Source organism: Toxotes jaculatrix, chromosome 22 (genome assembly GCF_017976425.1).
Source record: "Toxotes jaculatrix isolate fToxJac2 chromosome 22, fToxJac2.pri, whole genome shotgun sequence".
Lineage (NCBI taxonomy): Eukaryota > Metazoa > Chordata > Actinopteri > Toxotidae > Toxotes > Toxotes jaculatrix.
In genome coordinates, this window is record NC_054415.1 from 16,279,225 (window position 1) to 16,414,859 (window position 135,635).

Here is a 135,635-nt window from a genome sequence, read left to right on the forward strand (position 1 = left end):
CTATTAAATCTGTGGCTCGGGAGGAAGAGCGGGTTATTGTCCATATACAGTCCACCACCGAGCTGGTGGTTCCAGCTGATTTAAAAGAGAATTCTAAACTCTGTTAGCTTCAGCAAAACAATTTTCCAAGCCACTATTAGCTGAGTGATAACAGCTACCTCTCAACCAGTAAGTCTAGGTTCAAAACCATCCCCAACCAAGCCAACATACTTGCTGCTACTTCTTACTTTTAGCCTTTACCAATACAGTGGTCTTACTTTTGCAGCTAGCTTACGTGCTCGTTGATATTGACCGATGAAGTAAGCACCTCAGAAATGTTGCCTTTTCCAGTTTCTCTATGTGAATGATTGTAAGCAAAACATGACTATGCTCATTACTGGTAAGAACGTACATACCTAACGAGTGTACATAATTTAATAGAACTGAGCAATGCTAGCAGTGTTGCCATAAAATTTGGTACTAACATTGTGAGACCAAGAGGATGAATACAGTTGACAGTGATCCTCTGCCCTTTCCTCTTAATGTTAATGTTTATCCGCACATTAACCAGATGGATTGGGTAGAGAAAAACTGGCAGAGACATTTGTGGTTCCCCGTGCAAGCAGCACCAGCACAATGGCATTTTTATGACAACTATTGGATAGATTAACATGAACCTACGATCCCACGCGTTCTCCTAGGTCAAAATTTAAATTTGCTCAATATGTCCCAGAAAAACTCCTGGAATGTCATTAGTGCTAATTAGCACAGGCATGTAACTGCTATACACAATTAAACATTAATTAGCATGTCCTGGGAAGTACACTGAGATCTGAAGCCTGTTTCCAGGTGTGAGTTCTGTCTGATAAATAGGTGATATCACCAGAGTTGGCCTCAGCTGGGTCTAAAGATTAAGAGTTAAAAAAGTAAAAAAAAAAAAAAAAAAAAAAACAGCCTCATGTTACTGTAGATTTATTTTGAATGGTGAGACCTCTATGAGCATTATGAGTCGTGGGTCAAATCAGATCATCATGTTGCACTGTGATTTGTTGGAATTGCTGCTGCTTTGGAAATTAGACTGTCACAATTTCAGATTGTTTCCATTTACCTGTGCAGTCCTGTCACAAAGGACAAACAGGTGAAAGTCCTACATCCAAAAACCTAGAAAGCTTTAGCTAAATAAATACACAGAGCTAACTATGAAAGAAGAGACATTTCACAATACAGTTACATCTGTAATTGTAAAAGCAGGAGAAATAAAGATGATGCACTCACACGTCACTGCTTTTCTTTTTATTTGACATTAGGCACATCAAGGGACCACTTCCATGTCTCCACAGTAATCTGTTAGTGCAACAATTTGGTCTCAAGTGTTCAACACCATACCCACCACCCAGAACACAATCTTTCCTTCCTCAGAATCACATTCTCATTCACACAGCAATGTGAGACTGAATGCATAGGGAGCCCAGTTTCAAGCAAAGTGCTGCAAGGTCAGTTAGAATTCGTCCAATGAGTCAGCCATTCATTCAGTTCATTAGCCATTTAACATCCTGTCAGTCATCCAAAGCCATTCAGAAAACAAAACAAAAAAAAAAAAGGCACGAATTCATAACATTGCATCAGAATTTTCACTGATATCAGTGACCTGTGGGCTAAACAGCTGATTTGATTTACAGCAGCATGATGTGATCAAGGCCCAGTTGTACTACTTTCACAGTCACATTGAGCACCGCTGACGTGAACTACACATTCATGGGGGAAAATCAGGTAAGTTTGGTAGATGTTCAGTAGTCACAATCCCCATTTCAAATGAAGATAATGACTGATTAAAGGTCATACCATTTGGCCACTGACACACCTTATGTTATGAATGGGCTTTGTGGTGAAAAGGACACTTGCATGCAACCTGACCACAATACTGAAATGTCAGTTTAATCACCATTCAGTGCAAAAGCAAACAGTTCACACACTGGGAGAAGAGGGCCGTTTTTTTTTTTTGGCTGATGGCAGTTCAGTCCTGGTACAGAAGGAAGCCCGAGAAGGTGCTGTACTTCCAGGTGCTGCCGTAGATGGCACCACGATGCAACCGCAACCAAACCTGGTCTCCTTGGAAGAGAGGCAGGATGGCGTGGTTGCTTGCCGTCTCGTGATCTGGGGCTCCGTCATTGGCATATGCCGACACCATCACATCCTCATTGCGCATGAGGTTGATGTAGAGCGGAACGTTGATGGCGAGCTTCAGGATGTGAAAAATGAAGACATAGGTTCCATTGACAGGGCAAGTGAAGCGGCCGATGTGGGTGTTGTACATCTCCCCCAGGTTGCTGTGCAGCTGGTCGAACACGATGGGCTGGTCCAGGTTGCCCGGGGCGAAGTTGGCAGTGCGAGAGGCAGTGAAAGCCACTCGCAGGGGCTGGGAGAGTGGGTAGAGTTGCATGGGAAGCAGGGCAGTGTGGTGGTGGCCATGGGGAGTGAGTGGGACCTCCACGGTGGACACTGACAGTGAATCGCCATGCCCCGAGTCCACAATTGTGAAGGCTCCCTCACGGTCTGGGCTACTCACCTGGGAAGAATCACTCCAGGCTGCTATAGAGACAAGATGTGGGATGTAGGGTGCAGGGTGTAATGAGGACAATGGTGAACTACAGATGTTTTGAAACCTGTGTAGCAGACTCTAGTTTGTTTTCTCCTCTGGTACAATTAGTTTTGACAGATGTCAACACAAAAATCATATTAAAACAACCACACCAAGACTCTTTAGAGGTCAAATTGTTCAGCTTCCAAGACTCTTTAGAGGTCTCGGTAATCAAAAAAATTCTAGAGTGGAAAGTTTGTGGTAGGAAATAATATCTGATCTCAATCTGACCCAGCTACAAGGCGTACTCTGAATGAGCTAAGTGTCTCCCATACCCAGGCACGACTACATGCTTGGATGTGCTAAATCGACAGCTGAAAGCTGGAGAATGAATGGAGGTCTGACCTTGACTAGCAATCAAGTACACCGTCTTGTTATATTCTGGCGGATATAAACTTTTTCATTGGAGACATGAGATTTTTACCTCAGGAATAGCGGTTGATGATGCACCAACCACCAGACTGATACGGTCTGGTGCTACCGAGTAAGAACTCATGAGCAGTATCAATACCAGACAGATAAGCACTGCCAATAAGAGCAGTACCTTCAACATTCTTAAAAAAAAACAAAATCAAAATATACCTTCCAGCTACCATCCTTTAACTTAATCACAAATTTGATGCAAAAGTTCTTTCCAGAAGGATAGACTACTATTTGGAACCTCAGAGCTTGAGTTCTTACCACTGGAGTTATGCCTTCCTCCTCCCCGTCTATAGCTGTGTTGGTATCCAGAGTCCTGAGAAAATACCACAGAGGAAATGTAACATATATGCAGACAAAGCAGCAAGACAGCACAGCAAGCCTGCTGACTCATTAGCTTATGTTTCCTGTTGACCGTACCTGTGTTCTCAATAGTTTTTGGTGGTCGCTAGCATGCTAAGCTACATTATGCACTCATATTTTACTAGTATGATGGTGTCTCTGGCTTAAAGCTACAGCTGGGGGAAAATTTGTTTTATGACCTTAAGGAAAACTCAGTTGAATTACATCTGGGGCCTTATTCTCTTAGTTTTATAGTTATGGTAACCTTGGCACTGACCAAAATAATTGATTAAGATTTAGCATAAAGTCCAAATGGGTCAAAACACGAGCAGTCAGATGGGCTGTAAGCAAGCCAGTTTTGCAAGCCAGTTTAGGAGGGAGGACAAGTGCAAAGATGACCCTGGCTGATCTGCAAGGGAATTTTAGACGTTGTTGGGTGTGTCCCACAACAAGTTGTACAATAGGACACAACTATCCTGGGTTCCATTCATGTATATGGGCCCAAAGTTGCACAAAGTTGCAGAAGCCCAAAGATGTCCTCTTCACTTTTTTCTTTTTTTCTTTTTAAAACCAGGTCCACTGGATATCACTTGAGTGAACAGGGTACCAACCCTCTTAATGTATCAATGGATGCTCGCGGAAATTGTCAGCCTAGTCAACTGGTTTATTGAACTGACACAATATGTCTCATGGGGACTGTAGATTAGACAGCATTCTAGATTGGTTACTTGATCTATAATCCAGAACCAGCTTGAAGAAGTTCAACTTCATCTACTAGTCACAGTACTTCCTAAGTCCCAGAGCCAATAAGGCTGCACTATAGAGTACATAAGGATTTACTTACTCTAGCAGCATAGAGAAGGGGGCCAGAGTCCCTGAGATGAGTCTGGGGGATGTAGGATCCTCCTGAGGAACAGAAATCAGTGTTAAGCCTCCAAACTACCTAAGATTCATTTAAGCCCATTGTGCTGCACTAAATAGCACTAAATAGCACCAAACTTCAGCCAGGATGTGACAGACCACCGGCAGCACCTGATCCTAAACAGATGTCCAGCAAAAAAAAAAAAAAAAAAAGGAGGGAAATGCAGGATTGGTGAAAACCCAAAAAGAAACAGAAAAGCTGAGGATAGATACCTCGATGCCAACCAGAAGAGCGAAAGGTTTGTGCCAGTCCCTTGCCGCCACGTGCCATACCTCTCACAGATCCTCTGGTGTAGTACAACTGGCCAGGTCGACCCACACTCCCACCTGACTGGCTAGGGGAAAGGAAGATCTGCCCACCATTTCCCACCGAATAATCTGACTGGTACACTAGAGAGATGGTGCAGCACAGAGAGGGTCTCAGACAATTGACTGCTGACAGTTCAGCCCAGGCGGGTTCAGAGTTTAGGAACGTGAAAATTTGTTCAACATACCAGGCTGTGGTTCGTCTTCTGAGGGAGCAAACTCAGGTGGTGTTTGGGTACTGGCAGTACTGTACCTGGGCTCAGAGAAAACTGCAGAGTCTGGTTTGTAGTTCAGCTCCCCATTCTGGGGTAAGGATGTATTCACCTTGAAGACCTACAGTGAAGAAAATGGACATCAAAGCAGCTTGAAACGAAACTGTGCAAAGCCCCACAATCCGATCTAGGTCTCAAGGTTCAGACGGTTCTCCGAATACGTCTTGCATGAGCACATCATTTGATTATACTTATGTGCTCAAATTTGATTTGTCAAGTATATTTGCTCAAGTACTACAGTGGCCATTTAGCATTTTCTCTCAGCTATGGACTTCAAAATTTGTCTTACTTGTGTTTTAAGAGGTCTGTCAAGCTGTAGTTAACCAGGAAGGAAATGTGGCACAAGCAATTACCCCATTTAGACTGCATGTGTTTTCAGCAGATCATAATCATAACAAGTATAAAAAGAGACAAATTCTTCCAGATACATCAAGCTACTACAAATGCTTTTTTTGGTGAAGGAAAAATAACTACAACTACATTTACAGTATAAGCCATACAAATAATATCAAACAGTTTTCATGTGAAAACTGTTCAAGTCCACATATTTTTGTGGCAACTTGGACATAAATGGCTGAATCTCCTCTACTTTGTCCACACTTTCCCAAGCCGCTGCGCTGTTCATTAAATCCTCATTTTTATAATGCAACATCACCAGATAAAAATCAGAATCAGTCCAGGTTAAAAACAGTAGGCTGTCATTTACTCTATCACAGACAAAGTTCAGTGACCTTTGGTTGTCTCCTTAACTTGTGGCACACAACACACGTATGCTGGCCTGCATTTTGGAAAAACACCAAGCTAGCATTTACATACTCCGGAATCTATTCTATCAAATTTTAACTGGCTTAACATTTGATGAACAGCAGCAACACCTAAATGATGTACGAGACACAGGTTGAATGACCAAGTGGCGTACCCAAGCTAGCCCTTTGCTTTTGGCTGTTTTGGCTACATCTGTACCAAGAACCTTGGCAACTGCATATTCCACATTCCATCCCTTGATCTGGGATGAACCAAAGGACCCATGAATTGGATGCCCAGATACACATCTGGCATTGCAACAACAGATGAAAGGAGTCAAAGAAAGGGGGACTAATTAAAACCTGTAGACGTTTGGGTGTTAATGGCATAATATCCAAGAGATGAATGATGAAGTTTTGCTAAGACTTACTGACTGGATGTTCTGAAACTGTGCAGAGGTGAGAGTTCTCCTGGTGGGTGGTGTAGAGAAAGTCTGTCCCTGAGGAGGGGTAGACGTGCAAGATCCCACCCCATTACATGGGGACTGCTTCCCTGACTCAGTTACCGGCGACTGTGGATTACCGAGAAAGGTGAAAAGGTATTAATAAAAAAATATGTCCATGGAAGCAAATGTGCTTTGTCTGTTGACATGCTCAAGAATGCGGATTTACACGAGGACGGCTCTTCTCCTCCAGACCAGCAGATATGGTGGACTCCCTGCAGTACAGCGGCGGTGAGGAAAATGCCTTTCTTTCAGCCAACTGAAGTGGTTCCTACAGAGAGAAGACAACTTTAACAGCCACTTGGAGCTGTGCGATTCAAACATGTCCAATGTCTCATGGCCCAATGTGCTGACTCTTACGTGAGGTAGGTCCTTTGGGGAGAGCTCTAGGTCACAGTTCTCCAGGCACTGATCCCCACCGGTCAGGCTGGCTTTGCGCTCCAGAAGCCTGGTAGGCAGTGGGGTGGACTGAGTGGGGGACGAGGATGATGTGATGACAAGTCCAAATGATTTCCATTGAAGTCACAAATGTCTTATCACAGATAGAAAAAAAAGTGCTTACATGCATTGCTTTGGGCAGGACATCAACTGGGCTTCTCAAGTCTGTCTGAGCTGGTTAGTTGGGCAAAAAGAACATGAAAAACATTACACAATTTCAGAAATAGCCTAAACTATTAAAAGGGAACTTCAGCCAGTTTAGCACAACCCACCCAAGGTCTGGTTTAGTCGGACCTGTTCTAAATCACGGCTAAGCTACTTGGGCCTTGGTTGCTGAGTTGTCATGGAGATTAATCTTAATCACAGTTCCAAATCCACTTCCATGACAAATGAGCAAACTACATTCAAGGATGAAGACTATGTGATATGAATGAAAGCTACAGAAAAAGGCTAATAAGTGGAACTTCAAATGGGATTGTTTTGTCAAATTACAGAACTTGTTGACTTCCAAGTTACCCAGAGGAGAGGGAGATCCAGATGGCCGTCTCTTCAGTCCAGGGTGGCCATTAGTGGGGGAGCTCTCACCATCAAGAAGAGAGTCCTAAATAGGAGAGGATCATTTTAAACTCTTATCAGTCATTTGTGATACAGCAGATGAAATACTTCAAACCCACAGTCCTGCTCTGGGTGGTAAAGCGACTAATGAATAATTCATTCTCTTGTTTGCAAACAGCCAAATTCCACCTGCATGAAACTGAAGGAGCCGTGGATCTTGGTCATGAAGTCCTCCAGGTGCTGCCTCCTCAGGATGGGGTCTTTGGGTAATGCAGACGGAGAACTGAAAACCTCTATAGGCATGTCCATGTGTACTGCCTGTTGAGAATCGCCATGGGATAAATTTGCAAACTGTTCACAATGGAGACGTCTGCAGATTTAAAATGGTTTTGTACTTACCGACTTTGCATTTTGTTCTCCTTTGGCTTTCCTCTCTTTTCTCTGGGGAGAATATCATGTATTAATTCTTGCATTGACACCACTGCTGAACAGTGACATCCTGTACAACCAGCTCACTGAATCAGTTTAAAGGCAGAAATAACTGTGCCAACAAACTTCTGTAAATTTCTGAAACTGATTCTAAATGATCTCAAACAGTTTCATTTGGGGGGGGGGGGCAACATAATGCATTCCATAGCCCCTTACACCCTAACCTGAACCCTAAAACCCAGTCTTAAACCTCAGACGGCCCTTTGAAGGTGTTTCAGAAAGTGAGGTCCAACCAAAATGCCCTCACTCTGTAAGGTCTATACTCAAACTGGTAGCTAAGTGAATGGTCAAGCATGGTGCCCAGAAGGTTTGATGACACCTCACCTGTTTGCTGTCAGCAGACTGTTTCTTGGTGGTGACAGGGACCTTGGGGATGAACGTGGCGGCTCCTCTCCACGGTTTGTGGACTGCAGTGTGGGGCGAGATGGGTCCGTCCGGGAACTCTGCGTCCCAGCAGTCGGGAGGCTCCCGCTCCCTCATGGCCTGGAAGTCGTCCTTCCAGTTCTGAGTGGGAGGAGTCTCCATGTCAGTCAGGTACAGTCTGTTGAAAAACTGCCATATCACCAACAGAGCATCAGTGGATCCTGAAGCATGCTTACAATCACAAACAGAAAAACGGGACATTGGTCTTACCTCCTTCTTAGAAGTTTCGTTTGGTTTCGACTTTGATATGGCTGACAGGAAAAAGAAACATTCAGACTTATTACTTGCAAGTTTTTTGCACCATTAGCACCCATAGGTTGTTTAGTGTAAGCATGATCTGATCTTACTGCTGTGGCTGGTTGAGCTCAGCAACACCTCTGGAGTCTTGTTGGGTGGAGGTGGAAGACAGTTGAAGTACTTGCAGTTTAAAAGCCTGGTGAGCTCCTCTTTCAACAACTTAACTGAAAGGACAGAACAACAAGAGGAAAGCCAATTGAGAAAGCTCAGTTCTTCATCCACACACACAACAGAATTAGCTCGACTTCATTACAATTTGACATTAAGCCTGGATTTCCGATTTTCCCCAAAGATGTCGTAGAATCTATCCAAACAGGTTTACACGAAAAATTTCTCATTTTTTTTTCTCCACCCACAGCAAGTCAAGTACCCACCTATGAACACCTAATAATTTGGGGAAATGCTAGACAATATAAGACTGATAACACTCTGTCAGTCAGCATTTTCTACCATGCACACTTAAAATTCTGGATTCTGATTGGTTGGTAGGCATAGATTGACTTTGAGTAACCAGGCATTTTAACTGGACGCCAGTGTTGAAGGTGTTTAAATTAAGTCGCCAGTAATGAACAACAAGTGAGTCTCAGCTAAGGAGCTCTCGATAAACAGTGAATCATAGTTGCAGAAATACAGAAGTTAGATCAACATAGTTGCATGTGTAAATTAACAACAGATACTCTGATCACATACGGCTCTTTATTAGCATGAGGACCTCGTATAAGCAGGATCTTAGCCCACTGCCCCCCCCCCATGTCATCCCTTACAATCAGTCTTATCCCTTATAAATCTTGTTTAATCCAAACACAAACAAAATATATGCACTGAACCATCATTGGGCCTTTAATTCTAACATTTAGATAGAGATTTGACATTTATAGATAGAAAAAAATGGGAAAATGCATTTGCAAAGAATAAACAGTCAACTTAAAATGTCAGATTTCTTAAGATAATCCTGGTTAGCTTGAATTAGTTTTATTTGAGTGTAATTTGTGAGATCACCTATGCCTCTGGAAAATGTTGTTAAAAATGATGTTAAAAACCTGGAAAGACTTACAGTGCAATAATATAACTTCCTCTTATTGGAGGATCTGGCAGGGTTTATCCTCTCTGAAGATGCATCACTGGTAATATTTTACTCAGTCTATTTCACTGCTCAGCTGTAAGCAGCTTGGGCCACATCAGCAATCACTAACGCTGTCAAACAGGAGAAGGGAACTTGCCCTGATGCTTAAACCTGTTGGTCTAACGATAGAGTTGTTCTTTATGCAAGTGCAGCTCCAGTTCTCTTCATGTATATTTACTTTTTTACACCTAAATATTATAAGAGCATCAAAGATAAACACAATAAAATCAAATATTAGCCATATTTATTTTAATAAAGGACCTGGTTTCTGATCCTGTATGGTTTACACAGTATACGTACATGTGGATCCAGCCACTGGCTTGTCTTTCCCCTCCAGCAGGTCCAAGTAGACCAGGGATGCCTGCTCCATCTGCTCAGCTAAACTACAACAACACAGTGAAGAGGAGGACAGAAGAGTGGTCACCAAGGAGCCCAGAGCCAAAACAAGGAGCTCTGCAGTTCAACTCAGCTGTGGAGGCTCTTTACACCAGTAAACCTTTCCATTTGCATAAACATTTTCAGTCGTCCATCTTGTGTCTCTGATGGAACATGTTAGCTCCTATTAGCCAGTCAGCTTGTGTTTTACTTGCACTACATACACATAATTATCCAAAAACTTATTTCCTGTTCTATTTTCCCACATTTCTTGCATCTCCCTTGATATATATTTGGCTCTTAGAGCTTCTCAAATCCAGGTGACCTACAGGTCGATGACGCATCAGATCTGCTGCTGCTCACATTTCTGTCATGCTATGTTTTGGATGTTAGCTTAGATCTGGTGCCGTCATGTTTGTTTTTGCTTTATCAAACACAGAATTGCATTGTAAAGCTTCAAAACCCCCAAAACTGATATTTGAACCAATCCTAGTCCAGATAGAGTCCAGCAGAGAACTCTGACCTAAGGTAAGCAGAGGTGTAACAGTAACAAATGTTGCTTTGTTATTTACTTTTGTCCTGAGATCAAGGAAATACCAGTGTTCCATAGCCCAGAAGAGTCAGAAAGTGACCAGAAATATCTGCACCTGCTGAGTCAGTAAATCATCAATAGTTTCCATCACCTCACCAGAGACATTATGGACATTTCATGCAACATGGCAGTCAAACTTTACAGAGTTGTCATGGGGATGCTATTGCTAGCTATAGCAAATGCAGCTAAAAGGTCACGGTCCTTCATGGTGCACACAGTCTACTTTATGTTTCTCAAAGCTGGGAACATTTGCCCACATTTCATTAGAGATAGCTAGCTTACCGTTACCACAACTAGCTTACTATCTGATGCTAACCTGTGTCTGTAACATAACCAGTTTATCCAGCATTGTGTGGAAGAACTGATGAGCCACTATTTTAATATGTTTGTTAAACTGGCAACATAGGCAATAAAATGCAGGCAAAGTTGTTCGCAAGAAGCAGGCGTCAATGTACACAATGTGACACGGCCACACTTCCAGTCTAGACAAGAAGTTGAAGAACTATAGAATCAGAACCTTGTTGCTGAAACGTATGAGGTCAGTAGTGGAACAAAGATGCTAAGTTAAGATAACTGCTAAGATCATTTTAAATTAACTGACACTTTGATAGACTGTTTCCTGTAAACAATATCCTTCCAGTAAAGTCTTATTTGATTTATTTATTATTGAATTACAGTGACCTTTTCTCAATGTAGGGACCAAAGTAAGATGGCTTCCCCTCTTGTCTTAGGGTATAATGAAGACCTAGCAACAGGCTGAGACTATGAGTGTTCAGACTTTCTTAAATGTGGGTGTAATGTTAATCCTAATAACCACAACAGACTCATGGATTTACACTCATTGATTTGGTAACTGATCCAGATTTCGGTGCAACACCACTGATGCCACTCACCTGAGTCGGTTATCCCTCTTGACTCCCACCAGGGTGGCAAGCTGATTTAGGCTGTGCAGCTGCTGGGCTGGGACGTGGGGTGCCTGGTTGTGTCCGGCCAGCAGGTCTCTCCTCACATGCTCCTGCTGAAGGCTGTGGAGGAGGTGCTGTACCTGGAGCACGGTGCTCAGGCGCCTCCTCTCCACCTCCACCTTCGCCAGCTGCTCCTTTTTAACTGCCTTCTTCTGGGCTCTCAGCAGCTACCAGGAACGAGAGGGTTCAGGACCCAGTTTTGAAAACATGGCATTGAACTATCAGGGTAGAGGACATGGCTTTACATGCTATTACAACCCAAATATTCTGAATCAAGCTGGGACATAGAAACCAAAACTATCTGATGATCAAACACCCTTACAGTTTGAGTCAAGCTGTCCAGGGTTTTGTGCAGCTCCCGAGCAAAGTCCAGGTTGTGCAGCACTTCTTGGTACTTTTCTACAGCTGTCTGGAAAACGAAAAGACAGCAGACACCAAACACATGATACTTCACATTCACAACATCATATCTTTGTTGTCATTACATATCCAGGTCTTACCATCTGATCCTTGTTTAGCGCCTCGCCCCGGTTCAACCTCTTCTTGTAGTCTTCCAGTTTCAACTGTAGACACACAGGACACGTCACGAACACCCAGGTGCCTGCCTCCAACCTATCCAGCTAAATGAACCCAAGCATTCAACCCACCCTACCTTCTTTTTCTCCAAGTTGCGAACTTTGTGTTTGAGGCAGATGAGGCCATCTTCGATGTAGGTCTCGTAGCCAAGGTAGGCGGTGGAGAACTCCAGGCCAGGCTGCGGGGCGTTCAGCCCGTCGGAGGAGCCCATCTTTGGGCTGCCGGCCTTCGCCAGGTCCTCCTGCCTTTCACTGCCTTCCTCTGAGCGTTCACGTGGCGGGGTGACATTCAGGGTGGTAGGGGAAGAAGACAGCTGCACCATGTTGAGCTCCACACTAGAAGGAAAGAGATATACACACACATTTTATTTTAATGGGCGAGCCATGCTGTTTTTTTTTGTGTGCTGTAGAGCTGCAACAGAGAAAAAGATGCTGCTGGTGCCAAGCCGAGTGTTTGAATAGAGATGGAGGTGGACTCAGCCCCAGCTTTGGGCAGCCGCCAACCCTGTGACATTGCATTTATTACCGGCCACTGAACAGCGTGCTCTCTCTGGATGGATCATGAAGGCAGCAGAACCAGCACAATACAAAAGAGCATCCTTTATCCTGAGGGCTGGGTGGGGACTAATAAAATTAGCAGGATGGGAATTAAATCATCAAAAGGGAGATAAAGGTGGAATCAAGCCTTGATGTCATGCAGGCTATTTAAAAAAAAAAAAAAAAAAAAACACCCTAAACTTTATTTAAATATCCTGTTACACGACACTGGATCATGGCAGCTGAATCCAAACTTTGACTCCATGTTTTTTTTTCCAAGTTTCATCACCACATACGTCAGCGTTTTTTATTTCAAACGACAAAATAAACAGCTGACCCACCTCGTGTCTTTAGCTCGTGCGCGTTTAAAAAAAAAAAAATCCTCGCGGGACGGCCGCTGGACCCCCCCTCCCACACGAAACAAACCGACCCCGCTTTCTCCGACCGTTGATGTTTAAAGCTCGCAGAGGCCACGCCGCTGTCAGCTCATACCTTTATATACCCTGCCGGCCACACACACACACACACACACACATACACACACCAAGCTCCGCCAGGGGGAGGTAAGGGGGGCGGGGGAAGTCACCACATCCGGTTCTGGCACCTGTCTCAGCGCGCACACACACACACATCCAACAACAAACACATTCCTGTAATAGTCCAGCAGTGATTTCACGTTTTATAAATTAACAGTGATTTTTATAGTGATTTAAAAAATAAGAAATTATTATTGCATCACTATGTGACCTGTAAATTAACTGTATTTATTTCTCGTATGGTTTAAAGCCGCATCAGTTGTTTTTATTTCTTTGCTCGCAGATTTTTTTGGGCAACAAAATACAAATTGTGATGAAATCGTTTGTAAAAACATGAATAACAGAGACTGAACAACATTAGCATTTATTTTGGAGCTCTGTCTGTGGTCACCCGACAAATCAAATGCCTTATTCACTGTCCTTCCAGCTCTGTTTTGGTCTCCACTGTCCTCAGACGTCTCTTAGATGCTTTAAAAAACAGCAACAAACAAAAAATAAAACAATGAGCTGAAAGGAGGTAAAAAGCTCCATGGAGATGCAAAGTCAAGTGGCAATTCTCATCACTATGAGTGACACCTTTGCATGAACGTTGGTAATTAATTAATTCCTAATTAACATAAAAATATATATTCATTTGTGCTTTAAGTCAGGAATAATAATCAATAGAGAATTTACATTAAAGTTCATTTATTTTGTCATTGTACTGAGAGGCCACGTGCTCGCTGAAGTTCAGTGAGGTGATGGGAAACCCACATGTGTATCTGGACTCACACACTCATAGATGTTGGTATGAACTCATAAAAAAAAATAAAGCACACAGATAATAATCTTTTTTTTTTCACTCTGCTTTAACTTATTCCGCTTTTCAAAACTCTGATTCTCCTCCTGACATGATTTGTCCCGCAGCACCCTCGGGTGGTGGAGGACTGCTACAACATCCTGTAGAAGTACAGCCTCACATAACATCAACTAGTACTCACTATGTAGAATGGCCCCTTTCATACAGTACTATCAGGTGTTTCATAAGACTTGTGCTTTAACATGTCAGCTCTGTTTCTGTTGTGGCTGCTTAAGGTGATTTGAAAAACTTTATAAACTGTTTCATCTCAAAAACCTCCAAACTTAAAAAGATATTTCTGTCTATGACTGAATCCTTTTTTAAAACCCCAGATGAAAATTACCTAAGAAGGGTCATTTAGATCTGACAAAAAACAAAACACATGGGGAGATTCCATAGTTTTGTCTCCACATGCATCATTTCTCTCTTTTGAATGCTCCTCATTCAAAAACATACAAACCTTTCAGCTTTCCAACGTTGGAGAAAAGGTTTTTCCGTGAGCGAAGAGTTCTCCCAAATCTACGTTTCTGCTGAGGCTTTGATCCAAGGTGACAAGAACTAAAAAGCAATGTAACAAACATGAGATCTCAACACTTAAATATATAGAAAACACTATCAGCTTCCATTGTACCACTGAGACTTTCAGAACTATCACAGGTTACTGCCCCACCCTGAGAATCACATGGGTCTCCACTCCATCGGGAACTCCTGATCCGTTCAAAGCCATCAAATACAACTTGTTTCACCTAAAACCTGATTTCATGATTCTTAGAATGTCACAGAGAAGTCAATAATATCTTTTAGCACTGACATCATAGTTAGTGATAGTGTTGCACTGAACCACATCATATTATATTCTGAACCCGTCATATACATCTTCTTCTTCCATACAATCCCACCTTTAACCACTCACTCAGCAGTGGTAAGAACTGAATTTACATATTTCTGACAATGTCAACAACATTGTAAACATAGATGTTATGGCTGAGCGGTTGCATTGAACTGCAATATATAGGCCACAAACAATATAGGGGAAGGTCATTTGTCAATCACTGCCTGATTGACAGTGATGTCATCTTTGAATTCAAATTCGAACAGAGCTTTATTGGCATGAGTATCAAAAACAGTGTTGCCAAAGCTCCAAAATACATCAGGACTGAAGTACATATATACATTAATTATATGTTATATATCAGTAGGGATATTGTGGATTATACTTAGATGTATATATATATATAATATATATATATGATAACTGCTTTGGATTTTGATTTAAATACTTTTACATCATCTCCATGTCTCTCTCTCTCTCTCTCTCTCTGTGGGTGTGGCAGCAGTTCATGAACCTCACCTGCTCTAATCAGCTCCACCTCTGCATCAGGCAGCACATCTGCCTCTCATCAGCCCATCAGCCTGTGGCAGTATTTAAACTCCAAGTCTCCAACCACTACGTTCTCCCAGGTGGTGTTCCCTGAGCTCCAGGGTCATACTCATCTGCCCGCTGCCACGCTCCAATCAGATTGCTCTCCTCCAAGGGCGTCACCAGTTGCCTTCTTGCCGTTCAGACGATACCTCGCGCGAATAGGGCCGGGGGTACTGTTTTTGGAGTACTCAGCAGTCCGCAAATATTCGTCATAACAACCAATGAGAGTACTCCTTTCGGAAAGGAGGAGGGGCTTGCCTCCATAGGTACCACACACCTTTTTCTTTTAAATGCTTGAAAAGTTTCTGCTAGTAAATAACACGTCACATGATGAGACAAGACTCAAACATGACGACGGACATTTATTGAACGAGTAGAAATAACGAGTGTATATAAAAATACAAACTTTAGAAATGAACAGTAGTGAATCTCTCTGCAAAATAATAATCGTATAGAGACGGACTACAAAAATATCTTCTAGAGCAGGTGCAGATCTACATGACATGCTAATGGAACTTACCCAAGATATCAGGTGTACAAGAGTCTCTCTAAACTAGAACAGGGACATACAACGTTAAATACAAGGTCAAAAATAGCCGTTTTAATACAATCACTGTTCAGACTGTGTGGCAGCTTGGTACAGACGTCCTGAAGTGTCCAAAAATAACAACAACAACAAAGAAAAAAAAAAACAAACAATACATTTCAGTGTAGTGAATTAAAATAAAATCATTTTAAGGATTAATTAAATAAATAATATTTTTTTTTTTTTAGACAAATCGACTCCACATGTAAAGCCAAGTATAATTCACTTCTTTCTTCAGTTACATTTAATATTTCTTTGGAAAAAAAAAAAGGTTCAGTATTAACAATAAGGCTGTGATACTGCAGAAAATGAAATACACTGAATAGACGAATAACTGAGGGGCAGAGCTGAAAATCCAGTTTGCTGCTGTATATCTTCAATTAAACTGTGCAGTTAGTGGCAAACCTACTGCTGCTATTTCCGCCCTCTGGCAGGAAATACTGCCACAGCTGGAAGAGCTACCCTGGTATCAGTGAACAAAACAAAAACAAACAAACAAAACCCAACCCAAACATCACCTTGAAAATATCCCTTTTTTTGAGAATCTGAGCAGACACAGACGTTGTGGTCCAGGATCCCTGGTAAGGTACGAGTCTACCTGAAGTGACCTGTGACATGATTCGAACGCAGGATATGAAATCTGTAACCGATGGATGCTTGCTTTCAGTTATTCCTTTATATACAAAAATATATAGGGAACCTATACAACATTATATCAACAAAACAAACCAACAAAAACAAAATATATATATATATATATAGTGTGGACAGATCATGCAGAAGGCTGCCAGCTTTGAGTAAAGTGAACATGAATTTAAGCGTCGAAAAGACTGAGCTGCCTCCAGGATGACGAGGTTGGCAGCGCAGGAATTGCCTCCGCCGTGTTTCAGTTCCTGAGGGTTTCTTTTAGCTTATAATGGTTCGTCCGGCGGCGTCAGCTAACGGCTACACGTGGGGACCGATGCCGAGAGCTGGATGCCTCCCTGAAAACTCGTTTGTGCTGATACAGACATGTGGAACCAGAATGTGTGTCAGTATTAAACCCGTTAGCTAACACGCTAACCACATCAACACTGTGCTTTACATGAACCCAGAAAACTGGTGGAGTGTAAACAGAGGAGCGCAGAGGATGAAACATTAACGTCTGAGAAAAAAATCAAAGAGTAAAGGGTGAATTCCAGAGGTCTCCTGGTTTCTGTGCAGCATTCATCCATCCAGCATTTCAGACAGAGAGAGAACCAAAACAAAAAACAAAACACCGAATCTCATAGCTCAAGTAAAGACACTGAAAACGGAGCCGGTCTGAGGATCCGGTCCGGGTGGTTGTCAGAGATATAAAGAGAGTCTGGAAGAGCTGCTGCAGCTTGTAAAAGACAGAGAAACTACAGTGAGGTTTGGTTTGGAGCCTTTGTGTTCCTGTGTGTCTGGTGCTGCCATCACCGTGCCCCCTCTCCCAGCTCCTCCTTTTCTTTTCCTTCAGGTATGGGAGGTGGTGACGTGCTCACAGCGTTTGTTTCTGCGACCCTCTCTTCATCCTCCTCCTCCTCCTCTTCTTCTTCTTCTTCTTCCATCTCCCCACTTTCTTCCCGTTGCTGGTGCAGGTTTGGTTTCCCCTGACAGCAGGGCTTGAACAGGTGGGGGTCAATGATGACCTCTCCGTAACGCCCTTTGTACACGATGCCGCAGCAAACCTTTTGCCTGAAACATCGAACACACTGTCAGTTTACACAGTATGTGAGATTTTTTTGTGTGTGGGGGCTCTGTATGAAAACTAAGGATGCACCGAAATGAAAATTCTTGGCTGAAACTGAAAACCGAAAATGAGGCCGAATGGCCGAATATTCGGTACATCCTTAATGAAAAACATATCAAACTATTTTTATTATGAAGATGAAAAACAGGACTGAGTTCAGCATTAATGCTGAATTTAAATCCACCTACAGTCACATGGCTGTATTGACATCAGTTTTCTAATCAGATACCGACCGCATTAACCCCCCACCTTTTCCAGTATTTGAGGTCCAAGAAGGAGAAGGCTGGGGACGGGGTGGCGTCGGGCGATAGCTCTGCGTCCGAGCCCTCGTCCGATTGGTTGCTGTAGCTGGGCGACTGAGCGGGTGAAGCACTGGAAGTGGTGCTGTGGGCGTCCGAGTCTGGGGAGCGACGCAGAGAACAAACACTGGTTTAACACATCCTAGTTCACATTCAGAGACACGCAACAGTGTGTCCACCCAGAGGCAGAGGATTTGTTTTAATAAGACGTCAGTGCTGATTGGCTGCTTACTGTTTCGCTTCAGCTCGCTCTGGACCCGACTGATCTCACTCGGCTTCAGCTTCTTCTTTGTCTTCTTTCTCATCCTCAGTGTGGCCTTCGTGCTCGACCCAGCTTTTGCGTCGACCACCTAAAACAGGACACAAGGTTTTAGAGATTTACGAGAACATCAAACTAAATACTGTGATCACGGCACTGTGCAGTGCTTCCTTACGTGATTCCAGTTCTTCTTGGATCCAGCTGGAAGTTTCTTCCACCTCTTGACCAGGAGGACACAGGCGTTACAGATGTCCCCGCAGCGCACCTCACCCAACCTGCAGGGACAGGAAGAGTCAGACCAGATCAGTGATGTGGATTGGGATCAGTCCATCTCTTAACTAACTAAAGGTCACTGGGGCCCCTGAACTGTGGAACTCCAAACCTCAAGACATCAGGCAGGTAAACTCTGAATCCTCTTAAATTGCATCTAAAAACTCACTCTGATATATGATGATCATGCTCTAAAGTTTAGAACAACAATTCCCATAATGCTTTGGGGGATTTAGACAGGGAGTGTAATGTTGCCATGGACTATCACTGGCTTCCTGTTACCATCAAGGAGACTGAAATGTCCCCCACAGCAGATGCTTTGGGTAGACTGTGGTCCCCGAGTCCACCACCTGACTCACCCGAAGCAGCTCTTGAAGTCCACCTCGTAGCGCTTGCTGTCCGTGAAGCGGGAGCTGGACGACTTGGCGCGGCAGATGCAGCAGCCGTCTATGCTGCGGTACATCTTCGGCTTGTGGAAGCCAAACATCTGGAGCGACGCAGGTAGAAACACATGCAAAAACAAAAACAAGTAAACGATGAGTTCTGCAGCTCCAAAAAACAGAACAGGAACATAGAAATCTGCTGTTATAGTTTGTTCCAACTCAAATGTCACCAGCCACTGTGGGAAATAGGTCAGTTTCATCAGGACTGACTTTTATCCTGCTGAATTTTCATTTATTTATTTATTTATTTCTAATCAATTTTGCTTGAATAATGTGTCGATCATCAAACAGCTGCAGATTTTTTTTTGTCAATTCAATTCATTATTTCATCTCTAGATAAAAATATAAAACCAACTTTTTCATCCAGTGAATTAATCTCAGGTGAAGAACACAGATCTGGAGGAGGAGAGGGCGTGTGTATGTTATGCTTTATGTCAATACATGTCCTCACAAAGATATGAGTACAAGTAAGTGTGTGTGTGTGAGCTAAATGATAAGGCTGTGCATCACCGAGCTGCCTCTTACGCAACCGTGGTGCTGATGCAACTAGAGGCTCGACATGTGGTCTGGATGCTGAGCAGATCTGATCGACAACCATCGATCAAACCAGTCTAATCAAGCAGCACGCGGGTTTAATAGTGTAATACAATCACTTTACCGATTAAACTGTGGAAAGGTGTCATCACGGCGCGACAGGAGCCAACTGTAAACGGCATGTTCGGGCTGTGATGACATTTAAAATGTCAAGCGCGGCACTGCGGGTGATGCTGGCGGTGGTTGTGTAATCCTGGCCTGACGTAAGCGCGGCACATGGCAAGAGGCTGGGCGCGGGAGGCGGCGCTAGGCCGCCTGAATGAGACGCGATGCTCCTGCCCGATGCAGGCAACGATTCCAGGACTGCGGAGCAACCTGGAGGTGATTGGAAAGTGGACAAAGTTCCCGCTGTCCATCCCCAAGACTCAACACCTCCATCACCTTCAGATATTGCTGCAGACGCATTATAACCAGCAGAAGACGTAAAGTAAACGCACAACTTGACTGTGTCGTTAATAGAACTTTTCTTCCGATCACAACGTGGGAGCAGCCCTCCCCTGTGTGCGTCCATTATCGGACAAATACAACGTGCAATCTTCTTATCCCATAGCAAGGAGGGAGGCAGAACACTGACGCAGAAAACACACCCACCCCTCCAACAACAAAGTGGAAGCTCAGGTTTTAGCTTTAATTTGACGTTCACGTGCTTTTAGCAACTTCCAGCATTTTAAGCTAGCGCAGCATTTAAACTTTATTTCGTTTGGAGCGGGTAACAAGGGAAACGAGCAGCCAGTCGTGTATAACCTACACGAGGAACCGTATGTAACATAAAAACATCATTAACCTTAGCTTTATTTTCTAAGTGCTAAAGCAATGTTTCCAGCGACTTGCTAATCTTTATGTTACGCAGCTAAAAAGATAGAAACACCGTCAGACGCCAGATTGACACCGCGGATGCACCCTCGACTTTTAGGAACAAACAGCAGAAAAAGAAGCAAAGAAACAACACCTGTGTTTTAATAACTATCACCAAAGATGTGGTACTGATAAACCCAAAGCTTTAAAGGACTTCAGGTCGGAGCCAGACTTCGAGAAACCGGCTCACACAGCTGGACAGGGTAACGCTATTTCGAGATGTGGAATCAGAAGCACCACACTCCGATAAGTTTGCCGCACACCGACAGAAGAAACACCGAGCTGACTCACACTTTTGTTCTGTGCATAAAACCAAAAACACACTTACCTTGTTTCCGTATGAAAACAAGCGACTCGCACCTGTGTTGTATGCCGTAAAAATATCCGTCTTTATAGAAGTGGCGCTCTCATTTAACATTTAGCAACAATGCCGTAGCAGACCCATCAGTTGTTGTAACGTTGCTCGCCGGAGAGTCAAGACAAACGAATGACAAAAGGCGCTTCCCCTCAGCGGTTTCAAATTAAAGCTCCCGTCACGAGAGCCCCTTTCAGTGGGGTCTTACAACAACGACTTTTCACTTATTGTGAAGGCGCAGTCAATGGACTTCTGGAAGTACTATGGCTTGTTTACGTGCGGCTTGACGCAGCCGCTAGTGCCCGTAGTAGAAACGTTCGCGCAAGCGCGCCACTCGGCTCCCGCTCCACCATTTTCTGATTTTCTTCAATCAGCGTCATTAGCATCCAGCTGTGACGTCTGCGGACGGCTGTTGCCATGGAGAGGTTGTAGTAACGGAGAAGTGGCTCTGCTCCACGGTTTTATTTTATTTTATTCATTTAATTTTAGTCAGATTAGTTTTCTTTATCATCTTTAGTATGTGCGACAAAATAAATTTAACTGAAACTACTTTAATAACAGTATAAGCTGGTTGTTAATGTGGTATAAACACAATTATTCACATATGCTAGCTTATATAACAATAACAATAACAACAACAATAATAATAATAATAATAAATAAGCGATAAATGACAAAATGTTCTTCAATGTTTTCAATGCTGAAACTAAATTCACCTGTATTTTAATAAGGGTTTACAGCTGTAGGAATTCTATCTATTGAATTAAATTAAACTAAATTAACAAACATTGTCCCCATCTGAAAAATTTGGGCTCTTTAAGTTTCAGAAACTGAAGAACAATTAATATTAATATTAATATTAATATTTTCCCCCACTAATAATTAAATGTTTTCCTGAACTTCATTATTGTATCCCAGCATCTGGAAACACAGACTGATGTGATGATGGAATTAAAAAATTGGACATTTTTAGTTGATTTAACTCAGAAATAAGAAAATGAATATATATTTACAATATATTAAAGATGATGAGAAATTTGTATTTCTAATGGATGTGCACACTGTACATGCATGAACTGTAGTCTATGGGCAAAAGACACTTTTAACACACTGGGTGCTTTTTATTGAAATAATAATAATAAATATCAGAACAGAGTCGTCAGTCCAACGCAGACACCGAAACTCTATTTGTCTGGTGATGCACAACTGCCGCTGTCATGGCTGTCAGTAGCGCTTCCTGTTTGAGCAGGTCTACTCGGGGTTAATGCCACTCATCACGCTACATGTCCGTGTAACAAATCAACCCAGTAACGGTGCAGTAGTCGGGGGAGGAATCTCAGTAGTCCACATTGCATGTCCTCAGCAAACAGTTTGTACATTAAGAAATCCAGTATGATTACTAACAAGTAGAAAACAAAAACAAAATAAAACAAAAAAACGTCTGTAGAGCAGTAAATGCCTACTTGTGAATCAGTGAATCAACTGTGTATTAATCCGCTCCTGAAAATAGTACCCTCCAAATTCTCTCTTTTCTGTTTGAGTGAAGTGCTCAGCTGTTTTAGGAAATCAATGAAAGTTTGTTTTTAAATTAAGATTTAGCCTTATCCTCCTTTAAAAGCATTACACATTCCCAGTTTTATTGTCCACAAGGACAAGCGAGGACAAGAGAGGTTGCCAGGTTTGTTACCAGTAGACCAGTAGACATACTTTTGTCTCTTCAGACAGCTAGCTCTGGACTTATCGCACAGACATGGCAAGAAAGTGAATGAGTGCACCTCCCAAAATGTTGAACTATTCCATTAAAACATGATGAAACAGGAGGATTCACTCAGTATGCTCTTTAAATAAACCAAACTGCAAGTGGCTTGTTCACCTTGCACTCTCCACTGTTAGCAACTGTTTTCCAGTGTTTACTACACTGGTTTAAAGAAAGGAACTTGCTTACATGAGTCAAAATTCATTCTGGACCTTGGGAATTCATAGTTTGACAAAATTATCTGATAGTCCACTGTCTAGATTTTGGAAGAGCTTAAGTCATGTGACGACTGGAAACTCAATCCCCTAATGAAGTGCATGAGACGTGGCTGAAAGCTCTGGAAAAAGCTAGTAAGTGGACTTCGAGTTCAGACTGTTTTGTTGAACATCTTCGGTGTTACTGAAATGGCAACATTGGTAATGTGAAATTATAAATGAATGTGTGAGACATACATGTAACGCACACACACACAGACTTGTTTCACTACTCATGTGGGGTACCCTCACTGACATAATGCATTCACTAGCCCATTACCCTAAACTTAACCATCCCAAATAAATGCCTGACCTTAGCCCTTAACCCAAGTAAACCCAAAAACTCTAAACCCAAGTCTTAGTGACCTAGATGTTTGTCCCCACAGTGAAATGAGTCCCCCACGGGTTAGTATGCAGTCAGTTTAAGTCCCCACAGGGATATAAAAACAAGCCCCCACACAGACAAACACACATACACAGTGTTACAGTCTCGTCCGGAAACCAGTAGATAACTTTGAAAACTTTAAGCTGGAAGATATAAAAATAAATGGAGGGTAAACACACACCAGAGCACACACATCTTTGTAATATCTCTTTCTCACACACACACACACACACTTGGACAGCACATTAAAAACAGCCAGCTTGGTGCCTGTACTTTGGTAGGAATGTCCATGCAGCCACAGGTTGACTTCCTGACTCTGATCCACATCACTGGGATCCGTTTTTGTGTTCATCCACAGGATTATGAGCTGAGAAAATGCCCAAACCAAGTCCGGGGAGAGGGGGGGGCATGGAGAGCTGGAGACTCCACAGGACCGCACTGTGTGAGTCCACAATCATCTCTGTAGTCCTTGTTCCAGTGCATCAGTTATAGCTCCGTCTCTTCCTGAGGTCGTCTCTTCTTTCCACATCCCATAGGCATGCTCGCTAATGCTAATGCTAACAAGGGTGTGAGGATATTCATAGTTCATCACAGTTTATCTAGTTCTACCTAACGGAGCAAAGCTAGGCTACACAGCTAGCACACAGGGAAAGGTCTGCTGCTGCTACTAGAACTTTAAAGAACCATTCATCTTCTTGTGAGTTTTTATTACTGTCAGCAATTTTAGACTGATTTCCTTACTTCCAGGCAGCCTGATCCAAATTGCTGCACTGGGTGATATGTTCCTTCGTTACCGTGAACACACACACACTGTAGTTTATTCTGATTCAGTCCCACACACACACTGTCCTGCTGCTGGAAATACTCACTAGAGCATCAAATGTGGATTCATCCACCACTGAAAATAGTCCCCAACAAATGCACTACTTCTTCCTGCTTCTTTGATAAAATGAATTAGCCATTTTAAAAAATGAAACAGCTAGGACCAACGGGCTTGGAGCTGAGAGCCATGGACAGTAGTGTGTGAGATGGTGATTTTCATTGTGTACTGGACTGAACTAAAACCAAAGTCTACCTGGAAGGCGGGAAGTCAGTTTGAAACTGATCTTATGTTTAGAAACTTTTTCACTGTCATGTAAAACACTTGAGATTTGTTGTTAATGAAGTGAATCATGATATAGCAGTGGTTGTGGTTTAATGAAAAAAAAAAAGTCCCTCAGATCCACAGGTGGATTAATAATACAGCATCCAAGTTAATGGTTGATCCAAAGTCCTGAACTCTCACATCAAGCAGTGGAACATCCTGCTTTGGTAAATAAATGTCTCTTTAATTTCCTCAACTGTCCCCTCATTTCTGTCCCTGTTACTCCATCTAATCGCAGAGCCAACTGGCTTAAAGAGGGCAGAGCAGGTGAAGCTGGTGGTGGTGGAGGTGAAAGAGGTTTTGGGGAAAAACAGGCGGCTCCCCAGAGGTCTTCGTCCTGGAGCTAAAGATCGATACCTTTTACCAGTGAGGATTCCAGTGTGATGGGGAAGTCGTGAAGCGTTTCCAGGACACCGATGAGGGCGTTGACAGTGGTGCGGTCTCTGAGCAGGGCCGTGTCCTCATACATCTGTTGGATCACAGGGCACTCCACCAGCAGGGGGAGCCACTGGGGCAGCAGGCGGTCTCTGCAAAGTAAACAGTGGGGATGAACTAGGATAAGATCTTGACTATTCAATAATTCACAAAGTCAACTCTGTGAGAAGTTAAAGCCACTCCAGAGACCTGACTCACTGAGACCAGCTCACAGTCTGTAATGTGTGTAAGTTCTTGGAAAAATAACAAAGTCAGTGAACTTTTGAAAGCATATGTTGATGGTGGGAGAGTTAATCAGGATCCAATCAGCCCACCAATGAATCTATTTATCCATCCATGTCAGCTTGAACCCTAAAGGACACCGGTGTGGTCCTGACACTGACCTGGCTCCAAGGCACACCAGCAGCTGGAACTTCCCATCCTTTCCGATGTTCCTTGGGGTGGAGTTGATTGCGTTGATGTAGTGACAGAGTGATTGACAAGTCATCCCCCCCGTCTCCTGAAGGTCTCCCATCTGGTCAGCTGACTCAATGTAGGCAACGGCCTTCTCTGCATATGTTTAAAGAGCGGACATTAGTCTCTCTGACAGAAATCAAAGAGTTCATTCATCATTTCCAGCAGAAGGTGGTGCTGCAGCTCTTTCCCTCACCCACAAAGTCCCACACGAACACCGTCTTCTGGAAGAGCCGGGCAGACTTGAAGCCGTGATGGAAAAACTGCTCCAGAGCTGCCACCAAGCTGTTCTCTCCGCACAGAAGCACCGTCAGGCTGCCCCTCTGCACCCAAGACCGCCAGGACACCAAGGATCCACACAGAAAATAAGAATAAGAAATACACAGAGAACAGAAATCAGAATGTATGTCAGGCTCCAAAAACCACTTTAAGTCCACGTTTATCAGCCATGAAGGGTTCAGAGACAGAACAGCAATGATTCAGCTAATATTAAAAAAAAAGAAGAAAGAGCTTCTTCACTATAAAACAGTGGAACTGTGACTTTGAGGATGACATCAGTGACGAACCTCTTTCTCTGGCTTGTGAAAGTGTTTGACGATATTGTTCACTGCCTCCCCGATGGCTTCCTGGATCTGGCCTGAGGTTGGTTCTGGAATCAGGACAACAGCTGCATCAGTACAGAAGCTCTGAGAACAGAATTTTCTAAATCAAACGTACAAAAACATAGAGCTGAACAGCTTATTCAATAAACGAAAAAGAAAAAGGCCAAATAATTAAAACATTTGAGATACTTTTTATGTCTAGTTGGGTGTTTAATTCACAGCCTCAGTATTTCTAAAATCTCCTGAATGTATTTCCCCTGATCTGATCAGTCCCAGGCCCTGACGGATACTGACTGCATCCTCGTCCCGACAGCGACGTGATGCTGATGCGTCTGGTCTGGGACGGTGAGCGCTGCAGCGGAGGCGTACGGCAGCCTCTCCCAGATTCGTCCTCGCTGCCGGGCACCATCAGCTCACCGATCAGAACCCTCTCCAGGCTGCCGTCGTCTACGCCCTTACCGAGCCATCGGCCACATGGGAACCTGGAGGGAACCACACAACATTCATTACCACACAGCGTCCTGCGGCCTCATGATCTCTCTACAGAAAATGCCAAAAAAAAATCTGCAAATGTGGATTAATCTGCCGCTGAAAATAGTCCCCAACAAATGCACTATTACTCTGCTGACATATATATTTGGCGGGGCTGCAGTTAAAGATTGTTTTCGTCAGTGATTAATCTTTTAAATCCGTTTTTTTTAGAATGTAAAAACAAAACAAAAGAACTAATGCCTCCTCCACTCACCTGTATGTGTGTCCTGTGATCTCATTGCGCACCACGACACAGTCCACCAGCCATTTGGCCAGAAGACCAGCGTTGTCATGTCCCAGCTGCACTGTGGTCAGCTTCCCCAGGTTCTGGCACTAAACACAGACACACAAACAGCGAGAAAATCTAGTTGATACAGAGTATTTTTTTTAAATTCAATTAAATATAACTTAGTTATATTTAATTTTACTATTAAGATTTTTTTTCTCCATTTTTTTGCATTTTCCTGTTTAATTCATGGACTTCAAATGAGAATGAGTTGAATTCATGCTTTTCAAAAGAGGCTATCCCAACATGCACTGCACTGACATCGGCTAGACTTAGTAAGTCATAACGCCCAGCTACATTAAACATTAATATGTATATTATAGAGTTAAGGGTGGGAGTGTATCTCAAGTAAAGGCGGTGTTTCTATTCTGAAAACACTTTGTAGCAGATAACAGAGCAGGACAACGGTGCCTACAGGGGAAAAAGACAATGACACCAATGGGAAAATAAGTATGTCAAAGAGGGGGGAGGTGGATGATGATGAAGGGGGGGGGGGAATGGAGCAGGGGCATCCTCTAACCTTGAACAAGGCGTAGATGTGCGTGTGAGGCCTGAAGGCAGACTGAGGGAGATGGAAACACTTGTTAAGACACAATGGACAGACAATGAAAATGGAGGTATGGCGATCACGGAACCAAAACACAAACATCATCCGTCATGCAAACTGAAAAAGACACTTCAGCAGTGCAGACATGCAGCGTGAGAAGACAAGACAAAGACAAGGAAAACCTTCTATGCTAGCTGTCACCCACTGTCTTAAGTTAGCTTGAGTCCTGCAGCTGTCCAATAATATGTAGGAAATAATGTGTTTCTATGTTTTTAGGAATACAGGTTTTAGTGAACACTGAAGATTCTGAAGTTCAGTACTCTGATTTATTTTTAGACGGCGCCACTTTATTACAACTGGGGTCTTTTTTCTGTGCTTTCATTCATCATTAGTATCAGAAATAATAACAATGCACTGACCATGTTCATTGCTGAGACTGCTTCCCAACCCACTGTCTAACCAGGCCACTTAATGGCTGGATTTCCACGTTTCCTACATGTAGTCACGCCCTGAATCATCATTCTATCCTTAATGATGTCTGGCTCATGTCTTGTTCTATGGATTAGAGGAATCTCACATAGATTAAACTTAAACCAGTGTTGTGCTGCTAGCAAGCATGAGTGTGATGGTTCCACTCTGAACAAAAGGTGCCAGACACACAAACACACAACCCAACGCCCGCACACCACACCCCCTGGTGCCCGTTAGAGGTCGGCGCTACTTACGTCAAAGGCCATCTCCAGGACGTTCTTGGGGATCTGCATGATACCTGAGTCTCCCAGCTCCCCCGACACACACACCCAGGGGTTGGAGGTGGTCATGGCATTGCTCAGCTTCTTGATGGGGATGATGACGACTCGGTACGGGATCACTGCAGGGACAAACGTTCAGTGTCAGAAGAGATTGTGAATTCGCAGATTTGTCTCAGCCTTGCCCCATTTCCATGTTATCCATCTACTTTCCTCTTGGTTTCCTTGTTCACTAACAAAAGTAAATCTCTGGACAAACTAACTACTAACTACCAACCTTGTTCGTCATAGTTTGCTTTAAATATTGTAGATAATAGTGGACTTCTGGTTCCAGTTAACCTTGAATGCAGTTAAAAGCCAGTGCCCATGTTTTAGTAATAATTATTTTATATCCCATAAGTGTCAAGGATTTTTTTGGATCTACAGGAGGGATCCTCTCCACTCCACCACTGGGTATTTTCAGTTAAACTATGAGACGTGTTGTCACGAAACATATTTCACTGTGAGTCTGAGCTGATATTGGGTGGAAGGCGCGCAATGCGGCCGAGGGAGAACTCACTGATGGTGGTGAAGACGCTGGTGAAGCAGAAGTAGTCGACAGTGTTGAGCGACAGCAGGTGGAAGAGGAACTGCTCCTTCTCCTCCTCGCAGCGCAGGAAAGCATAACGCTTGTACAGCTTCCTGTAGGCAAAGCACACGCACGCCGGGTTCATGATCAAATGCAGGATAATCTTATCTACTGATGTTTTACCTGCTGTCTGACGACCACCGTCTCTAAAAACCCAGAGAAGCCAGGCTGACTAAGGGATGCATGAATGTGCTCATTGCTGCCCCTTGTGGCTCAGACGGAAAATGCAATCGCGTTACCTGCGGTGGCTGTTAGCATTCTGCTCCTTGGTGAGATTTATGCTTCATACTGAACTATTTTCAAACAGTATGTTAAACTTTAATGAGAGAAAAGACTGCAAGGATGGGGACAAACTAGCTGCTTTGGCAAATGAACATCTGGTTCACGTCCCCACCTTGAACCTGAACCTGAAACTGAACCCAGTTATCTATATTATGAGTGTGTGTGTTTGTGTGTGTGTTTTGTTGGACATATATCAGAAGCATTCTCACTTAGTTAAGGCTTGACGGGACAGCAGCTGTTTGAGGTGCTGAGAGAGGACCTTCTTCTCCAGTGACAGACGGATCCAGGCTCTGGCTCGGCCCACGTCTGTCTTGATTTCCGACATACTCTGAATGTGCCTGAAGAGACAGAGGATGGAATGATAGACATTTATTGACAGCACGTAAATAGTCAACTTCCTGTTTCACCACTGTGACATTTTTTTCTTTGTCGGTTCCAGGCAAAAATCTTTTCATATCACTGGTCTGTCTTGTGTCACCTGGAATCCCACAATGCCTTGTGAAATGAATTCATCTCATGAGTAGGGGAGACCTGAGCTGTGCTAAACCCTCTTACTTTTGTGGGCTGCAGTGTGAACCGAAAGATGGCTGAACACCGATTTCAAATTTCCAGACATGTTGCGTATCAGACGAGACAAAAAAATATATTCATTTAGTAAAATAGTGTGAGGATGTCAGGCACTGCAGAGGAAGAGGAGGTGTGACTTTCTTAAACTGCCTATCTGAAGTCGACCTAGAACTCAAAGAGTGGGTGGATTTCTCATGACAACATCCTGTCGTCTCTAGAGGACAGGATGTTGAGGCATGTACCTCATATCCTGGATAAGGGACAAACGGAGATATGGCATCGATATGGACGAATCCGACTTCCTCCTCTCAGGAACGTATGATGCTGTTGAGGAGAAATACAGGATACAGCTTCAGAAATGTGTATCATAGAGACTAAGACTCACAGTGTGTGTGTGTGTACTTGTAGATCTATCATTGTGAGGACCAATCTGTTTTGAGCACAGACCTTATGGAGTGAGGATTTGGTCAGTCCTCACAACTTTAAAGGGCTGTTTGAGGGTTAAGACCTACTTTTAGGGTTCAGGTTCGAATCAGGTTTAGCTTAGGGTTAGGATTAAGGGCTAGGAAATGCATTATGTCATTGGGTGTCCTTACAAAGCTGTAAGTACAAGTATACGTGTTTGTGTGTGGGCTGGTTGTTACATGGTGAATCAGTCTGCTGCTGCTCCAGCTTCTCCTCTCGGGACTGGTAGTGCAGCAGGTGGGACCAAAGGGCCGACTTCCCCTGGGGTGTGAAAGGAGTATACATCAGAAAACCAAAGTCACAATGAACACAGGTGACAACAGCTAACATGCTAACAGCTGACATGATAACAGCTAACGCATTCACCGAAAAGGAAAATGAGGCCTTATCAAAGAAGATTAATCAGGTCGTGACCTTTTAGCTTCAGTATCCAACATGTTTGTAAATATCTGATTAACCACAGTTTATGCTGACAGTGTGTGTGTCATCAGATCAGTATCATCTATGCTTCCCTGTGTGTCGTATGTGTATGTGTGTGTGCTGACCTGCTTGACCTGCAGCCCGTGGCTCCAGATCCTCTCCAGCAGGTCACACAGGCTGGCGATCAGAGTGTTCTCCTCCAGTCCGGTGATGTTGGCCTCGCCGTGGCCCAGCTCCACCGCCTCCCGTCCCATCTTCTCCACCAGCATGCGCTTGGTCTGAACACACACACACACATCAGAAACTGCATCAGAAAACTCCTCAGAGCTTTGAGTTTGTGAAAACCACACGGGGGGCTGTGCGTGATCGGGAACTACGTCAGTTGCAGAGACATTTGTAAAGCACATGAGGAACACTGCTGTGGATGTCTACTCCACCTTCATGCGACACTCTTTGAGAAGCCCCTCCACAAACTTCCAGTTGGTCTGGGCGATGACGGCAGGAGACAGATCAGACAGTTTGGGCTGTCGCAGGTTCTTCCCCAGGCCACGGGCTTCCTGCATGTACTTCTGAACAGCAAAGAAAACCAGTTAGTGAGCTCTGGAGAACGCACATGCTCCGATCAGGGACACTGACCTGAATGTTATTTTAGTATGAAATAAAGAGAGGTACTTTAACGGTCACGATCTGTGTTGCCTTTGAAGTAACTGTGAAGAATTTATCTTTAACACACACACACTAAGGCTTGAGACGTTAAACCTCACTGACAGATAACTTTATCTGATTTGAATCAGCTGTGTCTCTGCTGTCACTGTAAACAGGATAAATGATGCTCCATGATCAGTGACCTGACTTCCCTTTTTTTTTTTAACAGGCATTTGATGTTGATTCTTTTCAGGGAACAAAACTCTTCCCACCATTGGAGAATTGATGATTAAAAACAGCTCACAGTTTAGTTAAGTACTGCTGTTGTTACTACAGACTTGTGATTTTCTGATGTGAGAAGCACACCAACACTCCAAAGGAGGGGGGTACACGTCAGGCAACAGGAAAGGTTGTGATGCAGGAGAGGAGTGAAAGCCAGTGAAAGCCAGTTAGTGCTAATGACAGTAACATAACATACAAACTATTTTCCAGTGCTGAGTTCTCATGTAATAATTTAGTACTGACTGCTGAGAACTCATGTAATAATGTAGTAATGACTGCGTAGTACTCATGTAGTAGTGTTTGCAGAACTGCAGGCGACAGGAAGCACACACTCACACACACTGGCTTCGCTGTAAACAGATACAATAGCTACAACTAATACCTCAATGATTGTTTTGCTTTTGCTTGTTTTCAGGACAGAGCCTTTCAGTAAACCAGCCAGCTGGGATCCTGGCTAAGAGGAGTGGAGATCAGGGTGGAGATGAGGGGTGGAAAGGGGGGCGTGGGTTTGTGAGAGAGGGAGTCTACAACATGGGCAGCTCGTCCACATACCAGGCAGGACACAGAGGCAGATTTTTTAGGCGGTTTGATAGGTGGAGGGGACGCATTGTCCCACTCCCAAAATGCCATGGAGTTCTGCAGGACCACACAGCCCTCCACCTGCTGAGAAGGGAGAGTCCGGCACGGGGGACACACACACCAGCAGACAGGAGAGGACAGAAACAAAAGGACAGAGTGGAAAAAGAAAGCAGAGAAGGCAGCATGCACATGAAGAAAAAAAAAGACAAAAGACAAAAGCAAGTTCAAACTGAAATCAACAGAAATTCATGTCAACAGAACAAAGACGAACAAAAATATGACACCATGAGACAGAGAGAGAAAATAAACAGCTGCAGACCAGAGGAGGAGGAGAGGACACGTGGAGGACAGGTAATGAGGAGGTTCTCTACCTCTTTCAAGTCGTTATCGAGGTTCAAATGCTCTGTTTGTTGTCTGTGGCGGTCTTTCCTTCGCTGAGCTGTCATTGTCCTATGAGACCACCTGCAAATCAAACACATGTCACTGCGTCTATTGGACCTTTATCAAATGGCTGAATGCTGTTGCTGGAAACAAGGTGGACGAGCGGAGGTGTGCTGGCCGGTCTCTTGCGCTTGTACCTGTGAAGAGAGGAAGGGTTGACTCACTTGTTATTGGTTGGACCCGTGTTGAGCACGTCAGCCTGCAGTTTGGGGAAGAAGCCCTGCTCGTATTTGCCCTGGCCGATCTTCATGTCCAGTAGGTGGGGGTGGATGGCCGTGTGGTCAATCTTCATTAGCCGCTGCTCGATGGTCTGGGCTGTGGAGGGGAGACAAAAATAGGTAATACATTACTGTAGGGACTATAAAACCTATAATTCGTGTGAGACATATGCAGAGGACAGGCTCCTTTCTCATGTGAATAGAACAGTTGTAAAGTAGTTTCACAGCAAGGTTACTGGAGTCCGTGTAAACACAACTAGTTGTAACGTCATGCTAACATTGACGAGTCAGACTTATTTTCTGTGACGTCATCATGTTCCCACAACTTCCTGAGAAAAGTAAGATCCAATTTGTTATGAACAGACCATTATGCTTTAATCAGAGAGGCGGAAGCTGAGGGTGTAATGACAAAGACAGGTCTCACTGTGACCTCTCACCGAGGGACAACTGTGGAAGTGTTCTGGGTTAAGCAGCCCCGCTCGAGTGCTGAACTTATTGTGTGTTGGATTGAAAAATGAGCTCACCCTTTACATGGCTCAGTCCGACAGTATGAACAGAGTGGAAGCACGACATGGACAAACACGCACACATGCCAAAAACAGCGGAGAGTTTGCAGTTAGCAATAATGATCTGAGCTGCCAAACTGAAAGTTGATACAATCACTGTGTGTTTTGTCATACACAGCTACTCGCTGGGTTGTTTTGAATCATCGTAATATCTCTCTGACATATCAGGCCAAATCAGTTCCCACAGCTGTTTCAGTATGAATTCAGAACATTCCATAACATCATATTGTGAAATGTTTGTGTTCTTTAGATTGATGGTTGATGATCTGGACGGGTTCAGTCAGCACTGAAATATTTCATATGGACAGCTATCATCTGTGATATATCTTTGCTATGTTTTTATACATAATTAAATACAGATGTAGAAATTTTGGCATATTAATATATCAGTGTCATAATACATCAACATAATATCTGTTTAATGTTAAAGGTGTTACTTTCAAGTGATTAACCCATTCAGACCAACTCTGCATCTGACCTCAGCCCTACATAGCATTTTAGCTGCTTTAAGCTAATTGTTTTTGTTTCACAGAGGCTAAGGTTCTGTTTTGGTTCAGGCTCTCATCCGCCTTGTTTAAAAATGCAACAGGCAATATTTTGTTTTCAGCACAAAAGCCCCTGATAAACCCACTGTTCACAACCTGCTCAGCAAACACAGTTAGCAATTACCTAGTGAGTGTAGTAGAGCACTGAGGAGCTAAACGGCCAGATATTTTTCTCAGGTGTAGGAGGAGACCAAACCTGAGCACACTGAGAAAATTGTGGACTGAAAGTTGGCTCAGAGGGTGGCCAGAAAAATGACTCCGCGTGTATGCTGTGTTGTTTTTACAGAGCCGGAGTCAGGATGTGGCCAGCCTAGCTTAGTGTAAAGATTTTCCAGCTGTCTTATTTAATCCGTGCACAAAATAACAAAGCAGCAATGTGTGGTTTAAGAGAGAAGTGAGTGTTAGCATAACTGTGTAAATGATGTGGTTGCCATAATGTTGTAGGTGTGCTCTAGAGTTCGGCATCCAGCAAACTAGACTAACTAAATCTATGGCTACATGGATCTCAAGATGCTAAAAGAAGACAAAAAGCTCTTAGCATGTTGCTCTGGAGGAAAAAATTAAAACTTTTTTTTTTTTTTTTCAAAATTAACACTCAAACTGAGAGGCCAATTTAGTTTTTTAATTTTTAAAGTGTAAATACAACACCTTTAAAAGATGTTTATGGGCATTATTTCAATCTTTCAACATCCTGGCCACCATATTCATATTTATATATGTAAAAAAATATGTGTTTCAGATTGAGTAATATTCATAGTTTCAAATGAATGAGTCATTTAGTAATTAGTCTACTCAGTGGTTTCTAACATCTTACAATACTGTGCATTGTATTATTATTTTTTATTTAAAATCTTCCCAATTTACATATCAAACAGCATTTTGATAAAGTGTCGAGACACATTTGTCGACTATCATCTTTGACCTCTTCTACACTGCAGTCTTAACAGTTCATTTATTAGCAAGCTAATGTTAGTTTTGGGTAAGTAACAGCCGCAAGAATTGGCAGTTAGTGGGTATATATGTAGAAACAACTAATTTATAGGTAAGAACAAGTTAGTGTAGTGCAATTTGTTAATTTAGAGATGTGTACATCTCCACCTAGTAAACACTTAAAACTCAGCTCTATTCTCATTCCCACTCTCCAAAGAAAATTAGCAAATTAGCTTCACGTTTATATATACTGAAACATATATGACCCTTTGATTCTTAATTTTTAGGTGTATTACCTGTAAGTGAACCTGTAATCCTGTGCTTTTGTACAGTACTGTGGACATGGGTAAACCACAAACATGCAGGCATCCTCACAAATTCCCTGCTGGCCTCTGACAGCCTGACTCAGCCCTGAGTCTGACCTCCTGCTTCACACTGCACATTCAGCATCAATTAAAGGATTAACAAAGAGAAACCCAAGCAGCACTAATTGAGAAAATAAGAAAAAAAATGGCCTGACTAAACACTCTTGCAGTAAGGTGGTATCAGAGAGTGTGTGCTTGAGTGTGTGTGTGTGTGTGTGTGTGTTGGGATGCAGAGAAATGAGAATGAGACAAGAGAGGAAGGAGTAATGGAGGAGGAGGAGGTGTAGAGCTGGATGGAGAGTGTGTGGATGTGTGTGTTTTAAACTGCATGCAAATTAAAACCAATACCTAACCTTCTCTTTCCCTCTCTAACCACTTTTGTTCCATTTTAATCATGTTTCCAGTTAAATAAACCACGCTTGAACATATCTGAGTCCTCACACCTCTCCCTGCTGAGCTTACCAGACTCCTTAAGGATGGAGCACCTCTGGTAGCTGGAGGAGCGGAGGCTGGGGGCGCGGACGTTATAGAGGCGGGCCTTGTCGATGCGAGTGTCAAAGACGCGCAGCAGCGTCTCCTTCTCCTCCCACTGGGACATGATTTTGTTGTCGATGAAGGTGGCGAACATCTGTGTCTCAATGAAGTGGGAGAGGAAGGGCAGGTAGGGCTCCGGCTGGTCTGACAGGAATGAGGCCTGGAGAAACACGAGCACCAGGGAGATTCACAAATATACATGTGGTCACATAAAGTCAGCAGTAAAGTCAAGAAGTAAACTGAAGATTAAAACCTTCATGAAAGAGAATTTATTACAGGACTATGGTGTTACTATGGTGTTACTGAGCACACATTATCCACTAACTGTTCACTAACTGTAATCTAAATGCTGGCCCTCTAACATTGTCCATTGCCAACCCTGTTTGATCATGTTTTATATGCTGCATGTCCTTCTCCTCCTCTCCTCCATTCCTAGCTGTCCTATCTTCCTCCTTTTCCTCCTTTCACCCAGCCCGGCCATCGGCAGGAGGGTCCCCCATCTGAGCCAGGTTCTGCTCAAGGATTCTTCCTGTTAAAAGGGAGTTTTCCTTGCCACTGTCGCCTTAAGTGCTTGCTCTGGAGTCAGGCTCTGGGTCTCTGTAAAGCGCTTTGAGACAATTTTGATTGTGGAAGGCGCTATATAAATAAAATTGAATTGAACTGAATTGAAAATTGAAATTGAACAACAGCGATGCAGTGGATGGCATATCCACAGTTCACCAGGGCAATGTGCTGCATGTAGTGTGGACATAACAACTGGGTCAAAATTAATCATACTCAAGGCACAAAACATTTTCATCTGAAACTGTTTCTCAGTTTATAAATACGCTCTCTGTGTTTGTGTTTGATTTCATTACCTTGTCGAAGTTGTGCATCTGCTCCCTGTTCGTGAGCCAGGACTCCAGGTCCGGGGCGCTCTGGATGACAAAGGCTTCGTAGTCGGCAAACATGGTGGTGAAGCGGCTGGCGAACACCTCTCTCAGCTGGACGGTCAGCTTGGCGTTCCTCAGCTCCTCCTCTTCAGCTGCTGTCCTGCTCCCTTGCCGGTCGCCTGTCACCTGGGCTTTGACCCCAGCCCTCAGGGCGTCCACGCGGGCCACCGTCACCCCGGTGCGTTTGGTCAGTGCCTGCAGTCGCTCCAAGGTGGCGTTTCCCTGCAGCAGCTCCAACACAGCGAGGTCCTCCCCTGCCAGGTTGCCATTGCGCCCGTCATCCTCAAGCTGCTGGAGGGCAACGGTCTTGCGCTCCCTGCTTGGTGTGGAGGGGTTGCTGCCGAGACTGCTGCCGGTCCGTGGTGGGGCCCCCCTGCTGGCAGAGATACCAAAGCCCTGCAGTACCTCGCTGACCTCCTGGATGAACTCGGTCTTATTGGGGAACTGGGGGAAGTCCTCTGGAAGCTCAATGTAGTGGTTGTCAATATCGACAAAACACAGGTTGGCCTAGGACAGGGAAAGATGTCAATGTTACATCAATATAGCTCAGGAACAGACAGTGATCCCTGTGAACTGATTGTACTATACATTCCTACTGTTGACAGCAACGACCGGGGGTGGTCCAGGAAGCTGGGACAGGTATTATCAGGAGGCATAATGAGGACAGACTGGTTTTAGGAGGTATGATGGGGGCTGGGAGATGCAGCAGAGTCTGAAGAATGTAGGTCAGTGTATGATAATAGCACACTGTCAGAGATAAAGCTAAATCTGACATAATGGAGTTAGCATCACACCCTCACGTGGAATTAAAGCAAAAACTCTGATCTGAGTACTAGAGCACTAAGCTACACAAAAACCATGCCAATGGGAATGAAGTTGAACATGCCAGAGAGCACCAACACACACACCAGCATGTGGTGTGTTCATGTTCTGGTGGAGAAGTTTCAACATCCAACCAAACACCACAAAATTAAGTACAGGTGCAACTAAATGATTGTGAGAGTCAAAGCTAACATCTAGCTAAACCTAAATCTGACATAATGGAGTTAGCATCACACCCTCACGTGGAATTAAAGCAAAACCTCTGATCTTCCTTGTGAAGCCAACAGTCAGTTTGCTATTCATGCATCTAGTGGACCTCAGGACAGCATGACTCAACTGGAGCAAATGTTTGCGTCCCTGATGAATGTAACACAAATATTCACTCCAAATTTTAGCTCTGTTTTGGTCTACACCATCTCCTGAGAAACACATCTAGTTCTTAAAAGCTAAAATGTTAAATGCTAAATTTTTTATTGCTGATTCAATTCTATGATTGATTTGGAGGATGTGGTTTGTGGTGCTGCTTTAATTACATGTTCATAAACTGATAATTGAGTCTTAATACATATAGAGAGAAGGGAGGAGAACAATATGGAAAAAGGCAGCAAAAAGTATTGCGTAATCTTGTCTACAATTCAAAAATGACTTGTTCTTTGACATCAGGCAAAAAAAAAAGACCTAGATTAAAGTATAAGGTTAACAAAGCTTGTCTGACATTAATTAACCAATTACAGCTACCGTTTCCTCTCTCTCATTCACTTTTAAGTCATTCTTTCATCATCAGCCCATTTCTAGGTCACCACCACTTCAAAGGATGATTCGGAAACACATCGGAGATTCTCCAATGTTGGCAGACAGAGGATGGGGGGACCCCTTGAGTGGAAGGAGGAGGAGGAGAAGAGGCAGACGGGCTGGTGTGTGCTCCCCGGCAGCATCCCCTGCTGCGCTGACTGGGATGATTAGAATCCATATGTAATGTGCCCGGATTAACCAGCACTGGGAGTCGGGGAATGCAAGCAAAGCCGGAAGCCAGCGCGTCTCCGTGTTTGGCTTTGTTAGGGGCCTTATCTCGCCTTAACACGTGAATACACACACACACATACACACACACACACACATTAACTGTAACCCTGAATAGTGGTTTATATCCAGCACACATTCACCTCCTCACTAGGTGTCTGAAATAAAAAGGCACAAAGACAGGGGAGGTGAAGAAAATCCACTTCAGGTTCACTGTGCCTTGAGGGGAATGGGTAGATGAATAATAGGGAATTACCTGTTCAGCTACGTGCATGTGTGTGTGTGTGCGTGTGTGTGAGTGAGTGCGTGCATGTGAATAGACAAGCGACAGGATGTCATTTAAAATAGAAAGGTGTTTTTTTTTTTTTTTTAATTTCCTGTGTACCTCAACAGGAGCCTGGTAGTCTGCCTGTGTGTGTGTGTGTCTGTGTATATGTCCTTTTCTGGTTGTGCAGAAAAGACTGTGTGAGACTGCTTTAGCTGGTCCACATAAGTTTAAAGGGTGTTTGAGGGTTTTAGCCTTCAGGTTAGAATCAGGTTTAGGTTTGGCTGAGGGGCTAGGGAATGCAATATAACAGTGCACTACATCAGTGTCCTCACAAAGATAGTAAAAAAAAATGTGTGTGTGTAAATGGGGACAAACCTTAGTTCAAAACCATTGCTGTGAGGACATTTAAACTGGTCCACACAACTTTAAAGTGCTTTTTGAGGGTTAAGACTTTAAGAGTTTAGGTTAGAATCAGTTTAGGGTTAGGGACTAGGGAATGAATTATGTCAATGAGTCCTCACAGCAACAGTAAAAAAAAAGTGTGTGTGTGTCTGTGAGTGCATGTTGCTGTTATTCAGTGTTGGCCTTGGAAAGTTTGTACTGTCAGCAGCACTGAGCCCTGACTGCACAATGCTGCAGCTTGTGCTTGCACACACCTGCAGAACATGTCTCACTTTGCCAGGGATCCTTCTCTTATAGTCTCCAATCTGACCTAACCCCAATCACAGGCATTCAACCCTGGCTCTTAAATCCAGAGCCCTATGGTCAAAAACCTCAAATCAACTCATGGGATCCTTTAACACTGACAGGTCTTGGCCGTGGGCTAAACCTCAGAGAGAGAAAGCTTGTGGCTAACGTCCTGGTTTCACAGTTAGCCCAAGCCTGGGAATTGTGGGGGGGCATTTGCATAGCTCCCCCCATCCAAAGTTGAAAAGCACAGATTAGCCTTTAATGCTAATGATGTTAATCTTTTCATGTAAAGAAAGTAAATAAGAATATTTACTTATATTTATTTATAGTCTGATCTATTCCTTTAAATCTGTTCCAGAACAGTGTTCAGTGAGTCCTGGGTTAACCCAGGTTAGGGTTATCCTGTGGTTTAAGAGTAACTGAACGGTTGGTACTGTGAGGTCTAAGGTCTATTTTCTCAAACTGGACATTTTAACCTGCCAAACACTGCTGTTAACAACATAGGCTGGCTGGCATACCTCCTGAGGAAGTTCTAGTTTGGAGCGGTCAGTGCCCTCCTTTGACTGCAGGCCCATCAGGTAGGGAACGGGGGCGTCCAGGAAGTGGAGCAGGGAGGCTGGCAGGATCGGGACATAGACGTGCTGCCACTGGAAAGGAAACAGTAGGGTTGTGATGCTCTCTGCCACGGTCATCAGCCGCTGGTAGTCTGAGGGGGAAAGAGAATTATGATGAGAGAATTAGAATTAAAGTGCAAAACTTTTATATCAGATATAAAGTTTTTTTTTAAATTTAACTCCATGTTTTGATGCACTTGTGTCCATTTATTGCTTTTGCTAATTTTATATCTTTATTTTATATATAAAAGGTTCAGTAACTTCCCAAAACAGCTGGCCACTGTAGTTTTTAGCAAACAAAGAGGAAAGTGGAGGAGACTGTGCGTGTATTGTGTTTATCTCTAGAGAGTATTTGGGGCAGTAGGACAATGTATATGAGACTGAGTCAAAACAACCTACAGTGTGTGTGTGTTTTCACGGAGAGGAGGGAAGCTCACTGAACTGCTCTGTAACCGCAAAAACTCCACATTTCCACGAACTACTGCCTGTTTCACGCTACGTTTTCAAACCTACCAAAACAAATGAAAAAAAAAAGAAGCAATAATTAACAAAATCCCCATATTAAAAACTCTATTAAGTATGACATGAAAAATCATAGTAATACACACACACTGTTTAATGTTTTGGGAGTTTTTCAGGAATTCGGTAGTCGGAAAACCAGGGACGATAAAAGCAAGTCACAGAGCTCAAAGAGAAGCTGATACCCAATAGTTCATTGTTGGTTTGGTTTCAAACTGTTGTTGATCACAATCAACCAATGCAGAACAATGTGGAGGGAAAAGCCTGATGGACAGTTTATACATGTCTCTGCCATACAGGAAAGATGATATACAAGTTACCATGTTCAAAGGGCCTACATAAAGAAAACACTTGGAAAACACTCAGGCTACCAAGAATCACTACACATTTACATTAAGCTTTCAAAAATGATGTGGACAGCTGATTATCACACCACAAACCAGAACGAGATGTACTGTACATTTGGCGATTACATAAAGCTGAGGCAGTGATCTGTATTTAGATTGTTATGTAAAGATCCTCAGTGTTGCTAAACTCTATAAATAAGGTGACAAGATGATTTTACTGCACTAAATAGACTCTTGAATGGAGCAGAAGGAGAAGCACTGAGAGGTTTCTGAGCTTCGTTCCAGACTTTAATCAAATGATTTAGAGTGATTCCCTTGAATTGAACTGAACTGAAGCAAGTGAGCGTTAAAAAAAAAACAAAAAACCCCCACAAAAACACAAAAGGAATAATAATTCTGATGGACTCTTTTCAATCCCTTGTCCGCATATGAGTGGACACGTCTCAGAGTATTCCCACTCCTGTTCCCTGAAACAGATTAAGGCCAGCGGTTGTAGGCTGCAGGCTGGCTTTAATATTGAGTTCAACAGCAGTTTCATTACATTATTATGATGGGTATAATGAAAAAGACAAAGAAAAAAGACAAAGAAATAAAACACCACAGGACTGTGGTAATTCATCCAATCAGAACCACCTCCTTCAGTTAGTGTCCTCCTGTCTGTATGTGCACAGATGGAATAATAACGAGTGTGTGTGTGCATGCATGTCAGTTAAACACACACTGGCAAAATACTTGTCAGAACGATAAATGGATAAACGGAGGAGGCAAACACGAACACATTTATGTTCTCCAATAATAGGCAGTGTTGACACACATTCTTCTTCACTCGTGTTTAGGCATTCTGTTTGAATGGTTAAGGTTAGAGTTATGTCAACGTGTGTCCTCACAAAGATATCAGAACAAGTATGTGTGTGTAGCTTGGTGTTCTGTGTGAACACTGAATTCCAGAATTCTTTCTCACAGTATTCACCTTTTACGCAACTTTCAATTTCCCTGCATCATGCTTTGCAGCAACTTGTTCTAATCAGTCACTCTGTGATTTCATGTTGGGTTTGGTGGCGTAATCTCATCCCATAACCATCAACTATACACTACCCAACCAATTTATCAGCGTTTATCATTACACAACTGATGTTTTTTCTCTCTTGTTAATTTGCTCAGAAATTCAAAAGAATTTTGAATGTAATGTAACTTAAGGGGCCAGTTTGTCCCAGATATCTGCCAATTAAATCACTAAATTCAAATTCAGTACCATCAACTAAAAAAAAAAACATTGTCCAAGTTAGGATAATTTAAAAGTCCAAGGAGATTGGATTTACTGCTGCCAAGCCATTTATTTTAGCGGTGTTGTCCGGAGCTCCAAAAATGACGTCTTACAGAATTATTAACAGCACAAAATTAAAACAAGTTGGAACACTTTGTTCTTAAAAAGGGTACTTCATGCCTTTATAAGGACATACCATCAGTCCTGAGGCTGCTTTCCAACCTCATCATTGATTTCAGAGGATGAAACGCTCTGTCCGACTTGCATTAGGTATGCGGACAAGCATCACATCCGTATTTTATACAGATGGAAGCCACCTCAATTATTGAAGCACAAAAATGAGTTAAACTGGAGAAGGAAATGCTGTGAGCAAAGCTTAAAAAAGGATTCTAATGAACCATGAATCTTCCATTGTTATCATACATAAAACATGACAGCAACATCCACATAACACCTGGTTATTCAAAGGTGAAGCTGACTGAGGGCAGTCATCAAAAATATTTACAGCAGCATCTATATAATTTATATTTAAAAGTATAGAAAATATTAAAGTACAAAGAACCAGTCTTAAATGTATATGTTTTTTCATCCACGAACCTCAATATCTGAGGAATGAGTTGTTTGGATCCACAAAATCTAAATTCGAAGAGCGCTCACAGCTGCAACCAGCTCAGAAATAATGATCGACAGACCTCATCCAGTATAACAACAAACAGATGCATCGCTCAGGATCAAGACAAGTAGGTCTTTTGTCCTTTCAACCTTCACAAAGAATGTCATGTGATGTTACTGAAGTGTACTGTACAACAGTTGGCAGTTTATTAGCGCCACCTAGCTAAAATGAATGCAATCTAATACAATAAACCCTCCATGAAAGTGCTAATGTTCCGTTTGTGTTGAAACTGTTTTAGAGAGGTGTTGATTCAACTGTGTGATCATTCTGGAGGCTGCAGTGTGTTACTGAATTGATTTGTATAGAGAATGGTGTGTCTATTATTTTGCCCACCCCATTTGTATCATAGATTATAATTTTATTTTTTAAATGCTGTTTGACTCAAGGATTGGCTTGAGTTTCCTCCACACAAAACATTGCTGACTCAGCACAACACCTTATCTAAATAAAGGCTATTAACATCAGCGCTACAAGTACATGATGACTTCCTCTAATATGAACTGAGGTGACTTGTGCTAAAGTGCAACTAAGCTGACACACAACCGCACACTTTCATTCTTCATTTTCACAACTACTAAAATAAAGAGAGGAAAGAGCAAAGTATTAATTTGTCAACTCAGCTACACATTACATGTGGCACTTTTACATCCTCATCCTTTACTTTTTAGCCACTCTAGAACTGGTGTTTAAGGATGGGAACAGGAAGCACTACAGAGGGGCATTCCTAGCTGACATTTAGCAAGAGGTGGGGTACACCCTGAACAGGTCAAAAGACTTCCATTCACACTCCCATGGACAATTTAGAATCATGTCTTTGGACTGTGGGAGGAAACAAGCTAGCACAAGAAGAAAACTCGGATTCAAACACACAACCTTCTCGCTTTGCTAGCCAGAGGTTCTTACCAGGTTCTAACTTTAAGAACCTGGAAGAGCAAAACTAATGACATATTTTTTTTTCTGTTCAGTACTAATTAGCAAATGTTGACATGTTAAACCGCTAAGCTAAGATGGTGACCGCAATAAACTGGTTAATGTTAGCATTGTCATTGTGAACATGTTAGCATGGTGGCATTAGCATTAAGCTCAGCTGTAGTTGTTTCAAAATAGTATATGTTTTCCCATCTGTAACTTTCTCTCTGTTAAGCTAACTTTCCATCTCACTGCCAAACCACAAAGCAACAAAACTGGCTAATCAGACTCATCCCTCCTGTGTGTGTGTGTGTGTGTGTGTGTGTGTACTGTATGTTTCAGTCTGCATTTGCTGTCTCTCTCAAGTCTGAACATGTTCAAAGTTTTTTTCCCACACACACAGTCATCAGAGGGAAACACGCAGACAGAATCCGACTCAAACACTCCCATCTCTTTTTTCATGTTGCGGCACAATCTCTCCAACCTGTTGCTCTGCACTCCTATGTGCAACATTCCTTCACACCCCTCATCCACCCCCTCAACATCCCCTCCTCCTTCCTCACACTGAAGCACATCAAAGTCACCCACAGCAAGGCCTCGTGGGGTTTAACAAGAACACGATGAGAAAAGAACTGGGATTTTATTTCCTCTTGCTTGAACTAATTGAAATTGATGAAGGTGCAGGCTTTTCAGAAGGGCTGATTCATCTTAGACAACATTTTGCTGCATCGCCGGTGAAACTCCCCTTCAAAATATGACAAGCATAATGGTAATCATTTGAAAAGAAGCAAATCTGATACGGCAAAGCCTGGCGCCTGCTGCGTGGTGATGAAAAGCAGGACGGGGACATGTTGAGTCATTGTGAAACTATAACGGTTCATCTGGGACTGATAAACACCGACAGCTCAGTCTCACAAGGGAAGAAGCAAACAGTTTGTGGTGTACAGCTGTCACTAGGTGATCTTCAAAGGCAGAGATGGTAGGCTTTAGCAGCTGCACCATGATAATGTTGTGGCATCGTAAAAGAGCCCGAAAATTGTTGTATGGAAGGAAAGATTAAAAATAAATCCAAATGAAAGAGGCTTATAGAAGCATCCCATGATAGATCAAAGGAACGTGCCAGGAAATCAGGCTTTCGAGTATTGGTCAACTAACCTGGGAAAATCACACTATAAAACAATGTCACCAGAATGCCTTTGATTCACCCAGTCCCAATGACCACCAAATCTGCTAATATGTTTTGTTGAGGGAAACCCTGCATATGCTGCTTTAACATCTCTTCTGGTTTCAGGTTTTCCACAGATGTCGAACCTGGTTGCAGGGATTGCTCCCTCCCTCACTCGTGTTCACGCTCCATTTGCTCTATTTAGAGCTCTTAAAATGGCAGCATGTTTCTATTGCACAGCATGTTTGATGTCTTCTCCATGTTCTCTGTCTATGTGGTTGCCAACGTCTTGTGAAAAAGGGTAGGACAGGATTGTGCTGGCCCAGCAGTGGCAATGCCACGATGATTAAGATGCGTGAGTTTGAACAGTAAGGCCGGTGTTATACTTTCCAAATGTCTGAACAGATGAACGTCCGCTAAGGTCTGAGTGACGTAAATTTTGTCATCAGAGATTGTACACATGTGCCACTAGGCGATAAGGGCACCAAATGAGCATGGTCCACACTGTGTGCATTGACTGGCTTCCAGGCTCAGGGATTCCTGCCAGGACTGTAAGTGAACTACACGGAAGCCCCATGATTCTGGAGGAGACATTTACCCATCGCTTTCTTTCCCTACATGTTGGTGTGTGGGGGGGTTCAGATGATGTCTCCGTCTGTCACGGTGTGTAATTGCTTGTTGAATGATCAGGAGGAGCGTGGGAACATATGGCAGGGCAGTGCCTCATTAACATCCCCTTCCATTACTTGCCACTAGCCTAATGAAGCGGGGATGTTTTTCTTCTCTTCTCACTTGAGCAAGCGCCTGGTTTTTAATCATTTTCCCTTCAGGACTGATTGGCTTTGATGCTGACAGTGATAAATAAAACACTGAGACCCATTTTCATCAAATCATGATGAGATGAGAGAGTGAAAGAGTGAGCCTCCAATTTCCCTAAATTTAGCAGATGTACACTCTGAGTTTCCTTTTCATGTTCTACTGATACAATCTGTTTCTGTGGGTACTGTTATTTTTTTGTTTGTTCAAGTCGGTGCTTACTACTCAGTGTTTAAAGGAGGATTAGTTCAACATCTTGGAAAATACAATCATTTGTTTTCTTGCTGATGGTGAGATTAGACGGTTGATATCAGTCTTCTATCTGTGCTTTAGTATGAGCTGGTGTTAGCTAGGTTTCCTACAGCTTTTATTTAGTGAGTGAGTTTTCCATCCAATTTTAGCACAAGTTTCAAATTACAGGACATGCTAATTACTGTTTCCAGTTGATCTCAGTGCCAACTCTGTGGTTGTGCCATTATTCCACTGTAGAAGAAGAGGACACCACTAGGTGACATATTTAAAAGAGCTCCAGTGTGCTCCAACTATTTCTGGACCAAGCTTAGCCATCCACTCAGCGCTTCCATGCAGCCTCTCTGGCTGTATGCTAGGCTAATGAGCAGAGGTTTTGGTCTGTCTCTGTACAGGCCTGATGGAACCAAACCTGGCCACCTGATGGAGACAATAAGAGTCCAGGAAGCTGCACACAGCCACTGTGTCAAAAAAAAAAAAAAGTTGCAGTGTGTACCTAAAACCACAAATTGTTATTGTCTGTTTTTGAATTTTGGAAACAGTTAGCCTTTTGAGTCAGGCTAACTGTTTTCCACAGCCTCCGGTCTTTATGCTAAGTTAGGCTAACCATGTCCTGATGCCAGCTCTGTACTGAACACACAGACAAGAGTGACATTGATCTTTTTTTATCTCACTCTTGTAAAGAAAGTGAATAAGAATTACACTTGCCACCTTTGGTATTTATTTAGCTTACATATTTCTTATGTATTTCTTTATAGCGTCAGACACTATTCAGTGTCTCAGATGATTGCTTGGATTCAGACTTTTCACAGTGTCCGTGCAGTTACTGAAAGCAATACAGTGTATGCCACTATAGTCAAAACAATCTGTCCTGAAGCGACTTTCTAATCTCAGCCTCAGTCTACTGACAGCCATAAAATCACTCCCTCTGAGCTCAGCCACTGGGCTGCAATTACAAATACAGAGCAGCACTGTCAGCCACTCGGATTACAGCATCAAATCTACAACTCGTGCGGTGCCATTACAAAGCTGTGGGTCCGGAGACACACCACCTCACAATCTGTTGTACAAGCGCAACACAGTGGTTTGTGGGTGTGGATGAGAACATGAAAACTTTTTTAACTTTTAACTCTTGGGGGAAATGAGGGATATATTTCAAGCAGGAACCTGAATACCCAAAAGTTTGTAAAGTGAAATCAACAATAGCCTGGTCAGACTGTGACGCTTCATACTTCATATTTCATGCTGAAAGCATTAATTAGCGTAGCACAATGATTAGAAGCAGGGAGAAACAGCTAGGCTGGCTATATCAAACTCTAAATCTGATTTATTAAACCTGTACACAAACACAAATGTAGAAATGTCCATGTGTACGTTCAGAGAGAAATTAAAATATAAAATGCATACAGGTGCGCAGGAACCAGGATCAAACAAGTCCAGTTTAAGGCTAATCAGATACCATTTCAAGCTGCTGAACTGTGGCAGTCATTTAGTCTTTGTCCTGTTTATTGCAAAGGAAACAATAAAATGACTGTCTGCTGATTTTGTGCTTTGTACAAGTTAGTATTGAAGTACTGAAAATTGGCATTGAATCCCACACCAGATTCACAGGCTTGTTTACTTAATCTAAATCAAGTAGAGACTCCTTTTTGAGACTTAAGATTAAAATTGGGTTTTAGTTAGGGTAAAGGGTGTGGATGTGCGTGTGCGTCCTAACCTTTTTCTATTTACATGACTCATCCTGACTCGGAAAATAAACAAGCTGTAGAGAAAGTGTGTGCTGCAGACTGGGGGAGACACAGAGTAACACAGAGAAAGCTCAGGACAGAGGAATGTAGGATGAAAGGTGATCTCAGTCCATAGAGCAGTTTACAGTTACTTCTTCATGTGTGGGGGTAATACAACCAGCAACACACACTCCTACGACAGTCTCACTGCAGCTTTGAATAATGCATGAAGGGGAAACCTAGAAGGAAGAAAATCTCACTGTGGATCTCAGTTGGTCTGATATGGTTCAGCTCTGAAGAACTGAGTTTTACAGGGACACTACAGCCTGTGTAAGTTTTCAGGCCTCATTGCATAGCCTGCCTCAAAAGCAACCATCTATAACTACTCATATTAATGTTCTGTGCCAAGAGAGGGGTCTGACTGAAATGAAGGAGGCCTGCAGATAGATGTTCAGAGCACAGCCTACCTGCTAACCTACAATCTGCCTGCTAATCTGAGACTTATCCTTGAGCCCCTTTATGTATTTGAGCTTGCATAAAATTGGGCTCCAAGTTGCAGTTACATCACGTGGAACATTCTAAATACGTTGTGTAACATTGTACACACAGTAACTCAGACATATCTGGTATCCTTATTTGAATGGTGGACAATATGAGTTTGTAATGATAGACCCCTGATGGGCCAGATATGCTTGACGGGCAAGCAGGTGTGTGTGTGTGCACATATCTTTTTGTAATTGTGTGGACAAATTTTGTTTTGAAACCATTGTTGTGAGGACATTCTGACACTGTGATGACATTTTAGTGGGTTCACACAACCTAAAAGTGCCTTTTGAGGATTCAGACTTGGTAAGTAAATTTCCCCACTGTGGGATCAATAAAGTCTTATTTTATCTTATCTTAGGATTCAGGGTTAGAATTAAGTTTTGGTTAGGATTATGGTATGGATTGTGGGTTACGGTTAGGCATTCAGTGACGGTGGTTAAGGTTAGAGTACGTTGGCTAGGGTATGCATTATGTCAGTGAATGTCCTCACAAAGATAGTAAGACAAGCATGCGCGTGTACATAAATGTTACAAAATGCTAACATTATATATTTGCATTCTAAAATAACAGCAGCGCATTATGTGTATGTGGGCTTACCCTCTGAGTACAGGAGGATCTGCATCTCCAGCAGAGTGCAGGTGAACACCTGGACCAGGTTTTCCACTCCCAGCAGACTGAAGGCCTCTGCAAGGGGGAAGTCGGCCAGCGGAAGCTCCCCGAGCCCGGGCCTCTGGCACACGATGGGCTCGTATACACCATGAAACTTAAGTGTGCGGCCCGGGGCGGGGAGGGGCACCTCGTACAGGATGTTGTGAACGTAGCTCTCTAGTGGCAGTGGGGGGGCAGTCTCCGCTGTGACAGCCCTGTGTAGCTGTGACAGGAACTGGCGGCAGGCGTTCATGAATGGCATGGGGGTGATCAGACACAAAGCTTTGGACACGTAGAGAGTGTCCCGCGTTGAGTCGTAGCCACCTGCTGCCCGAGAAGAAGAAGCAGAAGCGGAGGAGGAGGTCGGAGAGTCGGCCTCGTCTAAACTGCTAGCCAGAGAGTCCATGCTGGAGGAGGAGGAGGAAGAGGAGGAGGAGGAGGAGGAAGGGGGGTTGGCGGAGGCGTGCTCTGCGTTGTGCATCTGGTAGAGGGTCTGCATGGCCGAGCAGATCTGGGGGCTGGTCACCTCCTCGTAGAAGGTGTGGACGAAGCCATACATTCGAGAGCCATCCTCCTTGGTGATGATGAAAGAGTGAAACTGAGGATCACGCTTGTCCGCCTGCGTCCGGAACGACAGGCCTTTAGGCATACAGAGCTGCAGGGGGGGAGGGAACTGGGGTCAATCACCACTTCAAAGCAGACTATTGTAATAAAAAATAATTAAAAGGTTGTTTTTTTTTTTATTATAGTATCTGTTAAACTATTCTAATGGCAGATGTTTTTGCCTGTGGAACCCTGCTGAAAACTGGTGCAGTGTATGGTTTAGCTCTCCCACACTGTTGTTTATGATACAACCACTGGGCACCACAGTTGGAAATTTTAAAATTCTACACATAGTAGCTTCAAAGTAAAAAAAAAAAAAAAAGTTTAAAGATGTTTAACAAGTGAGCATGATTACAAAGAAAAAAAATACATTAGTTTGTGTCATACCTGGATTTAGGAATTTTACAAAAAAGAATCAGCTTCGCAATCTAAGAATTAATTCTGTCCCTTTCTGATTTCTGTCTATTAGCCACAGCTAAAATCAATTAATGGACGAGGCAGTTTTACGGAAAGACACCAGGCTCAGCTAATTGTATCTCTGCCATTCAGGGCCTCCTCTGGACTTCACAGATTAACTGTCCATTGTTACAAACAAATTTCTTGCTCAAGTACCTGGCAACCAAAACTGGGACCGGGACATGTGGCAAAAAATGGATGGATAGATGGATAACAGCTATGGAGCTGCAGTTTTGCTTTTTGAAGAAAAATTCATTTAACTAAAGATTTAACTTGACAACAAACTAATCATAGCTGAGGTTAGTCAACTGATCACAGTTAACTGACAGATAACTGATCAGCAGCTACTTTGATGTTTGATTAATCTTTTAAGCAATTTTTTCACAAGAATGGATTTTTATCTGCATAAAAATTGACAGATTAATGACGAATGAAAATAATCGTTTGCGGCAGCTCTGCTATATTGGCAGTGTGCGCTTGTGTGTGATGCTTTCACAGCCAAACTCTGAGTCAAGCAACCTGCAATGAATCTGACTTATTAGCCTCATTATGCAGATTTGGCTGCTGAGAGCTGAAACAACAACAAACTGCCTGGAAATGAGAGGCGATCTGCGCCAACACACACACACAAACAAGCACACACTCATCAAATCCATATAAGTATAAAGGTTTAAACTCTGCAGACAGGAACAGACTAATTCATTTACATTAGCATGCTTGTTTTTATAGTTTACATATGTGATGTTTGACACAGTTTTTCTCTTTTGCACAATTTGTCTTTAAAAAGATCGAGTCAAATACAAACACACACAGGCCTGGTGACCTGATTGGATTACGCATTGGTCCTGTCTCACTGATCAGTACTGACAGATTATCTCTTCTCCTCTCCCAGCCTGCATCTGACATTGGTCATCGCCATAACTGCCTTTTTTTATTTTGGGGCCTTGAAAACAATTATATTTCAGGTGCTTCACCCATGAGGGTTCCACCCACGTGAGGAAGGTCATGAGTATCGACCTGAGCAACATTAATGAGATGTGACCAGTTGAAGTGTGGATGGAAGGCCAAAAAAAAATGAAGGTGTATTGTATATTTCTACGGCTGTGTGGACAAATGATGGCTGGAAACCATCATTGTGAGGACATTTTGGCCAGTCCTTACAACTTCAAAGGGCTGTTTGAGGGTTCAGACCTGGTTTTAGGGTTTAGGTTAGAATCAGGTTTGGGGTAAAGGTTGGGATTAGGCATTTAGTTGTGGTTGTTAAGATTAAGGTAAGGGGCTACGGAATGCATTATGTCAATGAGTGTCCTGGGATGGGAGTATTGTTGGGAGCAGAATGGGATGATGGGATGAATGGGTGGAGGAGGTATGATGCAGAAGGAGGAGGAGGAGGAGGAGGAAGTGAGGGGCTGCAGCAGTGACCACACACAGAAACACAGAGAAATGATGCAGTGTCTTGCAGTTGTCGTCCTTGCCAGCTCGCCATCACCCAGGTGTCAGGTTTCAGTGGCAGCGCTGCAGCATAATGGCCCGTTTCCACTCTGACGTGAGGCGGCTGAATTATTTAGCGGTGCTGACAGCAGGGCAGGTGGAAAAATAAACTCAGAGCCACAACACACACACACACCTCTGTACATTCACATGGAGAATTCAGTCGTGTAAGGGTCACTGCACTGAAAGTTTAACATCTTCAGTTTAGCCTGTTCAGTGCTCTTTTCATTGTTTTCAGTTCAGAGTTCACACATGAACTACTTTGATCTGTTGATTGGCCAGAAATATTTGTGTTTGCATCTGTAATCAGATTTGTACTGGATTAAAAAGATAAATCTATACAAAAGTTAATCATCCAGATGGAAACAGAGTGAGAGCGTTTAAGCAGTGGGAAAATGCACGTCAGAATAATTCCACGATAACGAGTGAGCTATTGACAAAATCTTGAAAAGATCTTTGGTCATTTTTTCATTACACTTCCAGCTCGTCCGGGTTTTTTTTTTAATAATGTATTTGTATCATTTTTTTTTACGTCCCTAACAAAGTGGTTAGGGACAATTTTTATCAGTCCTTGTCAATTACAGGGGAAGTAATAAAAAATAATCCAAGCTGAATTTTTGTGAAATGACAGCATCAGAAAACTCGTTTGTGTATTTTATCTACATAAACAACTTTCATTCAACTTCTTTTCACTCCACATTCTCCCCGGATCATCCATACCTTCCCTGCAGTGGCTCTATGTTCCCTATAGGGGGGGACGCCCCCCAGTTAGGGAACCACTACCCTAATAAACAGTAGCATCAGTTTGACTTTCCACCACCAAAAACACACAGGAACAGGAGATCAATTCAACTGTCCATAGAGGGAGGGAGTTTGTCATTGCCCTCTTACCCAGAATCCTTTGAGAAAGTCCTATGTGTCTTAATCCAGGGTCTCTTTGCTAAAACGTGTGGTTCTTTCCATGATGTCCATCAGTGCCTCTGTCTCCCCAAAACCCTAATTTAAGTAATCAAGAATGTCCAAACTCCACCCCACCCCCTTGTAATGGTAAAATCCAACTTTCAGTGCAGTGGTCACCTACCATGTTGACAGCATCCTGGTCAAAGGGGTTCCACTCCAGATTCTCAGGGTAGCGTGCCAGAACTTTGGATTTGAACGTCCTCTTCAGGGGGCTTTGCTCAAAGTTCTCGCCTGGAGAAGACAAAAGAAACAGGTGGTTGGTGGGAAACTGATAACAGCGTGAAAATGTCAGGCTGTGCAGAATGAGGAATATTGGACGGGGACAGAAAAGGCAGCAGGCTCATGTCCAGTATGTGACTCTCTGGATGGAGCTGGTCTCTGACAGCCACTCTTGACTGCGTGCATGGGATTCCTCTCTGTCAGCAGCTGGACTGATCCATGTTTTCCCATCCCCCCCATATCAACACGTACCACCTCACTGGACACACTACTGCTAGAATGCTGGTCCTGATAAAATTCTTGCTGAGTCTATTTCTTACTCCTCTCTGGGCCCCCCTCCAGCTGACGGCACCCTAATGCCACAGCCTAGTGCGCCAATGCCTAAAAATAACCCTGTCTACTTCCATCTACTATGATTCCATTGTGTGTATGTCCTACAAATGTAGGACAGCCATGTTGGGCGTCACATGTCCAACAGCTGCTCAGACACACTGTTGTCCACCAGAGCTCGTTAAATAGACTATTTTTTGTGTTCATAAACAGGGACGTTTTTTTTTGTGGGCAGAGCCAAATTTGTGGTAGTTAGCAGTTAGTGGCATCAGGTGTCAGTTTACAAAATAGTAATATGGATCAATGCTTTAAAAGTGGAGGGAACAAAATCTGGGCCCCTGTAAGACATCCTCAGTCATAAAGCCAATGATATCATGTGGTCCTGAGACTTTCATTGATACCACACATCTTCACTATAAAAAACACTGTCCTTTACTTCCTTATCTGATCATTCTATCGTTTTTTTAAAATATAAAATACTATGTAAAAAGCGTAAGTCTTTTTTTGTTTGTTTATTTCAGGTGTTTTCTATATTATTTCAGCCCTGAGTAATTCTTGTAGATATCTACTGTCTTTTAGAAGAGTAAGTATTAGCCTATATGTACCTGAGAGGCCAAACCCAGGGCAAAATAAACCCACAAATATGTTTCAGTGATTCACAGCCATGGCTGAACTGCCTGCCACAGGTTGACCCCTCACCCCCACCCCCCGATTCTCTCTACAAATGCCCACCACACCATGTTACTGTATGTGAAAGAAGAGATAATAATGTCACTGATTGGAAGTGTACCCCAGGAGGTCTACGGCTTTGTGATTGCTCTGCAGCACAAGGACTGAAGCCCTTTTCTTGAGCCCTCCTCTGTCCTCTGCTATTATTAACTCCTGCGACTACGGGCTGCAAGCAGAGGACGGACATAACAAAAAAATTAAAAAAACAAAAAACAAAACATAACCTGGAGGTAGAGAAACAGGACCAGGGAATTTCTTTCAACGGGGTTCAGATGAGGAGAGGGACCACAAGGGACTAATTTGGATAACAAGCTCACAGAGAGAGAGAGAGATGACCCAAATACTGGACAACGTAGACAGGAAATGAATGTGAGAGAGAGATAGAGAGAGAGGCTAAGAGGATAAAAGGGATTGGAGGGTGTAATCCAGGTGGAGGTGGTGGAGGCACACTGAATATGGCAGTGATGTGGGGAGAATAAAAGCCTGTATATATATATATATACACATGTGCACACACATATATATTCTCTTATTATATCTATTCTTTTATCTTAAACAGTTAAACAAATTTAATACATTTAGCTGAGAGAAAGGCTCATTCTAGCAAACGCTGTGTTATATTGTGTTCAATTCCATTCACCCTGACAGACACAGAGCTGGATTTAGTGGATCTTTAGACTTTACTCTGAAATAACATATCTTTAATACCAACCTATAAAATACCACACTAATAATAAAATGTTCTTACTTCTGGGCAATGGCAGATTATATTTATATGTGAACCCCTCCCCCACAACCATGCCAGCAGTGGTCTGACACATTATGATTTTCTTCCATTTCTGTGTGGATATGTATATGTTCTAAACACAGTCTTCATCTGTATTACTTTATATCTAGGATGGTTTGATAAAATTGTGTTACTGAGTCCCATTGCTGTGTGGAAAGAGATTTACCCATTTCCTTTTCCCATTGTGACTTCAGTTTTTTGATGCAAGCAATGAAAGGGGTTCGTTTATATAGTTTTGAAATTGGGGCCCTCTTTCCAATGTATTCCTTCAGCTGCGTGTCTTGCAAAAACCTCTTTTCTTTAAGCCAAAAATTTTTCTGTTGCCACATATTACTGACAAATGATTGTCCCCCTTGCAGTGAGGGAGTGAAGGATTCTCCCATAAAGGACATGTGGATAAAACCAATCCATTCATTTTCCATTGCTTGTGAAGAAATTTAGCCACACTGCGTTAGAAGCTAATCAGGGAACTTTTGGATGTTACCCCTGAGAAGCTAAATATATATGCTTATTCTTTTCAATCACAGTCTTCTGTTCCAGCCACATCCAGCTGACCACTCCTCAGTGCCTTCTGTATGCCCAGCACAGTAATGGTATAGTAATGGTTCACATCTGATCAGAGCGCAGAGCACATCTGTCCATTTCTAAATAATGTATTTCTTTATACGAATACAGTTCCCTCCTACCTCCACAATTTTTATGAGTCATTATTAATGATAGGGGAAGTAATAGAATATGATCCAAGCTGAATTTTCTTGGATCATTTATTATCATAATTTTTCTTAAATTATAAGTTAAAATTATACAAATATATAAATAAAAGTGATAAGGGCGGTATGGTGGTGCAGTAGTTAGCACTGCTGGCCGGGACTTGTTCTGGATGCAGCGATGGATGGACGACAATAAGTATAATAATGAGGGATTTGTCAGGATTAAGATTTGATAAGTGGACCCTACTGGATTTAGACTTGACAAAATGCTAACACTGCTATTAAGATTTGGGTGCAACCTTTCAGTTACAGTGAGAGAGCACAAAAATAGAGACAGAGACAAAAATAGGTTTAAGCATTTAAGTGTGAAAAATGTGAAAATCCCAATCATTTTTCTCCCAGTGAAATCATTTTGGAGCTGTTAATCAATAGCTGGAGCGAGGCTGGCGCCATATTAGCTTGGCTTATGAGGTGTACCTGAAGAAGGGAGCAGGTGAGTTGAGTAAAAAGCAGACAGCATGCAGACAGTGTGAGGTTTACCTGTGGCCGCTGCATCTCCGCCCCTGCCTTGCCGGTCTGCTTCGAGCCATTGGTACAAAGCTATCGACAAGCCACATGCAGAAAAACATGGAGCAAAAAAAGAAAAAAAAAAGAAAAGAAAAAGAACGCAATGTCAAAACTGATGCACACAGAAAAGCACATTAACAATAAAATGCATGAGAATGAGTAGAGCATGAACATGACAAGTACAGGATCAATATAATAACAGAGCATGGCGTGGCATTTCAGACATGACACACATGGTGGTCGAATGGGAGTGTTAGCATTCTGAAACAGCTCTTTTTACTCTGCTGTGTTAGTTTTATTTGTGACTAAATTGTGAATAGCTGGTGCAGTTATGGAGGTCAAATGAAGACATATGCAGCATGTTAGACACAAAACAGCAGGTCATCATCTAAAAGGTGTGAAGTGCCTTTATCAGACCTTTTTGAGAATATTTTTGGTGAGTAAAAGGTGCTGTTTCAGACTTGCAAAACTCCAAAATGAAAGTGTTTAGATGCACGGCTCTGGCTTAATGATGACGGGAGTTATTGGGTGAGGGAGCAGCTTGTGGTTTTGTGTTAGTTTGGAGTGAAACCTTAGCAGGAGCGTTAGCACAGCGGCGAACATTTTCAGGAGCAGCAAACCACTGACGCTATCCGATGCAGTATTTAGATCATAATCAAGCTCCAAAAGGATGTCAAAGCAAATACAGCTCACATCTATAATGTCAATGCAATAAACTGTAAGAACGGGAAGGCAGACATTGGTGTGTATTTTGTATTAACTTCATTTTAAATTCCAATCCCCAAGGTTTCCAAAACTAAATCTATGAGTTTGGGAAAACTGCATCTGAATATGTTCATTTGATGGAATGAAAAAACAAAACATAAAGTTAGAAAAAAGGAGCTTCAATAAAGAGCTTAAACAAGCTCATACACAACACATTTTATGCTGTCCAAAATTTTGGAATGATGATTTCTCCAACTTTTAAACTACATCAGGGAAAACCAGTGGGCAAATCTGGTTGTTAAAGGGGTTTAATGGATTAAAGGGGTGTTCCTGAGATTCTGCACTGCACTTCCATAAAAGTTGTGGGACTAAGAATCAGATTTTTTGAATGAAAATGAAATAAATAAAAGTCAACATTGAACCAGCTGAAGCCAAGATAGTATGAGTTTCACGAGTTCCACACTAAGTTCTGCTTTTCCCATCATACAACTGGGTGATATCGTTTAATTATACCTCCTCTGTCTGAAAGCACATTCCTTTCAAACTTAAAGCCCACAGTTTATACTGGGATTACGACATTATGACATCACAGGAACTACTTTCTCAGACTTGACAAAAGCCACCGAAGACATTATACAATCGTTTTCACAGGGTGAGTAATGCTGCCTGGCGCTATTATAGCGATCCTGTTGTGTGAAATTGATAGCATTGCCCTTCAAGACACTGCAACTGTATTTAGTGTAAACAGGCTTACACTGCCTACTGTGAATGTCTAGCTTACACCACAATACAAACAAGATCATTTATCTGTTGTTGGATGGACTGTGGGAGGATACAGACAGTAGACTAATCCCTGTGAGGACATTGCTGCTACTGTGATCACCGGAGTCACCAGGCCAAAGATTAGAATCCTTAATCAGTTCTCTTCCATGCACAAAACTCCCTGGGAAAAGCAGGACTGCTTGTCAGACAACGACTGTGTATCCAAAGGGTCGTAATACAGTTTTGAGTGTGTACTTCTATCTTTATGCGGACTCACATTGACATAAAGTCTACCCAAGCCCCTTACCCTAACCTGATACTAACCTCAACCCAAAAACCAAGTCTTAACCCTCAAACAGCCCTTTAAAGTTGATCAAAATGTCCTCACTTTCCCAACATGTCTTCACTCAGTGCTCAAATTGGATTGGTCCTCACAAAGATAGATGCACAAGTACACACACACACACAGAAGGGGCTTGAATTTCAGGGTCATCATGGTCAACTATTTTTATGTAGCTGGTGAATTCAATAAACTGAGAAGTGCAACTCTGTCCACACATGGGTGTCTTTCTTACACAAACACAAACACAGAGAGCACTCTGTGGGTTTTCTCCATACTGCTGATCTTTATGACAGATACACACACACACCTCCCAGTCAGTATTATGTAACTCTAGAACATTTCTTAAAGCTGCTGCCTCTGCAGTTTCTTCCTCTCTCATCTCTCTGTCCTTCCTGTTACAGTCTCTCCTCTCTGATACTCTCACCAGCTCACTATCTCTTCAAATGTTCAGGTATTGCAATTTTAAGAGATTTATCTTTATTACTGAGTAAGACTTTGATGTACTGCTAGTACTATGAAATGTATGAGTATGAACATGTATGTGTGTATATACATATAATTTTTTCGCAAGCAGAACTTCCTGTTGTAAAACATTCACAATATGATTTCTCTTCAACAGTGTGACAGACAACTTACTAAACAAGGTCCATGAAAACTGGAACACCATTATGGCAAACAAATAGTTCTCATGTCTACTTGTTTACATTAAACGTAGCATGGCATAGCGATGTAGCTGAAAGCGGGAAGTACATTAATGTGGTGAATGCCCATGTTTGATTACTGTCTAGGAATACATTTTAAGCTACTTTAGCTGGACCCAAGTGAACTACTGATCTCTGAGTGTCTTTGAATGCATCACAAAGGAGTATTTGTGTATGCCAGTTGGATATGGGTTTACAGAACTGGACCCAGTGCTTTAATTTCCATTTTATCATTTTCTTTAGTGTCATGGTTTGGTCAGACAACTTTAAAACAGAGGAAGTCCTTAGACCAAATAGTTAAGTGGTCTAGTCGTCTGCTTGGTGAGTCACAGCCAAGCCCAGTTGTACACCAGACAGGTACTGAGGATTGCTACCTCCATTTTAAATGACGACTGTATATGTGTCAAAAGGATGTCATCATCTGATCATCTGACTGCAAAACAAATCTACCTACGGGTACAAATAAAGAAGCTTGAACGTGAACCTTAATTTTCTAATCCAAACAGTGGACACCTCATTATGGGGACAAAAATTCCCTGAGCTTTAGGAAGGTAACTGCTACACCTCTTCGTGTGGATGTTTATCACTCCTCCTTCCTGTGGCAGGCTGGCACCGAGGATTCGACCTCAACCGAAAGTCTCACCAGTCATTCTGCGAAACGAGGTGTCACTCGGTTCAGACAGTGGATCAGTCATAAGTGAAGGAAAATGTTCTTCAGCTGCTGCGTAACAGGAAAACCACACAAAGTGCTGCTGGCATTATCTGTTTCTTCTATCACCGTACCTCCGTCTGTCTGTCTGCCCGGCTCCCTTCATTCGTGTTCCCTGAACTTTAAAAAGGCGCCAAAAGCTTTCAGGGCTGAAGTCTTAGTTGACCATGTTTTGATTGGTCAGTTGATCGCAGGGACAGATACATAAATACGTCCAGAAGAAAATCCAAAGTGTGGGACCATCTCTGAGGTGTTACGCAAACTCTGCAGGTGAACCTTCACCTGGCATTCGTCGACCTCAAACGTAACTTATCATCTGAAACCTGATTAGCCTATATTAGCTCCAATTCTAAAAATCTGACCTTTGACCTTGTGGAAAGTACAAAGGCTGCATCAGAGCGGGATCCTTCCTTTGCAGTGCTGTACAGCAAACCAAAAGCAATCATGTTTGTGAATCAGTGTTAATCCCAGACCTCCAGGCCCTCTGGGACTCATGCTGGAGACTGACTGCTTTATCCAGCTTCATATTTATAATACACTCATTACCACCCTCAATTCCCACTCTGATTTCACTCCCTGAGCTCAGCAAATTCTATTTAACTGAATTTCTCTTAATTATGAGGGAGCCTTCTCCAGCGAAAGATCTACAACTTTATCCACGTTGCTTTCGCTGTAGTTTTCTCTATTTATATTTTTTTGTTTTATTTGTGTAAGTTTTTAATTCTACTTGCCAAAATTCTGATTCATAAATAATAATCACGACAATCCCTCAATTCATTATCTATTATATACAGCTTATTCTTTTAAGGGTCACGGCTGGGGGGGCTGGAGTCAGTCCACGTGTAGGTTGCCAGTCTGTTACAGGGCTGGCATACAGATCACACCTGTGGACAATTTAGAGTCACCAGTGAACCTCATCTGAATGTCACTGGACTGTGGGAGGAAGCCAGAGAACCTGGAGGGAACCCACGCTAGCATGGGAAGAACATGCAAACTCCGAAAGAAAAGGCCAAACCGGTGGATTTGAACCCAGAAGCTTGTTGCTGTGATAGCAACAGTGCTAACCACTACAATCGTAACAACCTTAATTAAATAAATGAAATCTGTATCGATTTACGTTCCTGTCATGAATATGAGCTGTAGGTCACGGGGCAACAGGACCGGGATTAACATGCCTTTGGAAAAAAAACAAAAAACGACCAGTTTGTCTTGGCCCTGAGAAGAACCTGACCTTTGCATCAAGAGGGAAAGGAGAACGTTCCAACTGTGACTCTGTGACATCCTTTTGTTGCTTAGGATTTTTTTTTTCAAATGGAAAAAAAAATTCAGGAGTCAGCGAGTCTCCATTCTCTCAGGCCTAATGGGGGGAAATTAATGAGACTGTTAATTATACATTAAAGGCCAGAATTTCACATTCAGACACCTTTAATGGTCCCAACTGTTCAGAACCTAATGCTTTAACTAACTAAAAAAAAAAAAGATAAAGGTGATATAATTAAAGGAGCAATTCAAAAACGATTAATGGACTATTTTCTGTTTTCTTTAAAGCTGGGAGATTTTTACTGTAACCATTAGTGCCATCCTTTTACTTCCTCTGTATATCTATTGATGATCATCACAATAATGAGGCCATTACCATCAATAGTCATTGACTCAGCCCTGCAGGAGGGGTTTCCCACCCCAACTGTCAGGGGAGTGGCATTATCTGTCACACACACACAGCATCATTAGAGCCACAAATCACTTAATGCGCCTCTAATTACACGCAATAGGCCCCAGGAGGATGTTCCCAGACACACACACACACACAAACACACACACACACACACATATATATAAACACAAGAAGGAGAGTGAGTGTGAGGCAGTTTGTCATTAGGTAAAGGATTATTAAAGCTCACCCCCTTTCCCCAAGTACACACAGGGGGGAAAAATGTCCAATTACAGTGCACAGACAAACGCACCCACCCACAGCCACACCCACACACACAAACACTTGTATGCAGGTAAATGCAAAGGGGCATAGAGGAACTAATAATATGCAGCCCCCAGACACTGATGTATAATGTATGAGGAGCCTGTTCCCCTGCTCCACCGGGTGATCAGACACTCTGGGAGTGACTGTGTGTGTGAGAATCAGTGTGTGTGTGTGTGGTTGTGTGTGGACTCCTCAGTCAGGGAGCATGAGTGACTGACAGGCTTTGTTGCCTCGCATCAAGGCCCTGCACATTACTATGTATGTATGTATGTATGTGTGTGTGTGTGTGTGAGTCTTCTAGAAGCAGATGACACTGCCTGAACTTCACCAGCAGCACAAAGGTACAGACAGCGTGTATTTGTGTGAAAGCCATCATCATTCACAGTCCCAGGAGCTTGTATCAGAGTCGGACCAATATATCAATCAGCCAGTTTTATCAGCCGATATTGGCCTATGACGCATATATTGATATGTATGTTGTCAACTGAGCCGACAGTGCTAGGTCTGGGATCAAGCAGCGTCCTCACAGTAAGCTGCTGACTAGTTTTAGTCCATTGAATCATCCCACTCGATGCACAGAGTCACACGACCACTACAAAAACTGCGCTGGAAACATGAGAGCAAAATAATAAATCATCAACGCACATAAAACAAGCCTTAACTCATCATCTACATGTTACTCCGTATCAACCAGAGTCCTCATCATCACAGCCTTGATTTCACTGTAAATGTTTTTAAACTTCTGATAGGATGAAACAGTAATTCCATTAGTATTCTGTTGCAGTTCCATATAACTGGGAGAGTTGTGGGAGAGAGATTACAAAAAAAAAAAAGAGATTAATACGAGGTGAGGTTAACACCTTCTAATCTCTTAATCTTTATGAATTATCCTTACATGATGAGGATCAAAGCTGCAGGGAGCCAGGCTAAGTCAGAATGAGAACACAGGGTGTGTGTCTGAGAGTGTGTGTGTGTGCGTTTTATATGTACAGGTGCATTCAAGCCCCTTTTCCTTTGTCAGAGTGTGTGTGTGTCTGCGTAAATTCAACTGACTTAGCCACCTTCCACTGGCAATGACAGTGTGCGTTTGTGTGTCTGTGCATTTGTGTTACAATGGTCCAGTGTCCCAGTGCCCGGGCTAAGCTGGCTCTGTTCGGCGCTCTGCTGGCCAGCCGCTGGACACGGTGACGGTGGTGATGTCATCACCCTGTCGAGCTGTCAAATGCTGCTTTGTTCTTTTATTCACTTTAAAGATGGTGTGGGGAGAAAGAAGGAGGGAGAAAAGAAAGAGAAGAGAGGGAGAGGAGGGACTCAGGTGGCGGTGGGGGCCCACTCATTTTCATTCAGGCGCATGCTCTGGCTGCTTACATCGCACTCGTTGTCACCTGACTGTAACCGGCGACAGGCACGATGATGGAGGAGGAAGAGGAGGAGGTGACAGAGGATGAAAACACATTGTCACATCTGTGCACTGGGCAGGGGGATTTGGACGGGAAAACGCGTCCCCTGCAAGTCCTTTTGTCCCCAGTTGAGCTTCGGCCGCCAGTCCAGCATTCTTTACTCATGACACAACAGTGTCATCCGGCTGCCAGTGGGCTGGCTGCAACCTCACACACACCAACTAATCACTCCTCTAACCTGCCCAGGCCTGATCCTGATCTTCTCCACCAGTTTTCCCCTTAAATATACTCAAAGTTGGATAAAAACTGCTGCAAACTGACATTCAACAGGTTTAAGCCTTATTATAATACATACTCTTTCAATGGGATACAGTGAATTAACTCTGAATAACCCTGTCTATGCTCAATATTTTGTTCTTGTTATTCATTTTAACTGTTGCAGTAAATGAGTATTTATTCTCACACACTGTCCACTATAAACACAGGCAGGAAGTAGCTGTCTGGGCTGTGTGTGTGTGTGTGTGTGTGTGTGTGAACCAATGGAAGCTGTTCTCAAAGCAGCTGTGTGGTTACATGGTTATGACGAGGTGAGGTGGTGACGGAGATGTGAGTCACCCTTTGCTGAGAGAAAAGACATATACATATACATCTATATCTATCTATATCTATCTATATATCTCACTATCTCGCTCTGTTTATATATATATATATGTATGTATGTGTGTGTATGTATATATATATATATGGGGCAAGCCCCTCCTTTACAGAAGGAGTAATCCCATTGGCTGTTAAGGGCAAAAATTTGCAGATTGCGAATATTCCCAAAACAGTCCAGTCCTTTTGTTGATAGCAGCTTAACACTGTAGAAACTACTGAAGCAGTTTTCTTTTTCTGTATTATTTGAATTCTTGAGAATCTATGGTCGAAGGGGGTCTCTTTTGTTGCACCTTGTCATATGAATGTTGCATTATGGTCAAAGAAAAGCAAAATTCCTCTGTAACTTTCTGAAACGTCTCACTGCAGAGACAGGGATGAAAGCATGATCTTTGTCGGCAGGGGCGACGAGAGCACCATCAGCTGTCTGAATGAATAGAAGATGGAGGAGGAGTGTAACAAGCATCACATGAAAAGATGGTGAAATCCACAGAGAGAGACGGATCAGAGACGCAGAAAGCCTCGCTGTGACACTGAGACGGGCGATGAGGCGAGGTGGGAGAGAGACAAAGGACAGGAGGCTGAGAGGAAATGAGTGTGGGGGAATACAAACAGGACTGTTGGGACAAGGGAAAGCAAGAGCTGTGGACTCGGCTGAGCTGACGTTTCATCGCTCAGGATGGGAACAAGGCTGCACTTTTAAAGCTGATACCACAACAGTGTAACTCCACAATCACCACAACACAACTACAGAGAGTGAACCTTACAGCCCCTTCACTTGTCGCACACTTTACTGTACAACGTGAAGTTCTTTTAGGATGTAGTTTGACCACTCCTCTTGTGTTTTTCCCTGCTCCTCATTAGTGTCACTCCTTGTACAGGATAAACATGTTATCTCTTCACTGTATGCTCCTAAACCAGCTCTTTAAAGCCTAAATCCAGAACCTCTTCTGGTTTGGTCTACACTCCACACACCTTAGTCGCAGCCCCAACAATTACACAACCCCAAACCAACTGAATTCTAACATTCAGCCACACTGGGAAAAAAAAATACCATCCCAATTTTATCCTTCACCTTTGAGCATGCAGTGCTGAATGCTTTCCAGCTCTGTCAGGCTACCTGACTGTACTTATATGACTGGCTTTCCCACCTCTGCTCAGCAAGATGCACACACAGGCTTCACAGAAAATAAGAAGAAGCCCTGAAAAAGCCTTACTTACAACGAAAGAGTTACGTACGACAGCGTGATAATCAGATGGAGAGAGGGTGAGGGTGAGATCCACTGCGGTGAAATTATTCTTCCTGCGTAAATGCTTTCGTCTCCATGGCAACTCCTGGGCATCCTGCGCCACAAGGAAAAGGCTAGAAAGGGCCCCTGTTAATGGAGGTTACATCATTCCATATGAACCCAGGCGCATGTTAATTACATTGCCGCCAAGCAGCCCCCCCCCAACTTCCTCAGCTCACCATACAGGGCCACATGAGTGTATGGGGGGGGGGGGGGGGGGGGGGGGCTGGGAGGGGGGCTGATAAACAGCAGGCAATAGTGGTGGTGATGTTTCATAATGGGTAACCCGCCCCCCCCAGCTCCCAGAGGGCAGCGAGGGGGTCTGAAGTTGGATAAATAATGACTGAGAGTAAAAGACAGAGCGTGACAAACAGAGACATGTTTGTTTAAAGTGTCCTCAGGATGAACAGGACAGCGAGGGCAGCTAAATGTCCCCCGCACTGCGGCCTTCAGGCAGGGACAGCTGACATAATGCGAACGGAGAGATGAGGAAGAGAAAGGAAGACGCCGGGAGGAGAGGATGTCCCATCATTCCACATGCTGACAGCAAAAGAGTAAAAGATGAAGACGACGGAAAGATCACGGCCGAAAGACTGAACCACCTCAACCACAGGAAGACAGTGATGTTTCTGTGTGTCTGACTACAAACTAGGATGTAAATGTAAATCATCATATTGACTATTGTAAATATATATATGTATATACACATTTAACATATGTGTGTATATACATATATATTAGCCCCCCCACCCCCAACCATTAGAGGACCTACTCTTCCCATCAGTCTTTGCTCCTGTCAGATTTCTCATGTCTGCTGTCCTGTCACGTTTGACCCTTCACTCTGTCGGGATAAACAATCCAAGCCACCGGTTCAGAAATAGCTGCAGAGTCTCTCTCTCTCTCTAATCTGCCTGGACAAGTCCACCGATGTCCCACTTACGTAACCTGATGCTGTTTTGAGAGGAGGGGAGAGGGCTTTGTTTGGGCCAGGAGTGAATGTGACCCAGGCTAAATCACACACACACACACAAAACAGAGTGAATTCATGGGGGAAGACGTGGTATTTGGAGATCTTGTCTGTTTCATGAACACATTCTGGTCATAGATTCAGCAATGTACAAAGAACAAAACTGCAGTTGTATGTTGTTCCCATAGACAGGAAAAATAAAATAAAAATAAATGAATCGTTGGTGGCATGTTGTAGCGTTTAGCGATTAGCTCTCCTTTGCACCTGTCACTGTAACAGCATTACCCTTTGTACAGTTATGGCTGCTGGCAGTGTGTGTTAGTGTGTGGAGCTGTTAGCCTATGCTGGGCGGCCTCCGGCAGGTATCTACAGACCGCCCGGGGAACCTTTCATACTGGGTGCTTCTGCTGCAGCAGAGGGAGGTCACGGCTACGTGGCTTCATCACACGCATCACTGCTTTGATTCGCTATATTCACTCTCCTGTGCAGTCATACTTGGTGTTCGGCTTCATGGCGTGCACTTCCTGTGTGGTGAAGATGGAAAGACACGCTGTAAGGAGAGTGAAAGGATGATATCACACACCAGAGGCCACTACAAAGGCAAGAAAGATAATTCAATCATTCTCTTAGCTTCAAACAAATGAATCAAGAGATGGGGACAGAATATGACACGGACTAGCTTATCAGATGGTGGGCGTACTTTGTTTACTCAGCCTTATCACACATACCAGAGGTCAGTGGATGAGCTGGAACTCAATCAGAGGGAGATCATAGTCCAATTAACCTGGTCGTAAAAGCGCACATGCACGAACACAACACACTTCTTTCATCTTTTCTTCCTTTACACAGAGCAAACAGACATGAACAGCCAACTAAATATCTTCATACAGACACGCGCTGGCTGTCATCCACTGATCAGAAGGTCGGAGGCTCGATCCCCACCTCATTCGGTCTGCATGTCAAAGTGTCCTTGGGCAAGATACTGAACCCCAATGGTTGCACAATCAGTGTGCAAGAGAGTGTGTGTGTGTGTGTGTGTATGGGTGGAAGGTGTGTAGTATAAAGTGCTTTGAGTGGTCCATTAGACTAGCAAAGCGCTATATAATGTAAGTGCACCATTTTCTTCCCCAGCTGCATTCAGTAACAGGTCTGTAATATTCAGTGACCGAAAATACTTAAATACCATATAAAACCAGTTAACTGACTGGCTTCTGGGTGATTAGTTACTGTGGAATGTTCTAAACATCTCAGGAGAAGCTTATTTCTACTGCTGAGTTGCTCTGCACGCCTGTTTCCCAGTTGTGGAAACCCTAAATTGCTGTGCTACCATTAGAAGAGATAGTGTATATCAGTGAATCAAATCTATTGACAATTCCAATTAAAGTATAAACGTGCGCTCGGCTAAAAAGGTACGAAAAAAGGTCCTGATTGAGCAGAAATGTAGAATCAAGGGAAAAAAAGTTGACGGAGATTTTAAATGTAGGACCGTGAAATTTTTAGTGTGATTGTCAACTCAGGCATTGGCGGAGACCAAAAACAGAGCTAAAAGAGAGGGAATGTGGAATTTCCAGGACATCAACTTAAAAGTTGTTAATTTCCACTGGCCCCCAGACACCGAAAATATCAGCTAGCCCAGGCTTCAGATTTGGTTACGTTTATGCTGATAGAACTACTTGGTTAGATGAAGATTGCCATCATGGATAAAAGAAACCTATACTGAGTGCTGGTAGGAGATGGGATGCAAACTATGGTCTCCAGGGTCAGATGCTTTGTGCATCCAAGCCTCCACCCTAATCTCCTCCCTGTTACCTAAGAGGTTTTGTGCTACTCGTACCTCAGCAACAACTGGACTGTATAGGACTGTATATAATGTAAATCCTGGTTGTTTCAAGCAATTGACCGAATAACCAGTGCTGTTGTTTGTTTGGTGCGGACAAACAAGGCAAGTGTGAACACAAACAGTAATAGTATCCTGGAAATTAAGCCTGAGTTGGATTTGCATTAATATGGCTATGTAAGCTAGTAAGTTAGCAATGGAACAGCTAAGAGCTCCATGTGAGGCTTGTAGTTATATAAAATAAAGCTTGTCAGACAGATCTGTGCATGAGAGGAGGCAGTTCAGTTTACATGCAGCATTACAACATCCCAGCAATCTCTGTCCAACACATGATTACACATGAGCTGATGATTATTAGCCTGAAAAGAAATTATATAATAAATAAAAGCACTTCAGCCGAGTAACGCTCAGGCTGTGCGTATGCAGTATAATCCAGTGTCCGCTCTGTGTGTCCAGAGTGTCTCACACTGAAGTGACGGCCTGTCGGTCGGCAGCTGGGCGCCCCTGTACCACGCCAGCTCTAATCCGTCATAAGGGGCCTTAGTTACCGCTGCATGGCCTGTCACAGTTATGTAAGGAGGTTTACGGCCTGCCTGACATAACACCGTGCTCCATGCTGTTGGACTGATGTGGACTGTGTGTATGTGTGTGTGTCCCTGGGGAGGTATCATATTGTGGAATTATGTTTAGCAATCTATGAAAATGAATGCAGGCTCATTAATCACATGTTTCATTTGTGGTTAGAATCTGATTCACCTGCTCTCTCAGTGTCTAAGTCCAAGTTTGCTCAAAATGGCAGTTAGTGAGCTAGTCCTGGGTGCCTGCACGCACGCACGCACGCGCACACACACACACACACACACACACACACACACACACACACACACTCTCACTCTCTCTCTCTCTCTCTCTCTCTCTCTCTCTCTCTCTCTCTCTCTCTTTTTCCTTTGGTTTCTGGAACTTTCATGCTAATAAAACAATAAAGCACCTCTGAATTTCAATCTGTCTTCATATCTCTATGCACAGACACAAAAAATGATAGTAAAGTACAGTGAAGCTGAGTTTCCATGGTCATGTCCAACTCCAACCAATCTGCGGGACCCTCAAAGAAACCAAAACAATAACACCCCCCCCCCCCCCCCCCCAACCCCTTCGGTTCCTTTGTCTCCCTTCCTCTCTCATGGAGACAGGACATATGGAGCTCAGGGTCAGAGGTCACCCCAAGAGAGGGGTCGCCCACACCTCCTGAGATCAACTGCTCACTTTGCTGTCAGAGACAAGGAGGTGTTTGAAAAGAGATGCAACCAGTAAGCAACAGCACGCAGAGTCCTCCGAGGTCGCCAGGGCTTGCTGACTCCCAGAGGCAGACGATCCATCATCTGTACTACTCCACCCCCCCCCCCACCCCCCAGAGTGTTGAACTTTGACTAGAAGCACATGGCGTCTCCCAGAGGAAAGAGGCTGCACATCCCTGACGCTCAGCATCTTGTCAGACAGATGACAAGCACGTTCAAGGCGTTGCCAGGTCTTTCAAAAGAGACCTACAAAAAGCATCTGAGGCAACAAAAGTCTATTGTTAGTCCAGCCTTCCTCCCACTCAGCTGGGCAGGTTTTTGCACCAAAGACTACAGAACACCTGGAAACTGTTTCTAGCCTGTGGCTAAGCTAACCAGTGTTCATAACGCTACCAGAGACTTTTATTTAAGATTTAAGAAGGCAGGACATGGGTGACCAAATAGCAGAATGGTGAGTCCCTGGTTCTCAATGGCCAAAAAAAACAACTTTAAAAAGGTGTCTAAAAAAGTGTAGTCATGCTACTTTGGTGAGCTGAGCTAAAAAGTGTAGTGTAGTAGTTACTGAAAGGCTGTAACTGAAAGGGAATAGAGCCCCCCACCACCTAACTAAATGTCTGCTCATTCTTTTTCTTGGAAAAGTAAGCACATTTTACTGGAGCCTTATAAGAGTGTCTGCTAAAGGACAATGTAATATGGCCAGTTAGTGGAGTTAACTAATTGAATTCAATAAGGCATGCAAGGGGGGGGCAGGTGAGAGAGTCAGGCTTCCCAGGAGAGTCACCAAGGCATTGGATTAGACGATTGATTGGCTGGATTGATTTTTTTTTTTTTTTAACAATGGAAGCAAAGATTTTGGTGTCATGGCATCTGAATGACCAAGGACCTGCCATATTTGTGTGGTCCCACAGTTTTGTGAGAACCAAAATCCTGGACCTTACAGGCTTAAATTGCTGTTTGAGGGTTAAGGCTTGGTTTTAGGTTCAGGTTAGAGTTTAAGTTAGGGTTAAGGAAAGGGTTAGGCTTGCAGTTTCAATGGTTGGTGGTCTTGAGAATGCATAATGTTAATGACGAGTCCCCACAAATGTAGTAAGACAAGGATATATGTGTGTAGAGTCTGAGACAGTGGTGAGTGAGGCCTCGCTGTGTGTAACATTACAACGATGTGTTCAGTGTAGCCTGGAGGAGCTGTCCACATGGATTACTCTAACAGGCTTAACAGCAGCCTGGCTGGGCTAATAGAGCGAGAGGCAACGAGTGGGGGGGGCAGGGGGCTGACAAAACGCAGAGGGATGGATGAAATCACTGCAGGGTGAAGAGAGGAGGAAGGAACTGATGAGCCATGAAAGAAAGAAAGAGTAAAGGAGAGAGACGCTACAGTTTGTGGCAAAAGTGAATTCATCAGATAGAAAAACAACAAAAACCAAGATGTGGCACATATACAGCTCACAATATTGTCATATATTGGCTTCAAGTTCATCAATATCAATACAAAATGAAATCATTCAGTTCATCCTTTACATTAAAATGAGTGTCCAGAGGTTTGCTCTTTGTTTTACTGAGCTATTAGCATCGTACATATCCACTACCCAGGAATACCACTGTTAGCTAAGTCAACAGGGGCCTGCGTCAGTGTTGATAGTTACCCCCCCAGCCCCCCACCTGGCCTGTCATCGATAGCATACACCAGTGGGCAACATGTTAGCATGCTGCCTTTGTTCCTGACTGACTCCCAGGCTGGTCTGAGTGCAGACAGATGGCCCGAGCCAGAGGGGAGCTTCGGGCACTGAAATCCCTTTGTGTCATGCTGCAGGCGGAGGACACTCCCTCTGCTGCGCTGTCCCATGCGCACCTCTGAGGTCCACTCGTATTTTAAAACCAGCTTCCAACAGCAGCAAGGGAGCTCTTAGAGCTAACTGAATATTAAGAGCCAGATGAACGGGGTTAGACTGGCCCACTGAAGCAATAAGTTCTGCATCAAATATCTCATGCTGTTTACATTACACCGGCTGGCAAGCTGCATACAGGTGTTTTGGGGGGGTTAGGAATTTATTACATTCATCTCATGACACCAAGTCAAGTGAACCTCAAGAGAAAACAGGAATTAAACCAGAGTCCCAGCTTAACATCCTGTCATTTTTACGCTTGTGTGTAGTCAGATTTATGCATGTAATCAGAGAGCACATTTCCATGCACAGTCACAGCCTGACCTTAAATCTGAAAACAAGGCTTTCTTATTTTTTTCCCTTGTTCATTAACATGATTTTAAATTTGAGGATGCATCCTTCCATGTAATGACCTTTCCTTTCATCCAGCAGCTCTGCTGTTACCTTCCCTGCCTGCAGTCTTTTGTCATGCGGATGCATGGTCGTAAAAAGCCAATTAAAGAACTGAATACTGGCCTGAGTACATGGCGGAGAAATCTGTAGTCTCCAAGAGAAATCTACCTGGGGGAAATCCAGTTTCTCTTATCCTCTGTTCTCATTATAGAAACCATGTTTCTTGTTTACTTGACAGATAAGCTAACCGGAGAAAATCGGCCATAACCTGGTTTATGAGGTGCACAGTGGTTCCACAAAACACAAAGGCTTTGACAACAAATTAAGTTTAAAAGTTTGTCTGTGATACAGCCTGCTAGCGTTGTGCCTCTTTCCATTAGCATCCTACAATATCTGAATAAAACCATAAGATGCATTTAAGTAGCAGACGCCTCCCATTTGCAAGCTACAAGCTACACCTTCAACCAAATTTTTAAATCTCAGTTTACCAAGGGAATAAGAGAAGCCATGTTCACGTATGATGAGTTTTTAAATCAAAGTGTACCCTGAAGTACAGCTGCTACAAAAGACATTCACCTTGAAATAGATGTGTTGAAACTTGTAGCAAGAGAGGAAACTGTTACTGGTCTAAAGGGAGTTGTTGGCGCCTGGCTAAGAACCGGAGGTGGTTGTAATCCCACTGCTTCCTAGGACTCACACAAACCCAGCCACTTCTCCCTGAGGTGATTATAACCTTATTCACACCTGGGTTACGCTCAGTGGCTAAACCCATGACAGAAGGCTGACAAAAGCCAGTGTGATCCAGAGAGACCAAAGCAAAGAAGGTCGCTGCTGTGTGAGAGGCGTGAAGGACATGAAAGGACGAGAGAAGGAGTGCAGAAAGGAGGGAAAGGAAGAAGACGAAGAGGAGGAGGGAAGGTGTTTTTGCCGTTAGACCTGAAAGTGGCTCTCGGGTCTTGGCTTTTCGAAACGGACATGAAATCCCAAGAGAGTCAAACACCTGACAGAGCTGAACATGTGAAAACTGAAACCGAGCATCTACTGCTTTCAGAGGAGCATCCAGCCCCCTTCCTGTGTATATGACCTATAAATAATATAGCATCACTTTCAGAGTATAAAGCAGCACACAGCATATACTGTATATATAACCAGTGGTTTATTGGACGAATAAGCAGAAACCTGTACTACGAAGCAAGTTCAACATATCCAGGATATCTGCTGGTTACCTGGCTTCATTAATTCGAACCCTGGCTGTCCTGGACTACCTGTATTATGAAGCTGGTTATCAACTTGCTCTGTTAACTCTAGGTTTATCATTGTGTCTGCAAGCATGTTCATGTGAAAGAGGCTGGAGTGTTAATTACAAGCAACATCATCAGAACCATGAACCACCATCGTAACCCAGAAAATCCAGGCTTAAACCTGAAGTTAGCCCATTAGCCCCAAATGCTGCTTCATAGTACAGGTGTTCCTAATAAAGTGGCTCAGTGAGCGTATAACGGGGCCATGAGTCGAAATAAAAGGAATTAAATACAACATGGTCTTGTGGAGAGCAGACACACCAACAGAGCCAGAGGGAGAAGACACTGTAAACCATGACGGAGCCTGAGGGCAGGTCTGCAGGAAGTCTGGCACCCGGAGCAGAACAATGGGCTGAGGCAAGGGAAAGTAAGGCTGCACTGCCACACAAAGAGCAGCAGGGAGGAGGGGAATCACAGCCTAAAAATAAGCAAGAGTGCTGCTTAATGTGGGGGCCACTGCAATTATGGCTTCCTCCAACTCAGGGTACAAGACGACGTGGGGGTGTTGAGACACTGCATGTGCTTGACAATGACAATAATAATAAAATAAATAAATAAAATTTGAGGTTTCTGGGGCACCAAAGGCAGCATGGTGGCATCAAACACGGTAGCATTAGCTAAAGCCAGAGAATAAGAATGAATGATAATCAAAAGAGTTGCCAATCAATTAATCGGCTAATTCTTGTTGCACTAATTTCCCCCATTAACCCCTCTGCTCTTGGTTAACAACCAGCCTCTGAAACTACAAACAACTTTAGACATACAGGGCCATAGGATGGAAACGAACCCCAGGCTGCTGCAGGGAGGACTATAACCTCAGCTTATGGGGCGCCTGCTCTACCAAGTGAGCTATATAACATTCCACATTCAGACAAAAACTCTCATCCATTCTTTTCATCTTTCTCAGAACATTTGCAGACTATAGGCTAAGAGTCAAAACCTTGATAACATGGAGGTATATACATCTTTAATGTTTTTAATCTCATGATTCCTGCTATTGAAAAAAAAAGAAAAAAAGGCGATAGATTTCACACCAGTAGCACCAAAGGATTCTGGGTGAAGCTACACCAATTAAAATGCAGAAAAGCACATGTAGACACATGCCAGCAACTATTCTGATAGCTGATTATTTGAGAATTGAATTATTGTCATTGTATGTTTACAAAAAAAAAAGAGCAGGAAGCCCCGGCTTTGGATTTTATTTTGACCACAGTCTGGTCTACTACCTGGCCTAGTCAGTATGGTGGAAGCTTATCAGACTTGATATAGCCTGAGGGCAACACACACACACACACACACACACACACACACACGGTCCTTTTAAACTGACAGAACACTCAGAGACAAATAACAGTATCCAACGCTCAAAACCACAAATGAACTCTGAGAAACGCATCATCAAAATAAAACAACCGTTAGCATATTTTTTTCAGGAGCTTGATCAGAGCAGAAATGTGGAATCACAGCTCTCTCTCTCTCTCTCTCTCTCTCTCTCTCTCTCTCACACACTTACTAGTCTGTTAAACATACTAGACTTTACTATTCTGAACTTTGGCCCAGAGCCTCAGTTGCACAGACAGAAGCTACCAATCTGACTGTGATGTAATGCCTCAGCAACATAGCATGAAACCCTCCACAGCTGTACTGGCCGCAAATAAACCCAGATTTGAAGCACTTCTACATGCATCAAATCTGTTTGCAAAGACAGAATATGTTGTTGTTTTTACCCAGCGGGTGGAAGCAATGCATTTCCTGCTCTTTAGTCTGCTGGAAATTAAAAGAAGAAGAAGAAATCAAACCAACATACAGACTGGGTTTATTCCTTGGCAAGTTCCAGGCAAAACCAAAAGATGTCTGACGCGCTTGTGAAATATCTTTATGGGCTTTTTTTTAGAAATTTTCAGACACTGTAGACAAAGTCAGCGTTACACACTGATAAAAGTACATTGCCATGTGCAGCCCAGGCCACTGCCAAAAGTGGAGCTAGTCCGCTGTGAGATTGGATCACCCAAGATGTGCATTCGTGCCAGGTCCAAACAGAGCCACAGAGGAGACGCTGATAAAAGAGGCTATGCTTTGAGCAGTAAGGAGGATGACAGGAAAGAAGAAATATGTATCAACTCAGGAACAGAATTCCCTCTATCAGACATCCACGTATTAAATCAAAGGTCCAGACAGTGCTGGAGCAAGAAACTGCTCTCTGTTCCCCCCCTGGCACCGCCAACTTTTACCCACACTCCTGTCTGCTGCCTCAAATGCAAGACTTAAACAACACATGATAAAAGAAAAGTGTACCTCTCAGCAGTATAGCAGAGCACAGGAAGCTTAAATCAGATTATAACCTTTCGAAGAAAAAAAAAAAAAAAAAGGTGCTGCTGATTTTTCACTCTGTTAACACTCAAGACAAGACACTCAACACACAAGAACCTCATCCACCTTAAATGACACCGGTGTCCTGGGCAGAGGTGTCAACAAGCTTGGTGACAGAATAACTGGTTTTTATAAAGCAGAGTTTAAACCATTTATCAGGTGTTTGGGGGGTTTTCTAATGTCTTTGTGGCACTTATGATAATGAGTTTAAATAACAGCATTTACAATTTGTCCGCTTTTGCTGCTTTCCTTGCTGTTTTTGTGGTTTATATCAAGATTTAATAAAGTGATTTGCTTAGTTGAAATAATGCTATTAGCTACATAATGGAGGAGGGATATTTTTTGGTTAACATTCCCGAAATGTATTGTGTAGTGTGGACGACTGTTTAGGTTCTTCTTTTCTTCACTTTTAAGTTAAAAAAAAAAAAACTCCAAACCAATAAGTGATAAATTAAAAGCTCGTACCTGCTAACTCGTCCGGTTCCAGTCCAGTTTCTGTGTCTATCCCACAGATAACGAAGTAGTGGGCGAAGCGGCAGGGCGCCGCGCCGGACACCGCGGACGAGCTCCCACTCATCCCGGCTTCGTGTGCAGCCCTGTCCGCTCCTAGTTCTCCACGAGACACATCTCCGGGAGCGGGAGGGCGAAAAAAAAGAAGCTAAAACTGGATAAAATGCTTGATTTAACGAAACTACTCTTCTGAGTCGAGTCCTCGCTTTAATTAAAAAAAAAAAAATCCTCGTTATATACTTAAGTTGCTTTTGAAAGCTTTTTTTTCAGGGAGAGTTTGCTTTCTTGTCCCATGAACCGTGTCCGCGGAGCTTCCCAACACACGACTGACTGCTCTGGAGCGGACACCGCGGTGAATCTCCGCCTCGGTGGAGCGAGGAGGAGCCGCTCGGCAGGGCGGGATATTCAAATATACCCTCCTCCATTCGGTCTATTCGGTGTATTGGAACAAAGACAACACACTTGTTTCTTTTTTGAAATAATATAACTAATTATATTGAATGTACTTCCTCCCGTTTTCCTGACTGAGTCTTTACTTTATCACTTGCACTTCTACGGAAGAGGATTAGGGCCATAGAATTAGAATTAGAGTTCAAAATCATTCTAGCTTTAATCTCAGAATTCTAGGGGGAAAGGGTCAGAATTCTGACTTTAAACACAGAATTCATTTTTTTGTAAATTGTATAATTATTTTTTAACATGTGACCCTAATAATCTTTCGCACACTTCAATAAACACTCCTGATAAGAGTTTATTGAAGTGTAAATACTTGCAGCTGTGCGTTCAGGTGTCAGAGCTTACCTGAGAGCCTGCAGCTCACACCGTTTGTGACATCAGACCTCACCTGTAAGCCTGCAGCTCACCTGTCTGTATCTATTACTCCACTACAGCTACCTACCACTGCTGGGCTGTAGCTCCTCAACAAAGTCCAGAACCACATCTACACCCATGTAAGTCAGTGAGTTGGTAGGTTTACCAAAAGGAAGCCTGTGGTTGCCCTGAAATTAAAGTAATATCACTTTAGTCAAGAGGCAGCAAATCCATCCACATTCATGTAGACAGCCTATCAGCTATAAATCCAGATGATTGCGCCTGGAATGGTAGCTGTGTTCTAAAAGCCGAGCACAACCGGGCCACAACACGTGAAAAAGCTGTTGGGTTTCAGTTTCAGGTACTTAACAGCTGCAAGCGAAGGAAGTAACAGGTGGGTGTTTTGCATCTGTTTCAGCGATGTTTAGCAGGTGAACACACCACTGCAGTGCTGCTGTCCAGACCTTCCTGCTCCAAATGACTCGACAGCCAAAAAATACTCAATAAAGTTGCCTCCAATTTGAAAAAAGACTTGAGTGTATATGAGGCATCTCAGCACATAATTTGTTGTGTTGACTAATTAACTTTCCAATATAAACTCTACCTCATGTATGTGCAGAGTATGAGCATAATGTTAACTAGTGGTTACAGAGACTGATGACGTGCAGTCACATGGACAAAGTTCAGGTTGTGTTAGCATCATCCACCCTGCTGAAATGATCAACACCATTGAACCACATTTGAACTTTTTTCTGATCATTTGTCAACGAAAGACAAGCAATTTGTAGCTTTATAGTGCCCCCTAGTGGTCCATTTATATAATGCAATTGGCAAGATATGTGTACTGTACTTATGACATTTTGATGAACATTCATTGGCTTGTAAAATCAAATCAGATTAAAGCATTGAAATTTATTTACTAAGTTTAACTGAGTCCATAGATGATCTCAGTCAAGTTTTGGAATGAGTGGTCTGGTGGTTGTAGCCAAGACCTGGAAAGACTAGACCACACACCATCCTTGAGACATGAACCAAGAGGTAAACTTGATTGTTATAGCATCACCTGTGGGTACAGCACCTCATGTTTTGGGGCCATGTCATGAAGTTTCATGTGGCTAGGTCTTACGACTTTTGCTGCACAAACACTTTAAATGGGGAAAAAATGGATTAATAATAAGAATTGGAACTAAAAACAATAAGGTTACCACAGCTTTGCTGCCTAGACCCCCGCCTGGAACAAAAACAAGAAGGTTTTATTTACTTTTCATCATAGTTTACAGCCATTACAAAAAAAATCCCTCAGACTAATGGACTGACCAAGTGCTCACAGTTGAGGTGACAGGATATCACTGATTGACACCATTTCAGTGCTATCACAATGTTACTTTCGCCAGTTAAACATGTAATCATGGTGAAAGCAGAAATATAGCTAAAGCTGTTTCTGTTCCTAATCAGAGGACAGAATATGACAGATTATACTTCGCTGTATGTTTTAATACACGGATGTGTCATTTAAAATGCAGACAAATTTAATGTGCAATTTATGCTGCAACATCGCCCTCTAGTGGTGAATCAGAAGAACACAGGCCAAAACAGAAATGCAAAAGAAAAGCCACTAAAGACATTTTCACATGAACATTTACTAAGTTATATTCTCCTTTGAAATCATGCAATAACATACAAGTTTTCAAACGTGTCAGTGTCAGTTTATAAAAAAATGAATTAAAAATGAAGGATACAAACCATATAAACGAGAATGAAAAAAGGATTAAAATATTTCAAGTATTTACAGCAAAAAACATTCAACTTAAAGAAGAACTTCATTTTGAGGTAGCTGGTAAAATGCATACAGTTAAAATACAGAATACACAAGATTTAGTTTTATAATAAAGGTATAACATACACTGTTATTGTAATGCACAGAAATGCTTTGGGAAAAATCAAAGACAGACTCAGCTACAACAACAACAGTGATCAACAATTTGCAACATGAGTCGTAGACAGCGGCACTTCCATCTCACTGGTAAGGTCTTTGCGGGGATTGATACCTCTTCCTCTCCCTGATGGAATCTGTTACAGAAAAACAGCAGATAATGAGAAGAAAAAAAGATTGATGTGAAGTTTTTTTTTATTATACAAAGAGCAAACCAAATGTATCGTTGTCACCTTTTGTTGGCCTTGCAACTCGCGGCTTCTCTGACCACTTGTAACCTTCACCTACAGAGTATCCTATGGTAAGAATGAGGGTTAGAAAAACAATTACACACTTTGAAAATAAGTGTTTGATTTGACTACCATATGAATTTACTGAAAGAATGAATTTACTTGAAGATGTAAATAGAACGCACTTTGTTGCCGTATGGTCTTATGATTCATGGCCTTTGTGTGCTGGATGGCTTCAAACTTGGTCCTCTTTAGCAGAGGAGCTGCAAACTCGTGGGATCTGTGCCTCCGTCTAGGTGCCCTGTCCCGGTGACTGTGTCCTGGCCTTGCCTCCCTCCTTGACTCATAATTTGCGGTTTTCAAAGCCTCCTCCCTTTGCATCGTAGCTTTCCTGTCTCTCCTAGTTGGGACAAAGCTGTTGTGCCAGTCTTTGGTCACTTGTTCCTTTGCCATATTTGAGTAGGATGATGGGACTTTTGTGGCAGTATAAGTCTGATCTAATGGAGAGGGGTTGCTGTAGGAGTGAGAACGCTTTAGTCTGTATGAAGGCAAATGTCTCGGAACCAATGTGTTCTGCATCGTTTTAGAAAGACTAGATAAAGCAGTGGTTTCTTCAGACTGGGACAAACCTCTTGAGGAGGCTGAACTTTGTCTGGCTTCAGGAAGCTGCCCACCATTGGAAGTCAAGCTACTGGTGGAGGTGGATGGGCCTTCCAGGCTGGGCAATGAAAGCTGTCTTAAAATTGGTCTTGGTTTTGTTATGTTGGCTTGAACCTTGTTCCTTGTCACAGAGAGTCCATCATCTGCAGGTTTTGGTTTGGACACAAACTGTCCTTGTTTGTTTCTATACAAATGCCTTTTATTCTTTTGACAGGAGCCCATCTTTTTGCTGGATGCTTTGGGAGTCTTTGGTGCAGGACTTTCATCTTTACTTCGCCTGTGGACCTTAGAGTCTTTTAAAAGTTCCAAGCGATCGTTGGGTTGAGACGACTTCTTGACAAAAAGGCGAGGAATGACAAGTTTAGGACTTGAAGACTTGTCTGCCTCCCTGTACATGGACTTGGGCTGCTTCTCTGGCAAGTCATTGTCTTTTGAAACTGATGAGACTGTTCTCTCCATCACTGCTTTCTTTTTGCTGATCCGAATGTTATTTTTAATGTCTTTGTCAAAATCATGGAAAATGTTTCTTCTATTTGAAGTTGTGTGACTGCTGGTCTTATGAGGAACTTGCTTCGGGCGTGCTTCCTGCATCACTTCCTGTGCACCACGAAGCTCAGACCGGTGCTGTGGTACTGATGAGTCCGCAGAAGATCTTGCCTCTTGGAGATCCCCTTTAGCAGTTCCATACTCACCATCCACAGTTTCCAATGTGTGTCTCTTTTGTTGTTGTTGCAACAGTGCATTGCTGCCATCCACTAAACCTGAAGAGAATGTTTTTCCTCTACTTGCCTCTATGTAGTTTTGGTCATTGTCATTCTCTGTGTCAGAGTCAAGGATTATTATACTTTCTGTTGAGATATCTTTGCTGTCAGTCTTTTGTTGAACATCCTCGGAGCCAGGTTTGGTTTCAGTCTGCCGCCAACCACTTTCTGTACTGTGTGGCAGGTTAGGGAATACCTCCTGCATCTCTTCTTCAAACTGTTTGTCATAAAGTTTAGACTGACGCCGAGGTGACAGCGAGTCTGCAGGTGGTGGTCTCTTGTTTTGAAGCTTTTCTTTTTCAGATCTATACAGACTATCAACAGTTTCAGGTGGATGTCCTCTTTCATGACAAAATGGGGCATCTCTACTTTCCTCTGAGCATGAGGTGAATGATCTCTTCCTTTTTGCCCTCTTTTTGTAGTTTTGGTCACTTTCATCCTCCGTGTCAGAATCAAGGGTTATTATATCTTGCTTTTTGGGAATCTGTTGTCTGCTGGTCTTGGCTTGGATGTGCTTCGAGGCAGCTTTGGTTTCCATTATCTCTCTCAGTTTCTGCAAACAGCCCAACTTCTTCTGGCTCCCGGTTTGACCTTTTTGCACATCTGTAGCCTCATTACATTCACTCTCTTTTTCAGAATCCTCTGTCTCTGAAGACAGTGGTGCTAACAACTCCCAGGGCACTGTCAAAAAGTTGCGTTCTGACGTGGATGAGTAATCACAACTGTCTTCAGTTTCACAGCTGTCTTCAGGCTCAGAGTAAGACACTGCTTTTCTCTGAGGCATATGTGGTTCTCCCTCAGAGTCCATTTCATGTTCAGGTGTGCTCCTGCCTGGCACCGCATCAAAACTCATCCCGAATTGCATAGCTTTTGCTTGTAGAAAGCTCTGAACTGTGTCAAACACCTCTATCTCAGAAGATGCAGAAGCTGGTACTGGTTTTGGAGCTGCACAATACAACTCATTCATAACATAACAGTGTGCTGGATTTCCATCACCCTGTCTTTCTTTGTCTACGGTTTCACCATCAACTGGAACAGCCTTTTCTGAGACGTCCTGGGCGTCATCTTCTGGTTCAAATTTAAGGCCAGACATGCTTATAGGTATGACTATCCAGTCATCATCTATTTCATCGTCTGTCTCATGCCCATCCTCTGAAAGAGTCTCAAGTCCACTTTCTGAAACAGAGGGATCACATGAAACAGGATGGTCTGTTTGAAATTCCAGATATCTCTCACTGTCACATTTAGGACCTAACAGTTGGTCAAAGCCATAATTGGTTTCACCAAAATGTGGACAAGAGTATTGTTTTGCTGTATCCAGTGTCCCTGTCTTTGGTGTAACCTCTTTCTTTGGTATGAGTTTCTCATCTGAAATGTTTTCTGTCTTCACCTGAGCCTGACCCTGCACTTGTTCACAGCCTACATTTTCTAATAATGACCGCTCATTGTTGGGCTCAGCTACTTGTGTAAGTGAAGGGGTCTCCAAATCCAAACTCTCTATTTGTGGATTTTCATCTTCACTTATATCTTCATACTGGGGATCCTCAAAACATGGTGTGGATCTTAAGTCCTCATGCTCTTTGTTTGGGAGGTTTGCCAATGGCGGTGATGTGTCTTCATCACCTGAAATGTCTTCATATTGCGGATCTTTCACAATTTTCACAGAGTGGGCATCCTCGCCCTTGCTTTCAGGCAGTAAGGGCGGTGCTTTGACTTTGCTTTCAGAAAGTGAAAGGCTTAAGTCAGTTTGCAAATGTGGGGAATCTGCATCTTCCATTGCACCCTCATGACTTGTTTGGCTCCACAGCTGCTCGCTTTGGTTTGTAGGTACTGATATTACATTATGAGTCTGATCAATTGATGAATTTAGCTTGGAATTTCCATTTACCACTGAACTTGACTTGGTTCGAAAATCCTCCAAGATGCCATTCACACCTTCTACACTGTCCAGCCCTACTGCCTCCACTGGCTTCAGGCCTTTATATCCTTTTTCCTTCTCTGTCGTGTTTTTGAGAGCCCGAAAAACATTGGGAACTTGGTCCATTTCATCCAAATTCTTGTTGATATCCCAACAAAGGGACTTATATTCTCCAAGTGGTGAGCTGCATCTGAGCATTAAACTTGGGGGCTGATTCTCAGTCAGTGTATCCAAAGTCATTTCAGACACTGCTTTGAGAACCACTGGATTCTCATCTTCATTCTTTGTGCAAGTGGCTGCCACATTCGCCATTATTTGTGGATATTCTGTGGATGTAAAGAGACGAAGGTTATCGATATCCCCATTCCAAAACTTTTGCAGGGTGACTTTAGAAAAGTTCTCCAACTCTGCAATGGTCTCTACTTCCTCAAGACTAGCAATCAGCTCCTTCAGTGCAGTTAATGAATAATTAAGAGCAGTTATGCCATTCTGTAAGTACTTATCACACCATTTACTACGGAAACCATCATTGCTACCAGCAAATGTTTTATCAATTTCACAGTAGTCTGAATGAACAAGTTTGCCATCACCAATTGTGGGCATAGTTACTTCCAAGTGTGTTTTTACTGGCAACTCCAAATCTACAGATTTACTATTCTCTGACTCATTTTTAGGAGCATTATGTGAGTTTTCTACAGCAGTGGCTAATGTACCTGTCAAATGGGTCCAATCACCTTTCTCTTTAGACGTGGGAGTTAACTCATCATTTGCTATGCTGTCCTTTGAACGGCCATCTTGAAGTGCTTGTCCAACTGCAGCAGTCCACTGCTCAGACGAGCCAACACTTGGTCCTTCAAAGTATTCTTTGTCAGAGGCCAAAGTTGCAGAAAGATCTGTACTGCTGTTGGACGTTGGCACGCTGCAGTCAGACTGGAGAGTGGAGTCGTTAGTGCAAAAATTCCACTTATTGTTGGAGTTTGAGTAGCCATAGTTTCCCTCTTTCTGAGTTAAAACCTTTTTGAAATACTCAACCCTTTTCGCAATAAAGTCCTCTATTTGTTGATTTGTTGGCGGCTGCATTTCTCCAGCTAGCGAAACTTTGTCTGTGGACGGCTGACCTCTGAGAGAGGAAGATGTTACCTGCTGCTGATGGGGGGTGGAACTATTTACTCTTGAATGATTTGGGTTTCGTGTTCTAGTCTGTTCACAGCTTAGAGCATCTAGTGAACTCTTCATTTGCTGATTCTTGCAGTGCCTATCATAAGTACTAGTGTTAGAGAGTTCAATGCTGGCATTAGTTTCCACTGAGGAAGAAGAAGAAGGGATGGTGATGAATTTGGAACTTGGACAGTTTTCTGTCAGTAAGGTATAAAGCAGTGGGTAAGGTGTCTTCTGCTTGCTCACAGAAGAACACTGATGTTGTCTTTCCTGCAGTCTGGTATTAGTGTTCAAATTTGACTCTTTCAGGAAATGTCCACTAAAGCTTCGCTCGGAATATTCCCTTTGGTGTCCTCTGTTATAGACAGATTGTCTCACGCAGCTTTTATTAGCAGATGTTTTCAAAGAATTGCTTCGTCGTACACTGACATGCACCAATGAATGAAAGTCAGTATTCACTATTCTGCTTAACTGGTGAAGACTGTTCAAAGGCGTATATGTATTGTCCATGGGTTCTGAATGCTGGGATCCAGTGCTTGCTGTGCTTGCCAGTGACTTCTGTTGGTGGTAGAGTTCCTGGAAATTTGGTCTTGCTGCCTCTGAGCTGGACCATAAACCACTCTGAGCTCCTCTGGATACTGAGTGGCTACCATATTGATTTGTATTCCATTGGCACGGTGAACCACAGTTAGAGGTGCTACATTGTTGCCCTGATGTGACGCAAAGTGCATCAACATTCCCCTGGTGTTGGAATGCAGGCTCCTCCGTGGTTGCATGGACATCCCGATCACATTGCATGAAGAGCAAGCTTTGAAGCGATGACTTCAGCTAAGTGCTTCTCAGGTCTAGGAAACAAAAAAGGAAAATTAGAAAGGGGAAGAGAAAGTCATGTTGTCCTTCACCACTTGATCTCTGAAGTCATATTCCATATTCACTTTCATTTCACTGGAAGAAAAGCAGGTTATCAACCAGATTATTTAAAATCACCTCTTCATCTTCACGTTAAAGAGAAAACCTGAGAGCCAACAGCCAAACTGTCAGTCAAACAGTTCTTGAGAGCTGGTCAGTGGTGTGGGAGGTGGTATGGTGCAAGTCTTGTGTACTCTCTCTTTGCCCAAGTCTACCCACCTCCTCCTTAGTGTGGAGCTCTATAGATTTACATATACTAATGTAAAAATTCACAGCATAAATATAAAACTAAATGTTAATCAATGCTACTTTTTCCACTGTTGCCTCTCCCATTACTGACCTGTAATCTCCAACCAAACAGGACATGAGATTTGTCCCAGTTCGCCATAGGGCCTGGGACCTGTGACCTAAATCTTACCAATTCTTAAATATTTGGGTCATGGGTAGCTCCAGGTTATGGACACAGATTAGCTAACACACTGTGTGTTAGCTAATCTCTGTCCTTTTTTTTTTGCAAAAATGTAACACCACTACAATGAAAACAGGCATGAAACGGGTTGTTGTAAACAAGCCCAAGGATCATCCTGACTCTCTCAACTTAATTTGAAAGTTGCACGTTTACAGTTCTCACGTGTGCACAGGTGAACATGCTCTCACCAGCGGACAGAGAGCACAAGTTGGAAAATATGTTGCGTCAACCACCTGAAACGCAGACAAAAATAACTGCACTTTTTTAAATCACTCACAGGGTGGTGAAGATGGCAACACTCACTCTCCTGTGAGTAGCAACTGGAGTAGCTCTGTTGCTGTCATTAAAAGAAACACATGAAAACCGTGTGTTTGTGTTGGTGTCCGTCTGCACATTACGCGAGTCAAAACCTGTGATGGCGGCATTTTAATGCAATAGCTCATGCAAATTTGTCAGGTTGTCCTGCCGTGTCAACCCAAAATACTTCCTGATATTACTTCTTGGGTAGTTTGAGCCATTTCATTCCATTCATTTGGCAGATACTTTAAACGTTCAAGTAAATGCATTCCAACTGAAAAGGAACAAGGTTTCAAATGCCATCAATAAGCTGGAGGAGCATTGCTCTCAAATAAACAGCTAAAAGCATGCTGTTAAAATTAAATCTTAAGTGCTTTTTTAAAAAGTTCGTTCCACCATTGTGGGTCTAGAAGAAGAAAAAAAAAACCACACACACGTGGTCCTTGGAGTAACTGGAGCCACGTATCGCCCAGATACTGATCATGGATCAAGGATACCCACCTTAGGTTTCATTCCCAACCTAAGGTGGGAAAATTCGAAAATCTCAAGCAAAAAAATTTTTTGGTCGAACAATGGCATGGTTACGATGGATGAATGCGAACCTAGAAGACCATGAGGAGACACCATTATTGCCAGGAGTGATCAAGATATTTTTTTTTTTTTTTTTTTTTTTAAAAAGGGGATGGACGAAGCCACTCTAAAAGAAGGTGCACAGAATGGGATAAAAGAACAAGCACTAACACTGTATAACACTTGTTCATTTATACCAATTTCTGTACCTCCTTCTGGTATGGTTTACACCTATATACCTGTTTTATATGTATACCCGTTTTTCTAAAAACTCTCGACTGTTCTGACGTGGATTTTCTGACCAGGCTGTAGACCCAGTCAAGGGCCAGTTGAAAACGGAGTCTAAGTCTCCACACCTCACTCTCTATTCTCTAAGTCTTTTTCTTCTAAAAAGTTTCTAAGTATTCAACTCTTCCTTTAAGGAAAATAGTAAAGTCTAATCAAAACACTGGAGTCCAGAGAAGTTGAGTCCAAAGAGCTCTATTCTTCAACATGAAGTCCAAAGCCCGAGCCGTCCTGCAGGAACAACTGAATTTTACCAACTGTGCATCACTTTTTAAACTGTAGGCTGTGCTCAGGTTCAAGGACATATCTGGGCTTAACTCCGCATGCCCCTTTCTCATCCCTTTGCCTGGTTGGTGTGATTTGACTTGCGTCAAACTTATCTTTTTTTCTCGTTTTTAGCAGGATTTATACTGGTGTCTCCTCCTATCTCATGCCAACCACAATCTACTCATATTGCCCACACCTAGTTTTTAATAGAATCTGAGGTGCTGTTGACTAATTTTTAAGAAACTTTCCAACTTTCTAGTGTTACATACACTATTCTTTTCCTAGTGTTAGATACACTGACAACATCCTCCAGACATCTCCTCATAACAGTGCTATCAGAGTACTAAAACTATGAGGAGCAGTGTGTGAAGCAGTACAGAGTGACAAACAGAACAGCAACGGCAGACCCAGTGGCAAACAGGAGGGAGATTTACACATTCCAGAGCACACAAAAAGATTACACACATTGCAGAAGATACGAGGGGATCAGACCACGCATATTGGAGGATACATAAATGAAGCAGACCATACACATGCATTCTGCACTAAAGTTCCTGGATATGACAGCATGTCCTCATGATCTTCTAGGTATCTTCTACATCCACCTTAAACTTAAAACTTAATGGTGTCAGCTCTTGCCCACTGGTCATTAGGGTTCTGCCATAGAATCAGTGGCAGTTCTACATTGAATTACTCCCTGGTTGAGACCCCCTCTGAGCGCCCCCCCCCCCCCATCATACGAAATCTGCTCCCCTATTGAGTGACTGATACTGATGACAGCAACGACAGTGAGCTGTTCCTGAGACATGGAGACATGGTTGACCTCAGGTACGACTTGATCAACTTTAGCTTTGAAAAGCCTCCTCCATACAGTGGATTCAAGAAGAAGAACAAGTTCAGCATTGACTTAGACCAGAGGTGTCCAAACTGTTCCATGACGGGCCGTGTGGCTGCAGGTTTTTTGTTCCAAACAAGCAGCAGCACACCAGACTGGACTCATTTAATCAACTGATCTCAGTCTTGATTGGTCAAACTGAGTGCTCTTGATTGGTTGAAACAAAAACTTTGCAGCCACACGGCCCTTTGTGGAACAGTTTGGACACCCCTGACTTAGACTCTTTCAGCAGCACAGCGACTCTAAATGTGCAGCCTGAAGACACTGCTGTGTACTACTGTGCCCGGGCGTCTGCCCACTGCATAGAATATACCATTATTTCCAAACCACGTTATAACCCAATTTTAAAAACTGTTTACTACAATTGCTTTTTAAAACAAAAGAAGTGACACAACCTACAAATATTACGCTACTGCATAGAAAGTAGAGTGCAGGCAGTTTACATGACACACAGATACCTAACATTCCAAATCAATAAATTAATCCAATAACTCTCTCTCCGCCCGGAAGACACCCAGCATCTAAGACGGCACCCCGACAAACCTCCACCATACGTCCTACGGGTTCCGTCTCCGTTACCGTAACGATTACGTCAATAGGTTATAAGGCAAACGATTCTGAGGAAGTTAAACTGGAGCGAAAGGATTATGCTCGCGACGTGCCCTCCTACTGTGTGTAATGAGTTCGTTTTACCGTTTATAATCCCCAAAGTTCATTAAAAATAAAAAATAAAATCATTCCAAATACAAAAAGTCGATGTTTCTTCACCCACTCCAACACGTGACTTACCGAATCGCTATATTTCACCTTAACGCGTTTAACGCACTCCTCTTACACTCCAAAAAGTTTTCCACCGAAAAAAAAAAAAAAAAAAAGTTTAAGGTCCTCCGATATTTTTCCGGCGGTGAATTTCCACACCGTAAAACTTCAGTCCGGACGACCGAAAGAAATCCGTTATCCGTAATACGTTCATGTGTCCGAAGCAAGAGAAGCAAAAGGGGGCGGGGGCGAGAGAAAATAATAAAACTTTTCCTCAACGATATAACAATCCCGCTGAAGTCGTTTTTAAGCCGCTGCCACCGAATGCAGGTTCCTCGGGAGTTTCGGAGCTATGTGAGAAGGGAGACATGCGACCGGAGCGATTCATATGACTTTCAGCGTGAGCTCTGATTCGTGGCTTTTTTTTTTTGGAAGGCGTGTCTCGAATTGGAAAAGACCACAGGAAGACTACTCAGATATGTTTACTCTTAAAATGAGGCAAGTTTTACTTATGTACTAGCTCATATATGGCTTAGTTACAGGAATATTCTGGAAAATAATTTAATTGAATTATTTAATCAGTAATTAATCATCAAAGTACATGCAAACATGATTCCACATTGATAATGATTTCACACGCGTTTATGAATGCATGTTCACAGAGTGTAACTGTGGCTCTATGTATTATTTCAGGTTACATCATGTCTCTGTGGTTACACTCATTTCCAACACCCACAGCTCATATTAAGTCTTGCAGACTCTGAGTTTGTCGGTCTGAGCTGGAAACTTATTTGCATTTACAGGAAGTACAAGGGAGGCAAGCGAGGGGCTTTCCAGAGAGATGGTATAAGGCACTGGCATTTTGAATGGTACAAGGCATTTTGAATAAGGTATTGTATTTTCTTTTTTTATATTTTTGTAATGTGGTTAAAGAAAGAGTGTTAAATTTCGCTGGAGAAAGAGGATCTTTCTTTCTTTCTTTCTTTTTGTAGTTATTTTATTTTCGGTCTTGCTGAATTAGTGCTAGATGCTGGAGACCCAAAGGCAGTCTTGTAGGATGTGTGCTTTTGGGTAACTAACTTGCCCCTTACAGCCAAGTATGGTTTATCAAGTGGTCTCAACCACCCCGAGAGCCCCCCCCCGCATCACAGAAGAAAAAAAAAGGGTGATACAAATATGTAACTTAGAAAACAACGCCGGTACAGACGGATCAGAGCTGTTGACAGGTGACTGATTTTAAAAAAAGTACTTACAGATTTAATAGAGCGCGCTGAGCGGTATTTGGGGACGTCTGACGCATCTGCTGGAGTGTGTGGAGGAGGAGGCAGCAGGGAAGGACAGTGGTAAACTATTTGCCTTAATTTTTGCTAAAAGACTAAAACAAGGTTTACATCAAATACTAGATGAAGAACAATCTGGTTTTATGCAGAAGAGACATATTAGTAACAATATTCGCCTGATACTGGATATGATAGATTATAATAACCTAATACCTGATGAAAGTTTTATTTTATTTATTGATTTTTTACAAAGCTTTAGAAACAAATGTTTAAAGCCATTTCTTTTTTTGGGTTTGGAGAATATTTTCAAAAAGCTATTCAGACATTATATAACAATTGTAGCAGCTCAGTAAAATTAAGACAGGGTACATCAGAAAGATTCAATATACTACGTGGTATTAGACAAGGCTGTCCAGTATCTCCTTTCTTATTTCTGTTAGTTACCCAAATAATGGCTTCTCATGTTAAGAAATCTCCCTTTCTAGGAATAAATGCAGTGGGTAAAGAGTTCAAAATTTGTCAATTGGCAGGTGATACAGCAATCTTTCAATGAATCAATCTTTCTATGATGGATGATTTACACTGGGAAAAAGCTTGTGGAATTCTCAAGAAGTATTGCATTAATAATAAAATGAAGGAAGTATGTTTTAAGATTATACATCAAATTTATCCTGTCAAAGATGTTTTAGAAAGATTTAAATTGGATATAGATTATAATTGTGATTTTTGCAAGCTAAACAAGGAAACTATATTTCATTTATTTTTCCATTGCACACATTCACTTAATTTTTGGACCAATATGCAATTATATATAAACCAAAAATTAAATACAAATGTACTTATTAATGTATTTGATGTGTTGTTATATTTTGTTGATTATAAGCTAAAGGAAAATATGAACCATGCTATACAGATTCTTGTCATTCTTGGGAAATATCATATTCATAAATCCAAATGGTCTGGATCCAAACCCGCTTTTGTACAATTCACTGTTGAACTGACTAAATATGGACTCATTCTGGAAAACATGGAGAACCCAAAGGCAACAAGGACTTTTAACATCCTAAAGGAACTGAATTTTATCTGAACTGTTAGTTTATATTGTACCCATGGCATATATGTTCTGTTCATGTTAATGCACAATTTATGAAATAAAGTTGGAAAGAAAAAAAAAAAGCAGGGAAGGACAGAATTTGGGGGGGGGGGGGGGGGGGGGGGGGGCGAGGGGGCGTACCAGTCAGGGACCAGCGCCGTTCCTAGAGGCCGGCAGAGTACTGTTTCACTCAAGTGGCAACCCACCGTGACGTCACACATTGGTTTGTGGCGATTTAGCCGTCGCCATATTGTTTTGTTTTTTGTTTGTTTGTTTGTTAAGATATTTGGATAGGAGGCGGTGTAGGGGAGGGAGGGGAGCGGGTCTGAGTGAGAACTCAGGACACTCTCCACGCCAACCTACACCGGCAGTCTGACGGCTCCAGGCTCTCGGCTGTGTTGCAGCAAGTTGCTAACAAAGTTAGCTTCCCTAATTTGAGGTAAACTTAATAACTAATAACAGTCTGTGGAAAATTCCTACTCCACTGACAAATAAAGACAAACAACAGTAATTACACTACAAATGAATCAAAACACTGTACGTGACACAAGTTCACCGGTATGATCTCCATAACTTTGTCTAAATGGCCTGTCAATCATTCCCGACCACGGATGTCAGTCAGACAGCCATGCCCCCAAATATACTGTTCTTAGAGGTCTAATATATAATTGATAAAAGATTAGGGAATAATTTTCAGATGGACCACCAGATCATGGACCAGGAGGAGCGAATTTAGCTATTGGCCCCATGGTGACGTGTGAAAAAAAATGTATTGACTTTATATGTTTATTTCAAGAGTGAAATAAGTGACTTTTGAATTGGAGTCCATATAGAGCTAGCTCCTAGCGGCCCTTAGTGGTATTGCACTTTAAGGCACTTCCGCATTGGCTTCGGTTTTCAGACCCAGCGTTGACATCCATTTTTTTATGCAGCCTGTGTTTAGAATGCATTTTTTAAAAGAGCAATTTCCTTGTATATGTGTGTCGGTGTGCATTGTTTTGTCTTGTTTTTTTTTTTGTTTACCTCACCAACACACTGAATGAGTTTTACTGCCGCTTTGTAAGACAATGGGACAGTCCTGACACCATCCCCCAAGACACCACCTATCAGCCCCAACCCAACGGCCCCTCCTCCCCCCACCACAACTGCATCCTTCTCCAGGAGAGATATGTATACAGACTCTTTAAGAGGCAGAACCCCCGCAAGGCAGTCGCTCCTGACTCTTCAACTCTTCACTGGAGACGTTCAAGATTCAAGAGTCTTTATTGTCATTATGCAAACATAACGAAATTTTGCAGAGACTCCTGGCTTTAAGGCACACATATAAATAAATAAATAACACAGATACTTAAAAAAAAGAACACTTATGAAAATATAAACACAAAGTAAAGTAAGTAAGTAATAAAGTGCAGCTTAGTGCCAGTCCAGTGTATGGAATGCTGTGAGTGTATGATTGTGTTCTGTGTGGTTGTCAGCATCAGCAGGGCTGTGTGTGGGGGGGACATGTTTAAGGGTCCTGTAGGGGGATGGGATGTGGGTGTTTTCACTGTGGTGGGTCTATTGCTTTTACAGCTCTGGGAAAGAAGCTGTCCCTGAGTCTGTTGGTGATTGATTTAATGTTCCTGTGCCGCTTTCCTGCTGGAAGCGGTACAAAGTGCATTGCCCAGGTGGGTGGGATCTGTTGCAATGTATCTGGGCCTTTTCTGGACTCGAGCAGCGTAAACTGAGTCCAGATCTGGTAGCCAGCAGCCTACAATCCCCTGCGCTGTCTTCACCACCTGGGTTAAATCCTTCCTGTCCTGTGCTGTGCAGCTGTCATACCACACTGAGCCACAGGATGCCTTCGATTATGGCCCTGTAGAAGTTTGCAAATAGCTGAGAAGAGAGCCCAGTCCGCTTCAACTTCCTGAGAAAGAAGAGCCGTTGTTGGGCCTTTTTCACCAGGTGTGAAGTGTTCACAGACCACGAGAGGTCAGAGGAAATGTGGATGCCTAGGAACTTTATGCTGTCCACACGCTCCACTGCCTCCCCATGTATGCAGAGCATGTTCAGTCTTCCTTGATCTCCTATAGTCCACTATGACCTCCTTGGTCTTGCTGATGTTCAGGATGAGGTTATTCCTGTTACATCACTGAGTCAGATTCTGGACCTCTTCTCTGTAGTGGGTCTCATCATTGGTGTCGTCCGCAAACTTCACAACCATGTTTGTGGGGTGGATGGCAGAGCAGTCATGTGTGAAGAGGGTGAAGAGGGCAGGGCTGAGCACACAACCTTGCGGCGTGCCAGTGTTGAGGATCAGTGGGGCAGATGTGGACTCTTCTATCCTCACCACCTTGGGCCTGTTGGTGAGGAAGTCACTGATCCAGGAGCAGAGCGGTGTTGACAAACCCAGGTTGTGGAGCTTCAGGGCCAGCATGTCCAGGGGTACAGTGTTAAAGGCTGAGCTGAAGTCCACAAATATTATCCTAACATCGGTGTTAGGATGCTGCAAGTTGAGTTGGGGTGGGTGTGTGAGATGCAGAGGGCAAACAAAGGACAAAGCATGAGTGCTTGTGCCTCTTGTGATGCAGCAATAGCAGGCAGAGAGGTACACAAGGCAGCAACAAGTGCTGCAAGGGCAACCACCAATGGAATTTCCCTCATTGGAGTACACACAGATGGGTGAAGCATAGATGGATTCTTAACACATTGCACAAAACCTGACACTACACATCCTCTGTAAAACGGTTCTCCCTGTAGGCAAACTGTAGGCTGTCCAGGCTAGCTGGGACGGCGTCCTTGATGTACTTTAGGACGATCCTCTCGAAGCACTTGAGTCAGAGCAACAGGTCGGTAATCACTGAGGCAGGTGATGGTTGGTTTCTTGGGCACAGGCACAATGATGGAGGACTTCAGGCATACAGGGACCATGGAAAGCTGCATGGACAGGTTGAAAATGTCCAGAAAAACTCCTGCCAGTTGGTCAGCGCATGACTTCAGGGTACAACCTGGCACCTTGTCTGGACCTCCAGCCTTGTTGATGTTGATCCTCCTCATGGCAGAGGTCACTTGGTGCAGCTGCAGGACAAGAGGCTGATGCTGCACCTCTGGCTGAGGAAGATGTACAGTCTTTCGGCTGCTTGGAGAGTCCAAGCGTGCAAAGAAGCTGTTTAGGGTGTCAGGCAGAGTGGGATCATGGCTGACCTGCTAGTCGCTGCTCTTGTAATCCGTGATGGTCCTGATGCCTTTCCACATGTTATGTGGGTTGTTATCATTGAAGTGCTCCTCAATGCTGCTTGTACCTGTGTTTTGCAACCTGGATGCCCTTTTTCAGTTCTTTCCGGGCCCTGCTGTAAGCCAGCCTATCTCCTGACCTATAGGCTGCATCCTGGGCTTTTAGCAGGGTCCGCACTGTGCTGTCCACCCATGGCTTTTGGTTAGGAAAAACCGTGATTATCTTTGTGGGTAAGACATAGGGGTGTGCGATATGACGATATTAGATTGTGAAGACGATGTTGATGTTGACGATCTGCCAGAGGAGAGAGATCGTATTATCATCTATAGGACACATTCTATTAATTGCAGCTCTATGCTTGCGCACAGAAGCATGAGAAGTTTGTTTTTTCCTTGGGCAACTAACAGCCCGCTTCACGTGAACATGACCAACCAATCATGGCAAAGTACAAGCAGTGCTGATTTTTTTTTTTTTTTACTAGCCTCGCTGTTTTAGTCAAGGTATAGCGGGTAGCCATGGCCAACAATGAAAGTGAAAGCTTGGAGTTATATCTGACCTTAACTCATTAAGTCCCTAAGCGACATATACTAAACATCCTGGTGGGATGAACATGTGGTTGTCATGTGACTCTGACAAGAAGGGGCCTCTCCAAAATGCTGGTATGGCCTGTGAGCAAATGGCAAAAGGAAGCAGCTAATTTCAAAAAGTTGCTTTTTGATACTACAGGTAATTTCAAACACATTTAACAGTTCCAATGCTTTGATAACATGTCCTATACTACATACAACCTGGTCTGACCATATTTGTTGAAGAAAGTAATATCAAACCAGTTATGGAAATATCGCTGTAACATATATTTAACAACACAGATCTTTAGTATTAAAAAGTGTTATTCTGAAAAAAAAAACCAACAGAAATGTGGTCCACTTGGTCTGTGGTATATCTCTCATCATTTTCCTTTAAGGAAAAATGGGTCTGGGTTCTTATGGGTTAAATATGATGAATCAAGTGGACCTTTGTGAGACCCCTACCTACTGCTGTGGCCATGAGGGAAAAATGCCATGTATACCACATTGTAGACATCTGTACTAGAATCCTTCGTGCCAAATGGAGCTGAAAGTTTAGGGGCTTGATCAAGGATAACCACAAGCATGGACTTAAAAACTTAAATAGTATATGCAGGAATTCCAATTCTCAAAGCTGCTGCTAACAGATAAACAGAATCATTAATGCGTGGACAGCAGTGTGTTCTTACTGCATGTTTCCTCAGAACAAAACCAACCACCAGACCAAGTCAGGTCTTTTTTTGCTTATAATAAAGATCTGCAGAGCTGCAGGGAGCATAAGTGATGACAGATTTTCTTTTTTTTTTTTTAAACTTCATCTCAGAGAGAAGGCTAAACAATTTGAGTCTTACTGGCAGTTCAGTTTCTACAATACACCACTGGCTATTTGCACTGCTGGACCAAATTCAGTTGTTACAAACATCTGATGTTGCCAAACTATCCCCAGCATGTGCATCATTGATACCTGCTATGAGGCCTGTCAAGCATCATCATCATACAACATACATACCTCATCTTGGAGAAACGGTGGTGCAGTGCCAATCAAGGAGATAACTGTAGCTGACTCTCTCTCGCCAACGGTAGCCCTTGGTGTGATAAACTTGTTTGTGTATCCTAAAAGAACGAGGAGAGTTTCTCTCAGTGGAACAACTCCAATTTTAATGAACAGACTCCCGCTCTTGACAGCTTTGCACGCAACACACATCTCCAAGACGTACACAATGACTTTCTCCATCTCTATATCATCTAATGTAGCTGCAACTGTCGTAAAACACATACAGTAAAGCATATACATGGCACTTGGTATGACAAGATGTCTTAGATCAGTAATCATAGGAATAATATAGTCAGCATAGTCACACTGTTGTCATGCAGAGACTCCACTCCACTCTTCCCCAGTTATGCTTGCCACCTTCAAGGGTATCAGAGGCAGGAATTAGCAACTTCCTACACAGTAAGAATTACAATAATGAATGTGTCTAACATGCAAAGGGTCAATTCAACCTTTTAAATACAAGGCCCTCGGAGAACAATTTTAGCGCTCTCCTCAGATTCTCTGTAACAACAGGAAGATCAATACGTAAAACATGCCCAAGACATGGAAGAATATGTAACATATTACATTTACCCACTTAAAAGGACATTAGATTTGGTTTTGCCATTACAGTGAGTAAAGTGGAAGCCGAGGTGGAAGCCGAATTCCATATTCGTTCAGATGTTGTGGGACAGGTCGGAAGATTAGAGGTGATCTTTTTGTGTCGCGGAAAAATTCACTGTGGTTCTCCACAAGTGCACAGGAAAACCCTCCACTGGAGGTGGACAGATTCTGTCATCACCAGTGGCCCAAGACCATCCTCTACGGTCCCCCTCCCATCCCAATCATACCTTGGGCAGGAGGAACAGTTGTCGGTGATCATGGTAACTCCAGAGTGCATGAGCGTCCTATGGGGAACCATATCTCAGTGCTTTTGGACCAGTGGGGAGCTGACCACATCCAGCTTCACCCTTATCCCAGTAGCGACAGCTCTTAGAGAGCAAAACCTATACAAAACAAGATGTTGATTACATACTTTAAACCCAGATTCCATGAGTATAGGTGTAGCCCTCTAAGCTGCAGGTCCCATTGGCTCCAACTAAGTCAGCTGAGGAAAAAAAGCTGGCTTATAGGGAGCACAGCTCAGGCGATGCAGGTGTTATATACTGTAGACATGGACCAGATTGGGGGTGGGTCTAATCTACAGACATGACAACAGCTTTAGCTTAATGTGATAATTCAGTAATTTAGCTTAGTATGTTGATATATGTAATTACAATTTGGTTCTTTTCCTTCCTTCTCACCAAGATACCAGATCCTTTGTGTATTTGATTAGGATGGCCAGACCTCTTAATATCTATTGTAATTGAAATTTGGTTCTCTTCATAAGGTACCCCACTTCCTTCTTTTTCAGAGATATCAGATCCTTTGTGTATTAGATTGTGGTGTCTAGACCTCTTAATACCTATCGCCTGGATGCAAAATCCTGTAGGATACCCCAGGTGTGAGACACACCCCAGGGAGTCCATGCCAATACCTGCAGCAGACAAAAGGATGTGAAACACACCTTCCTCAGGCATAAATGCTTAGGTCTCCCCATGTTCTGGGTCTTTCTTCACTCTGACTGCCTTGTGTGCTGATTGACCTTTTCTTTGCAAAGAAAATAACACCTTGTCGGCCGGCAAAAGTCTCTATTTCATTCTTCACCAGCAGCAGCAGGAAAAACTTCCACAACAGATATTTCACATGGAACCACAAATGCCAATAACTGTATACTTAAGTGCTGTTAAAAAGTCAGAGGGTCACCAAAGCCAGTAGGATTCATTCTCTGGGGAAGAATCAATATTTTTCAGTCTGGAGCAAAGTGGTGGACAGGTTGACACTGCCATCCCTAGAGCTATGCTGCTAACATGGCTAAACATTAATTGCATACAAAGCATACGAGCAGTACAAACAGATCACTTCAGCTGAGAGAAGGTGGAATTATGCCCTGCTTGCTGTACCAGGACAGGTTCCACTCAGCCCTGGACTCACCACAGTAGGTAGATATGTAAAGCAATAAGAAAGGAAAGAAAGAACAGACAGAAAGGTGGGTGGAGGGGAGGTAAGTGTATACTTACTATACTCTATACCCATACTACACCTCTGCAGCACCACAGACCATTTTTGCCTGAACGGAACAGGTATCTGAAACCAGCAAAATCATTTATGATAAATAAAATTAGAAGTTCTGAGACAACTTTTTAATCATTTTATTGACATGAAAAAAGGCAACTGGATTTATGAAGAATCAAGCTAGAGAGGCAAACATGTTTCATAAGCTCGTAAAGCTTAAACAGAACTTAAATAAACATAATTGTTTATCTCTACGAATAAAAAAAAAACACACAACTCCAAACACACTGTCTAGTGCTGGTCTTGGGTCAGTTATACAATCTGTGTGACTGGGCACTGATCGGGCTGATCCAGGAACAGTGTCTGGAACATGTGGTTGTAGAAGGACGGGTGGTACAGGCAGGCCCGAGTGCAGTCTGGGCTGAAGTTCACCTCCAGGATCTGAGGCTGCATGACCCGCTCACCTGATCCAGAATCAGAACACGCACAAATTAGAAAAAAAAGGGTTAAGGGTTTTTTTGGGGAGTTTTTCCTTAATGGTAGTATTAGGCATGAACTTGATCTCACAGCCTACCCCGTACTCCCCTGCTTCCTTACTTCTAGACTAGCGACCCTGAGGTGTCAGACCAGAGGTTGGACCATCACTAGCTTTCTTGTATTTGCAAGGCTTGATGGAGTCCAAGGGCTGGACTATGAACCAGCTTTAATAGGAACCACTTGTCAGCAGAAAAGCCATGCATCTGCATCTGCTGGCCTTTAAAAGTTCAACCCTCTTCAGCAGCACAACTTGAGAGATGGATGTCGAGGTATAGCCTCAAACACTGATTGAACTGAGGCTCCACCTCCCCGAGGATCATCACTAATCAACATTAGTGGATCCTTCTTTACCTTCCCGATTTTTATGAAGTATAGAACAAATGCTTACCATTTTCCCTTGTACTCCACTTCAGCATGAGGTCTACGGCATATATTGCCCGGGATGACGGATAGGCACAAATACCATAAGGAGCAGGTCGAGATGAGGCTGCCTGGAAAAGCTCCTTGAAGGCTTTAAACAACTCTGCCTATAAGAGGTAGGAGGAAGGAAGGGAAGACGAGGAATAAGAGGACAAAAATGGTAAATGTGATGCACTCGTACTTTTCTTATCTAACTCAACTTGACAACAGAAGGTTTGTCCTAATATGAGCTGGGATCAGAGATTAATTTAATGATTGGAGACTCCAATCACTCCAACCAATAAGTGATCTGTTTGGAATGAGGTAAGTTAAAAGGCAGGTATTCCTCAGCCCAGTAACCAAAACAGGACCTGTGTTCCTGCAGTTCAAATGTAGGCTAAGTTCTTAAAGGTGGAGTTGGTGGTTCTGGAGAAAAGCTGTTGATACTTGAATGCAACAGCCAAACAAATTGACCCTTCCCTTCAGTAGTTCTTCAGAAGCTCTGCCGGTCCAAATTCATGGAATCCACACTACCGTCACGCCATCACCAGTGGACGTTCCTTTCATTCAGTCGCCTTAATATCTACAGCCCCAATCAATCCCATTCAAAACTCCACATGGTCTGGTGGCAATGATAAAGTAGACTGCTCCTTCTCATGGTAATCCTTACATTGGTATTACTCCTATTAGCATGTGCTAGCTTTACCACTCCCACTGCCTCCCTTTTGCTCAGCTTCCCTCTTCTCCATTCCCTTGACATGTACAGAGCCAGGTCTGTGTAGGAACACCAACATTTTTTCCCCAGCACACCCATGAAAAGTGCACTCATGGCAAACGTCCTTCAGATGATAAAGGGCTAAACACTTACTTCCACCTCCTTCCATGGATACTGTGGGTATTGCTTCTCAAACATGGGGATGAACTCATCATAGTGCACCTGCAAACAGGAACAATGATTCAGCTTATCACTAGCCTTGCAACAGTTAACGAAGCTTTGTCATTTGTGTTAGAACACAGGGTTTTAGATCACAGATTCTTATTCTTGCCTTCATTTTATAGTTAGCAGTTAAGATGACTGATTAAAAAAAAAAACATACCTGCTTAAGCTCTACACCATCCGCATAGTTCATGACAGTGAAGTGCTTTTGGTAATCGTCGAAATGGTTCAAGGAGAAAGGTCTAGAAAGAAAAAAAAAAAAAGAGTCCGAGCAAGAAAGAGGGTATACCAAAAGTGGTTGACCAACCAACAACCATGTTTGGTCAGTCAGCCACTTTTGGTGCAGACTGAAATGTCTTGCTAACTAGCTGTTGGATTGCCATGAAATTGGGTGCTTCTAGAGGCATCGCCAAATTTAAATTTTACTTAGCTTTCTTCTTCTGATCTCATAGTTTGGTTACTTTTACAATGAGCATTACAGCTTCACATGATCTGGCCACTGACCTTCTGGTTCGTCTGTTCCCTGTCTATGAGGGGGTACATGAGCCTGTTGTGACACGTGAGGGAACTGAACTACATCCTTATCTGTCAAGGGTCTGTTCCAAAAGTGGATCCTTTAATATATATTAGGGCAAATCCTTATTATCAGTATTTTATTGTTTCAGTCAAGGTGGAACTAACCCATCAGTAGGTATTGCACCTACAACTAATATACTAAGCAAGAGGTCAAACAACAAAAAGGGGGAGCTGTTATGTGTACATACGTTTATGTGTGTATGTTGTACCTGTTAGCAAAGCGCAACCAGAAGACATTGTAGGCGTAAAGACGCAGAGGCTGCACAGAGTGCAACATCAGCATGTAGCGAATGTCAAACTTCACCATTCCCACCTCTTCCCTGTTGAATAGCACCGGATCTTCAATGTACTTACACACCACCTGGAAAACAAACCCAAACAGAAACAAACAAAATTAGAGAGGTAACAAAACAACTCCTTCTCTGGGGTCATTAGACAGAAATAGCTTGAGGCTACCTGGAAGTTCCTTTACACAGCCTCCCCAAAAATTCCCGGACTTCCAAGGAGTATGATTAACAACGTTAGAAAGATTGAAGAAGAGTTTACCAGACCAGATTAGCTCCTACTAGCGTAATCCCCCAGAATCTCAGATTTCTGTAAGCTTGTGAGTAAAACGTGTCTGTATTTCTGCAGAAGATTTGTTTCCACTGTTGAAGGGGTGCAATGGGTCAGATGCGATAAGTGCTTTTTGACCATAATAAGGTGGCAGAATGTGGTGGTTGAAAAAGACACAGGAGAGTTAGGTACTTTCCCTTCTTTCACTTGCAAAACTTGTGGTTTGCAACTGGCCTTGTTCTGTGTTAACCAGACACATGTCTCCTACATATGCAAATTCAAGGATCACGCCTAGGGGAAGGGCAAATATATATGTATAAGCAGTGCTTCCTGTAGAAAAGGGCTCTTCTCGGAAACCAGACATCAAAGGGAATCTCTTTGCATACAAGCATTCCGCCACAGAGACTTAGACTAAAGCGGAAAAGTAAATATACAGTAGATACAGCTGGTGAGTGTAAAGCAAAATCTCGACAACTGGTGACATAAAACAGGGACACACAGCTGAGAATCTTGTCTAAGGGGCAAAATGGCAATAGCCATTAATGCAGTTAATGACTAACAGCCAAAAACCTACACCCTGAGAGAGATAAAACTTGCACAGTGACCTAGGGACCCAACCTCGACTCTCTGCAGACGAGGTACCCTGGGGACAGACACTGGGAACAGAGGTTTTGTAATAGAATTTTCACCGATCAGGCATATGACCACCTGCCTTATATTGTGTTGGTCCCCTTTTGCTACCAAAACAGCACTGGCCAGTCGAGGCATGGACTCCACTAGATTGTTGTGCTCCTCAAACCATTCCTGAACCATATTTGCTGTGTGGCAGGGCGCATTATTCTGCTGAAAGAAGCCACAGCCATCAGGGAATACTGTTTCCATGACAGCGTGTACATGGTCTGCAACGTATCGTGTTGCAGCATATGGTATCGTGTGTGTCCCAGGTAAGTGACGCACACACACCTGGCCATCCACGTCATGTAAAAGAAAACGTGATTCATCTGACCAGCCCACCTTCTTCCATTGCTCCATGGTCCAGTTCTGATGCTCACAAATAAAGCAAGTAAATGCTAAAGCCTTAATGTGGCAATGTTATTTCTGAGAAAGAGCTCACACATTGATTAGGCTAGAGATTTTCTTCAAGAAGTACACCATGTCGCCCCCGAGAGGTAAGCTTTTTTGGGTAGAGAACCTGTGTAGGAACCCTCCCCAGACAGACCAGGTGCTCATGTGGGGTTAAGAACAAGAAATTCATAACTGTTAGGAATTCTTTTGGTAACGGTTTTCTCCTAGAGTTCTTGCGATGGAGTGACCAGGGCAGATTTGTGGGTTTGTGCAAGGACTTCCCAACTGGACTCAAGCCCATAAAGAGGTGAATAACGAAGAATAATTGGAGTACTTCGACGGACAATCCACGTTAGGCCAGTGGCAGAATCATATGAGAGGGTCCTCCTCCGCCCCTCTCCCATTCCAGTAGTCTACAAAAGCTCAGGGCTCATTTGTTGTTTCAAGTCAGGGATGAAGCCAGTGAGCAAGGGTATCTGCATAGGGTCCCAAGGTAGCAACCAGATGCAGGACAGAAAAAATAGCCATAATTTCCCTGAGGGCCCGCTAGCATAGCCCCCTGATCCGTGAGTGCTACAGGTGGCAGATTAATGAATGCGCCGTTGCTGAGAGCAGTCCAGTTTAAAAAAAAAGAGAGGAAAAAAAGATTTCCTCTTTTTAACACCACGTTTCTCTGGAACAGCTTGATGCTTTCCATCAGCTGGAACCACAGCTGAGCAGCGTGTGCAGAGAAGCTGCAAGCTTACAAGAACTGGAGGCGCCAGCTCAGAAACTGCAGCTTGATTTGAAATAGGAAACAATTTCCTTGGTTTAAACAGTGGAGGATGGCAAACGCCATTTAAAAATAAATTTCAATCACAGACAAAGTTAAAGGCAACACAAAGACATAACATGTAGCAAATCATGTCATCATATCTCTTGTACTTTTACACAGGATGTGGTTTTTGAACTTCTGACGCAGTTAAGCACCAGCCATATAAAGAAGCCACTTTGTGGTTTGGTTAATAGTTTTCTAAAACAGGAAGTACGTTTTTTTTTTTTAAAATGAAGGGAAAATCCTAGCACTCATGGTTTAGGTGTTGGAGGAAGCAACTTACTGGGTGCTAATGGTACAAGATGCTACAAAAAAATAAGAAGGAGCTACAACATATTAAACAGGCAAAGCAAGGAAGTTTTGGTTGAGTGAACTGAAGGCCTACAAAGAGAAGATGCATATGTGATGCTTTTTTTTTAGTTAGCTTAAAGCTGACTTTGTCTTAGGCAAGCTGGTTTCATGGTGATTGTTTGTATGTGCGTCTATACCTTTGGCGTACTCTCTCTCTGTCTGATTATGTAGTCAAGGTTGTTGGTGATGTGTGTGTCCAGTCCACGCGCTAAGTTCCAGGGCTTACAGATCCAGTGGTTATCCTGTCCGCTGAAACATACACCCAGACAACTTTTATGATGCCAGTCCAACATGTATCTGGATTAGGGTTGATCAGACCACCAACCTGTATGAAAGCAACATGTTTTTTGGTTCTATTATACTATTATATTTAGTTAATACTAAAAAAAAAACCCCATAAAATTCCAACCGTTGTTGTCGCAGTTGATAATTCTTGACGAACTGTGGCAGCTCTGTCTGGAGGTTGAAGGTCTCTGGTAGCCAATCAGGTCCCGGCCCACCCTTCGCTCTGCGGGCCACAGCAGCCAGGCAGTCCTTCACAGTAACGATGCTCTCACAGGGAAATTGATTAAGCATCACATGAGGTCGCTCCTCGCTTAGTTTCCTGTCAAAGAAATGGTTCTTAGCTGGAAATCCATTTGTTTAAAATTCTATAGAAAAGAAAAAAGCAGCAACCACAGAATTTTTGGAATCGCTGGAGATTGCTGCCAATCAATTTTCTGTCAGTCGACAAACTCACTAACACATGTATTGTTATGTGTTTGTATTGTTTGGTTTCTGACCTGTAGTCTTTGATGTGATCATAACCCCAAATAATATCAGCCTCCTCCTTGTCCTCAGTCAGCTGGAACTGTGGGTGTGTCAGGTTGTTTGTTACTTGTGACATTTCAGAGTAAACCCTGGAAACAACACACAGAACAAACATGGAAATATGTGGGAGGATCTGCAAGAATCATACAATGGCAATTACGCAGCAAAACTTTGTGCCCTTATCAATTTTTGTCTTGCCTTTGTTGAGATTTACAGACTTTTTAGCAACAAGTACCTAGTGACAAATTTAGCAACTTTTTGGACAAACCTTAGCTACATTCGGTAGAAGGGAGTAGCTGATATAGACATGAATGAGCTTCTAAATCTCTCTATATTTACTCTCAGTTACCACGTCTTTACTAGATATGATCAGTCTGTCTTTATTAACTAGCCTATATCAAACCTTCTGACTTTCTACAGAACAATCAGTTATTTTAATGGGGACTTTCAGTCTGCATTAAGCACAGAGACAGCACTGGTCAAAGCTACAAGTGACCTACTTACTCCATTGGACAAAGGACTTGTCTTTGTAATTGTCTTGGTAGATCTTAATGTTGCATTTGACACCATTGAACATCACATACTATCACAGGAACTGGAACATTTAACTGGCATCAAACGAACCTCACCTGTGTGTAAACATATATTTCCAACCCATGTTAGCTACATATACAGTACTACTTCCTCTGCCACAACAAAGTCCATGGCAAACTCATTTTTCACTTCTCTAATAGAAAAAAAAATTGTTAATTATTATTATGGAAAAAGGGGTAAATAATTAATTAAATTAAATAAGTGATAAGAATTCAAACACTATAATTATTTTTGCACATAATGTTCATTATATAAAACAAAAACAGTCCATTGTCTGCAGCGAATGCTGGATTTGGTGACCACTTTCCTACAGCGCCACCATCAGGCCTTTTCTTCTTTAGTAGTTGGCAAGCATAGACTCTTTCTATTGTTCTTTCGTTAAATGTTTAAGATATATATATACATATAAGCGGTGTTATCTGTCATCCGATGAATTAAATATCTTATTCATCAAATAATGTTTGTATAAAGTTTTTTTTTTTTTCCCGTAGATGTAGTTCACTTTGCCAGACATTCCTTAGCTCTGTGAGCTTCCCGTACATACATCCATTTTCTCAACATGTCATCATCCCAGTGCAGTTGCAGACATTTAATAAAAAGGGGTCTCACTTGAGGATTTTGTCTTTGGGCACAGTGTAGGGTTGGACATCCACAGGAAGCTGCTCCTTGTTTTCCTGTGCAATGGTCTGTGAAAACACAGAGGGTAGGAAAGGCTTTAACAAAAAAAAAAAAAAAAAAAAAAAAAGAAGTGCTATGATCAGGTGAGGGCACAAAGATTGAGAAGTCCTAATGGTGGAGAGACCAATGTGGTCGATGTATTTGTGTTTAGTTTAGGATTGTTAATTTAGAAATAAGCTGTACCCCAAACCATCCTTTGTACAAATCTTCCCACATTCTTTCAGGTTGTAAAACTCTACCCGGAGGTGTTTTAAGGACATGAGGATTTATACCTTGTGGTCATTTAGAACATTTGTCCCCTTGGGTGAACACATACTTTATATTAGTCCTGGGAGTGAACCCAAACAATCTTTTATTGTCCCTCTTAAGGCTTGAAAACAGATTTGTTGCTCTGTTTCTGCTATGATTAGTTTTGCTGTGTTCCACAGAGGCAGTAGGTCAGTGTTGTTTTCTCCTGTTTGCTCGTGTTAATGATGTCTCATGCCTCGTTGTTTTGCTCTGTATCATGGTTTTTGTGTGCTGAACTGTGGTGACAGGTTTTGAGCGGTGTGTTAAGAATTCGTTTATGTTTTACCTATTTATGCCTAATCTATCTTTGTGGTGTGTACTATGAGGATTTCTACTGGTATTTGCCTATCCAACACCAGTTGTTGTTTTGTGTGCCACTCTGTCTTTTACTGCTGAACCACAGGGGTGTTATCTTTCAGTTTGTGTATGTAATCTTAGAAAAGGGATTAGCTTGGAAATTAAAAAAAAAAAAACAATCATAAAAAGCCCAGACTCCATTATAAACAAAATATGATCAAAATGTGGTTGGCATAAGGTACTTATCAGGCCAGTAAAGTACCTGATAAAAAAAAGAGTTGATGTGAAAATGCTGACAAGTAAAAACATGTTAACCACAACCAGGAGAATAGGAAAGGACATGCCCAGTCATGCCTAAACACGCCCAGATATGTCCCATAGTACTGGTGCAACCCATCATATAAAACGTGGTGTAAATCTGGTAAAGTTCAGTTGTTCCTGCGGGACTGCTTATGCCTTTGAACTCTGTGTTAGAGGAATAAAGCATCCTGGACTCAACCTCTCTGATCTCCTGTATTTGATTGATTCTGTGCAATTTCTTTGATGACGAATTGGAAACTTAGAATTCTACAGGAAGACAAAAACTTAAATGTGCAAAAGAGCAAGGTGTGGTAACTCGGCCGGACCTGGACTCTGCTTCAACTGGCCCTTGACGGGGTCCACAGCCCTGCCTTGAAATATAAAGACATAAAAAACAAAAGTTTGCTTGCAGTCTAAACAACAAACTCTCTCTCTCTCTCTCTTTTATTCTGTTGTGTTTCGGATGTGGTGTTTGTGTGTATCCCAGCCAATATTCTCAACAGCCAGACAAAAGTTCTATAAACAAGACTCTGACCTGCCCCTGCCCCCAAATCACCTTCCAGCAGCATGTGAGATGCACTGCATGCATCCGTTTCTTATCTTTTTACGAGCGCAGAGTCTGCACTATGACCTTGGTTGCTATGGCAGCTACCACTGGGAACTGGGCCAGCCTGACTCTATCAGTATCTTCACAGATGTCCTTGACACGGACAATGAAGTATTGCTTTGCTTTTAGTGCTTACTTAAACGCAGCCTAAAGAAGGAAACATTCCTTCGCACCGTCGAAGCTGTGTTTGATGAATGAAATTGAGAGCCCTCACCTCGTAGTATGAGTCCAGAGGTTCTGCGGTGGCACTGCTGACCCCTTCGAGATCAGCAGGGATCCATGGTAACAGGCGGCATTGCCTCACAAGGGGGTTTGTCTCTCCATAGGTATAATCTCGGGTTACTTCATCTGTGGACATAATAATAACAACAACATGTACAATTCTGCTGCTAACTTCTCATGGTTCTCAGCTTCGAGCCCATTGGTTCCTTCCTGAAGATGTACGTTAAAAAAAAAAAAAAAACAAAACACCACAAATATATAGTTTCATTTCTTTAAAAAGGCTCATTACACACAGAGGAAATAAGTTATATCAGGCAGACTCTGAAGGGGGTTTTGAGCGACCTAGGGCAATACTCCATCACATTATCCTGTTGAATTCCATCATCCTGTTTGTAATAAATGTAGACAGGGTCACGCCTGGCTTAATGTCTAATTATCCTGTATAACTCATACCTGTACCCCAGTGTATTATGCATTTATCAACTGTTGAAAGTAGGGAAAGATATACAATTGTTGTTGTACTTGCTTGCCATTTAATTACTTAGTTAACCTGCAGGACTCCTGATCCTGCTCTCTTGAACCTGTGTTACGGGGACAAGAAGAGGAATGGAAACATGTTGGTGTTGTTATCATTTATCATTTAATTGTTGACTTATTTAACCATTTTACTCTTATTTTACTCTCATTTAATCAATTTACTCTTGAGTTATTATGTATAATCGCTTGCTTCTAAAACTGGTGAAAGCTGATTGTAGACAAAATCTGGACGTCTGGTTTCATAGCATAGGGACACGGAGCAGAGGAATAGTATCTTAAAAAGGGACAAAATAACAACCAGTAACAGACTTTGAACTAGAATTTTAGGCAGATCATTATTAACCAAGTGACTGAAACTAAAGCCACATAAAACACAGATCTAAATGAATATATCTAAATAAATAAGCCCGATCATAAAGGCATGTAAAACCCAACTTGGCCAAAAACCGAAAATCGAAATGCCCCTTTGTTTATTTAGTTTTATTGTGTTTGCGATCATTGTAACCCTGCCATATTGAGTGAATAAAATGTGTAAACGCTATAGCTCTAGTGGAAATATCTTATGTGTGTGTGTGTGTGTGTGTGTGTGTGTGTGTGTGGATGTGATCTTACCTCCTTCCTGTAGGTCCCGCACAGGCCAGAGTATGGTATAGGCCAGTTGGCCTTGTATGTAGAAGAAGGGAGCCATGCCACAGCTGGGCTGGTCAGAGTGCTGTACCTGGGAGCCGAACTCATCCATGATGTACCACACTGGAACCTTCTCCTCTGCTGACTGCACATGAAACCACAACACAGGGAGGGAAGAGTGAAGCGGAGGAGGATGGAGAGATGACTGACTGTTGTATTTAAATGTGCAAATTTTTTTTTTTGACTTTCATCTGACCAAACTCCAAGCAGAAAACGCTGTTTTGCCTGACCTGGCTGCGTAACAACATCCCGGATTGGGCTGCTGCACTTGATAGGTTATGGATCGTGTTTCCTAACGTACCCCCTGAGAGATGTGATAAGTCTGGTTGTACTTCCACATGCGCTCCATCACCAGCTCCACCGTGTCTGGGTCTGGGGCCTCGCCGTGGAAGTCCACCCCCATGAGGGAGGCCATCCTGGACAGCAGGCCTGGGATCTGCTCCAGCTGCTGACGGGCATGATCCACACGGTACGTCCAGGCATGATCCACCAGGAAAACACTGCAAAGAGATACAGGTTCAAGTTACACACATTTAAAGTATGTGTGTGTGTGTTTAATGAAATCAGTATATGAAGTATATTAGTTTAAGTTAATCTCCCATGCTAACTGCTTTTACAAGTAAAACTTTTATTTTTTGTACTAAACTAATCCCATGAATACATTGTGAAAAGTAACAGTTCAATAAATTGTTAGGTTTCATCTTATTATTTTGAAAGGTGGCATCTTCTTCCCCTTTGCCAAGTGTGATGTTCTGGTCTCTGGTGCCCTCACCTGGTCGGCTCCGAGGCTTGCAGCCCACTGTCCCGGGTGACGACCACTTTATGGCGGATTACCGCTCCGGGATTGTCCTTCTTGTCCTCCTCATTCACTTCATTTTCCTCCTCTTCGTCCTCTTCCTCTTCTTGTTGGATCTGCATGATTCCAAAAACTTCCCCAGCATCGTAAATCTATGACATATAAACACACCACGAGCTGTTTCGATGATGTGAACACCAGACTCCGTTGAAGAAACCGTCAATTTTAAGTTTGCTTGCCTGTTATCTTCTGCACACGTAACTAGGGAAGATGTTTTCACAATGTTTTAATGTGTTGTTAGTTCTACTTTTTAACTCTGCATATACCAAATACCTCAAACAGCAACTCTTTTTTCAATGACATTACAAACGTCATGGTTCCTGCCTGTGATTCTCTCAGTTTTCTTACCAGAGATGATGACAACCAAATGGGATGTGAACCAAATAGAAAGCTAATTGGTGCCTTACTCATATGTCATGTTAACCAGAGTACCATATACATTTAGCAGCTGGTTTTAGACATGTTCGAACCACATGTGTACTTTGCAAACAACGAAAGGAAAATGTAGTCGTTTGATTTATCATCTGTTCGTCGACCTGTCTATCCTAACTTATTACAGGCAGTGATGCGGCGCTTCATACTGGCGGGGTGTCAGTCCGCCGAACACAGACCTCGTTGGTGATTTTGTGATGTAGACTCCTCCAGTAGATCGGGGGGATTCTTGAAGACCTCAGGGCCCCGGCATGGAGAGCCTCAAAGGCACGGAATTCCTCGTCTTCATCTCCATTCATAGTTATTTGCTCTGCTGACATTATTCACGTGGAGGCGGACTGGAAAACCCGGAAGAAGGGGCGTGGCGCCTCACCCAGCAGAGCATTGTGGGAGATTTTTAAAGGGCTCGAGCTACTTTTCTTTGAACCAATGTAACTGCGACCATGAAGCGAGAACAGTTCATCCAACATATTCCATTTTTTGTCCATTACTATGTAACTATTCTCTTCGTACATCACCGGACTCCATTGGAGAAACTGGCAATTTAAAGTTGACTTACCTGTTATTTTACTCACATGCCACTAACGTATGTATGTTATTAGCTCCACTCTTTTAGCCCGTTATATGTCAAATATCCCAAACCAGCACTTGTTTTTAATAACATGATAAACATCATGGTTCCTTACATTTAATACAACATGAAGGAACAATTTATATATTATATTGCAAAAAGTCATTTTTGTCCATTGCAAGGAGCCCATGCTCTTATTACATTGCCAGATTCCTTTGGAGAAACTGTCAACTTAAAGTTTGCTCTGCCTGATATGTTGATAGAACCATGGAGTTTGTAGATTAACTTATTTGTCCATTATCGAGCCCTTTTCTTAAAGGAAGTGAAATTTTAAAATTGAATTTCAACCTGTTTTATTGACAGCAACAAATAGGGAACATTTTTTTTTTGATTCAGAAGTTCTTACGCTACGGTACAGTTGTAAGACAAAATGGATAAATCTCACATTACTGAGGATGCGCTTCAGATTGTTCACTGCCAAACCTGTGGGCGTGTTAACTGTGATGCTCGTTCAGTTAATACTTGTTTCTGTCATCCTGCATCTAATACTGAGTGTGAATCTGGACGTCTGCTGTAGTCACCATCTGCTACACTGCCCTTCAACATCTGCTAAGATTCAATTACTTAATAACAGGCACTAAAAATAGTATGGTATGATACTTGTTTATGCACATAAATAGAACAAATAAGAACAAACATCCAACTTGAGCATGAAATTGTAATTATGAAACTTAATAAATACACATCAAGCTTAGTGCTGGCAAGCATTCACAACATGAAAGAAAATGTTACTTAAATAACATATGGAACATACAGGGTGAAACATTTCAGTAACCTTCAATTAGTGAAGGCTGCATTCAATTAAACTTTAATAAAATTATCTCCAACTATGATGGATCTTATGTGCATCATCCTGGACATTTCAAATCAGAATTTCATTTGTTTTCATTACAGTTCCCCCTCCTCGCATCGTAGCATGTTCCTGCCAGAACTCAAACAAAACATTATTTACAAATGCTAAATGATTTGCTAATGAACACAGTCTGGTTTGCAAATACAGGCTGTAACTACGAAAACAAATACATGACCTACAGTAGCAGTCAAAAGTTTGGACACACCTTCCCATTCAGTGGTTTTTCTTTATTTTTTTTATTACTTTCTACTTTGTAGATTCATACTGAAGGCATCAAAACTATGAAGGAACACATATGGAATTATGCAGTTAACAAAAAAGTGTTAAACCAACCAGAATGCGTTATATTTTGGATTCTTTGAAGTAGCCACCTTTTGCTCTGATGACAGCTTTGCACACTCTTGGCATTCTCTCAGTCAGTTTCATGAGGTAGTCACCTGGAATGGTTTTCAGTTAACGGGTGTGCCTTGTCAAGAGTTAATTTGCTGAATTTCTTGCCTTCTTAATGTGTTTGAGACCATCGGTTGTGTTTTGCAGAAGCTGCAGGGTTGGTACACAGTTAACAGCCCTATTTGACTACTGTTACAATCCATATTATGGCAAGAACCACTCAGCTGAGTAAAGAGAAACGACAGCCCATCATTACTTCAAGTCAATCCTGAACATTTCAAGAACTTTGAATGTTTCCTCAAGTGCAGTCACAAGAACCATCAAACGCTACGATGAAACTGACGCTCATGAGGACCGCCCAAGGAAAGGAAGACCAAGAGATACCTCTGCTGCAGAGGATAAGTTCAGCAGAGTTACCAGCCTCAGAAACCGAAAATTAACAGCACCTCAGATTAGAGCCCACATAAACGCTTCACAGAGTCATCTGACGCAGCACTCCATCCACTCTCCTTCTTGGTCAAATAGCCCTCACATAGCCTGGAGGTGTGTTTGGGGTCATTGTCCAGATGGGATGGCATGGTACCCATGCTGGTTAAGTGTGCCTTCAATTTTGAATAAATCACCAGCAAAGCACCCCCACACCATCACACCTCCTCCTCCATGCTTCACGGTGGGAACCACACATGTAGAAACCATCCGCTCACCTTTTCTGCGTCTCACAAAGACACGGAGGGTGGAACCAAAAATCTCAAATTTGGACTCACCAGACCAAAGTACAGATTTTCCATCCCTGGTGTTTCTTGGCCCAAACAGTTCTCCTTTTCTTGTAGTTCTTCCTCAGCAGTGGTTTCTTTGCAGCAATTCAACCATGAAGGCCTGACTCACACAGTCTCCTCTGAACAGTTAATGTTGAGGTGTGTCTGCTACTTGAACTCTGTGAAGTGTTTATGTGGACTCTAATCAGAACTGCTGTTAATTCTGAGGCCGGTAACTCTGCTGAACTTATCCTCTGCAGCAGAGGTATCTCTTGGTCTTCCTTTCCTTGGGCGGTCCTCACGTGAGCCAGTTTCATCATAGCGTTTGATGGTTTTTGCGACTGCACTTGAGGAAACATTCAAAGTTCTTGAAATGTTCCGCACTGACTTAAAGTAATGATGGACTGTCATTTCTCTTTACTTAGTTGAGTGGTTCTTGCCATAATATGGATTATAACAGTAGTCAAATAGGGCTGTTAACTGTGTACCAACCCTACTTCTGCAAAACACAACCGATGGTCTCAAACACATTAAGAAGGCAAAAAAATTCAACAAATGAACTCTTGACAAGGCACACCCGTTAACTGAAAACCATTCCAGGTGACTACCTCATGAAACTGACTGAGAGAATGCCAAGAGTGTGCAAAGCTGTCACCAAAGCAAAAGGTGGCTACTTCAAAGAATCCAAAATATAACGTATTCTGGTTGGTTTAACACTTTTTTGTTAACTATATAATTCCATGTGTTCCTTCATAGTTTGGATGCCTTCAGTATGAATCTACAATGTAGAAAGTAATAAAAATAAAGAAAAACCACTGAATGAGAAGGTGTGTCCAAACTTTTGACTGGTACTGTATATCCAATACATCATGCTTCAGAAACAAATACAGCATATTTAAGTACTAAAAATACACATCGTAGATAAAAGACGAAAAAATATCAAGTGACTTCTGACACAGTTTTTCTGCTTGTGGATTTTCTTACAAATGTCCTGAGTAATTCACCCTCCACAACAGTAGGTGGCGCAATGAGTCAAAAAAAAAAAGAAAAAGAAAGATGGAGGTTGAGCAGAGCAGAACAGTGTGGCCATGAGGGTCACTGATGACAAAATCCCCATCAAACCAGCTGCCATTCTGGTTTTTGGTCTGTGTTTCTGTGGGTATCTAGTTCTACGGGTGCTGGAAGCGGCCAGAATGGATGTGTAAAGACTGAATGAAAACAATTTAGTGATACTGTTATTACTTTAAACCTCAGTGTGTGTGTGTGTGTGTGTGTGTGTGTGTGTATATATATATATATATATATATATATATATATATATGTGTGTGTGTATACACACACACACTGTAAACAGTTTTCACTCTGTCTTTATGCGTCCATTTTGGCTGCTTCAAGCACCTGTACATTAGGTCCACAAAGAGACACAGAACAAAATCCAAACAGCAGCTGGCTTGACAGGGATTTTGGCCTTCATGGCCCATTTGACTGCAGCGCTCTGATCTGCTCAACTTCCAGGAGTGTTTGGGTTTTTTTTTTACTCATAGCACCACCTGCTGTTGTGGAGGGTAAATTACTTAAAACGTGAGAAAATCCTCGCCAGAATCAGGGTGGAAAGATTGTACCACACGTCACATCATTTTTTTTTCTTGTCTTTGTAGGATTTTTTTTTTTTCATCAGCCATGACAGAATGTCTGTGTGTGTGTGTGTGTGTGTGTGTGTGTGTGTGTGTGTGTGCTCCCTTTTCTCCATAAGCCATTACAACACATGACAGACCTGTGTTACAGCACATGATGTATGGCAGGTGTTCAGTCATGAGACTTTACAGGTGTGTAGGTGAGATTAAAATGGAGGCCGGGTTTGAAGACAGGTGTGTTGGAACATCGACATGTTGATGGGCGTCGCAGCTTTGTATTTCTGAAACATGCTGTATTTGTTTCTGAGGCATGATGTATTAGCAATATGTTGTGTATTTGTTTGATAGGTGCATTTTGTGTTTACAAACCACACTGTGTGTCAAGTACTTAAATTAGCTCCATAGTTCCTGATGTGTCCATTTACGTTCTCTGGTGTCACAAAGAGCCTCAACAAAATAAAACTGATTTATGAGCATTAACATTCCAGACTGGACTGAGACACTCCTTTTCATGTGGCCTTGGTCTGGTTGTTTGGTCTGTACCACAGTTTGACTGGCAGGTTTCATACCAGCCCATGCAAACCTCACTATATGGGCACCAAACAAAACAGGTGGACAATCAAGAACCAATATCCATGAACCAGACCATTTTTTCCCCCTCGTACGAGTGAAAATTTGAAAATCCTGGGCCTGAACCTACAAAACAACCTGATTGTATCTTTCCCCCTCTGGCAAACGCCCACATCCATAAATCACATCTGTAGGTTAAAACACTAAATCCCACAACTGCCTGTTTAAGCTCAGAGAAAATGACCCTTGCTTAAACTTTGAACCCTGATCTCCAAAGTAGGAGACCTGGTGTCCAGGTCCTGTGCATCTATGGTCCAACCCCTATTGCAAATTAGCTGTATATGAAAGCTTTTTAAAGTACTAAGAAATTAAATTATTTTTGTATAGATTTTGTAACATTAGCGATGTTGTCTTCTAACCTCCAACCAGAGGACGCTGGCATCATTTCCCCCGAATCTGCAGGTGATCATCACTGAGGGTGGACATCTGTCGACTATGGCTTCAGCTTTACATCTTGAGGAAACATTCTTTGGCATTGCTCCACACTTGTATTCCCTGCAGGGAAACAAAAAACACTTTACAACATAACCATTACACTTACCCTGTAACCCTCAGGTGTGCTCTCATGTACCTTCTTGCACATGTTGATTTGCATGACAGCGTAGTTGATGAGTGCTTCCTGCAGATCTTTGTCTTTCTGCTCCTCAAAGCGCTGTATGTCTACCCACGCCCTTTCAACGTGCTCTCTGCAGGACACACACACACACACATACATTCAGCTGCTGGCAGGTCAGAAAACCTTTAAAGCTGCTTTCACACACAGCATCGACACTCACTCGCACTCGGCCGTCTTCTCCTTGACTGCCTCTTCGCCCTCCGCTATCAGCTCCTCCAGCAGCTTCAGCCTGGCCTCCCTCTGCTCAGGCGCCTCCTGTCCAAACAGCTTGTTGGTCATGCCTTTGAAGGAGAACGTCCGCACTATCTGAGGAGGAAAAGAGGAGGACGGAAAACACAAAGTTTGAGAGCTATTGCAAATTCTGACCTGACTCTTTGAGAGTTAAGAGAGAGTAAGAGTGAGGAAAACGTGAGCGCAGTCTACCCCTGTAGCCAGCTCCTCACGTTGCTGCTTCTTGGAGATGAGGTCCTGGGTGGCCACCTCAAGCTCAAACTGGGTCAACTCGTGTTTCCTGCACACCGCCCTGCCAAAATAAAGCATGGAACATTATTTTAAAGCTCTAATTACAGCTGGGAGATATGCATTAAATCACAACCAGGTTAAATTTAGCAAAGCAGTATTAATTCAAAGCACAAACATTTTGTGACAAATCGTTTAAAAAAAATAAAAACAGAATAGTGTGTGAACCACAGAGGCAGACGTCATTGAGTATTTCATTATAAATGAATAAACCTTTGCAATGTAAGTAAGTAATCTGTTGTAAGATGATATCAGTGGAATGGTTTTGACATTGTTGCAGTCAACAGGGAAAAAAAAAAGACGGAATGGAATAAGACAGGAGGGGCCCCCATACACAGGAGTACACTCCACACTGCTGAGGAGCAGGCCCTCTGAGGTATTGAGGGTTGTCCCTTAATGGAAGGGGGGCTGTGAGGGAGTATCTCATCACACCCTGGTGAAAGAGGCAGCTAGATAACTCCAACTAGTTTCCTGTAATTCATACACTTTACCCACTGATCAGTCATGCAATGCAATGCAAGTGCTATAGGATATATGCAGGAATCCATCCAGCCGCTATACCCTCTTAAGGGTCACGGAGCACTGGAGCCAATCCCAGCCGACTTTGGGCGAGAGTCTATCACAGGACTGACATCTAGAGACAAACAACCATTCACAGTCACATTCGCACCTATGGACAATTCAGAGTCACCAATTAACCTAATCTGCGTGTCTTTGGACTGTGGGAGGAAGCTGGAGAACTCGGAGGGAACCCACACGGGTAGGGGGAGAACCACCCAATATATTTTGTATATTTAGTATCGGGTGAAAATATCTTACCTCAGAGCTTCAGCGTAGAAGAGATATTCTTTCAGCTGGTCTGCGTAATGTTCCTCTTCTTCTAAGATATCATCTATGGAGGCAGCATATCTGCAAATGTGTGACAAAAGGCAACTTTTGTCTTAAATACCAACACAACAAGTGGTGGGAATATATATAGTGTATGTGTGTGTTAAATACAGGGAGTGTATTTGCTGAACACCTGCATAAGGGTTTTGACCAAAGTAGCCAAACCAGACTCACGCGTCCATGTGGTGACCGGCGCTTTGCAGTCCATCTCCCATCTCTTTCTCGATGGCGCTCCACTCACTGCAAGAAGAAATCAATACCTTTTAGGACGTTTTCAACATATTTAAGACCTCAGTGCCACTTTGAGCTAGAACTGGTTACATTAGCAACTTTAACTTAACATTTATTTTACTGCTAGCGGTCAGCCAGTTAGCTGGGTCAATTTCAGGCATTTTGAGATCATCAGCCTCGGCCTACGCCTTATTCCATTCTAGAATGAAGATACTTTGAACTCTGAGCCTCACATGTTGCTTTTCTACACAGGAAGATGGAGGTAACACAACGAGGGTGGCCTTGCAGCATTCGGAAGCATGCACATGCTGAGTTTTAAGAAAACTTCCTGTTGCATTTGGTCTAACAAAAAAGGCCATATGACATTTTCGCACAAAATCTGTTCATCTGTTTGATTTTGATCTGCTTAGATAAATAAATTCAAGCAAAATTTGGCATACAAATTCTTTGGACAAATAGGCCTTTCACAGTGAAACAATTTAATACCTCATAAAATGGTTTGGCCCTTTAAGATGTAATGGATTAAGAGATTTTAATACTTTTTAAGGACCATAATTTTGGTTAAATTGATTTATTAACTTTTATTCATTAAGACCCTGTGGACACCCTGGATCTTGGGCTATATAAATAAAACTAAGCAGACTTGATTTGATAAGGGAAACAAGCCACAAATGATAAATTCTGGTCCGTGATGCAGTTGTATGCTTGCTGTCTAACCTGAAGACTCTCCCGTAGTTCCCATGGACCTTGAAAACACCATAGAGTCGATCAGCAACCCTCTATTGGAGACAAATGAAATGAATTCAGGTGAGTGTTTAAAAAACTTCTCAATCTGTACACACATTTTCAGACACAACTTTCCTGTTCTGGTTCACTCTCGCTGCTCTCATAGCTTTGTTTTCACTCAAACCAGGGAAGAGTTTTCTGAGAAAACAGCTTTAAAAAGTCACTGTCCACTACGTAATGGAAAAATGATGTACATTCCAAGCACAAAGGGTACATGTGTTCAAATATATAAATAAATAAACTTCAATTAAAAGCATGTATTGATCTTCCTGTTGTTATGGAGAGTTGGAGAGGATAATAGACTCATAAAAGTCTCTTAAGAGAATTAAATGTGTGGACATCTCTCTAAGAGCCTATAAACCTCTGCTGTATAGATTTCTCATAATATGGCCATGACAGATTCACTCCTTCTTGTTATTCCCTTTGGGAATAGCTAATATAACTAAAGAGGAGCAGAGCTCACCTTTTCACTATGTTGACTGTGTTGTGCACGACTCCCCTTTAGGTAGTAAAGCTCAGTAAAGTCACACTGTGTTCTGTGAAAATGGCCTCTGTCAGAGACCAGCTGGTGAACACAGTGGAGCCTTTCGTGTCCACAACATGTTTCTGCTGCCCCCAGGTGGCCAAAACAGGTTTAAACGTTTTAAGCAAACATGAATTCAGTCTGTGTGTGAGAGAGACAGGTAGGAAGAGAGACTTACTGCTCTTGCACGCAGCAGCTGAGATGTGTGCGACTGCAGCTCGTCGCTGTAGCGTTTCATATCCATGAAGCGTCTGAGTAAGACAAAATAAAGACAGATAAACTTGTCATTTAAAAGTGGATGTGTTTATTTATTCCTTAATTTCTTTTAGGACTTCTTTTAATCTGACAGTTTGTCGATTATCATTATTACTGTCAGTTTTATTTAGTGCTAGTGCTATTTTTGGGGATTGATTTGAAAGATTTAACACATCTTAAATAAATGAATGCACTAAACACTTTGTTTACTTTCTGTGGCGACTGACCTATGACCTGTTACGATATGTGCTGCCAAACCAAATAATCCCACTTAAAGACCGGTGAGGACAAGGATGAGGTTTTAAGCGTGGAAGTTTCACTTTAGAACTTGCACAACAAATTCTTGGGAGAAAAGTAATATGCAGTTTGCCAAGCTGAATTCAATTAAGATAGAAAGAAATCACTCCACCGAAACCAGCTCTACAGGGCCTCGCCAATCTACATTACAGGAAAATGGTATTAGTGGGGCAAACAACGAAACTTGGAAGGAATCAGAACTAACTGGGAGTAAAACCAACGATGAAGCGTCCCTGTACTAAGGCATGTGCTGATCACTTTCTCAGTGTCTCACAGTGCCTATAAGTAACATGGCTAAAGTCCACTTCCATTTGACCCCCCCCCCCCTCTGTCCTGTTTGCCCACAGTCCGCAAAGAATGGGCCCTGGTTCCCCTACATGACAGTGGACTCCAAACCGTTCTGGCTGAATGTTGCGAGACTCTTGGACGCTTCATCCATCAGCTGTCAAATGCTCAGGTACTGAAGAGAACAGCTGGACAGACACAGGACATTTGTTCAGGAGGTTGCAACAGGATGGAACTCTAGCCTAGAGAACTCTACCCTAAAGCCAATCCAGCAAAAACAAATCTCCACTGACCCCTTAACCCAGCTCAGAGGCTTTCCAAACTAAAAAAAGATAAGAGTAACCACATGAACCTCCAAGGTAAATCAATACTTCTTTCTTCTCTCTCTCTGCCTTTGTTTTCTGTGTGTTCCAGCTCTCTCATCGTGTGTGTGTTTGTTCTAGCTCTATCTGACTGACCTGCTGGGTGGGAGGCAGAGCGGCTTGTCCCCTGTTCAGTGGTGTTGTTTTCAGGCTTGTGTCAGTTGTTCAAAGTTCAGAAGCCCTCAGACAATGATCCAGTCTATGTGGCGAGGTTCAAGACAAGTCTTTATCACAGAGCTATCTACATGGTTAAAGCTTGCTAACACACACCACGTTTAAGGACCTGAAGCTGAAAGGAGTGAGGTGTGGGATTCTGTAGGCAACCTGGTGATGGACGGAGGACAGAACAACAAAAATCTGCACCAACAACAGAGAAACATCCACCAAAGAAGAAGAGTAGAATGTCCGTCCTCTGATACAGATGTAGAGGAATAGATTCCATACAAAAATTTTACATTTAAATAGCCATTATTACAAGTTTCAGTTTTAAGAAGAAAAATGCTATTAATCGCAGTTAATCACAATTAATCCCAGCACATTGTGAAATAAATTCCTTCATTTTATTTTTTTAAAATCGATCGATAGCCCCAGTTCTATTATCATTTTGATATTTGATTTATAATTTAAGTCGCTCTCCAAGCCAACATTTCAAACATTTGATGGTTCCAGGCTCTCCAATGTGATAACTTGCTACTTTTTTTTGTCTAAAGTCGTAGCAAGTTGGATAATTTTGATAATTTTTTTGCACTGTTGGTTGATGTCGATGTTCTGATGTTTTATTGATCAAATCAGTAAACAAAGAACTGGAAAATTAATAAGCACATCAATCCGTAATAATTGTTGAGTTCTGCCTTCAGTGGACTGAAACATTGCGTGGAGCACCTTTCACAAAGCAAGAAAACACTCTTTAATTATGCAGCTGCTTTTAGATTGATTGATGCTAATAAAGAGTATAACAACAGCAATAATATATACACACAAACACACACAACACCTTGGTCATTAGTAGCTTAGAGAACATGCAGCTCCAACTATAAAACTTACTTATCTGTATTTCTCACCCTGAAGGTGGCACTGAGGGCTCTTAGTCTGGAATCTGCCTGCAAAGAGAATAAGAGCTTGTGGTCACCCTTTGTGAACAATGAAAATATTATGTTTTAACAGCTGTAAGAATTCAGAAACCGTAGCTCCACAAACGTCCAGTACCTTAGCCTGAAATCCCGTCTCGTACACCACTTCTTTCCAGCCGTTTTCCTGCCACACACAGTAGTGAATGAAGTCAGAGACAGATCAGACACTGATCGACAAACGATCACCTGAAACCCACGAGGCCGAGCCCGAGCTGTTCCTCACGTACCTCGGTGAGGAAGTGGTGGAGGATCTTGTCGTTGGAGAGCACTGGATGAGAAGCCACGCGAAGCAGAAAGTTCTCCAGCCCGACCCTCCGGCGTTCTACGAAGTCTGGGTCCATGTTGTCGGCTGACAGCTTGTGCCACACAAACTCCGCCTGCACGTAAAAGAACAAATTGGACGGATGATTGATAAGTTGGTGACCTATGGTAGATGGAGATGAGTTATCCAGCTCTCGTCACATGATGCATGTGCAGTTCAGCTCTTGGAGTGATTCTGCAGAAACTCTGATGTTGATAACTTCTGTGGTTTTTCTGTTTCGGGTAACTGAAAATTGCAAGTCAGGACAGTCTGAGACAACAGCCTTCATGCAGTCATGTGCTACCTCAGTCTCAAGGTTCTGACCTGATCTGACCCCCTCAGACCTGCTACCTCTTCCCCAAAATGAAGAAGGAGCTCAGTCGTCTCCATTTTGACAATGATGATGACGTCATTGCTACCATAGACCACTTCCTGGAGGTCAAAGAAGCTGACTTCTACAAAGAAGGGAACCGTATCCTCCATGACTGCTGGATTAAGTGTGTAAATGTTGACAAATAAATGTGCTAGGTTTTCTAAAACTGACTCCTTTTACCTTGGGCCACAAACATATCAATCACCCCTATAATGCGTGCAGATTATACTGCACTATACTGGTATTTGGATGAATGAAACCTGTGTAAATTGACTAAATAATGGAAATATTTGAAGATAAACCACAACTCTACCTTAAAGTCACTGGTCTGATCAGGCATTAGCTTTGCTTATCTGTAGCTAAAATTATCTCTTTTTTTTTTAACCTGATACGGTATGTTGTTCTAAAACTTAGAAGCTGCTACTGTTTGTCTCCCCCCCCCCCCCCCCCCCCCCCCCCCCCCCCCCCAAGATAAAAAAAAACATGACAACATTTTATAACACGCAGTGAAGCCTTCAAGAATAGCTGATACAGTCCTAAAATCCATTACCCATCAACCTTTGGACACGTTCTTTTAATCACCGGAATATTTCAATTTGTCAAAATAAATTTAATAAGTTATTGTCGAAGCCCGTCCTATTTTAGTCAAGTTGCTATAAAATAAAAAAGCTTTAGTAAGTCCCCAGACTAAATGATACCTTGATTTCACTCCACATTTCACTCCCTTGTGCCCCACAGAACCACAGCCCTAGCAGTTGACTAGTAACCAAGTATAACACGTCAGAAAATAGTGAAAATATCTGTCAAAACGTCCCACAGCCCCAGGTCTTGTGTCTTGACCAACAGTTTCCTCATATGGCAAAGACCAGCATCAAATCCTCACACTTCAAAGGCTGGAACCCAGATATCCAGCTTCTTTATATCCCAGAAGCCAGCCCTGAAGACAGAGGTGATCTCCCAATCTATTAATCCTAGTTCTGTCATATTATATTTATAGGTCTGTCCCTGTATCAGGATTCAATGTTGCTTGCTTTTGCGTTGCTCTGTGTTCAACAATGCAGCTAAAAACTGCAAAAAAACAAAAAAAAAAACCACAAAAACTTTTGGGGTGCAGCCACAGTGAACTCACCCTCTTCTCCGGCAGAGGTGGCACCACGATGTAAGGATAGGTAACTACTAGGTTACTCCGCAGCAGTTCGAATTCACTGTACCGCCTCCACAGAGAGTCAGGGGCTGGGTTCCGACCTTCAGCCACCGCGTCCATCGGCCTTGAAAGATTAAGCCACAGGACAATTTTGTCAAGTTGTTGTTGCAGGGAGACAAGAGACAGAAGTGAATTCATGCAACCAAAACAAGAGGAAGTACATCGTAACATCTCAGCAGTACCTTACCAGTGACTGATAAAGGGGCATGCTATTCTCACCGTGTTTCGATGAGGTACACGGTGAACGTCTCCTGCATGTTCACTGCATTTTTGCCGCTCCTCTTCTCAGCCTCAGCAACACAGATTTCCATCCTGCGCAGGAGAGTGCAGCCCTCCTCCACCATCTGAACCCCCACAACGCAACATGTCATTCACAAACAGCTCTTCGGAAAATTTTACCTCATTGTCCCCAAACGTCTGCTCACTCGTAGTCCTTTTTTTTTCTAGTATTACCCGAATTGTGCCTAATTGACGCGTATTACGTGTATCCTCTACAGCCTAGCTTAACTTTCAACTGCCAGCCAACGTCAAATACAATATAACATAGAAACAGCATTTTCCCGCCGCTGTGAAAACACGAGAAAGTAATTTTACAAGTAAAGCGTGGAGAGTAAGACATTGCTTACCGTGTTGCTTAAGCTCCCGTCTGCCCCCAAATAGTCTGAGTCGTCATCACTGACCACAGACTCCTCTCTCCCATCCTCCGCCATCTTCCTTCCTCCTGATGTTGCTGGTGAGCCAACGCGCATGCGCAAAGCCTCACCTCATCCAGCAGATGCTCAGGCAAATTAGCATACACAGAAATGAGTAACTAAATATTACTTAAGTATGAATATTTATGGATAGAGATTTTACATCATAACACAGATGAAGATAATAACACAGCACACAGTTTGTGTACCGTGACACCCATCATTCATTAATCACCAGAAACATGTATGTTGACCCACAGGTGATAGAGAACAGAAATTGGTAGCAACGACCTCCAGAGGAAAGGAATTGGTAACAATGCCCTGTACCAAAGCGTATGTGACTAGACTGTGTGCTAGTCTACTCCAACCCAACCAGGCCCTTCATTAAAGGATGAACCCGTTCCATATTTGCCTGTACAACCATGAGCAGGATCAGACGGGAGGGGCAGCATGGTGGTGTACCCTGCCTCTTGCCCAAAGTCAACTGGGGTTGGACCTCCTGTGACCCGTAAGAGAGACTCCCTGCCATGGGAAGAAAAGGCCTGAAAGAGAAGAAGAGTCTACTCCAGGATACGGAGGAATCGGAAAAAAGGTTGGATGCCCTTTACAAAACAGTGGAGAAGAGTAACACTGTCTGCAGCACTGCTGAGCTGCTACGCCAAGTGCTCAAGACTGCTACTTAAACAAAAAAGGAGGGGTTCAACTAGAAATGAAGCTTCAGGAAATGCTCTAAACAGAAAAAGAACAGAAGGAAGACACGAGAGGAGAGATTTTGTAGATAGTTTTGGGGAGTCACTCCAATACTAAATTAGGAGGTTCATAAAATGCTTCCATTGAAAAAGGATAAGAACAAAGAGACACTTTTCAAAACTGTTGAGGGGAAAGAATCACTTCTTCATGAACTGGGAGAAGTGAGACTGTGAGAAGTGAAGGAGCAGGAAATGCCACAAGCCCGAAACAAGGAAGCCATCGAACAAGAAATAAGGAACTTCAGAAAAGTTTTCAAACAGAGAAAGACCAGGAGGAAGACATGCGTCTCAAAGCATGAGAGATTAAAAATGCACTTTCCCAAGTAGAAGGGGGAAAAGGAGACTATTGAGCAGAACAAGAAGTCCTTAAATTAGAAATTTGGGGACAAACAAACAAACAAACAAAGGTAAAGCCATAATGAAGACACAAAGGAAGAGTTGCTTTGCCAAGCCAACGAGGCAGATGAAGATAATTTCATAATTTTCATTATTTTTTTATTGAAACGTGGAAACCTCTGCCTGTACAATATGCACCTCCTGCTGCATTTTTATATATTTATCTATGTAGCTTATTAGACATTTATTTAGTTTCTTGTTGCGCACCCCTACACTTTTTGCCTAGACTGCTCAGCAGCTCGGAGCAGATTTGATTGAGTCCGGGTTAAGTCTGGAATTGATTTAAAGGTAAGTGCAGGTGAGGAATCGGTTCCAAAGCTGAACTTTGCATATGCGCAGTGCTTTTGAAAAACTGGAAATGTGTGATATCGATTGTCAACTTTGTGCTTTGTAGCATCATATCTGTGGTGACCTGTCTGGGACAGTCCTGTAAAGACAGAAGCGGAACTGTCAGCTGATTACCACCTGGTAGTGAGGGAGACTACTGGAAAGACCTGGTAAATCCAAGTTTGTAGTGAGGGTGAACTGGCAACATCTGGGGGAACCTCTGTTCCCTAGGTCTTTAATGCCCCACTTTGGGAAGAACTTTGGCCTTTTGGGCCTGAACAAGAAGTCCTCAAATGAGAAATTTGGTACTTAAACCAAGGACATAATGAGGACACAAAGGACAAGTTGCGTTGCTAAGCCAATGGGGTAGATGAAGAAGTTGGGCTGGAAATTTCTGGTGATGGGTTGACACCAGGTGTCCCTGTGGCAAATGGCTTTAATACTTCTGTAAAGTTTAATACATTATTTTAAGAAAGATGTTTTTCTGTGAAAGGCCCCGCCATGATTGAAATGTTTTATTTACCAAAAATTTGGGCAAATTGCAGCAGGATATCAAGGGAAACAAAAGTGTGGCAGGGCTGAAATGTGTTAACTGTGGAGAAAAGAATCAGATGGGAGATATATTGCTGGAGAATATTGTGTATTTCATGTCCCAAGCAACAAGATATTTAAATATTCAAGAAATGTCTGGCATGGGAGAGCTGAAAAACAGGAACACTTAAACAAAGAATCCTTTTCACAGGATTAGTTTTGCTAATGTTAATTCTTCGGTGGAATGCAAGGAGTCTGATGTCGTATGGCCAAGAATTTAGAGGATTTCTAAAGGGGTTAGAGTGCAAACCTCAAATACTCAATGTGTAGAGGTGACTCGTAAACTTAATTTGATTAAACTTAAATTGATTTTTTTGATTCAAGGGTAAGTGTCCATAAGATGGGATAGGTAGGGGGTAATGAAGGAGCATGTCCTCCTTTTATTTGACAAGGTGTTTCATATAGATTTATGCAGAAAGATCTGGATGGTCAAAGTTTGGAACTGGAAACAATTGAAGACATAAAGGGGCTATGTAGACAAAGGGTCATTTGCTGCGGTGATTTTAATGCCCATAGTATCCTTTGGGGAGAGGATAGGACAGATAGGGAGGATTTGATATTGTGGGACCTCTGTGTTTGAATTATAGGATAGGAAAGAACAGGAAACAAGTCAAGGTTGACTTGACATTGACATAATCATTGGCAGGTATTTGTTTGTGGGAGGTCAGTAGAGGAGCTAACAACTTATTGCCTTACAATCCACCAGGATTGGCCCTTTTCTTGGCCTTGGCTAATCATGAATATGATTAGCTGGGGAGAAGAAAGTGTCTGATTTGGGAACCTCAGAATTGCTTCTTTGCCTTTTTTATGATGTGATTTGTCTGGCTTCATTAGATGGTGACTTTCATTTATACTGTATTCACTGTAGTGAGAGCTAGGCCACAAGGGAACAGTTAATCTGTTCTGGTATTAGTGGTAACTTTTAGAGTGCCATCAAAGTCATCTTGTACAAAGATCAATTTGCATGTTTTCAGTTAAACAATTTCAGGACTGACTGGGAGATGAGCCATGAGGTTCTTTCTTGGGGTGGGTAAATAAAGTGCACATTTATCCTTAGCCGATTGGCAGAGTGAGGTCACAACAATATTTTCTTTGTCTCATTCACATTTTATTTTCAGTTGAATATATTTATTAGTTTTCATATTTCTCAACGATAGGACACACAAAAAGCAAAACAAAATGATACTGAATTCATATCCTACCCTCAAATATGATGGCCCACTTGCAGCCAGTGGTTATGGCTTCAGTCTGAGCTAATTTGAGTAAAGTAGAATTTGAGATGTAGTAACATGATAATACTTATTCTGATAATTCTTATTCTCTACCAGACAAACCAACAATTTAGCCTGGTTATCTAACTTTATTTGGAGGTAAAACTGACCGTGAGTGTACCTGTAATGTTGGCATTAATCATTTAAAGCTAAACCAACAGACTGGACTATGTGACTTTGATACGGGAGAAGCACATTTACTAATGTACATTCTAGCACAAGTTGGTTGGCACACAAATCAGAAAACAGTGATAGCCAGCTGGCCAGAAGTTAAAGGAGTTTAGCTAGCTGACAAGTAATAACCTGTTATGCACTTGTTAGCTAGGTAATGAGAGAAGACTTGTAATTCACTTGTTAGCTAGCTAACACATGAATACTTGTTATTTACTTGTAAACATGTGAACTATGTCAGCTAGCTAACAGATAAATAACTTGTTAGCTGTCCCATCTTAAAAGGGAATAACTGCTTAACAACTGAATATCTTGTTAGCTGTCCTGTCTAAAAAAGAAACTGGTCAGATTTGGGGAAAAAAATTGCTTCTTTGTTAAAAACAGTACGTACATATGAGCCATTTTTAGTAAGGTTAATTCTATTTAGAAATGCACCCAGCAGACCTCCAAAGTGACCACCAGAGGTGGCACTGCATCAGTTAAAAGCCATGGCAACTGGAGATCACATTGCTGTAAAAATTAAGAGACACGATCAAAAGGACAGACACATAGAAAACAGATAAACAGAAGAGAGCCACTTGTGGAAAGACAAAGAACCCGTGACTAAATTAACTGCTTTGGAATGAGGAATAACTGAGGAATAACTTTTGAGTACACTTTAAACAAGTAGGTTGAGTTGTAGTTACACTGTAAAATCAGACACATTTCTGTGTTGTGCATCAAAACCAGATCATAAAACACATCCGTGATCCTCAGTGAGTTGCAATGCTGACTTCCAGAGAACTTAATAAAATATAATACATTTTGTACTGCCTGGAGTGTTCAGGGTGTGTTTCCTTGAGAAAATTCCACACCACTGCGTATTGGTTCAGACTTTTTGCTACTCATCAGTCCACCATCTCCCCCGCAGAGAGACTGGAAACTAGATCACGTATTTGTTAAAAGTGCAGGTCGTGAATCAGTTTTACTGCTGCAGGGGGCTGTGAGGTTCGTCCTGTGAGCCGACAAAGAAGCAGACTTGCTGCGGAGAGGAGGGGGTGATGTGGTGGTGGTGGTGGTGGGACAAGGAGGAGGAGGAAGAGGAAGAGGAGGTAGATTGGTGGATCTCCCAGTAATTGCCGTGGAGGTCTAGGGAGGAAAGAGCGGGCAGGTTGTTTCTCTGCCTAGGTTTATCACACTCTGTAGGTAGAGGCGGCACAGTCAGGCATTTCCTCAGGCACGGCTCACTGTAAAGTCAATTACACACATGTTTAGGAGTTTGTTTCACCCATTTGCACTTTTGGACTTCCTCTCTTTGCCTCTGCATAAGCTTTGCACTCAGTTATACACAGAGAACACAAAACCCTGCCAATTATCATAGCTCTGCAGACCTGGAAATTACCATATAAAATGACCGTGATTGTTGGATTGATTGTTTTGGAAAGAATTCAGTCCTGCCTGATCCTGTTATTTGAAAGGAGGTTTCAGATGCTGGTAGATGATCTGACAAACACCTTGATTGAAGTATACTGATGCCTTTACTCCCATGACATGGCATCATGAAGAGGCATTCTCTAAAATGCTTCCATAGCATAAATAATACCAAAGGAAATCCTGTAATATCACGGAACAATGACAGGTATAGGGAACACTGGAGTGTCCTTTAACCAATGAGATTCCAAACTTTGAGTTGTAACTCTGGCTGATCTTTGTTTGGAACCAGTCCAATAGCATTGCTGTGATGACTCAAGAACATCAGTGAGGGCCTGAGAGCCCTCTAGCTGGTGCAGGAATAAGTCACCAGAAAACCTAAGCTTGGAGTATCTTCTGTTGTATATCTTTTGTTTTACGTACTATTACATAATTTTATTTCACACAACCGTCTTGATTTGTCATAAGTGGATTCATATGTGTTTGCGTGTGAGTTTAAGTTGGGTTAATTATACACCTTGAGCGAAATTTGTACTGTTCCATGTTGTCACTCAATAATTAAGCCTTTGAAAAAAGAAAATGACGTATGGAAAAACATCTGTCACCTCATGGAGTTGGCTGGTGCTCCTTTCCAGGCTTGTCGGTACACGTCACCTGCCATCCCAAACAGCCAGCGTACATCAGCTGGCACCTCTGGGATCCACTCCACAAACCTGGGGTAGAGCAGAGTTTAGAATATATATATACACATTCAACTTAAAGGTGAGATACCATCATCGATGAGACCTCCACCTCACCTCTGGGCCGCTGAGTAAGCTGACTGTACAGGAAGTGTGTACGGCATGAGCATGTAGGACGCCACTCTTACTGGCAGCGTCTCAGACAACTTGGTGTACAGGCCGGCTTTGTCTTTGCAGGCCTCACAGAACACTGACAGACACACAAGGCAACAGGACCAGTCAACCATACACCGCCGATGATGCCAGCTTAAAGATGCACACATGCATCTTCAGTCTCATCTTCATTACTAAAAGCCAATAAAGCCTAAGATACTGCACCTTTCTTGATCGGGGTGGGCAGAACGATCTGCTCATCCAGCCACCAGTGCTGTTTACGCAGCAGGTGGAGCCTCCGGAGCACCCACTCTTTAGTCGTTTCAGTATGCTTACAGCAGCAGTCGGGGGTGCTCTCTAGCAGGGTGGGGCCAGGGGTGGGACGCTCCAGCATCACCAGATCTGGGACCACAAAGCATGACATCAGCGACACAGTCCAAAGGTTAAGCTACAGGCTGATAGTGGTGCATCATAACTAGGTTATTTGAGAGTCACCATGGTAACACAGTGGTAACAGTAATACTCACTGTTCTCTTCAAGAAAGCGTAGAGCATCCTTATAACCGTTCTGACACAGCTCAGCCAGTACCTGTTGAGAGGAAGACACTACATCATTTTTCAGACACTTCACTGACTTTACATTATGGATCCTTGATCGTTCTGCTCGTCATCAAGTCCAGAGACTTTTTGTTTCTGTTCTTCTAATGTTTTGGGTCTTGTGAGGAAGAATCTCCAGGACTCTTTAACATTAGCATAGCAGGTCCAAGGTCCTGTCCCCTGGAGGTTCAGAGTCTGGAGTTTCGTGGAAACAGAGTGGATACTATTACATGCGGTTGCCGGGTTAGCAGTCAAGACAGCTTGTAAAAACTTCCTGGGTATGTAGTTCGGACATAACCCTATGCCTAACATTCCATGTCTGGGCTGCAGAAAATAAAAGCTGCAAGTCCACTCCCTCTTTTCTTTCTGGTCTCAGATTTATTCCTGTCTGCCTGCTCTGTCTGAAAGCTGTCTATGGTAGTGTGGGGATCTAAAGTATCTTCCTGTAGCCATGTCTCTGTGGAACACATAACACCACACTCACGGACATCCCTCTAATTCATCACGAGGCACACTAGCTTGTGCATCTTAATTGTTCAGCTGGTCCCTGACATAAACAATGCGAAGCATAGGATTATAGCATAAATTTACACTCACTACAAAGTCATTCCACAAAAAAAAAAAAAAAAAAAAACTAGACTAGAACTCTGCCTACTAGAATGTTTAGAGAGGATGCAGCTTTAAAAGGCTACAAGTAAAAATTTAAGCTAGAACTGACAAAAGAAGTACGCTAAAAAGTTGGATGAATAAGAAAATGAACAGAAGCAACTGCAACGGGAAAAAAACTTAAAATTAAAAAACAGATTAAGACAATAAAAAACTAAATTTTACAATTATTTTGGAAAACAAAGCATAGACGCATATTGCATTTCAGTTTCGTCTAACAGAGATCTCTGGAATATTTAAAATACCTAAAAATGCTCTGATGTGCAATGTAATACATATCTTCACTATCATTTCACTGTCTTACAATTGATTTTAATGTGGTATGGAGATGTTTTAGTGCACGGAAAAACAATTCAGTAACAAAAGAGAAAAACACTAACTGATTGCCCTTTTAACAATATGAATGTTATTTCACTTTATTTCTTTGATTTATTTCTTTTATTTGGATTTCTCAAATCTTCCATGTAATTCTGGTTATATTTTCTGAGATGCACCTGGGATATGTCTTTTAGATAGTCAACTAGACATCTTCTGATGACACTACCTTTCCCTGACAATGGTCAGTTTGTTCTTATTGCATAAAAACAACTCTGGCATCAGCAGAGCTGCTCACAGCCAATCCACAGGCTAGATCAGTCAGACCACAGAGTGGTCAGATCACATGAGTCATGGGTCAAAACGTACTCTGTCTTATTTGATATTCAAATTCTGTGTTGCTACACGCTTCAAATCAATATGACAACTGCCATATTGACTGCCAAGTGTGTGTGTTTGCAGAGAGAAATCCCTGGCTCAAGCATGTATGGGCCGATCTGAGAGGTAATTCCTCCCTTGAGGAATGTGGTAGGAACACAAATGCCCTCCCCGTCACAGAGATCCATAACAGTGGTTATATAATCGTAGGATCCAGACAACATACCAAGTGCACACACGTGAGGTGAGTGGTGAGGAGCCAGGCTGAATCATGACAACATAACAAGCAGCTCTACCCCAACAAGGTCAAAGCTCACCGTGTCTTAAAGGTTACCTAACAATAATCACAGCCACAGGGAATAACAAGAGGAAACACGGGATAAAGGAGGAGCAACAGCAGGTGAAATATAGGCAGGAGGCACATCCTGATACGACTTCAGCCTCTCTACTAATTCAGCCTCAGTCAGCCTCTGAGAATTCTGGTCTTTGTTCTGGAGAATATTAGCGGAACTAATGTATCTAGATTAATGTTACTTTGTAATCCTCAATAGTAGTTCAAACATGACCAATATAATAAGAATCCATGTTCATGTGAAATTTTATCTTGAGTTTCTCGTTTTGTTTGACCTATCATCCAAAATTTTAAGCTATTTGATTTGCCATGATTTAAGACAAAGCCTAAATGTTTCAGGTCTAATTTGTTTAAACAGCTTTTATATTGTTTGAGAAAATTAAATCTTCACATAAAGTCCAGTGATAAAAGATAATTCGTACCTCCAATGTCTTTTTTTGGATAGATATAAATCAAAACCATCTAGGTTAAGCTATGCTATACAGACCATCTAACACTGCTGAACAGTAGCCACTGTGGGATAATGCTAAATGCTAAAACATAAAGTAGCAAGACAGCAGCGCAAGTGAGCATCATCAAATGAGCAGTTGGACTCAGTCATATAAAACATGTCCAAAGAACGTTTGCTGATATTAGCTAACAATAGAATAAGCAACCGGTTGTACGGGACTGAGTAAGACTGTATCGTTAATTTAACTGAACTGTGCAAGAGTGTATTTTACTGCATGTAAATTCACATTTTCATTTGTGAGAGAAAGAATGTGTCATTTTCTCTTTTAAAAGTAACACAGCATCACAAAAGTTATCATACCATTATACCGTTATACTGTTACCATTATCAGGCTCTTTAGCTGCTAAATGTTATGCTAGTTGCTAACTTTGCCAAAGTTTGCCAAAGTAATGAGCTAAAAGGGTAAGAAATGAGGGGATCTGCAGATTTGGATGGTAATTGTTTGTGGGTTCATTTCCATACATATAGTCATTTGACCCACAGTGTATATGAAGCAGAGGATGGCGCAGCTATAAATGAACTCCTTGATGAACTTGAACTGTGCCACTATGACACGTAGGAAACCATGTGTTACCTACCTTGGGTTCTGGTGGAAACAGAGCCCTGCTGAGGCGGTACATGTTGCCCAGGTTCATCTGGATGCTGGTGTTGGTGAAGCGCAGCTCGTGGAAGCTTGTGGAGTTGTCACGAGGGCAGATGTCGCTCTCGCCGGAGAACGGCGAGATGGTGATGGTGTTCTTCAGCTCGGACTGTGGCAGGTTATCGCTGATACCTCCGTCCACGTAACGCTAAAGACACGGACACAGGTAAAGAGACAGGAATAACGTATCTGCTTTCACTCTAGAGCTGAGGTAGTTCAAACAGGTTTCACTGAAACACATGGGATTTTGTTCTTTACTGTTGTATACACATTTTCCTCACAAATTTTGAGCTGTGCCTTGTTGTAATGCAATTGCTGTGGCCCACCAGAGAAGATTTTATTTATATAATGAAACTGCTCTAGTTCCATTTCAACGAAAGAAGGGCTTAAAATGGAACAGAGAGGGAATTTATCTCATTCTAAATGCCAGTTGTAAAATCCCTTTCAGCTTGGCAGAGATGCTGCCAGCGGACTAAATGAGTGGAAAAATGTAGCCTCTGGGTTAGACACTGCCAGCCCGGCAGAATGTAGGTCAGTGAGGAAATGGAGGTCAGGATCGTTCAGAGTGCACAGGACTATATAATATGTCCTGTTAGCACATACCCTGTGTTTGCTTAGGAACAAGAAATACCAATACAGAAATGCCAAAGATATGTCTGAGATAGTTTTGAAACAGGTTTAGACTTGTATCCAAAATAAACCCAACTGTTCCGAGACAATGCACATAACAAGTGCCAATTAATCTCAGCCAGAAAGTTATGTAGTTGATACATAGTTGAGCAGGTTTTATCAGAGATTAAACCCAAGCAAATGTCAATTTCTTCTTTACTTTATCTGTATATATAATAAGAATCTGTAGATGTGTTCTGATAAACACACTCTTGAGGATAGGCTTGTCATTAACCAGAATAAATAAGTTTAACACATATTTCATTTTCCCTAATGATACCAAATGACCATGTCCTTCCAAAGCTTTGGACTTTGGACAGCCCGGAAATCGGAGGGTCGCCGGTTCAATTCCTTGACTAAGCACAACAGATATGTACAATAGATATGGGTGGTGGTGAAGCAGACGCACCCCCCCTCCCCTCTATGACCAAGGCTGTGGAGCCCCTGACCAAGGCGCTGATCCACCCCAGCTCCCCGGCCCCCTTACTAGGCAGCCCCAGTGTCTCTAGTGCATGTGCATGCTTGTGTGTTTCGTTCACTTGGTGTGGGTAAAATGCAGAGAATAATTTTCCCCATTTTCCCCCACTTTTCTGAATTATGCATCCAACCATATAAATATGTTTTTAGGTTTTCATGGCTATAAAACCCTTTGCATGTCGTATGAATAAATACCATGATAGAAAGCAAACAATGAGACAGCAAATAAAGGAACAGCAAACTTGACGCTACACTCTCTTTACCGGCCCACTCTGTGAGCCTGTCATTAACATTTGATTTTCAACATGTAGACCATGTGTTAGGCTGTACTCTACTACAATACTGTTTATCCACAAAGTGCCTGAAGTTAATGAACACTCATGCACAGAGTCAATGAGTCACACTAAACTGGGCTCTGAGCCAGCAGCCAGTCAGAGAAACAGAAAGTACACAATGTACAGAATCCACAGATAACCCCTGCAGACTGTATGTATACACACAGACAACTCTGTGACATGTAAACACTTCGAACTGACTGTAGCAGCACCTTATTGGACTCACTGTGTTTCCTATGTTGCCTTGACTCTGAACTTTAGGACATGGACCAATACAACAGGCTCTATTCAGAACGTAATTCACAAACGTATCCACAAAGTTGATATCTGTCTGGGATGATTTATTTTGCAACAGTGATGTACACTGTGCCTGAAGCTTCCCTGCCACGGTGCTGGTCCTAAGAATAAAAACTTTGTGTATATCAAATTATTACATTTATTCATTGTTGCATTTTGAAGTTGCACCTTTGATCACGTTTGTCTATCATGATTACGAAGAACTTGACTTTTGGATAGCTAAAGCTAGCATCACATGATTAGAATTTTTACAACATTCCATGTAATCTGGTTGATTATTTCTTTATCTGCTTCGATTTTGATCCACTTGACCTTTGTATTTTTTGTAATTACTATACAACTGGATGCAGAATCCAGTCATCGGGTTCATTTACACAACCTTACGACTGTGTATGACCTGGCAGCAGAGGACAGAAAATGGGTCTAATGAGATCACTGTCAAAGTCCAGCTGATAAAGCAAAGTGAAGGTAACACTGACATCAGGAATTCTGATTTGCAGCTAAATATACAGATGACTAATCATGATTAACTAAATGATCTCATATGAACAGTCTTGCAACCTGACCTGTGTTTTCAATGTTGCATTCAGTGCAGTATGAGGGAAAACACTCATTTTAAGAAATACCAGGGTAAATGTGGACCAGGTGGACTGGGTCTAAGACTCAATTGTGCCGCATCCACCCTGCCAGATCGGAGTTCCTGCTTGGTCAGTCGGGGTTTCTCAAACCATTTTAGATAAATTTTTGCTCCTTGCCCCTGCAGTCCCATCTGGTCTGTCGTGGCCCCCTGTTTCCAGCCCTCAGTCCCATCAACCCAGCTCCTCAGTCCTGGACCCTTGCTCAGCTCAGACTCTTGCTCGGATTCCCTTCAGGACCTCTTTGGCTCAGCTTCCCACACTCTAGACTCTCAGTTCATCTCAGTCCCAGCATTCTCCGTCATCAACACAACCAGCCCAGTCAACACACCCTCCCAGTCCATACCCCATACCCTTAGGTTCTTGATTCCTAATGAAGAGTTCTGATCACATAAAATGAAGCAAATCCTGGGAGGAAAAAGGACTGCAGACACCTACCACTCCTCTGAAGGATGGAGGGATTAGCCCGCAGTAGATGGGGATGAAACAGCTACAGATCAGCGCCTATGGACAGAGTGTGGGGTTAGACCAGAAGAAATCCATTTCCTGAGACTTACATTACTGTAACAGAGGTCCTAAAGAGACCACAGCGCCCACCCCCCCCATCCACCGTACCTGAATGAGTTCGTCTTTGGAGCTAAACTCTGACACCAGCACATTCTCCCCATCGGACACTCTGGTCAGAGAAACAGACAGCCGCCCCGAGGCCAGGATGTGCGCATCAGAGGGCAGGTCCCGGTTCAGACCTGACTTTAACACCTTGACCAGGTTGAAGGTGGGGTGAAGGGGGCCCAGGTTTCTCTTCCTGGCCTCCTTCGCCACCTCAATCACATCTTCACAGCATTTAGCTGGGAAACAGGAAAGAAGAGAGACAAGATAAGGCGGAGGGAAGCTTTCAAGTTCCTCTGTGATCAATAAATTGCAAACAAAAACATATTGTGTCAACCTGCAACCGGATCAATACTCGCTAAAGATACCAGGACTCTGTGACCAATAGTGACACGGGAGAGCCCATCTTCCGAGTACTGAACTCATGCTGAAGTTCGCAGAGTTTCTATTGGGTGATGCACACGGGCCAATCTTCTAACACACGTGTCTACTGATATCAGACCTTATCATATGCTTACTGCTTATTGATGGGAGGGAAAGCAAAAGGGTGCCTCTGACTCACACAGTCCTCAGAAAGAACATGTTTCTCTTATGAAACAGTGGTTTCATGCCACTGTTTTAGATTTAAACACACGCTAAACACATATCAGTGAAAGCCATTATCACCCTGCTGCACATACTCTATCAGTTTTACACTGAACTATGCACAACTTTGAGATCTCATGTTAGGTTTACCTGATGATAGTGACAGATATCAGATACTAAAATGATACAGTATGTCGATTCCATGTTTTGAACAATGAGAGTATAATTGCTGCAAAATAACTGGATGTAATTATATTTCAATTTATATTTAACTGAAAGAATTTATATTGCAAAAAGATACATAGGTTCACATATACTCATTTTGACTTAGTGAAATATCCACTCATTACGTTTCATATATGCTTAACATCTGAAAAAACATTTATTTAATACGTTATATATAAATAAACAAACAAAAAAAAATACAATAAATATATATATGGGTCAGTTTTGAAAAAAAAAACAAAAAAACAAAAAACAAGCAAATATACTGAAAATAAGCAACTAAAATTGAAACCATAACCATAATCACAAAAAGTTCACACACTTATATATTCATATACATATCTATGTATATATAATGTGTATATAAGTCATTAAAACGACTGACCGATACTACTACTACTAATAATAATAATTATTATTATAATAATAACATGACTTCCGGTTTTCTATGTAGAAAGCGAACAGCGGTGTGTCTTACTTATAGACGCCTGGCTAGCGAGCATGGAGGCGGTCAGAGAACCGGCAGAGGCCCCGTACAGCTTGTTGGCCCCCTTGACGAGGTAGGGCGCTTTCTCCAGCAGACAGCTGGCAACTCCAATGTGGTAAATCCCCAGGAACCCGCATCCCGCGAAAGACAGATTCCAGCCGCCGTTTAGGTCGAACATGGCGACACATGCCCCGGCTGGCGGCGAGGAAGCCCTGAGTGAGAGCTGACAGACGACCGAGTGCGCCGGGGTCTGCGGGTGGCAATCGCACCACTGTCACCTCTGCTTACCGGAGAGAAGCAGACTGACGGTGTTTTGAGGAGTGAGGCGCAGGCAGGGCAAGCCGCTGCTGATGCATTCATGGGCAGTCGGAATGATCACAACTGCGACATGAGCGTTCCAGTACATCGTCTATTGGGAAATTTACAGTTGTTTTCACGACAAACTAAATATTAAGACCCACTCCCATTTTATATATATACATATAACCACAATCTGTATTGTACTTAGCTCAATCAAGAGTGTGAATGTAAGTGTAGTGTCACAGGTTAATTGAAAACCTTAAGATTTACTAGTAACAATAAAGGCAACAAACACGTGTTAGTGAGAGCTGGATTGGATGAATGCACGTCTATCAATCCCGTGTCTCCAAAAGAACCAATAAATAGCGAGAGTGGGAGAGACGACACGCCGTGACGTCACGATCCACTTCCAAAACAAAAGCAACATGTTCGTTGGCAGATTTCTGTCACCTGTTGAATGTCTCCATGGTGACCACAAGCGCCCCATGATGGTGACAGAGCACTCTCCGCTTTACTGGATGCAGACTGGTGGGAATATTATAGTGATAACCAATGTGATTTATGAGAGGATTTATGAGAGGATTATAAAGAACTGTAGGATGGCTTTCATGCCACAAGGTGTATAACTGTGGATATATGGAGTTTGTGTTGCATGTACTCCTTCATAAATATATTGGGACTAAATATGGATCTCCACAGGCCATGCATTAATTAATGCATTACACACAAAGGTCTGAGCACGGGCAAGTGATATATTTAGCCTTTTAAACTTTTAAATTGAAAAGAAGTGGGAAAAAAACGCAAAATTCTGCTGCTTGTAAAACACGCACACCTTGACTGACACACACACACACACACACACACACACACACATTTATAAATATATACATATACGTCTATGTATATGCATAAATATAAATATGAATAAATACACGTGTTATTTAAATAAATAAACAAATACACATACGTATACATATATTAGTATTTTTATACAGCAATCACACTAATGATTCACTATTGAGATCAGTTGATCTGAAGTGCAGCTTGCAACAGTCAAAAGCACACGCGAAGCAATAAATGAATAAATGCTTGGCAGAATATTATAGCCACTATTTGAAATATTATATACGCACTGTAGGCTGGAAGATCCCGTAGGATTAGCATGTGATTATCACATTATATTACTATTACAGAGGTATTATACCAGCATGATGCTAATT

The 135,635-nt window shown here is 42.5% G+C and overlaps 7 protein-coding genes across 18 annotated transcripts; all 7 read right to left on the minus strand.

Annotated features, from left to right (window-relative positions):
- Positions 1–1,291: 1,291 nt before the first annotated feature.
- On the minus strand, positions 1,292–12,947 carry caprin2 (caprin family member 2). 4 transcript variants are annotated; one of them, XM_041030290.1, is made up of 21 exons: positions 12,835–12,947; positions 12,034–12,292; positions 11,882–11,944; positions 11,704–11,790; positions 11,310–11,548; positions 9,750–9,832; positions 8,377–8,490; positions 8,240–8,280; positions 7,931–8,110; positions 7,517–7,558; positions 7,307–7,435; positions 7,079–7,163; positions 6,687–6,736; positions 6,485–6,592; positions 6,294–6,395; positions 6,053–6,193; positions 4,795–4,939; positions 4,574–4,690; positions 4,224–4,285; positions 3,299–3,353; positions 1,292–2,568 (listed from the first exon to the last, which is right to left on the minus strand). In XM_041030290.1, the coding sequence occupies exons 2-21, from the start codon at positions 12,277–12,279 to the stop codon at positions 1,994–1,996; spliced, it is 2,664 nt and encodes an 887-aa protein (XP_040886224.1). In that variant the 5' UTR covers positions 12,280–12,292; positions 12,835–12,947; the 3' UTR covers positions 1,292–1,993. The 4 variants fall into 4 exon arrangements, with proteins under 4 accessions (XP_040886224.1, XP_040886222.1, XP_040886223.1 ...); XM_041030288.1 differs by having other exon boundaries at positions 4,514–4,690; XM_041030289.1 differs by having other exon boundaries at positions 7,931–8,158.
- A 2,701-nt stretch (positions 12,948–15,648) lies between these two features.
- On the minus strand, positions 15,649–20,821 carry LOC121175858 (SIN3-HDAC complex-associated factor-like). The gene is made up of 6 exons (XM_041029703.1): positions 20,678–20,821; positions 18,817–18,944; positions 18,363–18,462; positions 18,161–18,278; positions 17,879–18,029; positions 15,649–17,574 (listed from the first exon to the last, which is right to left on the minus strand). Exons 1-6 carry the CDS (start codon positions 20,765–20,767, stop codon positions 17,313–17,315), a joined length of 849 nt encoding a protein of 282 aa, XP_040885637.1. The 5' UTR covers positions 20,768–20,821; the 3' UTR covers positions 15,649–17,312.
- A 980-nt stretch (positions 20,822–21,801) lies between these two features.
- On the minus strand, positions 21,802–74,782 carry dennd5b (DENN/MADD domain containing 5B). 7 transcript variants are annotated; one of them, XM_041030006.1, is made up of 24 exons: positions 74,427–74,782; positions 55,348–55,407; positions 52,154–52,263; positions 48,472–49,177; positions 39,564–39,751; positions 36,171–36,752; positions 35,242–35,473; positions 32,320–32,470; positions 32,086–32,176; positions 31,688–31,798; positions 30,646–30,777; positions 30,334–30,486; positions 29,968–30,049; positions 29,566–29,647; positions 28,966–29,094; positions 28,406–28,527; positions 27,823–27,968; positions 27,071–27,112; positions 26,479–26,597; positions 26,028–26,215; positions 25,698–25,780; positions 25,328–25,454; positions 25,062–25,227; positions 21,802–24,770 (listed from the first exon to the last, which is right to left on the minus strand). In XM_041030006.1, the coding sequence occupies exons 1-24, from the start codon at positions 74,536–74,538 to the stop codon at positions 24,587–24,589; spliced, it is 4,098 nt and encodes a 1,365-aa protein (XP_040885940.1). In that variant the 5' UTR covers positions 74,539–74,782; the 3' UTR covers positions 21,802–24,586. The 7 variants fall into 7 exon arrangements, with proteins under 7 accessions (XP_040885940.1, XP_040885935.1, XP_040885941.1 ...); XM_041030001.1 differs by lacking the exon at positions 31,688–31,798; XM_041030007.1 differs by lacking the exon at positions 27,071–27,112 and having other exon boundaries at positions 32,053–32,176.
- Positions 74,783–76,482: 1,700 nt separating this feature from the next.
- On the minus strand, positions 76,483–86,757 carry LOC121176273. 3 transcript variants are annotated; one of them, XM_041030311.1, is made up of 5 exons: positions 86,423–86,757; positions 81,518–82,786; positions 77,630–81,109; positions 77,448–77,510; positions 76,483–77,351 (listed from the first exon to the last, which is right to left on the minus strand). In XM_041030311.1, the coding sequence occupies exons 2-5, from the start codon at positions 82,737–82,739 to the stop codon at positions 77,299–77,301; spliced, it is 4,818 nt and encodes a 1,605-aa protein (XP_040886245.1). In that variant the 5' UTR covers positions 82,740–82,786; positions 86,423–86,757; the 3' UTR covers positions 76,483–77,298. The 3 variants fall into 3 exon arrangements, with proteins under 3 accessions (XP_040886245.1, XP_040886244.1, XP_040886243.1); XM_041030310.1 differs by having other exon boundaries at positions 81,497–82,786; XM_041030309.1 differs by having other exon boundaries at positions 77,630–82,786.
- A 9,161-nt stretch (positions 86,758–95,918) lies between these two features.
- On the minus strand, positions 95,919–107,752 carry ttll12 (tubulin tyrosine ligase-like family, member 12). The gene is made up of 14 exons (XM_041030593.1): positions 107,415–107,752; positions 106,720–106,895; positions 106,249–106,447; positions 105,873–106,032; positions 104,716–104,849; positions 102,941–103,017; positions 101,710–101,826; positions 101,337–101,531; positions 101,065–101,176; positions 98,352–98,503; positions 97,727–97,808; positions 97,498–97,566; positions 96,619–96,757; positions 95,919–96,157 (listed from the first exon to the last, which is right to left on the minus strand). The coding sequence occupies exons 1-14, from the start codon at positions 107,553–107,555 to the stop codon at positions 96,006–96,008; spliced, it is 1,905 nt and encodes a 634-aa protein (XP_040886527.1). The 5' UTR covers positions 107,556–107,752; the 3' UTR covers positions 95,919–96,005.
- A 3,853-nt stretch (positions 107,753–111,605) lies between these two features.
- Positions 111,606–120,647, minus strand: LOC121176233 (sorting nexin-4-like). The gene is made up of 14 exons (XM_041030257.1): positions 120,525–120,647; positions 120,118–120,242; positions 119,824–119,962; positions 118,248–118,397; positions 118,097–118,144; positions 117,935–117,990; positions 115,870–115,942; positions 115,100–115,161; positions 114,326–114,391; positions 114,083–114,172; positions 113,168–113,267; positions 112,905–113,050; positions 112,700–112,814; positions 111,606–112,623 (listed from the first exon to the last, which is right to left on the minus strand). The coding sequence occupies exons 1-14, from the start codon at positions 120,645–120,647 to the stop codon at positions 112,576–112,578; spliced, it is 1,341 nt and encodes a 446-aa protein (XP_040886191.1). The 3' UTR covers positions 111,606–112,575.
- Positions 120,648–123,745: 3,098 nt separating this feature from the next.
- On the minus strand, positions 123,746–134,412 carry pnpla3 (patatin-like phospholipase domain containing 3). The gene is made up of 9 exons (XM_041030415.1): positions 134,107–134,412; positions 132,825–133,057; positions 132,648–132,713; positions 129,735–129,944; positions 126,866–126,926; positions 126,564–126,740; positions 126,303–126,435; positions 126,111–126,218; positions 123,746–125,321 (listed from the first exon to the last, which is right to left on the minus strand). Exons 1-9 carry the CDS (start codon positions 134,291–134,293, stop codon positions 125,060–125,062), a joined length of 1,437 nt encoding a protein of 478 aa, XP_040886349.1. The 5' UTR covers positions 134,294–134,412; the 3' UTR covers positions 123,746–125,059.
- Between the last annotated feature and the right edge of the window lie 1,223 nt (positions 134,413–135,635).

Excerpts from the sequence above, each read along its gene's own strand:
- LOC121175858 (XM_041029703.1), bottom strand. The coding sequence starts at position 20,767 with ATGTTAAATGAGAGCGCCACTTCTATAAAGACGGATATTTTTACGGCA. Across the intron at positions 18,945-20,677 it reads TGTTTTCATACGGAAACAAG|ATGTTTGGCTTCCACAAGCC; the intron begins GTAAGTGTGTTT and ends GCGTCGCTCCAG. Across the intron at positions 18,030-18,160 it reads GAGCGAGCTGAAGCGAAACA|ACTCGGACGCCCACAGCACC; the intron begins GTAAGCAGCCAA and ends GTCGCTCCCCAG.
- LOC121176273 (XM_041030309.1), bottom strand. The coding sequence starts at position 82,739 with ATGCAATGTGATCGGGATGTCCATGCAACCACGGAGGAGCCTGCATTC. Across the intron at positions 77,511-77,629 it reads TAAGACCATACGGCAACAAA|GATACTCTGTAGGTGAAGGT; the intron begins GTGCGTTCTATT and ends TTCTTACCATAG. Across the intron at positions 77,352-77,447 it reads AGTTGCAAGGCCAACAAAAG|ATTCCATCAGGGAGAGGAAG; the intron begins GTGACAACGATA and ends TTTCTGTAACAG.
- pnpla3 (XM_041030415.1), bottom strand. The coding sequence starts at position 134,293 with ATGTTCGACCTAAACGGCGGCTGGAATCTGTCTTTCGCGGGATGCGGG. Across the intron at positions 132,714-132,824 it reads CCAAAGACGAACTCATTCAG|GCGCTGATCTGTAGCTGTTT; the intron begins GTACGGTGGATG and ends CTCTGTCCATAG. Across the intron at positions 126,436-126,563 it reads GCCCACCCCGATCAAGAAAG|TGTTCTGTGAGGCCTGCAAA; the intron begins GTGCAGTATCTT and ends TGTGTCTGTCAG.
- dennd5b (XM_041030006.1), bottom strand. The coding sequence starts at position 74,538 with ATGAGTGGGAGCTCGTCCGCGGTGTCCGGCGCGGCGCCCTGCCGCTTC. Across the intron at positions 55,408-74,426 it reads GGAACCGGACGAGTTAGCAG|CTTTGTACCAATGGCTCGAA; the intron begins GTACGAGCTTTT and ends GCTTGTCGATAG. Across the intron at positions 26,598-27,070 it reads ACATCTACGCCTTGTTCAAG|TGCCAGAACCTGGGGAAGCT; the intron begins GTTAGAGGATGC and ends GTCTGTGTTTAG.
- LOC121176233 (XM_041030257.1), bottom strand. The coding sequence starts at position 120,647 with ATGCGCGTTGGCTCACCAGCAACATCAGGAGGAAGGAAGATGGCGGAG. Across the intron at positions 118,145-118,247 it reads TCCACCACTTCCTCACCGAG|GAAAACGGCTGGAAAGAAGT; the intron begins GTACGTGAGGAA and ends TGTGTGTGGCAG. Across the intron at positions 117,991-118,096 it reads AGACGGGATTTCAGGCTAAG|GCAGATTCCAGACTAAGAGC; the intron begins GTACTGGACGTT and ends TTCTCTTTGCAG.
- caprin2 (XM_041030287.1), bottom strand. The coding sequence starts at position 12,279 with ATGGTGCAGCTGTCTTCTTCCCCTACCACCCTGAATGTCACCCCGCCA. Across the intron at positions 8,491-9,749 it reads GCCAGTGGCTGGATCCACAT|TTAAGTTGTTGAAAGAGGAG; the intron begins GTACGTATACTG and ends CTGTCCTTTCAG. Across the intron at positions 4,940-6,052 it reads AGTTTCAGAACATCCAGTCA|GTCTTCAAGGTGAATACATC; the intron begins GTAAGTCTTAGC and ends TCTTCACTGTAG.
- ttll12 (XM_041030593.1), bottom strand. The coding sequence starts at position 107,555 with ATGTCAGCAGAGCAAATAACTATGAATGGAGATGAAGACGAGGAATTC. Across the intron at positions 106,896-107,414 it reads ATCACAAAATCACCAACGAG|ATTTACGATGCTGGGGAAGT; the intron begins GTCTGTGTTCGG and ends TATATGTCATAG. Across the intron at positions 104,850-105,872 it reads GCGGGACCTACAGGAAGGAG|ATGAAGTAACCCGAGATTAT; the intron begins GTAAGATCACAT and ends TTATGTCCACAG.